This window comes from Archocentrus centrarchus, chromosome 1 (genome assembly GCF_007364275.1).
Source record: "Archocentrus centrarchus isolate MPI-CPG fArcCen1 chromosome 1, fArcCen1, whole genome shotgun sequence".
NCBI lineage: Eukaryota > Metazoa > Chordata > Actinopteri > Cichliformes > Cichlidae > Archocentrus > Archocentrus centrarchus.
In genome coordinates, this window is record NC_044346.1 from 11,500,458 (window position 1) to 11,612,928 (window position 112,471).

At 42.2% G+C, this 112,471-nt stretch overlaps 5 protein-coding genes across 5 annotated transcripts; 1 reads left to right on the forward strand and 4 right to left on the reverse strand.

Moving 5' to 3' along the window:
• The first annotated feature begins 10,697 nt into the window (after nt 1-10,697).
• LOC115782276 (voltage-dependent T-type calcium channel subunit alpha-1H-like) lies at nt 10,698-69,304 on the forward strand. The gene is made up of 35 exons (XM_030732373.1): nt 10,698-10,767; nt 13,148-13,422; nt 23,568-23,661; nt 23,830-23,963; nt 24,340-24,437; nt 25,657-25,816; nt 30,057-30,369; nt 30,474-30,566; nt 30,667-31,249; nt 35,400-35,758; nt 41,681-41,832; nt 42,329-42,514; nt 42,726-42,843; nt 43,405-43,560; nt 44,404-44,491; nt 46,138-46,334; nt 48,423-48,734; nt 49,299-49,399; nt 49,691-49,814; nt 51,975-52,043; nt 52,222-52,406; nt 52,506-52,632; nt 54,540-54,665; nt 54,752-54,841; nt 55,287-55,479; nt 59,526-59,677; nt 59,775-59,884; nt 59,978-60,111; nt 60,196-60,266; nt 62,920-62,998; nt 63,300-63,421; nt 63,793-64,080; nt 64,171-64,321; nt 65,404-65,963; nt 66,424-69,304. Exons 2-35 carry the CDS (start codon nt 13,172-13,174, stop codon nt 67,108-67,110), a joined length of 6,663 nt encoding a protein of 2,220 aa, XP_030588233.1. The 5' UTR covers nt 10,698-10,767; nt 13,148-13,171; the 3' UTR covers nt 67,111-69,304.
• Nucleotides 69,305-69,519: 215 nt separating this feature from the next.
• LOC115784459 (synaptogyrin-3-like) lies at nt 69,520-75,209 on the reverse strand. Its single transcript, XM_030735682.1, has 4 exons — nt 75,017-75,209; nt 73,497-73,731; nt 72,567-72,712; nt 69,520-70,642 (listed from the first exon to the last, which is right to left on the reverse strand). The coding sequence occupies exons 1-4, from the start codon at nt 75,119-75,121 to the stop codon at nt 70,415-70,417; spliced, it is 714 nt and encodes a 237-aa protein (XP_030591542.1). The 5' UTR covers nt 75,122-75,209; the 3' UTR covers nt 69,520-70,414.
• Nucleotides 75,210-83,629: 8,420 nt separating this feature from the next.
• Nucleotides 83,630-88,470, reverse strand: LOC115788962 (protein disulfide-isomerase). Its single transcript, XM_030742094.1, has 11 exons — nt 88,290-88,470; nt 87,947-88,147; nt 87,207-87,331; nt 86,974-87,111; nt 86,519-86,626; nt 85,623-85,748; nt 85,022-85,219; nt 84,822-84,942; nt 84,113-84,294; nt 83,818-83,907; nt 83,630-83,713 (listed from the first exon to the last, which is right to left on the reverse strand). Exons 1-11 carry the CDS (start codon nt 88,468-88,470, stop codon nt 83,630-83,632), a joined length of 1,554 nt encoding a protein of 517 aa, XP_030597954.1.
• Nucleotides 88,471-90,840: 2,370 nt separating this feature from the next.
• Nucleotides 90,841-96,038, reverse strand: LOC115788471 (lipopolysaccharide-induced tumor necrosis factor-alpha factor homolog). Its single transcript, XM_030741508.1, has 6 exons — nt 96,023-96,038; nt 94,292-94,454; nt 93,688-93,792; nt 93,266-93,376; nt 92,134-92,341; nt 90,841-92,037 (listed from the first exon to the last, which is right to left on the reverse strand). Exons 2-6 carry the CDS (start codon nt 94,431-94,433, stop codon nt 91,932-91,934), a joined length of 672 nt encoding a protein of 223 aa, XP_030597368.1. The 5' UTR covers nt 94,434-94,454; nt 96,023-96,038; the 3' UTR covers nt 90,841-91,931.
• Nucleotides 96,039-98,162: 2,124 nt separating this feature from the next.
• Nucleotides 98,163-107,367, reverse strand: pdia2 (protein disulfide isomerase family A, member 2). Its single transcript, XM_030739237.1, has 11 exons — nt 107,091-107,367; nt 106,208-106,414; nt 103,730-103,863; nt 103,505-103,642; nt 102,094-102,207; nt 101,801-101,926; nt 101,490-101,684; nt 100,872-100,992; nt 98,689-98,867; nt 98,367-98,579; nt 98,163-98,291 (listed from the first exon to the last, which is right to left on the reverse strand). Exons 1-11 carry the CDS (start codon nt 107,365-107,367, stop codon nt 98,235-98,237), a joined length of 1,761 nt encoding a protein of 586 aa, XP_030595097.1. The 3' UTR covers nt 98,163-98,234.
• Between the last annotated feature and the right edge of the window lie 5,104 nt (nt 107,368-112,471).

A 112,471-nucleotide genomic window follows, 5' to 3' on the forward strand; every position in this document is an offset into this window, starting at 1 on the left:
TCACTTAAATCACCTTTCTTCCCCATTCTGCTCAGTTTGACCTTCAGCAGGTCTTCTAGACCATGTCTACATGCATTGAGCTGCTTCCGTGTGATTGGGTAGGTATTTATGTTAATGAGCAATTAAATGTTTGTACCTAATGAAGTGGCTGGTGAGTATACCAGTCAAAGTGTCAGACCTGCAACTCAAGTCAGACCATTTTACTCAGACCTTTATGTTTAGCTTCATTGTGTGAATTTAATTACTTGGGCTGTCGTTTATATGCAGATCATTCATCACCTTCATGTGCCTTCCAGCACAAATTATGTTTCTCTGAGATGCCAGCAGTTAACCGTGCATAAAGAATTGAACCTGCACTATTTAAGAGCCTTATATTTTCAGTGATTACGATAAAGCTTCAAACAAACAACAAAACTGACTTTGAAGTTCTACAACTTTTGTTTTAAGTGGGACACAAGTACAGTATAAACAGCAAACCATATTCATATACAGCAGAGGTTTGTGACGTACGGAGCACACTGATATATATCTGAATGGAGATGGTGGAGCGTATCCTCGAAAGCGGTCTTTTGGAGCCAACAGTGAGTTTCAGGGTCTCTGGCAGCTCGTTCCTTTTTGCAGTCGTGAATAATTAAAGTGAAGTATCCTAAAAAGAAACATGCAGTGAGACAGACTGAACACTGTGTGGCGCTCTAAGTCCTGCAACTTTTAAAACGGGAGGGAAACAAATTAACAGTGAAAATCTTCTCACATGTGCCTCGGCTTAAAAAAAAAAAAAAATACAACTCCACATGTTCCCTCCCTCCATCCCTCCCATAGCACACAGCAGTAGGCTTCACTGTGATGTGTGTGCCTGGTCAGAGTGATGGCGTGACCGCTGGATCGCAGAGAGAGCAGGCTGGAGGCTGGAGAGGGGTTCACAGACAGGTTGAAGGAACACCGAGAAACAAGGGAGCAGCAGATGTATTTTTCCTCAAACAGCAGTGCCTAAAAGGACATTCTCAATTAGGCCATGGATTATGTGTATGTCTTTGTGTTTGTGTGCGTGCATTTATATATGTGTAGATATATATATATATATATATATATAAGGTCATCCTTAATGGACTCAGAGCTCAGCGAGACCATTAGAGAAGATTAATACATTGTTTTAACTTGTGCCCAGATTATCATCACAACTCATTACTCCTGTGCTCTGCCATCCTGCAGGGTGACTCCACATGTGTGCACCTGTTATCTGCCTGCATGGGGGTGTGTGTGTGGGGGTGGCTGCTTATGTTTTGTCTTGTAAGCATGACATCATTTCCTGTCATCAAGGCCAAAGGTTGCTAAGCAACTTCACTTCAGCAGATTGTTGGAAAAGATGCTTCTCCAGTGCCTGGCTTACAACCTAAGTCTTGTCTTATCTCCTGTCATAAATATAATGTCTAAGGGAAGATGCCGCTTATGGGTGCATGATTGCCCATGCATTTGTGTGGATCAGTGTGCATTTATGCTTACAAACAGAGTGAAGAAAAAGGCAAGAGAGAGAGAGAGAGAGAGACAGAGGGAGAGGGAGAGGGAGGGGAAATGTATTTTCTGATAGATATGTTTCCCTGAACTAATAAAAAGGATGAGTCAGTAATGTTCCTGCATGATGGGATAAATCCAGCTATAACACAGCAAAGAGCTTGAGTTGCCTTTATAGCGGTACAGATCCTTAAAACTTTGATATGTGGCTCTAAATAAAACGTCTTCATTATCTTGCGTGCATGCGAGGTGATGGTTGACATTACTGCCCAGAAATTGGAGTGCAATTGAAACATGAACAGGACTGTATGTGGGACAAATTTGAGAAAGAAGGCAAACGGTTGGGCTATATAACGGCACGGCAACGCTCAACGAGGGCGGAATAAATATTACAAAAACTTAAACATGATGTTTTGCAATTCAAAACTGCAGTCTTCAGCCTTCACAATGAAAATAATCAGAACCTCTTTATAGCAGTTTCAGCAGCAATTGAGCATCATCAATGTCAGGTTGGTTTATTGCAGGATTGCTGTGTCGAGCAAAGTTAGCTCTGACAACATGCACCTGGAAGATCATTTCAACAGGACTCCAGCAATGCTTGTAGCTCTCTGAGGCCGTAGGCTCGCTTTAACCATCTTAGTGTGCCAGTTTCAGGGGTTTCAGAGCCAAATGTGGCTCTTTTGTTCTTCTTCACAGGCTCCCTGTGGCTTTGACAAAAAAAAAAGATGAATTTTTTTTTATATTTTAATTTTTATTTATCATTGCTATTAGTGATTCTTTAGATTCACCAATTTTAAAAATGCCGTTAATGCTGGTGGCACGGTGCCCCCCCCCCCCCTGTGTCTGCATGGATTCTCTCTGGGTCCTCCCACAGTCCAAAGACTTGCGTGGGTTAACTAATGATTCTAAATTGGCCGTAGGTGTGAATGTGAGTGTGATTGGTTGACTGTCTCTCTGTGTTAACCCTGTGATAGACTGGCGACCTGCCCAGGCTGCGCACTGCCTTTCACCCTATCACAGCTGGGCTATGGCAGGATCTAGCACCCCCATGTCCATATTGCATAGTAGTTGTATTTGATTAAAAAATAACTATTATTTACACCTATCTGTAATGCTGATAGGCTTTATTATATTTAACAGGCTGTGCCACCTTCATTACAAATGTGATTTTCGGGGGGTCAAAAACTGATAGTAAATGTAAGCAACCTCTGGGATAGTTTAACCATAGTTTACAGTTAAAAAAAAAGGTTAAAGTCAGTGGTTCAACCCCTTCCCTGGCCACATGCCAAAGTGTCACTGGGCAAGATACTGAACCCTAAATTGCTCCAGATGCATCCATCAGTTTGAGCATATGTGTCTGTGATAGCTAGAAAGTGCTTAAGGCACAGAATAAAGAGCTGCATGAATGTGTGTGTGGCTTGTAGTAAGAAGCACGGTGACAGCTCAGATAGACTATAAAAGCTCCATACAAGTACCAGCCCATTTATCATTGTGTAATTCAGTGATACAAAACATGTAACACAACTTTTTGAAGGCTGGATTCAAAATCAAACCAAAAAGCAAAAGTGTTCCTCTAATTTCTTATATAGCTGGTGTATAAAACACAATAAATATAACAAACCCAAAACAGCAACAGTACAATATAGCATCTATAGGCTAATATTACTTAAACAGTGTCAGAGTATACATTTCCCAGTCTTTTTTGCTCTGGTATTATTATGTAATTTTATCATAACCACACACACACACACACACACACCCACACACACACACACACACACACACACACACACACACACACACACACACACACAAAAAAACTTTTTACACTAAACTATAATTTTCTATTATACATTTTTAGACTTAATGTGCCAGAAATGTCTTATAACTTCCTCAAAATGTCAGCATTGTCACTCAGTTGTATTCATCCTGCAGTTATTTATTATAATACACACATTTCTTCTTTTATGGCTAACACATATTTAACATTTGCTCTCTTGCCTGTTTCATGTTGGAGTTAATTCATTCATTCACTTACAAAAGGCTCTTGGTTTTTAACTCACTATCATCTGTCAGAATTGCCTCAAATGCTTCCAATAGTTTAAACAAACGTGAAGGAAAAGACTCAGAGGCACAGAAGCCACTTAATTACTCCAACTCTGAACTTTAACAAGATGACACTGAGACAGCTGACCATACTGTATGTGTGTGTGTACATGCGTGCGTGTGTGTGTGTGTGAGTGTGCCTGTAAACCGCTTCATATACAGGTCAAGTAAAGGAGTGGGAACGTTCAGTCTCACACTGTTCACGTATGTGCATTTACAGCGTGTGTGTGTGTGTGTGTGTGCTTTGTATGAGGATGTTCCCTCTGGAGGTTGTCATGGCTATTTCAACGATTGATCAGGATTATTGATCTGTAATTAAATTCCCACAGTGTGTGTATGTGTGTGTGTGTGTGTGTGTGTGTGCGTATTTGTGACAATGGCATGGAATAAAACGTCCCTATATATAATGTTATGTGATGGTCACCATGGAAACACACCCAAGGGGTGCCTACCACACTGATAATAATGTTTGGCCTAGATACCCATCCTGAACCGATAACAGAGGGAATGTGTTTTTGTGTGTGTGTGTGTGTGTGTGTGTGTGTGTGTGTGTGTGTGTGTGTGTGCATTTCAGTACTAATGTAAACCAGCATTTGAGCACACCACAATGACAAGGTTGGAGTAAAAAATGCATGAAATGATTCTGTGGAGCAGAAAGTCTTGCATGAGTTACACAAGACAGTAAGTGTGAGAGAGATGAGACGAGCTGGAGGAGAGGCAAAACGAATGGGAGTGGGAGTGGGAACACACAGCCAGGGAGACCCAATAACAACGGATTACAACCAATGCGCGCACGCACAAACACTCATGCAGCGGCTTCAAACAATGCTCATCAGTCTCCTCCTCGGGGAGAGAAGGATATTAGCTGCAGAGGTCGGTGTGAGTGTTTGTGCGGCTGAATGTGTCCTAGATATCTTAAACTGTGTTGTTGAGATACAGTAAATCTTTGATGTATGATGCAGGTGTAAGAGTTACAATAGCTCTGTAGAGTTTGACTACTGCGAGTGAAGACTGTACACTGCGCAGTGTTTTTCTACACTGAGTGAAAACCCAATCTTAGTTTGTATTCCCAGAGGTAAATCATCCGCTTTTGTATTTGAGTCCAGCTCGTGGCCCTGAGTAAAATAGCTCAGTGATTCGGTGTAGGCCTCTGCAGCCCTAGATGATGACTCATTTGATCCAGTTACTTCATGTCAAGTGCCCCCGACAGATAACGATTTCCACTTTAGCTTATGAGAAGAGGTTACAAATTAAAGGCAAAACATAAAGCCACTACATACCTTTGTCATAGAGTTGCAGACTGAGGAACCGGCGCGGTGAACCCTCACGTTCTCCTGTGAGATATTTCCTCCATGTGTGTTTTGATGACTCTGATGGAGACTGCTGTCCAACATGTCAGTCAAAAATCATTTTCATACTCATGAAAGCATTTGGAGAACCCTCGTGAACTTTCCTCTATTTGCTCTGATTCTCCACTCATTTATTCACCTTTTTCTTTTAATTTGCACCTGTGCCTATCTAACTCAAAAATCACCTTCAGCTGAAGTTCACCTCATCGCTAGCCTCAGGCACGCCTTCATTTACAGAGCTGTCGCCATCAAAACTGTCTAGTATTTTAAAAAAAATGCTGCTCCATAAGCCTGTGACCAACTACAGCTTCACAGTTTTGGGTGCTGTGACAATTAAACTGGAAATTACATTAATGTCCCTCTATTATTGTCTACTTGTGTTATTACACTCCCTGGGTTGCTAACAACCCCAACGCATTTTTCAGATGAAAGCATAAATGTTTTTTAAGATTTCTGAAATTTCAGAATTCAGAGTGTTGTTCAAGACAAATAGTTGAAGGAAACTAGTAGTTTAGGGTACTTTAGAAAGAAATTAATTGGTTAGCTTACAGCCCCAGATTAGAATGGCTCTCGCTGATCATCAGCAGTGCTTGGATTTATGAGAAGTGCACATTTTTCCCTTCTGGAAGCATAAATATGATCAGCTTATTTCCAAGAATCAGAGATATTATGCTGCAGTTCAATTCAATTCAATTCAATTCAATTCAGTTCAGTTCATTTCAATTCAATTCAGTTCAGTTCAATTCAGTTCAGTTCATTTCAATTCAATTCAATTCAGTTCAGTTCAGTTCAGTTCAGTTCAGTTCAATTCAATTCAACTTAAATTCAGTTTTATTTACCCACATTTTTAATCACAACAGTTGCCTCATTCACCCAGTCACACAGTGTTTTTATCTATGCCAAAACCCTTTCTAATACACACACACACACACACACACACAGTCCGATGGATATATTGGGAGCAACTCGGGAATCCGTATCTTGACCAAGGATAATTCAGCATGCAGTTTGGAGGGGTCAGGGATTGTTCCACCAACCATTAAATTGGTAGATAATGTTGGAATTGGAAGATGACCCATTCTACCAACTGAGAGCACCTGGAATCATGAAAAGTTATCAGTTGACCGCAGAGAAGGAGTCATTCTTCCCTACAGAACACACTGTGATCACACCTCCACTCTGGGAAGTACTGGTGACTCTTTGGACACCTCTTTTAGCAACTTTGCAGCAATGCTGAGAGCTGTGTTCATGTCAGTGGTAAAGACTCTGACTGGTTCCTCATAAATAGTGGAGTTAGCCAAGGCTATGTTGCAGCTCCTGATCTCTTCAACTGTGTTTTTGACTGTCTAATGTCCAAGTTATGGAAGAACTTACCTGGCATATCCTTTGGCAACTACAGCTTAGATGATCTAAAATATTCTAATGATACAACTATGCTCTGCACAACACATAACCAGCAGAGAGCAGCACAGCTCATATTCCAAATGGAAGTAATCCAAACTTAACCTGAGAAAACCTGGGAAAGAAAACTGATGTTTACTCGTGATGAAAGGACAGGACACTGTAGAGTTTGTATCCTGCGAGGTCCTCCACGCACCCAATTACCTGGTCTCAGAAACTGCTGATCACTGATGAGCCCTTGCTGCTGGAGTCAGGCAGGATCTATGGATAGGATCTATCATTCAGAGAAACCAAGCTCTCCATCCATAATGCTTCAGTTCTCTCTGCTTTATTGTATGGCTTTGAGACATGACCGCTCAACAAGACCCTGTCAGCCCAGCTGGATCGATATTACTGATAGATATTTAATACAATTTATTTTTGTTTATTGGGTATTTGGGGGTAAAAAAAAAAAAAAAGTGGATTTTTCTCCACTGCTCCACTGTTTATTGGGTATTTGGGGGTGGGCAGCACGGTGGCGCAGCACTGCTGCCTCACAGTTAGAATACCATCTGGAAGGTCTGGGTTCGATTCCACCTTGGCCCAGGCCTTTCCCTCTCTCTGTGGAGTTTGCATGTTCTCCCCGTGCTTGCGTGGGTTTCCTCCGGGTACTCCGGTTTCCTCCCACAGTCCAAAGACATGCACTTACTGGGGTTAGGTTAATTGGCTACTCCAAATTGCCCATAGGTGTGAATGAGAGCGTGAATGTGAGTGTGAAAGGTTGTTTGTCTCTCTGTGTTAGCCCTGTGACAGGCTGGCGACCTGTTCAGGGTGTACCCTGCCTCTCACCCTATGACAGCTGGGATAGGCTCCAGCCCCCCCCCCCCCCCCCGCGACCCTGAACAGGATAAGCGGAAGCGAATGGATGGATGGATGGATGGATGGAGTATTTGTTGGTTTATAAATATGGAGGAGGTTGTAAATCTTTTGGGAAATGGTTCGTGTACATATTATATATATTTTGTATGCATAGCAACTTTGAATCTGTCCATGGTACAAACCCGATAGCATTTAAACTGATGTTCATTTTGTGCGTTAGGTGTTGGTGTTTCACCTCTCACACTCCCCTTGGACTTGTGATTTACACGTTCTGCCTCTTTGATCACTCGTCCAAGCTCGTGGTGCTGCAGAACGGAAGCTACTGCGAGGTGCTCCACGCACCCAATTACCTGACCGAACAGCTGCATAAATGACAAACGACTGATAGCCAACATGTTTCTATAGTATTATATGAATCATGCAATCAAAACACGCGTCTCAATGCGATCCTTTGCATGTTTTAGTTAAGTAACATATAGCACTGAGAATAAGCTCAAAGCCTTAGCATAAGAACAAACCAGATCAAACAGTTGTAATAAAATAAAGAAAAAGTGATAAAATGTGAAGCAGATATCTGCACGTTTAGCTGCTGGTGTATTGTTTGCAGTTTGTACTGTACATGCATTTGGATCTGTTTCCTTACAGTTGACAGATTTTTTCAAGTCTCTCTCCCCTTTTCTTGCATCTTGTATCCATTCATTCATTGAGATATTTTCTCGCTTAAGTAGAGTTCACATGCTCTCATGACTCCACTCAGATCTGCTTTGCTTTCAGCCTGGACATTTTGACAATATTCCTCTGCTGAGATGTCACAGAATGACTGCTACATAGAGGGTAAATCCTTCTCGTTTAAGCAACAGCAACATACCACAGTTAAAGCTCCCTGCCGCTAATAAGACCTAAGATTAACATAATGTCTATTTTTAATTCATCCAAATTTATTTTCAAGTATTTAATGAGCATGTAACCCCTCAGAGCCACCACCCAGGGACTCTTGTTTTCTGTCTAATGAAGTGTAAACATCAAACAAAACATCCCCAGAAAATGATTTGGAGGCCACATGTAGATATTAGAAAATTAGCAGGAGAGCATTTAAGTCTAGTGCTCCCTGGAAGCTGTTTGCTACTCTATAGCCTACTTCAGCTCCAATATCAACTCCCAAAGTGTAATTCAGGGACCGCCAGAGGGCCTTTGGGGAATTGCAGGGCACCCCCAGAAAAATGAGCAGTGCTTCAGTTTCAGCGCTATTTGAAGACATTAAGGATGTTCACTGTTTCACCGCCTGCCTAATATTGCCTGTTCTCACCTACCATAATATTACTACACTGCACATGTGTTGGCTTTAAAACAAACATTTCATTTCAAATATGGAAATTAGAATCACAGGTATTGCTGCAAAGTAAAAAGAAAGAAACCCTTTACACAAGTAGGTTGTACACAAAAATAGACTTTTTAAATGCTTGTACTACTTTATGCTTTCCATTAGATGCCACTTTTTATCTTTACTTTATTACATATCAGTGAGAAATTTAGCAGGTTAATCATTGCTTTGACCTGTTTCAAAGCTATAGTTCACAGCCTTTTTTAATGGCCAGCAGGGAGCAAATGGTTAGAAAAAGAAGTCTGATGAAGTCAGTGACAAAAGAACCCGTTCGGTTATTGATGACTTCTGAAAACACTTTCCTGATGAGTTTATGGTCTCAAGTGATAGTTTCACATCCAAAAGTGGACAACAGACAGCTGGAAAAAACATTATCTGCTCTGGTGAGTCAATTTCTGCTGCAATATTCAGATAGTAGAAGCAGTTGTGAAGGCAAAAGGGGGTCCAAGTTAGTACTAGCGATGTGCACCTAATAAAGTGGCCAGTGAGCATATATCTCTGGGGTAAGGCTTTGCTGCACTGCGTTCTTCATCCAGTGTTGAGTAATTTATAATTTGCAGTGGTGTCAGAGTAGTTTCCCCAACACCATCTACAACATACAAATATTCACAACTTGTAAATGTACCAGTAACAACAGTACGTGTGCAATATGTGACTATTTAAAACTCAAATAAAGAGCTTGTTCTGCTTATACTTCTAGTTAAGCTTTTCACATTTGAATGAAGGACTATTATGACACTCTAACATAACTACATTTACTGATGTAAATAGTCTGGATGGCCCACTTCTTCCACCACTATGGAAATGTTATAGAGCAGCCTGTAGTGTGAGTGCTTAGTAATCTGTCGTCCTCTGAAACCTGACACAGCATCGACTGTAAGCTGATTCAAAGATATTGTGTTGGAACGCTCTGGTTTTAGAGAGTCGACACCCCTGCAGAGTATGACTGTGGAGCATCATCTCATACATGACAGCACCCTCCGCCCACGCACTCTTTCTCTCTCTCACACACACACGCGCGCGCGCGCACACGCACACGCACACACACACACACACGCACACACACACTGTCCGGGGTCGCCGCCAGGCAGAGGCAGGAGGAAGAGTATTGGGAAAAACCTTCTGTGTACTGTAAGGCGGAGAAGATCGAGGGGACAAGTCACATGCTATGACTCGCTCTGTCACTGTCAAGTTATCCAACATGAAGAACAAGCTGCTCCAGTCAAAAATTTCAAAATAAAACGGAGAATCATTATTATTAAAAGTGCTTATCATGGTGGGCTTCATGGGAAGTTATGAAAATAAGTGATATTGTGTTGGTTTCGGTCAACAATAGTAATCAAACAATCGAATGAAGTATAAAGTTAGATAAATGGCCTCACAAATAGCTGTTGATAGTAAACACTGTTTGCAATTGTGTTCATTAACACGTGTTAAACTGACTAAACAGTGCAGCCCACAGGCCTGCTGGTGAGAAGCTGTTTATCAAATGATTTTTAAAAGGAAAAGGCAGATTTAGTCGCTATGACTTGTGCTTTATAAACCCAGTAGAATCAATAGAATCTTTTTTTTTTTTTTTTTTAATGTAAACTATACTGTACAGACTAAAGAACATCTAGCCTCAAACTAACTAAAATTAATTCTCCGAAGATGTAGATTTGTATCCAGCGCGGTGTGATAGTCTGCCAGTGAAATCTGACGCGGATCTTTTCGAGCATTATTTGACAGTTTTCAGACTATTTGACGCGTAACTTCCGGGACCTGACCGTCTTATTTTGAAGGTAAAATCCTTGTATGTCCGGCCCGGGTCTCTGTGGCTGGCTTGATGCGTCTCTCTCTCTCTCCCCGGTGCGCCTCAACTCCGGTACCTGACACCGCAGAGCGCGTCCAGAGGCTGAGGGGACGCGGGCGCACGGGGGACAGCCCGGTCCTTGTTAACTTTACTTTCTCCATTTATTAAAACTTGTGCGTCACACACCTCCGCCGTTTTCTCACCTTTTTCATCCTCCCCACTGAAGGACTGAGTTAGTTTGGATAAAGGCAGGGGGGGAGGAGGCAGAGGACCAGCGGGGCTGCTCTCAGATGGAGCACCGGGGCTCCTGGAGCTGCGGGCGCACGGCGGACCCGGAGTGAGTGACGCTGGTGGATGGACGCCGCTCCCCGGTAAGAACACCATGCAAAGTTTTTCCTTTTTGGTGCTATAATGTACTTTTTCTTTGCTGTGTTGTCCCGGGCTGTGCGCTGGGCGAAAGCCCGTGGCACAAAAGAAAATATCCAGATATTGTGATGTCGCTCTTTGTCAATGGCGCTTTGTCTTTTGCAAAAAAAGAAAAAAAAAAAAAAGGAAAGAATAACATGATATGCTCAGGATCAGTTATAAAGTATCTGTAGCTCTATAAAGCGAGTTAGTGACCTTATCGTGCTTAGGCCTTTGTAATTTGTTGCATCATGCTGTAACGGAAATATTTGTTTTTATTAGATTCTACAGTTTATTATCGGATTAATTGGGCTGCTTCTTGTTTGCTGTCACAGCAATGCTGGAAAATGCTTTGGCATCATTACTGTCGTCGGCATATGTAGTGGTGGCCTTCAGAAGGATAGAAATTCCTGCAATGAATGAAAAGAAATGTTATATTTAGAGATATACAGAGATCTGCTGCTTGCCGTGCTCTCGTCAAGCATGATGCACACTCTTGAAAATGCTTGGATTTAGATAATTTTTGGGGGGGAGGCAATTTACGCAGTTGTAATGACTGCACCGTAAAGGCTGTGTATAAAACCGAGTTAATGGGTTTCAGAGGTCTTATAGAGCTATGAATATATTTTGTTCTCGTGCCTGATTGAGATTCGCAGGGATTCACACATGGCTTGGCTGTCAGCAAGGGAGGCTCATAATGAGTTTTTAAAATGTTTTGAAAGGACTGATCAGCAGGTTTTGAACTTTCTTTTTTTTTTTGTTTTGTTTTCAGAGGTTAATTGATGTCCACCCAACAGCTACTATTGAGTCACAACAAAATGCCATAAAGTGCCTGGACTCCTTAAACTGTCTAGGCTATGTGCCCATAATGAATACACAGGAAATGTCAGTGGCAGATTCAGTCTCATTATTTTCATCAAAAGCACACGCACAGATTCGCTCCTCTCTAAGCTTTAAACTTGCATGCCAGCTCTCCTGTTGTCCTGCCACACTGTAGGCACAATATATGTCCCTGCATGGACTCATGGTTGGCCCAGACTTCTGTGGTTCTGCTTCTTCTTTATACTGTCCAAGTAACTCTGCTCCGGCCCCAACATGCAGTACGTACTGTTAAAATGAATTTGCCAGAATCTCTGGGGATCAATAACCAATAGAAGGAGCTTGCTGTGGACCAGTGAGCAGTGTTTGCTGTGTAGTCATGACAATGTGTACTGTATCACATGCTCCAACTCCCATCTTTTCCTGCCAAACTGCCCAGCATGCTGCCCAGTAAAACTGAAAATATAATGAAATAAAAAAAAAAAGCATCTCAAGCCAAAAAGTGATCATACCCTTCATTTAAACTGGGGCTATCATTCAATTTGGCATTCCTGACATGATATTCCAGTGCTTCGAGAAATTTCAGTCAGAAGCTAAAAACAAATTAGCCACAGGCAGCTGTAGCTCAACTGAGTCTCAGCATTTCCTAAATTGTAGCTCAAGGAAATATAACTCAGGAAATTAAGTAACACTAATCATCATAAGTTGAAAATTTATTGTAAATGAAAAAAATAAATGAAGGAACCGACAGCACCGGCACTCAGTACCACACTTTGTTCTCTTTATGCGAATAATAAATAGCTGTCTAAGCTACTTTATCTGAGCATGTCCAGATTGTTTAAAGCCAGTCTGGATTAAAAGCATCAGTAGTAATGGCCTGTTGTCATCACCGAATGGTACATCTGTAGGATTATTATGAAGAGGTCTAAGTGCTTCCTGTTGTCGGCGCTGACCCTGGTTGCACCTCTGCTCGTGTCTGTTAGTTCGCTCTGTTTAGATTCGTGAGGATTTATGTTTCCTGCACAGGATTTCTGCCTGCGATTCTTCCAGCGAAGGTGTATTGTTTTACAGAAAAACAGAATGATTTTTTTTTTTTTTTCTTCTTGCTTCTCAGCTCAGGGACAGGGTGGCAGGCGTGACAGTCCACACAGTTCCAGTTTGTTTTGGGAGCTGCAAGGCAAAACAGCAGAAAAAAATCACACTGTATACACACATCCACACATCCACTGCCCACACCTTCCACCTTCAAATTGCAGTAATTTTATGGCCAGAATTAATCTGTTATTTTTGCAGTGCAGCCACTGTAATCTGCATGAATGAACACTGTGCTCTATAGAATACAAGCTTTACAGTACAATACTGTTAAATTCAGTTTGACATTAAACTGTAACATAAACACTCTATTTTTCTAAATTCACAAACAGTGTTACATTGCTACACAAAATTCCTGGATTTCCACAGGAATTTGTCACAGAGTGTGTTGCCGTGTCCTGAACAGTCTGCCGGCGCCCCTGCGCCCTCTTTTAGGTTCATGCTGTTCACAGCACGGCCATGACGGGCATCCAGGACCCAGACCTGCGTGAGCAACACAGAGGACCAACGCAGGAGGAAGAGGATGAGGAGGAGGAGGGGGAGAAGGTGCATGTGTCAGTTGAGGGAGATGAGAGGGAACAGAAGGGGGAGGATGAAGAGGAGAAGGAAAAGGAAGAGCTGCCGTACCCCTCTCTAGCACCAGTGGTTCTTTTGGCTCTGACCCAAACTAGTCCACCCCGGTCCTGGTGCCTTCGAGCTGTCTGCCACCCATATCCTTCACTGCAGCCGGTGCACCTGAAGCACTGCAAACACACTCGCCTGTGTGCATATAAGTTGTGTTTATAATATGACACAGACATTGTCTGTTTGTGTTTCAGCTCTGTGCTTTCTCAGTGCAGGCTCCTAGATGTTTACCTTACGTTTAAACACAGGGGATACAGGGAGAAGGTCAGTATTGTTCATATCTGTGTGTGTGTGTGTGTGTGTGTGTATGTGCGCAGGTATTTCCTTGGACAAATTAGTTGTAGGGAAGGATGGCTAACATTTTTTTCCTGATTTGAGGTTTCCATAGTGACAAGCCCTAATGAATCTCCAGGGTTACAGTCGCCTGTCAGTTGCATTGTTACTGGCCTCCATTTATACAGCAGCAGGAGTCACAAATAGTGAAGACTCACGTCACCTCCCAAAGCTTCCACTGCTTTTGTCTTCATTGTCTCACCTCCCATTCCCCTCCCTGTCTCTCACTCTGAGCCTCAACCTCTATCCAGTTCTGCTGTGAAGGTGTGAGTGTGAATAGGTGTGTGGTTATCAGTGCTGTAGTGTGTGTGAGTAGCTATGAATACTCTGAAGCATGCATAAACGTCAGCAACACCTCAGGGATTTGTTGAGGCTCTCCAAATTGAATATTTTCCACAGCTTATGACTTCTTGTGTGCTTGCCTGTCTGTGTGTGTGTGTGTGTGTGTGTGTATTCAACTTTTTGTGTGCCCGTGTGTCGTTATGCACTTGTCAGGGCACGTCTGTGGGTATTTGCCACTGTCAGCACTCTGTGTACTCCATAAAATATAAATACATAATTGCTGAATAAATAAAATATACACCAAGAGGAAAAGAGGAAGGGAAAAAAAAACTACAAATACCACGAACCTCTGTTACCTGCTGGGCTGTTACTAACTCACTGGGCACGCTTAAAAACACACATTCATCATCATCACACACGCAGACTTTCCAGCTTGCGCACACACAAGTGTGTAAATGCCCTCACACAAACGAGGGAATCTCCCATGGTGAGGCTCTTTAGAGGAATCACCTGGTTGCTTAGTAACAGCGTAGCTCTGCCCTGACGGCCTTTTTACTTCCGCTTGCTGTGTTTGCTTTCATACGAGTTTGCATTTCTGTCTGTTTTTCTGTCCTTTTGCAAGTCTGTAGAGCTACTGAACAATGTCCTGTTTTATTTTGTATTCGGTATATATTTCATTGCATTTTACTTAAAGTGTGTGTGTGTGTGTGTGTGTGTGTGTGTGTGTGTGTGTGTGTGTGTGTGTGTGTGTGTGTGTGTGTGTGTTACTGTGAATGATCTGTGGGAGAAGTAATGTGGGTGGACATTGTTCGTCAGGGACGTTAATGTGAGCCCACTGGGAGGGGGAGTGGTGGTGGTGGGGCAGTCCCCAAGAGCCTAAAGTCCCATTTTTCCTGAGGTGACCCCTCCTTCCTCTCTGGCTTTTATTTATTTATTTATTTTTGTACTCAGCAGCTACATATTACAAATTAATTTCCTCTCTCCTTCCTTCCACTTCCTCCCTCTTTGTGAAAGCAGGCATGCTCCTTTGTACCATGTTTACAACATACTGTACATCTCTTCACCCAATTATTTGGAACAAAAATGAGACAGGCTTTTCCTGTTATATAACATTATCTTGCTGTCTTTCCAAGCTCTGCTGAATTCTATTGAATTTTATTCCTGTTTCAGTGGGAGGGGATGGGAGTTGTTTTATGTGTGGAGCAAGGTGCCTACTTTGTTAAGTGCTGAGCTTTCCATGTGGCAGTTATCCCACTCCTTCAGTGTAACATGTGACACAGACAGAAACATGCACACCCATCTGTGGAGGCGTGGGGCTAAGCAAACACACACACACACACACACACACACACACACACACACACACACACACACACACACACACACACACACACACACACACACACACACACACACAAATGACATAACTTATTCAGCAGTGTATGAAACATTCAGAGCTTTTTTTTTTCATTTCCTTTTGTCTAAAGAGGAGAAAAGCTGATTCTAACACTCCTGTTCACGTATCTTCCCTTCTTCCCTTTCCTATTGTGCTCTTTTCATCCCTTTACACTCCAGTATTGATCCCATGTTTCCTGTTTATCCCCTCTGTTTTCATCTTCTTAAACAGCTTCTTAATTGGGTTGAGGTGTGTGTATGTGTGTAAGGGGGTGATAGGGAGACATCGATGGATAGGATGAGAACCTACTCAAAGTAGGGTGAACTGTCAGAATCATTTCAGCCAATTAACATGATTCCAGCATCTGTTTCCATGGTTACAAGCTGTCATACTCATAAGGGGTGGGGCCAGTGGACTTGACAACTTGACTAACTTGGCCCACCTTCTTTCAGACTCGCACTCCCTGTCTGTTACTCGAACGCGCGCACACACACACAGATACACACAGACACACACACACCTCATGACAGACTCTGAGCCTAACTAGGTTATGTTTAATCAAGTCTGTGTGTATGTATTCCAAAGTGACAGTGTGAGGCCAAGCAGCAAAGAGCATGAGAAAACTAGTGAGCAGGTTGCTCATGCAAACACAGTAGTGTGTGTGTGTACACACACACACACACACACACATATATATATATATATATATATATATATATATATATATATATATATATATATATATATATATATATATATATATAATTTAATGCTGAATGAAGTATGAAATATACACTCACACTCACAGCAGGTACACCTTGCTAGTAACTAGTTGGACCCTCCTTTTTGTTCAGAGCTGCCTCAGTTCTTCATGACATAGACTCAAAAAACTGCTGGAAACATTCCTCAGAGATTTTGGTCCAGGTTGACATGACAGCATCACACAGTTGCTGCAGATTTGTCGGCCGCACATCCATGATGAGAATCTCCCGTTCTTCCATATCTCAAATGTGTCCTATTGGATTGAGATCTGGTGACTGTGGAGGCCATTTGAGTTCAGTGAACTTACTGTCATGTTTAGGAATCTTGTTTGAGATGGTCTGAGCTTTGTGACATGGCTTGTTATCCTGCTGGAACAGCCATCAGAAGATGGGTACACTGTGGTCATAAAGGAATGAACATGGTCAGCAACAATACTCAGGTAGGCTGTGGTGTGTAAATGATGCTCAGTTGGTACTAATGGGCCCAAAGTGTGCCCAGGTGTACCTAACAATATGGTCAGTGAGTGTGTATATAGCTGAAGACAGCTGCAGTAAAGGTCCAGCAAAACATCCCGAAGGAGTAAACCCATTGTTCGATGATGTTCATGGTTTCCAGACTCTAGATTTCCAGACTCAAAGATTTCTCTAAGTATTAAAAAATTATCATTTTATCTATTATTAAATTAATTAGTTGAATTTCTTTTGAGCCCTTAAAAATAGGGGACCGCGTAGTGCAGTGCTTCTTTTTCAGCCTTTAAAATAAAAAAAGTTTCTACTTTGAGCCCATTTTATCATATAATTGTAAACTGAACCTTTTTTATGAACACCTAAAACAACAAAAATTGTGGTAAAGTCCAAAAATATGGAGACACAACTAGTTTCAAAATAGTAATTTCTTGAGTGGCACCTTTCGAAGTGATGTGTTAGCTTGTAAAGACTTTAGTGAGAAAACATCTCAAGTTCAGATCAATCAACTCTGTAAACAGGGGATCACAGGTTAACACACATAGGTATTACACAACATAGATATTACATATTTACTGTGGATTATAGTAACTTTACATTCAGATTTAGTGTATACACTAGGGGGTATACAGGACAGGAGCAGTATGTACCTGTCCTGTGTTGAGTACACATTTTTTAATTCAGTGTATTTATTCTGATATATGATCTTAAACCAGTGTAAGTCTGGTGATCACAGTGGTGATAGCAATTGATCCTATGGGTGATATAAATGTCTGTCACATTTTACGGTGGTTCAAATAAATGCTCTTGAAGGATGTGTTTACCATCATTCAGCATTACAGTATACTGACAGGACAGGGAACCAGGGGAAAGAGAGGGGCATGACACGCAGCACAGTTTTCTGCTGGAATCAAACCTGGACCCCATGCCTCATGAGACAGAGGTAGCACACCAGTAAATCTAAGACCAACTCTGGATGGTGCTTTTAACTTAATGAACATTTCACATGAAAATGTTGCCACCCACTGGTCTTAGCATGTTTATCTCAGCCAAGGGTGGCGGGTGATGCCAGAAAGATCACAGTGATGTGATCTGATTTGATTTACAATGTCTGCCTGACCTTTATTACCTGTGAGGAGAGAGTGTTTGTGAGAGGGAGAGCATGGGAGAGGGGAACACAGAGGAGAGAAGGGGTGGAGCAAAGAGGTAGCCATGGGTGGCCGTGTTAATGCCCGTTAGGGGGCTACACACAAGCTCATAGATCTGGAGTTGCATCCAGTAACTACTATTTTTCTACAATAACTTTTTCTGGAATCATTTATCAGGAGCTGTTTTTCCCACACAGACAGTAATTATCTCCTGAGCTTTATCAACAATTAAAAGAATCACTTTAGCAGCTTTTCCAGATTTATTCAATCAGTTGAAAGTTACATAAGAAGAAGCTACTTTTGGCTGCTCCCTTTTCACAAGGGGGTCGCCACAGCGGGTAGCTCCGCATGTTTGGTTTGGCAGCTAGGCAAATGTGTAAACCGCTACACTGCGGTGCCACTTGCAGGAAAAGCTACAAACAAAAGTGTATTACATACTGTATGAGCACTCATGGTGTGTTATTCTCCATGGCAGCCCTGCCTGTATGAGCAAATACCAATGCTGCTGTACTATTTTACGTGCAGCGATTTTCAACACAGAAAAAAAAATTGCCACTGCAGTTTTAGAAATGGCCCAGTCCTCTCCACCCCTCTAAAAAAAAAAAATCGCCTGACTCTGCTGCTGTACAAGAGGGAGGAAGAGTGTGGAAATGAGAGGATGAGAGGCCAATTAGGATGAGAAGACAAAGAAGGGAGGCCAGGCCACATTTGCCATTGACTATACTTAAAAGCTTGAACGGTCAGGGTCTTAACTGCTCTCATCCCTTTGTTCACCTGATCTAAACATATTCTCCACCTCATCATCCCCCATTCTTTCCCCCTTACTGTATATACTGAAATATATATATTTCCTACTCTTCCTGCCTCACCTCAGCTCTTCCACTATGTTAATTATTACTTTTCACATGTAGTTTATCTGTTGGCAGAGACTCAGGCTTCTGTCAGAGACTAGAACTCTACCCAAGGGCAGTCATATGTGGAGATGGTTAAAAACAGACGGGGAGGGCGCCGAGCAGAGGCGCTCCATACAGAGAGGGGAGTGCATGTGCACATGAGCGGATGGGAGAGGCAAAAAAAGATATGCAAGAAGTGATAGGAAATGAAGATGGGAAATTATGCTGCACTATATAAAGGACGAGGGAGACACAGAGAGCAGGAGGAGCAAAGCAAAGAGAAAAATAATTGGGCCAAAGAAAGGAGGCGAAAAAAAAAATGGATGTAGAGGAAAATGAGAGATGATAGAGGGAAAGGTTGAGTGTGAGAGGAGATAAAGGAAAAGCATCGGAGAGAGCGGAACAGAGGAAAGGACGTTCCCTCCGTGTTTCATCGCTGATATTGAATGATGTGCCAACTGTGAAAATACTCCCATCTCATCCATCACTCACACTTTGACCCTGCCCAGTTCCTATAGTTTAACTAATCGTGTCTCTGTGTTTGTGTGTGTGTGTCTGTGTGTGTGAGTGTGTGTGTGTGTGTGTTTCACAGACACACGGGATTATTTAAGCTGCTGTAATTTATACAGATGCAACAATATTAAAACGGCCCTCTTCAGCTTTTTAAGGGAAAGAAGGATGCTTCAGCAGGAGTTGTGCAGGAGGACCTCATTTTCTGTCATATGTGCGAGTGTGTGTGAGCTTGTGTGTTTGCGTATTAATTGTGTTGTGATCCAGTCCAGACAGGATGCAAGCGGATTGTGAAACTCAGAAGTCAGTTCCTACGGTGAGATGGGGGTTCCCATGGCAACCACAGCAAAGGGAGGACACTGGATTACCCTCTCTCTCCCTCTTTTTCTCGTTCTCTCTCTCTCTCTGTCTCTCTCTCTCTCTGTGTCTCAAGGGTGATAAAGGATTGTACTCTCATTAATTTTTCCGCCCTCTCGAGAGCAAAGTGTCCGGGAAGAGGGGACTTGGTGTGTGCGCGCACATGTGTCTGTGTGTATGGGTCCATGTGCATGCTCCAGGCTTTGTTATGTATGCGTCCTTGGCCCTTGAATACGCTCCTGTCATCCATTCAGCAGTTTTCACATTAGTGCTCAAAAAGTGTGTGTGTGTGTGTGTGTGTGTGTTTGTACAAATTCAAATTCAATCTTTCTTTTAACTTTCTACTTCAGACTATTTTCCCTTTGAAATCTTGCTCTGTTTTTTCCACGTCTGATTCATGCTCCTTCTTCCAGTGTGACAGCTAGCAAGCAGCGCAGATGCTCAAACGCACACCATAAGCAAGTTTGCTCTTAAACTGACTTCAGATGTCTTACTGACTGTGTCATGGTAGCTGTCTGGCTTTTGTAGTTGTGAATATTAAACATGTCAAAATGTCTCGTCAGAAGTTGTGCTTGTAAATGAAGGTTGACGCTTTTAAGCTTATTATCGCAAGTTTCCACTAAGTTGTTTTTTAGGTTAGTACATTCGGTTCTCTGCTTGTAAATTTGATTTTAAGCTGTGAGGCACACATTTCATGCTCATCTTAGCCTCGGATATTTTGAAAGTTCAGCCTGGTGATGTTTGGGGCGCTACGAGACAGACGTGGCTGGACCTTTGACTTGGACCAGTCGAGTTTCTTCACCGTTGCCATGGACATTGCCATTGCTAGATATTCATGGGTGACAGACAAAGAAAAAACTGGAGTAAATGAGTGCAGAATGATAATGAACACAGAGGAATGGATATAGGGCATAAGGGGTCACTGAATGGTTTGATGAGTATGAAAATGTTGTGAATTATCATATTCTGTGGCAGTGATACTCAGCTTAGGGCCCATTGGCTAAATCAGGACCACCATAGGGTGCTGCATGGTCCAGCAAACATTTTGTATTTCACAAGGAAAGCTGTGTTTAATGCAGGTATTCACTGTGATAAATTACGTACAGCATGTCCTCGTACGTTAATGTAGAATTCATAAGTTGGTTGATTTGGAAATAAATAAGCTCCAAGAGTCATTTTGCAGAAGTGGACACGGGAGATTTTGGATAGCTGTGAGCTAATATCTTTGGAAGAATGCTGTTTGTCACTCTTCAGGCTTTAAATTTAGTTCGATATTTTGTGGCACTGAAGCTCTTCATGGAGCTTGTGATGTTCCAGCAACTTACTTACACACCTTATGTTGTTTTTCCTATAAGTTGTCACTCATCTGCAATCCCATCAATCAAATTTCAACACTTGGTCAACTCCATAAACTCAGGTTGCAGAAACTCCTCCTTTCTGTTTAAAGCTTGGGTTTAAGTTTACTGCTTACCAAAGTCGTGACAAATTTTAGAGTGTAACTGGCTCCCGAGAAAACAACTGGGCTTCTGCAGCACTTCCATAGACATAAAAGATGGATATAGCTTCTGAGTCTGAACAGTGAAGCCAAAGTGGATTTACTTCAAACCTGTTCACTTTTTAATAGCCAGTAAAGGGCGACTCCTTTTGTTGCAAAAAGACATCAGGTCTTCTAGAACTGCTCTGTGACCTCAGTAAACACTTTCCTGATGCCTTCATGGGTTCAAATGATAGTTTTCTGTTTTTATTGTAGTGGTTCACACAGTTGTCTTATACGTGAAAGATCCCTGGTCTGATTCCAAACACAAGCTTGTGTGTTCCTAGTACTTGTCCCAATCCCCAGATAAATGGGAGGGTTGTTTCAGGAAGGGCATCCGGTATAAAATCTGTGCTAAATCAAACCATCCATGTGGCGGCCTCTTGGGGAATAAGGGACCAGCTGAAAGTACCTTTCATACTGAATAAATCATTAAGTCCATTTTGTAACTATTACACTGTATTACTAAAAGTATTCACTCATCCATCCAAATTGTTAAATTTGGGTGTTCCATTCACTTTCATGGCCACAGGTGTGTGGACATAGAAGCACCTAGGCATGCAGACTGCTTCTACAAACATTTGTGAATGGGTCGCAAGTCCAGCTGTAAAATGTCCACGCTACTGAATATTCCACTGTCAGCTTTTAGTGGTATCATAACAAAGTGGAAGCAATTTGGAATGACAGCAACTCAACCACAAAGTGGTAGACTACGTAAAATCACAGAGCAGGGTTAGCGGCTGTTGAGGCGCATAGTGCACAGAGGTTACTGACTTTCTGCAGAGTCAGTCGCTACAGACCTCCAAACTTCATGTGGCCTTCAGATTAGCTCAAGAACAGTGTGTAGAGAGCTTCATGGAATGGGTTTCCATGGCCGAGCAGCTGCATCCAAGCCTTACATCACCAAGTGCGAGGCAAAGCATCAGACGCAGTGGAGACGTGTTCTCTGGAGTGATGAATCACACTTCTCTGTCTGGCAATCTGATGGATGAGTCTGGGTTTGGTGGTTGCCAGGAGAACAGTATTTGTCTGGCTGGTATTGTGCCAAGTGTAAAGTTTGGTGGAGGGGGGATTATGGTGTGGGGTTGTTTTTCAGAAGTTTGGCTCGGCCCTTTAGTTCCAGTGAAAGGAACTCTTAATGTTTCAGCATACCAAAACATTTTGGACAATTTCATGCTCCCAACAGTTTGGGGATGACCCTTTCCTGTTCCAACATGACTGCACATCAGTGCACAAAGCAGGTCCATAAAGACATGGATGAGTGAGTTTGGTGTGGAAGAACTTGACTGGCGTGCACAGAGTCCTGACCTCAGCCTGATAGAACACCTTTGGGATGAATTAGAGCAGAGACTGTGAGCCAGGCCTTCTCTTCCAACATCAGTGTCTGACCTCATAAATGCGCTTCTGAAAAAATGGTCAAAAATTCCCATAAACACACTCCTAAGCATTGTGGAAAGCCTTCCCAGAGGAGTTGAAACCCCTGTGGATTAAGAATGTCATTAAATACAAATACTTTTGGCAGTATAGTGTATGTTGCCTTCCATTTGCCTCAGAAGTTGGATGTTGGAGCTGGGAGGTACATCACTTCTGAGTTAAGTACATTTCAGTGGTAAAGGTGGAAAAACAAGAAAAAAATGGATTTCTTTTGCCCCTTAGCAAGGAAGGGCCATTCATGCATCACTAGTAATAAATCACAATGCATATATTTTGCGCTTAAAAACGCCACTGCAGCACATTCATACTCCGACTTTCTGAGTTGGCAGTCCAACTTGAAGGGGCATTCCAGTTGAAAACTGCGGCTGGGAACTCAGAAATTCCACTTTCTGACTTCAAATGTAACACACCACCAGCTTATTGTTAGTTAAAAAGCTTGTGTTAGTTAATAAGCAGTTTCCCACTCAGATCCACCCCTCACTTGTCTCACCCATTTTTGTAAGAACACCAAGGTGGTAACGGCAAAAATATTCAGCACAAGGCTTCCGTGGATGGATGATATCAGAGTGGCTGGGCCCATCTTGTACTGTCCTTGAGCACTTCCTTCTTTGCAGTAAGCCGCTCCCACTAGATGCATGTTTCAAAGGCACTAAAATAAAGTCAAGGCTGAATTTTGGCTCCAGGTAGGATTCCTGCCACACCCTTCCAGGTGAAAGTGTTTTACCTTCATGCATCTTAGTTCTTACGTCGTATTTTATGCTCTTTTCACTTTATGCTACTCAGCTGAAATAAACTTAAGGGATATATGATTACGCAAAGTCTTCCACCACAGCTTAGATTAAGTCTGAAAACATAGGAGTGTAGTTCCCTCTTATGTAGCTTGAATTACAACAAACTGTAAAGTTATCATGTCATATTGCCAGCCCCGGCATTAAGTAGGACAAACAGTCAGTAATGCGCTTATCTCCTAGGCTCATTGTGATTGGCTTAGACTGCCATCAGTCAAACGATCCCTCTAAATTTTACAGGAGCAGCCTCAGTAAATGTTTTTATAATGAATTTTGTTGTTGTAATCAGTGTTCAAACTGTTGTGGTGTTGATCCTTAACCGTGTCTTACGTGGTTTGAGCGTGTGAGCATTTTGGCCATCCTGCTGAACTGCGTGACTCTGGGGATGTTCCAGCCTTGTGGCCACACCCCCTATTTTCTGCAGGTAAAGCACGCTCACACACACACAATCTGAAATTACAAACTAATTATGTTCTGCTGCCAGACTTTATTATCAAGGGTCTGAAAAGTTTTTCCAATAACATTTTTTTCTCCCCTCCACTTAATCAGTTAATCCTCTGGGTGTTTGTGTGTGCGTGTGTGTGCATTGCAGGCTTTGGATGATGGCATCTTTGTGTTTTTTGCGGGGGAAATGGTCGTGAAGATGGTGGCTCTCGGGGTCATAGGTCAGAGCGGTTACCTAGGCGACACATGGAACAGATTGGACTTCTTCATTGTTTTAGTGGGGTGAGTGCTTGACAGATGCGCACGCACCCAACACGCACTCACACGCAGGCGCGTCTGACATTAAATATGAGCCAAGAGTGTGTGTGTGCTTGTGTGCATTTTGTGTAAAGCTTAGACACTTGTTTAATGCCAGTTAAATGTCAAGCGTGTGTGCGCGCGTGCTTAGACGTATGGGTGGAAGTGTGTGTGGGTGTGTGATAGCTCCACAGAATGACAATCGCATCACTCGGTCATGAGAGACACAGACCTCGGTGATTGGTAGTTAAAAGGCTCTGTATCCCAGAGTTCTGCTGGAGTCCCTGTAGATGTTCAGGGTCTGCCAAGGTCAGGCTGATCAGGATGCCGGTGACACAGCGGTGGCTTTCCCTCTGCGCAGAATGCTGGAGTACTCGCTGGATGGACACAACGTCAGCTTATCAGCTATCCGGACTGTTCGGGTTCTCCGCCCGCTGCGAGCCATCAATAGAGTTCCCAGTGAGTCTTTCTCTTTTTTTTTTTTTCACCCCCCTCCAGCATGCAGCTCACACAGAAATCGGGACAGTTACTTTGTTGTCTTTCATGGTTTTGGCTGTACTTCCTCACAGTGGACTGAAAATGGGAGGCTGATTTAAAGTGCTGACTCAAACTTTGAAAGTGTGCCCACATACAAGCTGGGTGAACAGTGCAGGAGCCAGGACTGTCAGGACAATGGGACAGTGCAGCAGGTTAAAAATCTTAAAGAGGCCAGAGGGAAACAACTAGGAGTGTTTTACACTCTGTGTAACTTTCTTGACCTGAGTGCAGTTCAGCTGATCAAAGCCCTCAAACAAGCAAGAAGTAGAGGCGGCTGCTGTGCAGGCTCAGCAGAGCATCACCAGAAAGTGTTTGCTGATATCTGCTAGTTGTAGACTCTAGAAAGCCACCGGCTGAACAAAACATCAAATCCGATGATTGTGCAGGGCTTACTTAAGTTTATGATAACATGTCCAATCAACTTTCTGCCCCCTTTAATTGGACCGTGCATAAGAAGGGCTGCAATTCCTGCACTGCTCATCTGATGTGGAAACACCTTAGCTGAGAGTCAGCAACCTCATTAGTCACAGCCAGGATGATGAAACATGTGTCACTGTCCTTGTACACTCTGACTTCACTGTAAATTCTACTTCACTTCTTTAACTTCCCAAGCTACGCATCTGCTAACAACTGCAGCTCGCCTTGTGATGGATGCACGTGTAAATAAATCGGGACATTGTGAACAAAGTCATGTGAATCATTGTGATGCTTGTGTTGTTCTTAACAGCTCACCGCACAAGTTGGCCAGACAACTTTATATCTTTTTTTTTTCTTTTTTACTACACTCTGTGACCTTGGCGCAGCTCTCATTGAGTTCTTGTAAAATCTGAGAGTGCTTTTTGAAGTAGGAACGAGTAGAGAAGAAGGAAGGAGGAAGATTTTGCAAGTGTGCTCTTTAGGGGAGTGGAGTAGAAGCCAATTATCAGTGTTTGGACTCTAATTATTTGCCATTCAACTAATTGCACTGCTTGCGTTTTGTGCAGAATACATAAAGAGTCCTGTCTGGCCAACATTTACTGTGACTGACATTTTGCTAAAGTTTACATTTAGTTATTGGAGATCTTTGCTTGTCTGAGTGTCTACTCTGTGTTTATGCTATGTGTGTGTGTGTGTGTGTGTGTGTGCGTGCGTGCCGTGGTAGGTATGCGCATCCTAGTGACCCTCCTGCTGGACACACTTCCAATGCTGGGAAACGTGCTGGCGCTGTGCTTCTTTGTCTTCTTCATCTTCGGGATTGTTGGCGTACAGCTGTGGGCGGGGCTACTGAGGAACCGCTGTTTCATGGGAGAGGATGTCAAGATGTGAGTTGCTATAGTGACATGCCGATGTCACAACATGGGTTGTATCAGCTTTATTGCACTCATCTGTTGCCAAAAGTTTGCTCACAACTGATCAGCTTCTTTCACTCAGCTATTATTCCCAAGCGGGGATCAATATCACAGAGAGGCTGATCTTGTTTGTTCTCTAATCAGCTCCGTCAGCGAGGCAGTACGTGCTTCCCATTGGACTCTTTAAGCATCAGAGATCACATATCAAGGGATTTAGAAGGCTAAATAAATTTAGGGAGTTGTAATTCAGTAGCTGCCTCTAAGTGGCTGTTTGCACAGTAAAACCATCTGAGTTTGCCTGTCACTCCTGTTCTCCCCCACACAATCCTTCATGTCATGGTCGATCATGGTCTAACTGATGATGTTACCATCACTCCCACTCCTGCTCACACCCACATACTCACAAACATGGCCACACAATATCACATACATCAGATAACATCTTTTTCACGTCCTTAGACAGAGACTTAGATAACAATCAGCGATGGTGCTGCGGTGACGTATTGTTGTTGTGCCAAGCATTCACTCAATGAATGTGTGGCTATTACCAATAACTATATTAATATAACAGCTTTACAAAGGGAAAACAAAATGAGCACCTGTGATTGTCTATGGTGATGATGGAGAACCAAAGACTGAGAATAGGAAACAGTTATCTGAGGTCTCTAGCAGCAGCAGCAGCAGCAGCAGCAGCAGCAGCCGTGACATAAAGTGCAGAATTTCCTAACGTTGCCACATACAGTGCTGTGCAGAAATCTTGAGCCACCCTTCATTTCTTCCTATTTTTCTTCCAAGCAGCCAGACAGTCTCATTTTTTTAAAAGTTGTCTTGAGCAAAAGTTAAACAGACTTTCTGAAGGACTTTCTGTGGACATTGGCTGCTTTTTCATTCATTTTCAGTTCAGACCATTTTCAGAGGTTTTGGTTTCTTTTTGGTTTCATTCAAGTATAAAAAAAAATGCACCTAACTAAAAGGATGAGTCATTGTTGTGTTTACGCATAACAGGCAACTTAGCAAAGAACCAATATTATCTTCAGGCACTTTGTTACTAGCAGCACAAAATGCATAATTTGTTACCATTTCTTTAGTGGGATTTATGAAAAATGCCAAAGGCAATACGGTTTACAGGCATAAAATTGTATTTTTGGGTGATTCCCAAAGAGCTATTAGCCAAAAACTCACCATGGTGTGCAGTGTGTCCTTAAAAAACTTGAGAAAATTGGACAATTGGTGGACAAAAGAAAAAGTAGTGTGTGACTCCTAGAAATAGGAAAAAATCCAGCAAAGACCTGACACAGGACTTGAAAGATGCATTGATCCATCTACTGTTCACAGAAGCCTCATCACAAATGGTCTCAGTGGAAGGGTGGCTGTCAAGAAGCCATTATTAAGAAAGAGAAACTGGAGAAAAAGAGTGAGGTAGAACTGGGCTGAAAATCTCCAGCAACAGGTCTGATGGAGAGATGAATCCAAATCTGAGCGTTTTGGTTCAAATCACCATCAATATGATCGGAGGACGTCAGGAGTGGGGTACAACGGTGAGTGTTTCCGACCCTAGGCAAACTGACAATGTGGTAAACACATACTTGTATAGAAAAACACACAATGGGACACTATCAGTCATGGATTACTGAAGCAGTTTGGGGTCATCAGAACAGAGAACTGAACCTAAGAGAGTTCAGGCTGTGCTGAAATATTGACTTTGAAGCTCATTGGAATTGTACAAACTGTTTTTGCCTTGTATACTGTATTTCCATGTATGTTTGCATTCTTCAGTAAATCACTGCATGTATTTCTGATTTTCTGAGCAAAATATAAAGAAATGAGGGGTGATTCAAGACTTGCACACAGTAGTGTACAACATCTACATCAGGAAAGGCAAAATGCAGGAGTCTGATTTAGCTGGAGCTCACTGGATTTGAGTTCCTTCATTCCAAATTAGGGACGGGATGTAAGATTTAAAAGATAATGTATTATATTGTTTTCTCTTGAAATTCCCTATCGATACACTGAAGCCAAATATTGATTTTCGGTAAAGCATGCAGGTTCTCCAAACGAACAGCTTAACTTACTAGAGTTGCTACTGGATGGCTTGTCATGGGTAAAGTGAACTAAAGTTATTTCACTTAAAGAAAAATATAAACTCTCAGGTCAAAAATGTCAGCGGTGGGAAGCAAATCAGAGAGTTACTAAATTATACTAAACAGTTGGATATGACATGATCCAGTGGTTTGTGTTCTCCAGTTTTGAATCCTCTACATTTGGTGGTGGATCTGACGGAGGACCGGCCATTAGAAAGAATGCAGATTTGAGGCACTTGTGAACTGATTTCACTTTCCATACCTGGAGACTGCTAACTACTATCAGATTGATCTTGTTCATATTGCATATCAGTTCTTGAAATCTGCCTGCAGGCTAAAACCTGACTCATGCTGAAAAAACACACGTAGAAACTGTGGCTGCTGTTCTTTGACTTTATTAAACAGCTGTAGCATCACCCAGCAGCAGGAGAGAGGCTCTCCAAATTGTGAGCAATTTACGCAGGTGGCACAGCAGCGTAACTTCATTAATTATTTGCATCTTCTGGTGTGTCATTGTGTGATCTTACATCACCTTATTAACCTAAATGCTTTTCTGCTCAGCAGCTGAGCTGCTGCACAGATTCGCAGCCTCCACAGTGAAATGACGGGGAACAAAGCGTTCATGTTCGGGATGAATCTGGCACCTTCAGAGCATTTTTCAGCTGGTTTCTCCCAGAATCACATTTTTTTTTGTTTCCTCGCTGTATCAAATGGAGTTTTACTGAGAGTTTTGCTGCTTAATGTGAGGACATTTGCAGTTGGGACATTACTGCCAGCATGGAACTTATCTGGGCACCTATGGAAATGATGAACAAGGCAACACACTATCTTATTGTGAAAATACAACACAGATTTTATCACAACTTTAAATGAGCCAGTGCAAATGTTAACATTTCCCAGCTCTGCAAATAGTTATCAACATAATGATAAGAAGAAATTAAGTAATTTTTATTGTTCTTAGTGACTTAACAGTGCTTCGTGGAGGTGAACTTTTTTTTATCTTTAAAACATTGGAAATGTTTTATCATCCAATCTTAAACTTAGACCAAAGCATGCAGCTACAAAGTAAAGAACAAACATGTGAATGCTGACTATTTAGAAAGTTACATTTGACAACAGAGTCGAGTGAATGGATAATAGTTCAGTTTCAGTTCTGTTGGAACTGCTTTCTCATGAAGAAACAGCTGCTATCCCTGCTTTCTGCAGTGATTGTTACACTTGTCAACGGGCTCTTGCTTAACCCACATGTGGCCACTGTGCAGTATCCTGTAGCTTTTTACTCGAAAAAACCCTTCTCCAGTTTCATGTTCACTGTAGAGATTTGGATTTTTTTTTCTGCTTCATAAACAACAAAATGACCTTTCCTAATAAGAAGTGAGGCGGCAGCGCTCCCCTGTGACCCTCCTCTACACCACACATGATTGATTGCTTATCTCTCCAATACACTCTCCCCATTTTTTTCCCTTTTCCCTTCATCTGTATTTCTCTCTCTGTTTCCTCATTTCCTCCTTTAGCACCTCTGTGTATTTCATACTGTCTTTCATTTTTTTCCCCAAGAAAACAGACCTTTAAAGGAAACAATAGGTCAATAAAATGATTTATCTTCTTGAAAGTCATTTGAATCCAGCCCAGAAACTCAGTGTTTGTCTTTGAGGTCCATTCCATGTTGTGCGTGTTTGATGCCGGCTTACTAGTCTGATTGGTGTAGCCAAGGCCAAATATAGCTCATTGCTTTCTACCATTGTCCAAAATTAAATTAATACAATTAAATAAATAACACACATACACACACACACACACACAGACACACACACACAAACACACACACGAGCCATAATGGGAGACATTTTTCTTCACGCAGTCCTGTTGTCATAAATATGCTCATTACTCTGCTGCTGAAGTAGTTACCAAGAAATGCACAGTTTCCTTCTGTTTAAGTACCGATTGTTAAACACAGTTTAATCATTTTGGACATTTTTGAAAGAAATGGACGGGCAATTTATTGGTTTTGCTCTTTTCCAAGAATTTGCTGGCAGTAAAGAAAAAAAAATTTTTTTTGTTCCCCTCTTAAATCCAGTCATGTTTACATGAAGTAAAATAATGTTTGTTCACTCATTAACCCTCTTCTTCAGGAAATATAACATTTCCTTCCTGAATGGTTACTATCGGCCCGATGGCACAGATGACCACCCCTTCATCTGCTCCACGGAAAGAGAAAACGGGATGCTTCGGTGCTCCGATGTGCCTCGCCGCCGAGTAGGCAGGATTTCCTGCTTGCTGGATGCTGGGGATGCCCTGCCAGAGATGGGCCTTAGAGTAGATGAGCAAGGGTCCTGTGTGAACTGGTATCAGTATTACAATGAGTGTCGGGCTGGGGAATTAAACCCACACAAAGGAGCTATTAACTTTGATAACATTGGATATGCATGGATTGCCATTTTTCAGGTAAATGTCTGCAGCATTACATACAGGAATCTTCATGATTATGATGAAGTGCACACTACATACTGCTGTGATGACTGTGGGTTTGTATGCATCTTTTCATTCAGGTAATTACTCTTGAAGGTTGGGTAGACATCATGTACTATGTCATGGATGCACATTCTTTCTACAATTTCATCTACTTCATTTTCCTCATTATAGTAAGTACCCACATAGACACATGCTCACACAATTGCACACACACACATTCACACTCATAGACAATTAAACTGTATGTGATGTGTGAATTGTCTTCACTAGGTGGGCTCCTTTTTCATGATCAACCTGTGCCTGGTCGTAATTGCAACCCAGTTTTCTGAAACAAAACAGAGAGAACACGCCTTAATGAAATCGGAGCAGCGCGCCCGCCAGCTCCACCAGTCAGCCTCCACGCTGGCCAGCGATAGCCAACCAGGGAGCTGCTACGAGGAAATCATCCGCTACCTGGCGCACCTGGGCCGAAAGGCATGGCGACGGCTCTCCCGCTGCTATGCTCAGACACGCATACGCTTTCACTGCTCGTGTGTGTGCCACAGAGACCGAGGTGGCGGATCTGCCAGAGGAGGTGGGGTTGGGGAGATGAACGGTCTCGCCCACCGGCACTCAGGCCACGCCCCTAATGACTTGTCACACCTTCATCAGCTTTATCATCATCATCATCACCAGCATCATCACCAAAACCATCAGCCTCAACGTGACCCCGCTGTCAGTAATGGAGGCACTGGCTTTAATTATCCCTTCATAGCACCCCTCTTCAGTCACCTGGATGCAAAGGACCAGGACCAGAAGAGGCTGGTTGCTACGGATACCAGCAACAGACTGCCGCAGTTGGTGCTGGAGCACGGTGAGGATGAAGGGATCTGTGTGAATGCAAGGGTGTGAATCACAGCGTCATGCTCTGGCTTTTAAAGGGGTGGACGTGGGGAGTTTGACCCCCATGTCCTGGCCACATGTATTCTGTCAGCAACAGCAGTATTAAAGGCTTTAGACTGTACATAAAAGATGGACATAGCCATCATGCTGTCACCCACGGATTGCAATCCTGCTGTTAAACCTTAAGTTGGGTATTTTAGATCCCAGTCACAGAGGCCTAGAGACTGGTGAGCAACCATTTGGCAACCATTGGCTGTGAGGAAAAAAATGGGTATTCAGCGACTGGTTGGTGAGTGGTTGCTGAAAACCTCCTTGAGATTGCTGTGGTTGCTAGCAGGTTGCCACTGTCAGCAGTAGTTTCCGTGGAAGGCGCCAAGTGTTAGTGAAACTGAAAAATGCAGTGCAAACCATAAAAGGGAAGCTGTTTGCCTTAAAAGTAAAAGTTGTGCTTTTTGAAATATGTTGGTTGCAGGAGCAATGCACAGCTTTTATTTTGAAGGCAAACATTCTCCATTTCTGCTTGAAGACAAGTCGCCATCGTCTACGGGTCAGAATGGTAGTCTGGTAGCGACCAAAGCAATTGCAAGGAGGTTTTTGAAGCAGCTCCCTCTTTGCAACTGATTTCACCTTTCGACAGCCAGCAACTATTTGCCAAATGGCAAATACACATTTTTCCCTAGTGACTGGAGGTCGGTCGGAAGCTCCCAACTAGTTTCTAGGCATGTGCAGTTGAGGCTGTAGCAATCTTAGTGTGGGGTGCATCTGAGACCCACACGCTCACTGGCTACTGTCTTGGTAAAGCATTTCTCACTTTATCCAGGTTTAAGGCATCTCACCATTGGCTTCAGTTTTCAGACCTGGAAACTACAGAACATCCATCTTTTTATACAGTTTTTATAATCCTCTGTTTTGTTTTTGTTAATTTGAATATTCTTTTTTTCATTTTGTTTCTTTCTTTTTAGAAATAATCTCTGACAGTCCTTTCACCCAAATTAGAAAAGAATATATTTTCTAACTTGCCCTCAGCTGTATTATTGAAATGCAGATCACTTCAGATTTATTTAGTGAAATTTTGATATACTAATCTGTGAGACATTCATCACCTTTAACACTGCTCAGGCAAATTAAATTTTTTTTTTGGTGCTCAAAGCAGTATGATAAAAGAAGCAGAGCCACTGCTCGTTAGACTGAGCACATTCTTTTTTGCCCTGAAAAAGCAAACAGAATTCAATAACACTATTTATCCCTTATACAAGATGACACTCAGGGGTATTCTAATTCTAACCCTTGTGGCTACACTGAACATGTAACGTATGCAAGTTCATGCTGCGGCACTGCGTTTCCACTATAATCAATTAAGCTGGGAGATCAGTACAATGTGTAAATGCTGTGGAGATCCACTCTGCAAACAATAAAAAACACAAGTCTTGTATTTTTTCTTGTTCTTTTGCAGAGTATTGGATCATAAATCCTATCATATCTCACAGCACCAGGAAAATGATCTTCTGTACTGTATTATACAAGCTTAAAGGTTGAAGTGTCTCCAGACAATTGATCCAAAACATTTTTCACTCACCTAACCTTTTAATCTACGTCTTCTCCTTTGTGCAGCCCTATGTGCTCAGTTCTCTGAAATCTCAGATGAGAGATGGGATGCAAATATTCATGATAATGACCTGCAACAGAATATTGAACAAGATTTTTTGGCTTACATGTGCCGAGTTGTCCTGGCGCTGTGTTAAGGTTGCAGTCTCCCCTGGAGGCATTGGTTCAAATCCCATTCCACCGTCTCATGTCTTAGTCTATCTGTGAAACGGGCCACCTATAGTGTGCTCAGGAGCTAGAGCAGGTCATCTGCTGATTGGAAGGTTGGTGGTTTGATCCCTGGCTGCTCCAGTCTGCACGCCAAAGTAGCCTTGGGCAAGATACTGAACCCCATGTTGCTCCTGATACATCTATTGCGGTGTGAATGTTAGATAGAAAGCACTTAAGCATAGAAAAAAGTGCTTGTGTGAATGTGTGTGTGAATGGGTCATGTTGTGCCTTGAGGGCTCAGGTAGAGTAGAAAAACGCTATATAAGTCCTTTTACATAATTTGAAAACCGTGAAACAATGCATATTTATTTACAAAGCTGACACATCAAAAGCACTATAAAAATACAGTACTGTGCAAAAGTCTTGACCCACCCCTCATTTCTTTATTGTTTGCTTCTAAGCAGACAATCTCTCTTATAATCTTTTAAAGTGGTCTTGAGCAGTAGTTCTCCAGGCTTTCTGAAGGTCTTTCACAGCTTTTCTTTGGACATTGGCTTTTTTTCCCACTCATTTTCAGTCCAGTCTTTGTACCTGAATATTTTCAGAGGATTTATTTTATTTTTTTTTTAAGAGACTGATCTGTGAATCATTCAAGTATAAAAAAGGCACCTAACTCAAGGAAATGAACCAGGGTTGTATCTATATATAACAGACAACTTAGCAATTTTAAATTGTATCTTTAGAAATTTTGTTACTAGCAGCCCGTAAAACAACACTTCATTTGTTCTCGTTTCTTTAGTTGACTCTATGAAAATTGCCAAAGAGCCTGTGCTTCAGCATTATTAAAGCAGTGTGGGATCATCTTGACAGAGAACACAGAGAACAGAACAAAAGGCAACCAACATACAAAGAAGTGCTTTGAATGTCCTTGAAGAAGCCTGGAGAACTATTCCTGAAAACTACTTTAAGAAATTAGAGGAAAGTTTGCCTGAGAGAGTTCAGGCTGTGTTGAAGAATAAAGTCACACCAAATGTTGACTAAATATATCAAGCTTCTTAGAATTGAAAGTAAAGTGATACAATTTTATTTTCATATATGTTTGCACATATTTCAGTAAATTGATGCACCTATTTCCCATTTTCCATGAAAAATATAAAGAAATTAGGTGTGGCTCAAGACACAGTACTGTACCTGAAAACTCTGCCACAGCACGTCTTCTCTGTAGACAGTGTTGAGTTACCCTGAAAATAATGTCTATTTTTCCTAAGATAAGAACTTTATTTAAAGGCATACTCCATAAAATTGCACTTTCGTTAAGCTGGGAGGTTCACTTAGGAGAAACATAAAAATATATGGTCAACATCAAAGCAGCAGAGGCCAAGATAGCCTGTCTTTTAATTCCTGGTATGAGTCATGTTCCAAAAACACATTGCGACATTCAGACATCACAGCCCAGTTGGTAAGGCAGCCTTTTCATTAAAAATTTGTTATCTCAAAGTCCAAGCTGAATTAATCCGGGTAATCCTGACATCATCACCGGCTTCTTTTTTCTGTGCACAGCTCCTCAATGTTTCACAGCACTTTAAGCATCTGTTTTCACATTCATAGAGAACACATCAGCATTTAATACAATTCAGTAATGCAATAAATTTCAATAGTGGTTGGGGCACTTTGTAGCAGAAGCTATTCAGCATGTTGTTACATGTAAGCCGCCCACATCTCCTGATTAGTGTATTAGTTTGCAGTGAAGTCAGTCATTTTCAACAAGTCTGTCTTGAAGCCAGTATTACACACACACACACACACACACACACACACACACACACACACACACACACACACACACACACACACACACACACACACACACACACCATGGAACGACCAGATTGGATTTACTATATCAGTCTCCAGTGAAACATGAATTTGTTGTAATTGTGATGACAAGTGAACTGCTCGTGCTAGATTAGTGTTTGTTGTTATGTCATTGGAGCATTCCTCCCAAGTGGCTTACTAATGAATTCTGCTGAAATCTTTCCCCCCCAAGCCTCCTCCACCCTCACAAAATGCACATACTGACACACACACACACACACACACATACAAACAGACACACTCACACATCCTTGTTCTAATAAAAGAGCTCTCCATCTGCACAGACACCCCCCCCCCCCCCCCCCCCCACCCCCATCGCACTGTGGCTTCCATGTTATTGAATTTTTGTTTCCCAGAAATGAAAAGAAGCCCCTCTCCTTTGCTGAGCAGAGAATATATTAAATGACAGAGTGTCTGCATACAGAAGCGGCTTTTTACTACACCCTCATGGATGTATGATTGATGTGGCCTCCTCTCTGGTGTCTGTGCAGGAGGCTGTGCTGGGCATCCTGCTCTACTGTTGCCGGGTGAAGTCCCTGGAGAGTCCTCAGTATGCCCGTACTGCATCTACTACAACCAACTTAGTGACAGTGAAAATATTAACGAGCAGCCTGAAGACCACCGGCGCGGCCACGGCCACTCGTGTCATAGTAACAGCCCGTGTCACTGTAGCAGCCCCTGCCTCAGTGATGCACAGCTATCTGAGCCAAAGAAGAGGCTGTGGGAGCGCGGCTGGGCGAGACTCAAAACTAAATTGGAACTTATTGTTGGCAGCAGATACTTCAGCAGAGGAATCATGATTGCCATCCTTATTAATACTCTGTCGATGGGTATAGAGTACCACGAGCAGGTAAGTGTGTGTGTGTTAGTGTACGAGCCCCTGCACACTTGTGTGGGGACGTGCACAGATGTGCGCGTGGCTCTCGCAGATTGGCTTTGACTACAAATTTGATTGAAAATTGATGTGCTAATCACTGTGTGTGGTGGAGTCAATAAACTTACCCTCCAATCAACACTTACAGCAGCAAGCATATGGGATCGTAGAGTGTGTGCGCATGTGTGTGTGTGTGTGTGTGTGTGTGTGTGTGTGTGTGTGTGTGAGAGAGAGAGAGAGAGAGCCTGTGTGTGGGTGTGCGCAGGCATGTATCAGGAGATGGAGAAACTCATAAGACCTGAAGTGTTAATTAAAGCGTGACCCTGGGACAGGAGGGGGGCGGGGGGGTGGTGGAGACGGGAGCAGTGAGGAGAAGCGAATGGATGAGTGAGGTGGAGAAGGAGGACAGATCTGACATTGTGATTGGCTGAAAGGCAGCAGCAGATTGTGGGAAACGAAGGAAGATTGTATTTGGCCCATTTCCTGAACAATAGGACAAATCTGTGTGGCCTCCTCCAACAGCTAAAATTTAAGGATAAGAGCTGCCCTGTTTTATCCTTTTTACTTTTTACCTGCCTCCCTTGAAGAACCCCAAAATCAGCAAGGCAGCCATATGAATGAATATAATAATATATGAATGCACTTATAGACACTGATATATTTTCCCCTCTGTACCACACCATTATCATCAAAAACGACTGAGTACATAAAGCTATATAATATAATAGTTTCATTTGACCAGTACTGTTTATTCTGAAAAAAATCCTCTGACACTTTTTGGTCCCCAGAGGCCAGCTCTGTGTCAAGCAGATGTCACTGGGCATGCTCAGAGAAGCAGTTACTTGTTTGCACTGTTTTGTTGGATTAAGGAGCTGAGCGAAAGAAAGAAAGAAAGAAAGAAAGAAAGAAAGAAAGAAAGAAAGAAAGAAAGAAAGAAAGAAAGAAAGAAAGAAAGAAAGAAAGAAAGAAAGAAAGAAAGAAAGAAAGAAAGAAAGAAAGAAAGAAAGAAAGAAAGAAAGAAAGAAAGAAAGAAACAGTGTTTGTGTTCACTGTAATTTCGAGAAATGTCACTGACTTCCATGATAGATTTCTTTCATGTGCTTTTACTGTTATAGTTGTTGTATGACAACAGCTCTGTGGCTCAGAGGTATAAACAATATTAGACTTTATGCAGACTACTTGTTATTAGGATTTGTGAATAATATTAACTCTTGTGCTTTGTTGATGTTGGCTTGACGTCCTCATTGTTTGGGGTCCCTCAAACCCTGCTGCTGCATCTGGGAAAAAAAATATAATAAGATTTCAAATCCAGTGCGTTTTCTATTAGTATGTTTCTCTGACCGTGTTAAAACCTACTATGAGGAAAAATATTGAAGTGGACACCTTGTTTTGCCTAGTCTACTCTGTTAGAGTATGCAATGCAATATTATCTGTATGTACTGTACTGTGCAAAGGTCTTGAGCCACCCATCATTTCTTTATATTTTAGTTCCAGGAAGCCAGACCTTCTTTTTAAAGTGGTCTTGAGCAACAGTTCTCCAGCTTTCTGAAGGTCTTTCAAAATTCTTCTTTGGACATTGGCTACTTTTTCACTCATTTTCATTCCAGTGCGGTCGTTGTACCTGACCAATTTGTTTTGTTTTTTCTTTGTTAAGCTACTTCACACTGACCTATGAATCATTCAAGCATATAAAAGGACCTAACTCAAGAGACGAATCAGTGTTCTGCCTACATGTCACAGTCAACTTGGCAAAGAAACAATTTTAAATCGTATCTTGAGCCACTTTGTTTTTAGCTGCCTGTCACAGAAAAACATAATTTGTTCCCATTTCTTTAGTTGACTCTATGAAAGATGCCAAAGTTTGACAGTATGCATGGAAGAGGTCAGGACAGATGTACAACAGTGAGTGTAAAACAGGGTGGAGGCTCTGTCATGGTTTGGGACTGCATTTCAGCCAGTGGTGTTGGAGGTCTGGAATTATGAACACAGAAAAGTCCCATCAGATTTGGATCCACCACGTAATACCATCTGGAAAGTGGCAATAAGTTTATGCTCCAGCATGACAATGATCCCAAACACACTGTCATTGCAGTAAAAGCATGCCTGGAAATAAAAACACACAATGGAACACTATCAGTTATGGATTGGTCTCCCCAGAGCCCAGACCTCAACATTATTGAAGCTGTATTAGATCATCCTGACAGAGAACAGAACAAAAGGCAGCCAACATCCAAAGAAGAGCTTTGAATGTCCTTCAATAAGCCTGGAGAACAATTCCTGAAAAGAGAGTTCAGGCTGTGTTGAAAAACAAAGGTGGTCGTACCAAATATTGACTTTGAAGCTTTTTAAAATTGTACAAACTCTGTTTTTGCCTGATATGCTGTATTTCCATGTGTGTTTGCACATGTTTCAATAAATCTCTGCAACTATTTCCTATTTTCCTCACAAAATATGAAGAAATGAGGAATATCTCAAGACTTTTGCACAGTACTGTATGATATATTGAGAAATACTTCTTATCAAAGTGTGTGTGTGGGGCTTGGGTGGGTGCACAGGGGAGGGCGTTATGTAGGAAGTCATACATGGGATCATTTAAAAATGGTAAACATGATTAGAGTGCTTTTGAAGTGGTAATCTACTTTGACCTGAAGAAATTGTGGACTTTTTAAATAATTTATTCAACTAAATTATCACCAGATTTTTTTCTCTGAAAACCATTAGGGGTTGTTTGCCCGCCCGCGCGCGCGCACACACACACACACACACACACACACACACACACACACACACGACATCCGAAACTAGTATTGCTCCCTTAAGAAATCATGTTTGGGAGTTATTTTGCGTGACTGTGCAGCAGTTTCTGTCGTGGCCTTGCTGAAATTTTTGACCACTCTTCCATGCAAAATGCCTTTATTTGCAACATATTTGAGGGCTTATTGCTCGTTCTGCCTGTTTCATAACATTTTAGTGGGATTCAAATCTCTTATGACAGTTATCCTGTTGAAAGGTCCACTTCAATTTTCCGACAGATGCCTCACATTATCTTCAAGCACTCTTTGATATGATGGAGAGAATTTGGCGTTGATTTAATTACTACAGGCTGCCCAGTCAGCAAAGGCAGCTAAGTGACCCCAAGCATTAATATTTCCATCACTACGCTTCTCCTGAAAGGCTGTCTTTGGTCTGCACCAAACGTCTCTTCTGTTACCGTGAACCAATCATCTCTCTATTTGTGCTGTCCGTCCAGAGCACGTTGTTCCAAAAAGGCCTGCTTTTGCCTTTATATTTACTGTATTTTAGCGCTTGCTTGGCAGCACCTCCCGAGCAAGACAAATTTAGGTGATCTCTTTCAGTTCTAAGAGCATGCACTTTGACACCAGCAGTTGCAGAACTTACCTGCTAATCCTGAGATGAATTTCACAGTAATAAATCAAGTCCACTTCATCTGAAGGGACAAATGTGCGATGATGATGTCACGAAAAAGTTATGGTTAGTTTATTATGACAACATCTGGGCCTCAGCAGATTACATATTCACTGTAATTACAGCTCAGCCTTGTAGCTCATCACATGAAGTATATCCTTGACTGTGAAAAAGACACGAACATGATTAATAACTCCTGAATCATGATGACTGAAATACCTCAGCTGCACTAATTAATGTATTATTCTCGTATCCAGGCATGCAGGAGATACTGTTATGTCATGTACAGTGTGTGAGGTTTTACGTGAATTATGTCATGTATTGATAATAGAAAACCCCTGTTCATAAGGTGTTATTAATCTGTATAAAACTCTTCCCAGACTCCTGTGGAACCCCGGCCATTTTTCTCAAGGCTTTGGGGAGTTTTCTCGATTTTTGGCATGATGACAGCACTTTAATAGCCAAGAAACCAGCAGACCCTCAATATCAGACAGACAGGTTGAGACAGGCTCCATCTGTAATTCCCTATGAAGGCTCTAATCACTGGCAACACAGATTTCAGAGTCATGCATTCGAAGGTTTGACAAATTATGAATCTATGTGGTGTTGCTGCAAAGTGGAACCGTTTAGGAACCACAGCAGCTCAGCTGCAAAGAGGCAGATCGTGTAAATTTACAGAGCTGGGTCGCCGAGTGCTGAAAGACTTGGTGTAGAAGAAGATGTGTAGAAGTCTCCAACACTCTGCTGACTTAGTAAGTGCAGAGCTCCAAACCTCCTCTGCCATTAACAACAGGACAAAAACTGTGCTACAGGAGCTTCATGGAGCTGGCATGGGTATCCATAGCTGAGCAGCTCCCCTAAGTGGAATGCAGTGGGGGGGGCCCACAGGAGAAAATGGGACTGCTGTGGACGGCTACACCAATAAACTGAACTCAATTCTGCTTACTATTCAGTTAATCTATTTATAAGCTTATTCTTGTGGACATACACAACAGTCCCAATTTCTCATGTGGCCCCTTGGGAAAATTAATTGCCCTCCTCTATTCAATTCAATTCAATTTTATTTATATAGCGCCAAATCACAACAAACTGTCGCCTCAAGGTGCTTTGTATTGTGGGTAAAGACCCTACAATAATCTAATGTGTACTTTTGTCCACATAGTGTTGTTGTTGATGTTTGTCAGGTAGAATGCATTTTTTTGTCCCCCAGAAGAACAAATGTTGCATATTTTGTTACCATAGCGTTAGGGATAATGTTATTATGTTATTAATCATACATTTAGTAACTTTATTAGAGCCTGAATTACATTTTTAAGACCGATACCGACATTTGGTGATTTAAAAATGCGATATATCAGCCAATATTTTTTTTTTCAGGCACTTGAAACATAAACAGATTTCCCTAAAATTTATCATGTGTAGTTATTTATGACTCTTATAAAGATAATATGACAATGCAGTTTACCTCACCAGGTTGAGCAGGTGACCTGCATGCCGTGAAGCCAATGCAGTAGCCTGGGCCGCTTGCTGTGTGTCTTCCCCCTGCTTTCATGTCATCTCTCTCAACTGGTTTAAAGCACCCCCCCCCCCCCCCCCAAAAAAAAAAGAAAAGAAAAACAAACAAACAAAAAATAGTTTTATTGTCATAAGAAGTCATGGATTACTCATTTACTCTCTGCCAATCAGCTGGTTGTTTGTGCCGTTCCAAATATGTGTTGCCAACAGGGAAGTTGCAAAGTGCTCACTCATACCATGGTTGAAGGGTGTTTCTCCTATCTTTTCTTTGCTTTTTTTCATTTTCATTAATCGGCCTTTATAAATGCAGAAATTGATAGACTGGCAAATAACAAATATCAGCTGATAAAGTCTAGAGCCCACTGGTGTATCGGTCAGACTCTAGACTTTAGAGGTTTAAAATCAAACTTTTTTATTCTGCACTATTTAAAGAGGATCAAATGTTTGCTTGTCCAACTGTGCCAAAGAAAAAAGTCAACAGCTTTCATTGAATGCACACATTTTTACATATCGATGTGTCTTTATGACTGATAAAACACAACAGGCGTGAAACATCTAAGAGTCCAGCTTTATCCTTTAAATCATGCTCCAAAACATTTTCTCTCATGGATTTTTTTTTTTTTTAGAATGAGAAGACAAATTAGTTTTTTTGTTATAAACCTCTAAATTACCACCAAAACAAGCCAAGCTGAATGTTTTTTCCCTCATATTTCCAGATTTTTGGAGTATCTGAAAAATAAACTGTGAATCCAAGAGCAACAAAATCCGGCATGCTTTAATCCGTGTAAACCCCCACTGAAGCCTTCACTAACATTTTAGAGATTCCTAACATGTTGAGTGTACCGAGCTCCACGCGACTGTCTGTCTCTGTTTATTTGTTCATTTTTCTCTGTGCCTGTCCATCTCTGTGCATCAATCTCTCCCTGTTTTCTCTCCACAAACACCGCACCTCTTCAGCCGCAGGAGCTGACAGATATTTTGGAGATCAGTAACATGGTATTCACTAGTCTCTTCAGTCTCGAGATGCTGCTAAAGCTCCTGGCTCTCGGGCTCTTCGGCTACATCAAGAACCCTTACAACGGCTTTGACAGCGTCATCGTCATCATCAGGTGGGGGGAACTCTCTGTCTGTGTGTTTACCCCAGAAAGGGAATTCTTGTCATTAGTTATTCCTCCTGTTGTTACGACACAGCTCTGCAGCTAAATCTCCTGAACTGTCAGCGATGTTGGTTCTGGCAGCTCAGCCAAGTGGTTGCACTCATAGTCCAGAGGGCCTGTATTCACTGCATTATGTGGTACTACAAGCTAAATTATGTATCCATGTTTGAAGGCCTCGCTTGTTTACTGTGCCAGTTCACGCTGCGCTGGCTTTCTTTATTGGCTGGTGAACCGTAAACAAGCTGGCCCTATTCGTTTTTTCGTTTGCCACATGTCACATCAAAAAGACTTGAACGCTCTCTCTTCCGAAAAGATTCGGGATGTTTTTTCCTGGGTGATGCCAGCATCCAAAGGGTAACAGCTGATTCCTTAATCCCTTCAATGCAAATGTATCTTTGTGTTTATAATCTGGATGTCATATGTGTGTGTGTGTGTGTGTGTATTTCAGTGTGTGGGAGGTTGTGGTTGAGGCTGAGGGAGGGTTGTCGGTGCTGCGCACCTTTCGCCTGCTGAGGGTTTTGAAGCTGGTCCGGTTCCTTCCTGCGCTTAGGAGGCAGCTGGTGGTGCTGATGAAGACCATGGACAATGTGGCCACATTTTGCATGTTGCTGATGCTTTTTATATTCATATTCAGGTATATATTTATGAGCTAAAGTGATGTTTAGGCTTTTTATCTGCATTAGTTATGCTGTTATTACTTAAAAAATTATAATGGCCACTACTGTGATACTTTTTTCTGTATTATAGGACTGATTACCACATCTATTCTCAGCTTTCGTGTAGATAGAATTGTGCTATTGTTACTATTGTTTTTGTGTGTGTGTGTGTGTGTGTGTGTATTGCAGTATCTTGGGGATGCATCTGTTCGGCTGTAAATTTGGTTTGCGACAAGACAGTGGAGACACTTTACCTGACAGAAAAAACTTTGACTCTCTGCTCTGGGCGACTGTCACTGTCTTTCAGGTTAGACAAATATCCTCACATGCACTCACACACACACACACACACACACACACACACACACACACACACACACACACACACACACACACACACACACACACACACACACTTATGCAGAGCACACAAAGACATCAACAGTATTTGATTTGGAGGAATTTCCCCATCAATTACATGCCACTTTTAGGAATGAGATTCAAACAACAGCTGCTGCAGTCATGAGCGCTCGCTCTGACGAGCTCCATTATTTCATTTGCTCCAATTTGGGAGTGCTCACGCTCAATTTTTCTGCAAAGTATAAAAACTCTCCTAGTGGGCAGGTAAGATATGCCTCACGAGCAGGGGAGGAAGAGGAATAATGAAGCACTCACTCCACAGGAGTTCATTTAACACTGATGAGCATCATTACTGTTCAACTGACAACGAGATAATAAAGAAAGAAACACTTGTATTAACCTTACTATGCTTGGAACACCTACTGGCAACGTAGTCGGTCGCATTTCAGGTGTGTTTTTCTAATCCCTGCATAGTCTGACTGCTCTCCACATCTGATCTAATCTGCAGATCCTCACCCAGGAGGACTGGAACGCGGTGCTCTATAACGGGATGGCCTCCACGTCGCCGTTGGCTGCCCTCTATTTTGTCGCCCTCATGACCTTTGGCAACTACGTCCTCTTCAACTTGCTCGTAGCCATTTTGGTCGAGGGCTTTCAAGCTGAAGTAAGGGCAAAGATGCCGTTTCATTTGAGCTACTTAGACAACGAGGCAGAGCGAATGAGACTAATTGAGCTCTGTTGTGCTGATGATACCAAAGCTGCCTACAAGAGAATAATCTCCTCCATCCTGCCTGTGTGGTTTCTCCTTTCCCTCTATCTCTCGCTCTCTCTTTATCATCACACTTTTTCTCTTCCTCTATCTTTCTTTCTTGCTCACACACACACACACACACGCATAAAATACTCTCCAGGGTAGGGATGTGTTTGATATCGCCTGCCATTCACAGCTGGTGAGCTTTTGTTGTTTAGTTTTCATCTTTTATCTCCGGCATCAGAGAGCGCTTGCTCTTTCTCTCACTATTGCACACACACGCACACACACACACACACACACACACACACACACACACACACACACACACACACACACACACACACACACACACACACACACAGATACCCTTTGCCAAAGCCGCCTGCCTCCATCTTTCTGGCGTGAATTTTAATTAAATTCAGTAAAGCTTTATTGGCGTGACTACAGGAGATCGCTGCCAAAGCCATCCACATAACTCAACTAGAGAACGCTGGAGATTCCCTCCACCCGTCTGCTTCTTTTTCCTCTCAGTCTTTCCCTCTCAACTCTGCTTTTTCACTTTTACAACAGTCAGTAGACACCGAGGAAGGGGAGGTGATGATGATGATATAAAGATTATGTTGATAGAGGTAATCCCAGTGTATTCTCTGCGTGTGTGTGTGTGTGTGTGTGTGTGTGTGTGTGTGTGTGTGTGTGTGTGTGTGTGTGTGTGTGTGTGTGTGTGTGTGTGTGTGTGTGTGTGTGTGTTTTCAGGGAGATGCTAACAGATCTGAAGCAGATGACGACAGACACTCGGTGTGTTACGAGGATGAGGAGAAGTTGAGAGAGCTGTACGCTGCAGGTACAAAGTCGCAGATGAGCTGGACATGAAAGTGAAAGTTCAAACACAGTCGCCTAAAAAAAACTTTTTGGTTCATTTCTGCTTGGATTCTTGGGGTCCTTTCACCCTCTGAACATTGTAAAGGTTCTCTATAATCCTGCAAAATGTACTGTTAAGCTGGATGTTTGTTCTTATTCAGTGTTGATTCTGTCCATCTGGACTCAGAGTTTTCAGCGGGAGAAACGTTTCATCACTCATTCAAGTGACGTGCTCAGTCTCAGCTGACTGCAGGTTTCCCCAAGCTTATAAACACTACAGCTGCATAACGACAAAATCGGAGAAACTGAGCTTGTGGCTTATTGTTAGTCAGCGGTGCTTGCTTTGGTCTTTATGCAGCTGTACTGTTTATAAGCTTGGGGAAACCTGCAGTCAGCTGAGACTGAAGATGTCACTTGAATGAGTGATGAAAAGTCCAGATGGACAGAATCAACTTTCTGGGATTTCCTTACCTGGATTATTGAGCATGCATCAAGACATTTATTTTTACTCCTCCCAGACCTCGCTCACATTAAGCATATGCTTGCTATGATTTGCTCACTGTGATGCTGTCTGATGGCTTCACAGTGCTAAACAAACATGCTTAATCTGTAATCATGGTAATGCTTATTATATACTTGTAAGTGGAGGGTCATTTTATTAGAATTGCATATTTAAGCAACTTGACAGCTGCTCATCTGTATTGGCCCAAGGACAACTGTGGAAGTGAATAATGGACACAAAACACACATTTTATTAACATAAAAGTTCACTTTGCATTTTTTTAAAAATTCTGCACATTTTTACAATTGATCAAATTATTACAGACCCGCCTTTCAGAATAGCTATATGTATCAACGTTTACATTGAACTCTGATTACTCTCAGTCTTGTCACTGACAAATACTGATGAGTTGTTTTATTTATTCATGTATTTTTCTTGGGGTAAATGTCCACTTCGACAGTGAGACATGAAGAATATTAGTACCCAACTTTTAAAAGTTCTCAGCATGATTCCATAAATCATAAAATTTGAACTGCAGATGATCAAATTCCCTGATGAAAAATTGCTGATTAGTGCCTTAAACTTGGATTCTTTCTAATGTCGAGCAGGTGACGACTTGACTGGTTTCAGAAGGAAGTCAAACTGTATTGAAGTCTATGAGAAAATGACCCTACTGCTCAGCTGATCTACGATGAGTTTATGGGCTCAGTCACTCGTTTTAAGTCTTATTTATTATCACATCATGTAAATTATATAATTGTTGTCTTATTTAGAGTAAAATACACATAAAAGCAGGATGTGCCTTAGGTTGGGTCGTGTGGGCCAGACCATGTGATCAGGAAGTTGCTAGCTTACTTTTAGTGTACTCAGTTTGTCAGATCAACCCTCAGATCCACCTTCAAACCCCCAGTATCCACAGGACTTTACCAGCCAGTGGGTGACATCATGATGGCTATGTCTGTCTTACATATACAGTCTATATGCTGTGGATAAAGCCACAGTCATTACAGCCCTGATCCAAACCAAAATGATAAAAATACTGCAAATCTCATATTTGAATGATTCTTTGACATAAATTATTCTGTGTGTGTGCATGCGTGTGTGTGTGTGTGTGTGTGTGTGCATAGAGCTCAAGATCCAGGCCATGATGCTGAGTCCCAATGGTCTCCTGAACCCAAAAGCCTCCATGCCTCCCCCTCCTCCTCCTCCTCCATCCCTGCCAGTCATCACACACACTGCAGCCACACCCACCATAAACTCCAACCAGTCACGCCGGGCCAGTGGTGCTTCTGTGGAAATCAACAGCCTGGAGCAAAGGTCGCCGGTGAGCCTTGGACACCTGCTTTATATAAATGTATAAAACGACATTAAATATTTGCAATAAAGACTTTAGCAGTGAATCAAAGACTGTTTGTTATGAAAAGCAAATAAACCCAGGCTGCAGCAACTTCAGATTTGTGAGTGCTTTGAACATGTTGAAGCCATAGAATAATAACAGAGAGCTTCATTAACGCTACCGTCCAGAATTTCATTTGTTTACTTTTTGTGTTTCCCAACAAACCTATTTTGTGTCTGCTCAAGACACAACAAATTACTTGAGTGCATTTCTGTCCTCATCAACATTCACAGAGCCAAATGTTTCAGCATGTTTGGGCTGGCAGTCTTCTGCTGGCACATTAGTATCACCAACTGTTGATCAGTTGAGTCATGTAGCCCTCCTTGTATGGACAGCTCTGGATTCTGTTTGAGCTAAATGTCAGTTTCATTTCACGTTGCTTTTTTGGAGAGCTGATTGCCAACAACTCATATGATGTTTCAGGCTGTCGTGAGGTGGCCTAAAGTTTTAGCTCAAACAACTATGACTTCCAAAGGTGGACTCGAACTAGTCACGGATGCCTTGCACCGTGCCCGAGCATGATTGCCCCCCTCTCCCTGCTCTGCAGCTGGTCTGGGCTCACGCTGCCCTTAATGAGCCGGGTCTGCTTCGGGTTGCCGCAGCATCTCAACTCTTCTCTTGTGCTCTCGCTCTCTCTCTCTTTCACTCATGCAATCTTGAAAAGCGTTCTTGCAGAACACAAGGGGTTCATGATTTTATACAGTTTATAGCTTAACTGGGACAGTTCTTATGCCCTGTAGATTTGTTATTAAAACAGGCAGCTGCTATTGAGCCAATTCTGCAGTTCTGGGCTTGGATAGTGATCACACTACATCTGTACCATTCCCGAATTCAGCTGAACCTCACCTGTGCCCACCTCTTCAAGCCAGGCAGGGCACAGTTTGCTCAATGGGCACAGTGCATAGCAGTCACACTAGTGAAATGAACTGGACTTTGGGGTCAAACGTGCTGGGGAACAGATCGCCCAGTGTGAGCACACCCTTAGTTAAAAAATGCAGGAGCACAGCAGCAAGACCAGAAATAGAACAGAGCAGGCAACATCAGTGGCAACAGATATGACAATAATTAAGTCAGACACAGATGGAAAAGAAAAGTTGGTGTGGAGGTCGTGTAACTGTGGGCAGGCTAAGACCCCATTCTTGCATGCCTAGAGACCCGAAAAGTAAACTCTTAAAAGTATGACGCGAACTAGAAACAGACACATTCCCCTTCAAAGTAAATGCTACGTGTTTTGTAAGTGAACGGTTAGCTGCTGAGTATCAAGATCGATGTCTTCAATGCAAAATACAGGCGACTGCGGCAATCTGCTAGTTACCAAAGCAATGGCAAGAAGGTTTTTGGTGCAGCACCCTCATTGTGACCAGTTTCACTCAATAAGCTCCAGGAAACACTTATCAACCTACTGAGGAATATACACTTTTCCCTTGTGACCGGAGGTTACCAGGGGGTTGCCAACCAGTCTCTAGTGCACGACTGAGGTCTAAAATAGTGCTAAAATGAAATAAAATTAAAAACAAAAATAGTGCAACCTATTTTCCAGTTGGATGTGCAGCAGTGGATCAGCTGGGGCTCGGGTTAAGATAGGCAGCTGATCTTCTATGGATTGCATAACAATGCTTTATTTGTTTCCTGAATGTTTTTCACCTGGGTACGAGAGGTTGTTAATGTTTACTCCCCTCATAGTAATTGTGACTCAGCATGAGGGTCAGGCCTGGTCAACATTACAGAGTGTCATCTAAAATGTTATCAGGTAGCATCCTGGTGATTTGCTTCAGGTCTCCTTTGTCAACAATTCTAATAACTAGGACTCATCATTAGCTCTTCATTTCCATGTAGAGGTTGGTAAAGAACAAACGATACAAACAAAATAGGAACCAGCTCATGAAAACATCACTCCCGCTGCATTGCCAGTGGCCAAAATCTCTACAGGGCAGCTTTAATCTGTGAAGAATAAAATCTTTATTTGCACTTGAAAGATGAGTCAGAAATCCAACAAGGCGTTGCTTCTGTTCTAAGTTGTCTTCACAGTCCCTGTGGGACAGCGGGCCGGAGAGCCGTCGCTCCAGCTGGACCAGCATCGGCCGAGCCCCCAGCCTCCACAGGAAGAGCCAGTCCGGAGAAATGGAGTCCCTGCTGTCTGACACGCACTCAAGCTCCAAAGCCAGCAGCAGGGAGCAGTCTCTGGACCAGTCGGAGTTCCTGCAAGTGCCAATGCTTCTCTCCCCCGACTGTAACGGCACCACCTTTCACCTGCCAGACCACTGCTACGACGATGCTCCCCTGACGTCGCATTACCACAGCGATCAAGAAGAAGAGGAGATTGAGGAGGTTAATAAAATTTGTTATATTAATTTGTGCCCCCAGATCAAAAACAATATAATACATATGTAAAATATGGATTTAACAATGTTAGGCAGTTTAATTGCCGTGTGTTCCAATCAGAGGGAGCAGGCATTTTGATGGTGTCCTGCTCCTGTTATTCCAAGATAAAACAAGTTCATAAAAGAGCTTGTTTTGGGCATGTTCAAAAGTTCAAAAGCTGCTGCTAATTATCCCACAAAGGCATAAATTCCAACCTGGCTGACCTTAAGACACTTTTGTTACTTAGAAAAATTTAATTAGCTGAATTTAAATTAGACCCGGGTGGAGGAATGACTCGGAACATTGTTTGAAAAAGAGCCGTGTTGGAATTTTTTGTGCACACAAGCACACGAGGTCACTACAAAAAAAAATCACTTTGAACAGAAATGAAAATGACTTCAGTTTCATTCTGCAGCAGTATAGGAGTATAAAATGATGAACAATGCAGATTTTTGCAATGTAATGAGTGCTCATCGTGACAGAGTTTTATGAGTGTTTCTGTTTGCGTGCGTGTTTGTATGTTCATTCCAGAGTTTATGTAAGAGGCTGAAGAAGTTACTGGAGCCATATGAGCCTCAGTGGTGCCTGGAGCATGAAGAGTGGTCCCTCTATCTATTCGCCCCACACAACCAGTAAATACACACACACAAGCACAAGTTTATGCACAGCCCCTGATATTCTCCAGAGTGGCTGAGGTGGCCTTAACCGCAAGCATGTGTAAAAATTCACAGCTAAAGTGTGAAGGTGACAGCTGAAGCTTGGTAATACAATTTTTACCTTTATCAATTAAAACCAGCCAAGCGGAAACACAAACACTGTGTGGACAGATGCAGCAGTGGGAGTGATGCAGGTGATGTGTTATATATAAAAAAAAAAAAGACACCGGGGTTGCTGCTGATCATTTTCCCTTCGTCTCTCTGCAGGTTCCGGGTGTGGTGTCAGAGGGTCATAGGTCACAAGATGTTTGATCACGTCGTCCTCCTTTTCATCTTTCTTAATTGCATCACTATCGCCCTGGAGAGACCTGACATACAGCCCAACAGCATGGTAGCGCTCTCTCACACACACACACACACACACACACACACACACACACACTGTTGCTATTCTTGTAAGGACAGGTATTGACACAATGCATTCCCAAGCACCACCTCGACAACATGCCTAACCCCGACCTTTAACCTTTAACTTAGACTTAATGAATGTAATTTTGCGCTGAAACTCTGTTCCTCGTCTCCTCTGGTCGGTTTAACTTTTTATTTTTATTGATACCGTTTCCATCTTCATTGTGCTTTTAAATGATGATTTAACACATTTGAAATCATTATGCAAAGCATTGTGTTATAAGGCTAAAGAGTTTAGATTAAGCCTGAGCCTAACAGCTACAGTGCTGTGCAGAAGTCTTGAATCACCCCAATTTTCTTTCGATTTTGCTCCCAAGGACCCAGACTTTCATGTCATTTTTTAAAAAGCTGTCTCGAGCTGTTTTTGGAGGAATGTTGTTTTATTTGTTGAACCATTGAATCATTCCATAAAAATGGCACCTGACTCAAGGGATGAACTAGTGTTGTGTTTACACATAACAGACAACTTACTAAAGAACCAAGTTTAAATTATATCTTTATATTATTATATCTTCAAGCACTTTGCTACCAGCAGCCTAATTTTAAAAAAACATGCTAATCAACTAAAGAAATAATTTTAATTCTTTAGTTGAATCTTCAAAAATGCCAAACAGTTTGACAGGCTTAAAATCGTATTTTTGCAGCAAGAAGGTGATTCCAAAAGTGCTATTAGCTGATAACTCGGTATATCTCAGCATGGTGTGCGGTGTGTCCTTAAAAACTTTGAGGAAACTGGACAAGAGGAGAACAAAATAAATTCAAGACCTAAAAATATATTTAGAGCAGATGAACAGTATCTGAAAGTCACATCTTTAAGAAACAGTAAAAAAAAATCCAGCGATTGTTCCATCTACTGTTCACTGAAGCCTCATCAGAAATGGTCTCAGTGGAAGGGTGGCTGTCAAGAAGCCATTCTGGGGAGAAAAGTCTGAGGTACGCCAAATTATACAAGAACTGGACTGAAAGAAATCAGGGGCAATGAATCAAAATTTGTCATTTTGGTGACATTTTGGTTTTTTTGGACATCAGTATATACAGAGGAGGTCAGGAGAGAGGTGCAACACTGAGTGTCTACAGTCATCTGTAAAAACACGATGGAGGCTCTGTCATGGTTTGGGGCTGTATTTCAGCCTGTGCTGTTGGAGATCTTGTCAAAACTGATGGAATTATGAACACAGAAATGTACCATCAGATTTGAATCCACCATGAAATATCATCTGGAAAGCATCTGATTGGCAGCAGCTTCATTTTTCAGCATGACAATGATCCCAAACACACTTGCCAACACAGTAAAAGCATACCTGGATAGAAAAACACTATCATTATATTACAACACTATGAGTCATGGATTGGCCTCCCCAGAGCCTGGAACTCAACATTACTGAAGCAGTGTGGGATCATCCTGACAGAGAGCAGAACAAAAGGCAGAAACATCCAAAGAAGAGCTTTAAATGTCCTTCAAGAAGCCTGAAGAACTGTTCCTGAAGATCGCTTAAAAAAATGACAAGAAAGCTGCCGAAGAGAGTTCAGGCTGTGCTGAAGAATAAAGGTGGTCACACCAAGCTTGTTAGAATTGTACAAACTTTGTGTTTGTTTTTTTAATACTATATTTCCATGTATGTTTGCACATGTTTCAAAAAAAATCTCTGCACCTATTTCCCATTTTCCTCAAAAAACAAAGAAATGAGGGATGTCTCAAAACCTTTACACAGTACTGTAATCCAAACCTTAAACGGCTCAAGACGAGCGTCAGGGCTCACAAATATTGAACTAACATATGTCTTGCATGAACACATGCAAAGAGGCTGTTTACTACAAGAGCTCATGTGCTTGTAGCTGATGTAAGAGTCTCTATAAAAACACGTGTTGTTCCCACTATGCTTTTATTATGTTCCTACAACAACTGCTGTGGGTTTTTTTTTTCAGCTCATTATGTAACACTTTGTGTTCCAGAATCAAAGCTAAAGCTACAAAGCCTTTAAATTGACGAATGTGTTTCCTGCTGTTAATCTGTGCATGCTTTCATATCTATGTGTGTGTGTGTGTGTGTGTGTGTGTGTGTGTGTGTGTGTGTCTGTAACAGGAACGGATGTTTCTCAGTGTGTCCAATTACATCTTCACTGTGATCTTCGTGGGCGAAATGATGATCAAGGTAACCATAACAGTGAACATTTTCTGAATAAGTACTCCACTCCAGAGTCATTTTCTTACTACTAAAGAGGCAATTTTCTTTGCAGGTGGGGATCAGAATAGCTTTCACTCTCATTTTACGCCTCAACTTATTTTATTATTTCAGTAATTTTGTTGGATCTGCGTGCGTCTTTATGCAGGTGGTAGCTATGGGTCTGTACTTTGGAGAGGGTGTGTACCTGCAGAGCAGCTGGAACATTTTGGATGGGTTGCTGGTGTTTGTGTCACTGGTGGACATCCTGGTGTCCATCGCATCCGCGGGTGGGAATCGGATCTTAGGCATCCTCCGGGTCCTTCGCCTTCTCCGCACACTTCGACCACTCAGGTGCAATTCCAGGAAATTATCGTCTGTGTTTACTCCACTGATATTATCTTGAGTACTGTTTAACCTGTGTGTGTGTGTGTCTCTGTGTGTGTGTTGCAGGGTGATAAGTCGGGCTCCAGGTCTAAAACTGGTGGTCGAAACTCTGATCACATCTCTCAGACCAATTGGGAATATTGTCCTGATCTGCTGTGCTTTTTTCATTGTGTTCGGAATTCTGGGAGTTCAGGTAAACATTTATACCGTCTGTTCCCTGTTCATCCTCTGTTGGTTAAAGATAAGCTGCATCAGTTTTTCCACCGTGACAACAAAATACACACTGAACTCGTTTTCTCTCAATTTGATGTGACCAAACATTAAAAGCTCGTTGTATTCTGTGCTGCAAGAATTCACTGATCACCGTGGTTTAAAGTAAACGAGCCACAGCTCAGAAGAGGCTTCAGGTAATAAAAAGTGGAGAGAAAAATTGGGAGGAAATGCAAATGAGCTGCTGATTATGCACCAGAGTGCCTGGAAGTAATTAAAAAAAGAAAAAAACAAAAAAAACAATGGTTCAACAGAAGGATTGTGCTGAGAATGTCGTTTTTAAATCGGATTTTCACCTGGTTTAATATTACTAATCAAATTCATGACTACAGCTTATTATTTATTAATTTCAGGCAAAGATTAATATTCAGAATGAGTTGATAAACTATAGAAATAACACACTCTATGAGAAAGGAAAAGGGTAACAGAAAATAATGTTTATTCTGCTACTACTTTTAAATAGTAATGACAGCTCAATTTTCCAACAGCTTATCTGGGCGTCAGGATGTGGCCACTGTGACGCCAAACACTGATTTTGGACTCTGGATTTTAAAGCCTCAACATTAGCATTTAGGCTGCCGCCATGTTTTTTTCTTTGAAGTCAGAAGTGACCATATAAGGAAAGGGTGGACTGCAAGCGTTCATAAGCTGTACAGGTGCAACGCAGAGACACGCATACCTGCTAATGAGTACTAAGCTAACAGACTAATAAATTAGTAGACGTTCACTTGCCAGAACTGAAGCACAAACTTCTTGGACACTGTGTACCGTACAGGAAGCCATATTATTTGTCAGATAATTCCATTAAAATGCTCCAAAAGGCACCAACACCACAAACACAGCGGAGAAGTTCAGTTCAGTGACTCCAATTAGTGGCTGTGAAGCCTGGTGGACACTGATTGGCTACGCCTGCCTGTGTCGGGACACCTGTCAATCAATGTGGCCGTGCCCTTAACTCAATTACCCAGGTGGATGACTTATAAAAAAAAAAAAAAACTGCTGAGAGCTGTTATGAAGGGAGAAAATACACAGAGGCTGAAACTGCTTTTTGTTCCAGGCTGTAAATATTTTTTTTTTACTGCTATAAAGTCTCGTGGAGGTCTGTGGGGATTGACTCACTTGCAGAGGCAGCCTCCAGTGTCCGCTAGAGGACCTACAGTTTTTGCACATCAGCATTAGATTCATAGGTTTCCCTTTTAATTCTACCCAATTTAATGGTCGATTATACACGTACATATTCACACAGCGGCTAGAAGTCGCTTAACTGCAAAACATATCTGTATATCTATAGGCTCCATATAGGTTCATTCCTGCAGGCACTGACGTTCTTTAGAAATACTTTAAAGGAAAGAATGTGTTAATGAAATTTCCTTTAAGGTTTAAAGGCTTTTGCCACATTCCTTCATTTTAAGATGTCACAATCCTTCAAGGTTGAGAAATAAATACCTTTTTAAAAACTCACTGTAATGATATTTTCCCACCAAAGGCCAGTCAGTTCCTTTTCATGCTTTATGCTTCCATTTTTGCAAATACAAAGATTCAGATTTAATCTTCGCAAAGAAATAATACTTAATGAATGCTGGAGATAATTCACACGTAGGCTTGTATTAGTCGAAACACGCTATCAGTGGGATATCTTCTAATGAGAACACCCATGCTGGAGTGTTTCTGCGGATCTAATGGCTGCAAGGGTCTGCAGGCACTTGCAGAGTGTTTACTGTACAGCAATATACCGGTCTATGCTCTGTTTTTTGAAGGTTTGTTTACATTGCCTTGAGGTTACAGTCTTCCCTGATGTTTTTCTCGGTGTTCACACTTCTGTGTGCGCAGCTGTTTAAAGGGAAATTCTTCTACTGTGATGGGATCAATGTGAGCAACATCACCAATAAAACTGAGTGTCTGCAGGCTGGTTACCACTGGCTTCGACGTAAATACAACTTTGACAATCTGGGACAGGTTTGTCACACTCTTGGACAGACATCTGCTCTTACAGACTGTTTTCATGGCAGGGATGCTGATTTATGTGCGTATCATCCTGCCAGGCGCTGATGTCGCTCTTTGTGCTGTCGTGTAAGGACGGCTGGGTCAGCATCATGTACGACGGCCTGGATGCTGTGGGTGTGGACCAGCAGGTGAGGAGAGACAGCCTGGTACGGTGGGGAGGACGGGTGCGTGGGGGGTAAAGAATGAATATCAGGGAGACATACGTCCCATTCTGCTAGTAAATATTTCCCTGTGTTTTCGTTCTCTTTTGTGTCACTCTCAGGAACACTTGATCTTGTTTGTTTGAATGTGTAAGGGAAAATATTTCAGCAGTGAGGTGCAGATGTGTAGAGAAAAGAAAAAAGGCAGATGGATGAATAGATGCGAGCTGACAGAGCTGGCAGTTTTAGTGCTGACTCAGTACTTACATTGTCTTCTTGTTTGTGCTCTCTCCTTTTCTTCCTCTCTACCCCTCCTCACCCTCTTTCATCACTCTTTGGTCCTCCGGTTTTTTTTTCCCTTTTTTTTTTTTTTACGTCTGTGCTACCTCCTCTCCTTTCTTCTTCGATTTTCTCTCTCTGTTTCTCACTGCAGCCAATAAGAAACCACAGTCCTTGGATGCTGCTGTTCTTCATCTCATTCCTGCTCATTGTCAGCTTCTTTGTACTCAACATGTTTGTGGGCGTGGTGGTGGAAAACTTTCACAAGTGTCGGCAGCAGCAGGAGGAGGAAGAGGCCCGGCTGAGGGAGGAGAAACGACAGAGGCGATTGGAGAAGAGGAGGAGAAGTGAGAAAGCCTTTGGGAAAGGGGGGTGGAGGGAGATCTGGGTGTGTGAGCCAGAGTACAGCACTGTGCAAAAGTCTTGAGTCACCCCTCGGTTCTTCATATTTTGCTAGGAAAATATTAAATAAGTGCAGCCATTTATTGAAATATGCAAAAATAAATGGAAATAAACTATATAACGCAAACACAGAGTTTGAAAGTCAATATTTGGCATGACTATATTTATTCAACACAGCCTGAACTCTCTTAGCCAAGCTTTCTTTAAGTAGTCTTCAGGAATAGTTCTCCAGGCTTCCTGAAGGACATTCAAAGCTCTTCTTTGGATGTTGGCTGCCTTTTGTTCTCTGATGATCCCACACTGCACGCTGCAGTTTCCTCAAATTTGTGAGCACGGCACAGCAAACTGCACAGCATGCAGAGATAGGCCTAGTTCTTGGCTAATAGCTGTTTGGGAATCACTTTGTTGGTGCAAAATTACTATTTTATGCCTCTCAAATTGTGTTATCTTTGGCATTTTTTGTACATTCAACTGAAGAAATGGGAACAAATTATGTATTTTTGCCTGAAGATACAATTTAAAATGAACTCCTTGCAAAGTTCTGTTATGTGTAGACACAAAACTGGTTCATCCCTTGAGTTAGGTGCCTTTTTTTATGCTTGAATGAGTCACAGTGTTAAGCAATGCAAACAACAACAACACTACTTTGAAAATGGTCAGGTACAACGACTTGACTGGATGGAAAAGCAGCCAATGTCCAAAGAAAAACTTTGAAAGACCTTCATAAAGCCTGGAGAGCCATTGCTCCAGACCACTTTAAAAAATTACAAATCTGACTCTTTGGAAGAAAAATATAAAGAAGCAAGGGCTGGCTCAAAATTTTTTGCATAGTACCATATATGGACAGCTGAATGTTACACCTGTAACTGCTGAACATGTCATTCCTAAACCATTTGGAATAACATGCAGTCAGGATTTAAGAACCTGGATACACACTGCACGTACTTGCTTCCTTTCAGAGGTGTTGTTAGGCTCTTGAAAGACTGGGGACTTCACCCTATCCAGAAACCTTTAGTTTCTCCCTTGATCGTCGTACAATTTTCCTGTCTCCCTGCTACACGTGCCATCTCCTCTGCTCTTTACTGCCCTCTTATATTCTCCCTTGGTCATGACAATGATGCAAATAACATATACCACCCCAATATAACAGAATTTATTTATTTTTCTTTGGGTGGGTGGGGGATTGATTAGATCACAAGCAAAGGTTGTTAATCAGTATATGTAGACAAATTATGGAAACACACCAACCAATAACAGATTGTGAAAAAAACAAAACATGAATGCACTATTGCTTCCCATAGGAGCTAAATAGCCATCAATACTCATTATTCCATATGTGCTAACAATGATACAACACAGTAACACTATTGGATGTCAGCTGCAGGTCAATAGTTGATACTCAACAGCACATGTAGATCAATCAGCTTTCTTTTGTTATTTATTACAATGTAATCAGAGGATCCTCGGCTCTCTCCATCTGATCTCATCTGTCTTCGTGACCTCATCTCTCTCGTGCTGTTGTTCCTCTTTCAAGTTCTCTTTCTTTCTCTGGGGAATATACGTTTCGGTGGTCAAATCGGCTGCAAATGCAAATGCAGATGATTCATAAAAATGCTTCAGGGGAAATTAATTATGGCTGGAAGATGTATCAATTGAATTCTACAAAGGAAAAGGTAGGTCGTCCCACTTTCTATGCTTAGCCCATGTTCCACACCAAGATCACAGTGAGTGCAGGGTAGCTCGACCAGCGTGCCTTAGAATTAGTCATTTTAAAGATGGTTAACGCGGCTTTAATCACATGCGGAGGTGTAAGGTAAAACTTTCACACGGTATGCCTTGCTACAAAAATGCTCACGCTTAATAGTCATCTCCTTCATCTCCTGAGCTTGCAGTTGAGGCAGCGGCTTTCTCATGTCCTGACTCATCTGCTGCTACAGCAACGGCAGATAACTCTTCCTACATCTCCTCTGGCCTCGCTTGCACCCGTTACCTTCCATCTGCTTTTTCCTTTGAAAAAAATGTTCTTACATCCCTAGCCTAGCGACCACCAGATGCCAACAAAGACAAGTCCAGGAACTTGTGTGCTCTCTCACACACACACACACACACACACACACACATAAACACACACACACACACAAAGAGAGAGAACAGAGGACAACTCAAACAAAGTTCAAAATGTTTGTGTGCTCGATGAACAATAACCATTGTTTTCTAGGGCATTAATACATGATTATGTTTTCATTTTGTGTGTGTGTGTGTGTGTGTGTGGGGAGGGGGGTATTTATAAAGCATCTTGGGTTCCAGATGCCCAGGTCTGACGAAGCCTTTACACAAGCGCATTATTCCCAGTGTCCGGAGCGATCAGCTTCCATTCTAACTGGTGTGTCAGAGTGCGCTGAAACTAGGACATGTCATTTGTGGTTTATGAGAGGCTCTTTTCTCTGCTCTGCTATCTCATCAGGTCTGTTGGTGTTAGAGCATTTTACTTCTGAGCATTAAATTCATAAAAGCCAGTATGTCTTGGAGAGTAACCTTGAGTTATTATGTAGTGAGCTATTCTGTAATGATTTCCTCATTCATTTTTTTTTTCAGCTCTTTTCCAAACATCCAGTAAAACTGGTTTTAATTTGTTCATATCACTTCTCCTTTGGAGTTTGAAGCAGAAGAAATAGGTACAAAATATGAGAAAAACTGCTGCTGCTTTAAGCAACATGGGATACATGCTTGCTGGAGAACAGACTGAAAGAAAATGTTGGTGCTGATGCTGGCAGTAAGCCCTGCACTGCTGTTTGTCCTTAAGTCACTGGATCCGGTTGAGGTCCAATCAGGCCAGTCAAAGTGCTCCAACCAAATTAAGCAAGCCATTTCTTTATGCCTTAGTACATGGAGTTACACTGGCCATTTTCTTAGGTACACCTTGCTAGTACCAGGTTGGACCCACTTTTGCATTCAGAACTGCATTAATTCTTCATAGCAAAAAGTCAACAGGGTGCTGGAAAGATTCCTCAGAGATTTTGGTCCATATTGACATGATAGTATCACACAGTTGCTATCACATCCATGATGTGAATGGAGTCTGAGATGATAACTAATCAGACCAGGTGATTTTCCTGTTTTTCCTTTGTAAACCCTGAAGATGTTTGTGTGGGAAAATCCCAGTAGACCAGCAGTTTCTGAAACACTCAGACCAGCCTATCTGGCATTTTCAGAGTATCCTAAAATCACCTTTCTTCCCCATTCTGATGCTGCATTAATTCTTGAATTGACTTGACTTGATTTCATCTTGACCTTGGCCATTTCTGCATGGACCTACCAGTGCGCTTAGACTTTGTTTACAGGCCTAAATGCACTGACTTTCTGTGATGTGATTGGTTGATCAGATTGCTTTGTTAATGGGCTGTTGAACAGGTGTACCAGTGAGTGTACAAGGTTGGAGCACACTATTGTCTAACATTTTGCATGCTGAAGCTTGATTGTCTCTAAGTTTGAACTAAGGGTCCTTGCACAGTCCATATAAAACATTCCCCAGTCAGATATGTCCACATAGTTTGGGGAATTTTGCGTAAGCGCATGCACACGCAACACCACTGCACACATACATTTTTCCTTCTCTTGCTACACGTCATTTCTCTCTCTCTCTCTGGACCCTCCCTCTGCAGTGTAATCTCTAGTAGTGCTTTCCTCTTAGTCAGTTAACTGTCTGGCAGCAGACAGTGAGGGTTTCTGCTCAAAGACACCTTGAGGTGCCATGGAGAGTGTGTGTGCATGATGGATAGGACTGAATTCCTGAGGTGGCACTTTTAGTCTGTACACACACACACGCACGCACACACCAGAGTGCCACTTGGCACACGCTTCACCAGTGACCTCATCGCCAATATCATATTTTTCTTTCAGAAGCATTTTAATGACTCTCGGTGTGTGTGTGTGTGTGTGTGTGTGTGTGTGTGTGTGTGTGTGTGTGTGTGTGTGTGTCTGTGTGATGCAGGGGCCCTTGAGAAGCCATATTACTCCGACTACTCCCCGTTACGTCGAACCATCCACACCGTGTGCACCAGCCACTACCTGGATCTCTTCATAACCATCATCATCTTCACAAACCTCCTCACCATGAGCATGGAGCACTACAACCAGCCTAAGGTAACCATGGCAACACCTTCCTCCACCTGTCCTAAAACCATAGTAATGAAGCAGCTTGCAGTGGTATAGTACAAGTGTGTATCTGTGTATCCTGCAGTACCTCGAGGAGATACTGAAGTATTGCAATTATGTGTTCACGCTGGTCTTTGTCATCGAGGCCATTCTTAAACTCATCGCTTTTGGCCTTCGGCGCTTTTTCAAAGAGAGGTAGTAACACTCTCACATGGACACAAAGACTCTCAAAAACATGCAGCTTCATCCCTCCAAAGACCAATACTGTTTTTGTCCATGTGTGTCAAGATGGAACCAGCTGGACCTCGCCATTGTGCTGTTGTCCATCATGGGTATCACGCTGGAGGAAATAGACCTGAGTGCTTCCCTGCCCATCAACCCCACAATTATCCGCATCATGAGGGTCCTCAGGATAACACGAGGTACGCACGCGGCGAGACAAACGCAAAAACACACAAACATGACGGCATGTGGCTGATAAGAGCTGACATGTTACGATATTTCAGTGCTGAAGCTGTTAAAGATGGCGACGGGAATGAGAGCTCTGTTGGACACAGTGATGCAGGCGCTGCCTCAGGTAAGAAGCATCTCTGATGCTGTACAGCTAAACATGTCTTTTTAACTGCCTGCCTGGTGTCCAGATATGATGAAAAGCAGATGGCTTGACTTACGATTTACGAGGCCTGGCACTAACTGCCTCTCCCATGATTTACTAACATCACGGATCCCCCAAAGCAGTGATAAATCAGCGACACCAAATAATCACTTAACAAAGAAGAAGACATACTCAGATTTAGCTAAAGGGCACCTGCTGATCCTTAAACTGATCTGATTTTATGGCATATTATGAAACTGTTGCTTTGATGTGACTCTTTTGCTGTTTGCTAAGATATGAAGCAAAGCATCCAAAGATCCTCTCTGAAAGCTTTCATTTCTTTGAGTCAGGATTGTAAAAAAGCTACATGCAGCCAAATTTGACCAGGTAAAAGGACTAGTGCTTATATTGCCTTTTCTACTGTATTCAAGCACTCAAAGCACTTTCTTACTATAAGCCTCATTCACGCACACATATTCATACAAGCACTGTTTTCCGTGCCTAAGGACTTTTAACCTAACATTCACACACTCGTGCTGCGATAGATGCATCAGGGGCAACTCAGGGTTCAGTATCGTGCCCAAGGACTAGACTAGAGGAACCACGGACTGAACCACCAATCTTCCAATTATTACCTCTCAATCCCTTGATCATGTCACCTACAATAGCCTACTACTGACAGCCTGGGCCATAGATTCTATATGAAAGTTTGATGTAGCCAGTGTGACGTCACCCACTAGTTTGCAGACTGTTGTTTGAAAGTCTGTTGCCAGCTTGTTTTTTTTGTAGCCAAAAATGATCATATTTAGATAAAAGGGTGGAGTGCTAAGTTATGAACTAGCTCGGTGAGCAAGACTCCATGGGCCCAACAAAGATACAGATACCTGCTAATTAGTGCTAACTAGGGATGACCCAGTCCAGTTTTTTCTGGTTCCGATCCAATGTCAATACCTTGGCTGGCTAACACAGTTAGAAATACTGGAATATCATTTACAGAAAAAAAAAAACCTGAGCAAATACTTCAGGTTACTCTTGGTAGGTGTCCAAGGACATCTAACACCCGTCTCTCATCAAGATAACTATAATCAGCTAAAGGTAAGCTAAAAACTTATGCTGAAAAAATACAGATTAAAAATATATCTTAGATCTGGGATTGGCTGTGTTAGTTCACCATCTTGGTCCAGATTGAAATAACCCAAAATTATTGAATGGATTCTCATAAAATGTTTAGCAAATATTAATGCTGTGTAGAGGATGAGCTCTAATGAATCTAGCTGGTCTGCTGACATTTCATGCAGTGACCCAGTGAGGCCCCGTTTGCAGTTTTGATTCAAATTTCTTCACGTGGTATGGACGGATTGTAGTGAAGTTTAGCGAGTGTGTTTGTGTTCCTGTCTGGCCGAATTAAAACATTTTGTTTGATTTGTTAACCTTTTACATGTTAGTGTCGGGTTTTACCTGAAAAACTAGTAGAATATGGTCTGTACTTTTATAGCACTTTCTAACCTTAGTGGGTCTGCAGAGCACTGCAACTATGTGTCTCTCATTAATTCAAGCAACTAGGGAGTGAACTTTGGATTCACTTTCTTACCCAAGGACATTTTGGGATGTGGAGGGAACAGCGAACATTCTGCAATTAGTATAAAATCCAGTCAATCACCTGAGCCACGGCTCAGAAGCGTTCCCATCAGCCTCAGCTCTACTTGTGTGTTAATTGCTAATTAACAAATATTAGCATGTAACAAGCGTGGGCATAACATCATAATTATGGTGAACGCGACTAGGGATCTGCACATTAACAATGTATTTGTGAGCATGTTACCATTAAGTCAAAGCACTCCTGTTGCCTAAGTATAGCATCACAGAGCTGCTGACTTTCCTGTGTGCCTTCTTTGAGTATGATGTGGGAAGGCTTTGGGGAGGATCAACCAACGTTCCTCAGGGGACCCTACAAGAAACAGGGGAGAAACGGGGAGGGGGCGGTGGCGCACATTAAAGAGGAAATAGATATGCAAGTACACATTTACAAGCTGTTTGAGGTGTGGTTCTGCTTTTGACCTACAGCTAAACTATATTCATTTTAAATTAAAAACCACATAGCTTCAGAGTATCCCAAATGCCACATTCTTCTATGCATATATTCAAATAAACCAGTGGAAATTCCAGACGTAGAAACATACCCATGATCCTCCACTGCCTTCACACGTGTGTAGTATGTGTGTGCGAGTTTTTGAAGTGACAGATCACAGCAGGGGATCAAACTCATCTCTTTGCAGTGTAGTCGCTTCATCAATTGATTTTCCTTTTATCTAATTAGACATCACCATGAGGAGGGGCGGGCCAGGTCTCGATGACAAGCGTGTCTGTGTTTCATCAGGGCTGGGTCCAGGTGCTGAAAAAAATCTCACTTCTGTTTCTCAGCCTAAAATGTGAGGTGTTATTCTACTCCAGGTGACATGATGGATCCTGTTAGTTTTTAAGGAGTAGTAAACATCAGTGCAGTAAGGCTCAGCGGTCTCTGTCTTTGAGCTCTTTCTATCTGTTGGCGTCTCTCTCAGTGTATACTGTACATGTCTATTTTTTGGTGTATCATACACTCTATATATCTGTTTGTGCGTGTAATGTGTCTGTCTAGGTGGGGAATCTGGGTCTACTCTTCATGTTGCTGTTCTTCATCTATGCAGCTCTGGGAGTTGAGCTCTTTGGAAAACTGGGTTAGTGTGTGTGTGCCTGTACGAGCGTGTACGTGCATGTATGTGGAAGAGTGTGCGCGCGCAAGCATGTGATTCTGTGCATGCATACAAGCGGGTGCTGATGTGTGGTTCAGTCGACTGATGGTATGTATGACGATTATATAACAGGCATAAATTTTGTTGAGTTACATACATTAATTATGCCAATTTAGAATCAGCATCCTAATCAGTGCTCTAATCTACGCGCAGTTCTCTTTCTTCTCCCCTCTTGCCTTCGTCTCCCACACTTACCAGCTCTAATATTCCTTTCATCCTCTTTCAGAGTGCTCAGAAGAGAACCCGTGTGAGGGTCTCAGTCGCCACGCTACCTTTGACAACTTTGGCATGGCTTTCCTCACGCTCTTCAGGGTGTCCACTGGGGACAACTGGAATGGGATTATGAAGGTTTCTACTCTTCCTCTTCTCTGCTCCGAGGGAGTTTTTAAGAAGATGGATGGACGACTGAGTGCATGTTTGTGTCTGTGCACGTGTGTGTGTGTCTCAGTGCATAGGTTATGAGACAGGCACTGCATTAAGCAGAGAGCAGATCACTGTTTTTATGACAGACTAAGAGCTGCTGACATTAGAGGATCAGGAAAGTGTATTACTCTTCTGTGACAGGCTCAAGGTCCTTTTGGGCTCAGATCAACATCTCCCCCTGTAGGTGATGAGAGGAATTACAGCAGAATGCATTAATATATCACCCTAATCCCTTCATTTATCATCAGATTATTGCTTCTTAATCTTTATTGTCTCCTCCGTCCATCATCATCCAGGACACACTGCGTGAGTGTCGCCCGCAGGATCGCCACTGCCTCACCTACCTGCCCTTGATCTCTCCGGTTTACTTCGTCACCTTCGTGCTGACGGCTCAGTTTGTGCTGGTCAATGTGGTCGTGGCCGTTCTGATGAAGCACCTGGAGGAGAGCAACAAGGAGGCTCAGCTAGAGGAGATGGAGGAGAGGAGGGAGAGGGAGGAGAGGGAGAGGGAGAGGGAGGAGGCCAGCCGACGCCTCAGTACCGCGTCTGTGGGCGGAGATTTGGAGCTGGACACACCCGCCCAGGTAACAGACGGAGCGTGTTTGTATTTCTGCGTGAGGTAGGAAAATGGAGGTGACAGCGACAGTAACAGTGGTGGTGATGTCATGTGCCAGGTGCAAGTTGAGGATGAGGAGTGTTCCCATGGCAACCTGGTGAGCATGGGACGCATGCTCTCCCTCCCCAGCGACAGCCACGCTCAGCCACTCAGATGCTCTCCTTATCCACTCATTGGCCACGAGGCGTTCTCCAGCTACAGCTACTCAGGTAATTTGGATGTTTATAGCCAATCAAATTAAGGAACTCTTTTTACTGTCCCAATAACAACTTAATGACTCCTGTGAAGATTATTGCTTCCATAAATAGCATAGAGGGCAGCTGAGATGTGATGTTGGCATGATGTAAGGCAATGTTATCAAAGGTCGTAAGGAGGGAGATATTTGTTATAGATTTATATCAGATTGATAGAACTATGGTATGCCTGCCGTGTGTCTCCCACTGATCCTTTCCCATCTGCTGTTTCTTTTTGGATTGTAACATAATCCTAGAACAGCTAATTGTCTCATAAACAAGTAAAAATAACAGAAAGTGATGTACACAGTGAGAAAATGCTGGGTCATTCCACATAAAGCCAACCAAATCTGCAAAAAGCTCTTTTTGCACAATTTTACCTTCACACTATGAAAGATTTCAGAATTATAGGCCCATGAAGTAGACGTGGGTGGGTCAAAGTATTACGCTTTTTAATTCCCCCCTTTTTGATCCCTCATTAGTTCTTAGAGACAGCCACGTGAACTTTCCAAAGCTGAACGACACATTTAACTGCTAAAAACCATCGAAAGGACTGTTTCATTTTCCTTGGCTTGTGCTGAGCATGGGCGGATAATGGCACGCACCACAGTTCGGGTCATTTCCACTCTGATGCTTAACAGTATGCTGCAACTAAAAGAGCACTATAGCTTAGCTGAAAATAAGAAATACACTCTAACAGGAGTGGATTTTTCAAGTACTTTTTCCAGATCAGGAGTGTGCCTGTAGCGTTAGTTATTTTCAGTCTTGTGTATAGTTTTTAACAATGGAAGCATATCACACCAGGTAAACTGTAAGTAAGTTTAACTAAAAGAGATAAAGATTTCCATAATATAGGAATGATGAAGATTAGGTAAAAGTTAATTTACATAAGTTCATATCAATATTTTTTTGTTTTTTTGTTTGGTGATCTCATGAATTGTGAAAACCTATTGAAATAAAGGAGCTGAGGAGGTATGTGACTGTGAGGTGAGCTTTAAAAAAAAAGAGGCAGCTTTTGTTTTAGCTGTCATCTTCTTAATCCGTGTTTTTTTCGGCAGGCTCCATGTCATCTCTGGGCTCCAGTGGAGGCGGCTCCCTGCTGCAGGTTCCAGGAGCTCTGCCAGCCATCAGCCACGCTTCGCTGGGGTCTGGACGCAGCTCAAGGCCAATGATCTGCCTCAGCACATCTCACAGCATCGACAGGCACTCCTCACACAGACTCAGCTCAGCTAACAGCATAGAAGGATACAGGTTTAGTCCAACTCACAGAGCCAAGAGACATAGACTGAACTCGGCTCACAGTATAGATGGATATAGATTCAGCCCAGCCCATCGAATCAATAGACACAGACTCAGCTCTGCCCACAGTATGGACGGATACAGGCTGAATCCGGATCACAGCACAGAGAGGCCAAAGCTCATGTCCAGCCACAGCATAGACAGGCATCCGTCACTCAGACTGAGCCCCACAAACAGCGGCGGCAGACGTCCTTCTCTCTGGCTCAGCCCTGAAGACAGTTTAGACAGAAACAAGTTGAGCCCCTCCTACGTCCCTGACAGTTCAGCCACGAAGAGACCCGCATCCTTCCGCACTGCAAGCAGACAGTTAAGGAGACAGGTGTGTTTTTGTCACCTCTTCTTTGTTGATTATAGCAGTACAGGAGCATACTGCAAACCTCTCAAGTTCCTCTCAAGTTCAGTTAAATAAGCTTAACAATTTACTTTTGAATTGATTACACAAGCCAGGTGAGATTGAGGGGTCTGGATACTGATTTCCAGATTCATTGCCATTTTTATGGCAATGAATCACAGTAACCCTAAGACCTGGAATAGCAGCAAATCCATTAAAGACAACACAACAACAGGGGCGACCCCATAGCCGAGATGTTAGGGAGCACACCAATAATCCAATACCACAACAGCAAAGTTTGCAAGATTTGAAGTTGTGATGGAAATATATTAATGATGAACAAAAAATGATCAAAATGTATTTTAGCATTCCATGTTTTGTTCACAACAGGCTGCATTTGCAACTTCTGATTGCAAACATAGTGTTTGTGCGTGTGTTGTCTCCGCAGGAGGCTGTGCGCCTCGACTCTCTGGATCAGAGCTCAGCCGACGATCTGGCGGAGTCCCACCTCACTGTGCCCGTGGCCTCTTCCACCCCACCACGGCAGCGATCGTCCAGTGTTCACACAGTGAAATATACACACTCACAGAGGGTCATCTCATGCAGGAGCCACAGCCGGAGCCACAGCGACACCACTGCACAAGAACACGTACCTGAGCAGGCGGTCTGTGGCTCTCAGCCAGAAGCAGATTTTGAGAAGACGCCTGCCAGCCAGCAGAGCTTGAAGGTCCCCAGCGGTGAATCCACCCTATCTGTTCCGCTCTGCAGCTCTAGAGCAGCCAGCCCCAGCCCCGTCTCTGGCTCAGGCCCTGCCCCACAGCCGGATGACGCTGACGTAGAGGTCAGCTGTGTTAACAATTCTGTTCACTCTCACACACAACCTCCTGGCTCCTCGCACAAAAGTAGACACCTTACCCCGAGCCCTGGGGAGCACAGGAGCCGCCTCAGCCATTCAGTGTCGCCGATTTCAGGCAGGAACAGGAAGCAGCGAATGAGCCCGCCGCCTGGGGAGGACCCAGTTCCAGTGACAACCCAACTAACTGACAGCAGCATTGAGCTGAGGAGGCGGACTCTGTCATTTGACGCCACAAGCCCCTCTCCTAATCAGCCAGAGGGAAGTTCTGCAGAAGACTAAACAAACCCAGTAATGGGGTTGGTTATTCTTTAAAGTGGAGGACCCGAATGTGCTGCTTTAGCACACGAGCAGGACGGGAGCCGTGGGCCTAAACAGGATTATACTCGTCTCCTGTCCCACCCCTCATCTCGTGTGCTCATAAGGTTTTCATAGGTTGTGTGAGCAGGACTCATTCAAACTGTGCGTGTACTGAGTGTGTATGTGTTCAAAGACTTGGACCCCTTTGTGCTATTTGCACACGAGATGCACACAAGAAGAAGTTTCCTTTTCTTCGCTCATAGTTCTAGCTTTAGTTCAGTCATAGAGTCACTTTGCAGCTATATTACTCAAACACTAACCTTCCCCTTGCTTGCTCTGCTTTTCCGTGGACCTCAAACCTAGGTCAAAACTACTTTGAAGGTGCATTAAAGATTAAGTTAAGAGACCGGACAGCTGGGGCTGCAACTACCGATTAGTCTACACAACATCAAGGTGACATTTAATCACTTTTTTTTTTTTTTGTTTGACAGAATGACCAAATCCCAGCAAGTTGATTCTGTTCATCTGGATGCAGCATTTCCAGTGACAGATTCTTCAGCCATCCAAGTGACTGAAGACTGGTGAAGTTCTGCATTTTTGAATGTCAAGTGACCAATGAAAAAGTCACTTGGATGAGTGATGAAACGTTCCTCCCACCAAACACGCAGTGTCCAGATGAACAGAATCAAATTTCTTGGATTTCCTTCCCAAATGGATCTTCAGTTTAGTATGATTTTGGAGAAAGGGGGCCAAACTCATTCAGGTTCTTGGGCTTCATACGGCCAGTTTGATCACACACACCAACAACACCTCAAAATGCTCCCCCTTTCTTGTTTATTAAACCACCTATTTACAGAACAGGTGACGAATAATCCTTAGAAAAATAAGTGTGAATTCAACAGTATGTTGAACTCCTTGACTTAGCCACCTTATGTAGGTATGGTACAGTGAGTAAGAAAGCAGTAAAACTAACAACTCAGACCTCTGGCTCGGGTGAGTTCAGTAAAGCCCCTTGCAGCATCTTTACTTGAAAATTCATCCATCAGTTATTAATATCAAGAGCTGCCGACCGTTTTCTTTGGACTAACCCTTTGATCAACAAGCTGTTTCGGCTCTCGTTCAGTCAATAAGGTTTGATGCTTTTTCTAATTTGTAGACCGGAACTTTAATAGAATCGCCAACTTTGTTCTCTGCGATGCACAAAATACAGTTTATGTTTACAAAAGTGGTTTTAAGTGGTAGAATTACAAAAACTAATTTTTAAAAGAAAAACATTCTTAATTTGTAACTGAACACCTACAGTATCTAGATGGTGCAGGCACAATGCCATTTTATAAGAGACTTATACCTCCAAAACAGTAATAATTAAACCTGTACAGCAGCTTGTTGAATATATCATAATAAGAATTTTATATTAAAGGGACTTTTTGATTTTGAATACGATTCATCTCCTGTTTTTTTCATACATCATGACCTACAGTAAACTTCTGGGCGTTGCCTGGTTGCTCACAGGCTGAGAAAACCTTGATATCTTGTTGATTTTTCGCCTGTATGCGCCCATCCCTGACAGTCTGAAAAATCAATCTGCTCTTTGAACCTTTAAGTTAAAATCATGTAGTGTGACCTAGGCCTTAGTAGTTTCTACCTCGCTTTTTCCCGATCCCACCCACTCAAAACGTTCAGTCTGCTCAGTTTTCTCACTCCCCTCCACGTCCCCTCTCTCTCTGTCTTAGTATTCTCAGGGTAGAGGTAGTTCAGACACAGCTGAGTGTGACGCCTGTGATCGGAGCTCTGCGGAGTTGGAGTGCCCTCTGCTGGCCCCTGTCTCCTTATATACTGAGTTATACTGTACAGGTGCATAGTTATGATTCAGACAGACACTGATGTAAAGAAGGGCTTATTCAGGCGATAATACGTAAAACTTTGTAGAAAAGGTTGAGAGTCTATTTTATTAACACAGTAAGGATGATATGAGAACTACAAAGGTGAATTTCTACACTTTTGAATGTCAATTTATCTGCTGGTGACGATGATGAGGATGGATGATGGGGGGTGTCAGTGTTACTGGATGGATGTCAGTTATAATGATGACTCTGGATGATGCAAATGTTCCTAAAGTCGTATAATGTTCCTGCATATTTATGGAAGCAGGGAAAGATACAAAGAGAGGAGATGATTGGACAGTGCTGGAATAAAAACCACTTCCTGTCTGACTTTTATTTGACTCCCTAACCTTTCTTCTAACTCTGACTTTTCCTCCTATGTAAAGAAGGAAAAAAAAAACCCACAGTGAGGATTTGCAGTCTTCAGCACGTGCCTCCTAATCTAAAAATACAGATAACATACAGCAGCTGCCTGCTGCTGCTAATGAATTCAACCACTCTAATTATGGCCTTCTTCCAACAAATGGTAATTGGTATGCTAGCACATCCTTGGATCTTTGTCGCAACGCATGATTATTTTAAAAAAGCGTATCTGGGATTGCAGGAAGCAAATAAGTTATTTAAAGATAATGGGAACAAAGGCAGACTCTGGCGGCGGTAGTAGATAGATTTTATTTTCAAATACCACTTCAGCATATCACAATAAAATATTGAATCACATGAATATTTCACACTAAAACACTATAGCATACAAAATGCATTAAGCAGTCCTGCCTTTATTCCCCTGCTGAGAAAATGTAGTATTTTCTCCAAGTTCTGCCTCGCCTCACTCTTTTTGCTCACAATCTATTGGCCATACTGACTCTCTGTCTAACACTCAGCCAATGGGAACTCATGTGTCAGAACGGCAGCTTGTGATTGGTCGACTGTAGGCAAACAGAGACAGCTACACAGCTTCCCTGTCCTCCATATTTCCTTCCCCAAGTATCTGTTAATAAGGCAGATGGAGCATCATCACTGCATCTACATCTATGTTAATCTGCACTTCACCATATGAACATGCAGTCGAGGTGTGAGCGTGTGTTGTCCGGGTGTATGTACATGTGTTTCCAGGTGTGTGTGTGTGTGTGTGTATTTATCTGTTTCCAGGTGTGAGGGAGAGTACAGCTGTGTTTGCGTGCGCCGGTATCTGTGTGTGCATGAGCAGAAGACGGTATTCTTGACACAGACAGTTACAAATAACTAAGCTGAGCCAGCAGTTGCCATGGTGATAATAGATCACGCTTCACATGACCCAAAATCCTGCCAATCCCAAGAGAGGACGGAGAAACCACTCAACAGCGAGGCAGGAAGTTGTCCATGTCGTGTGCATCTCCTCTTTCTCTCAGTGAGTGTGTGTGTCTCTAGAAGGCAGGAGCCAAGGGTCTCTGCTGTGTGAGTTTCTGGGGGTCCAGGGTTTCGGTGAAGGGCGGGGCTTGATAGGGATTTGTGGTCACTATGGTAGCACCATTGGCGATGGGGTATGGTGTAGCTCGAGTGTTACTAGGGGCGGGATCCAGGTGTTGCCAGGTGAATAAGTTTGAGCTACTGCCGGTTAAGAAGCGTCTCAGCGCACTCAGCGTCAGCACCGCCTGTTAGTAACACACACACACAGACACTGTTAATCTCACGCTGATTAACAGCACATAGTTAGAAAAGCCTGCAGATGTGCACAGTTCGGTTAAAAATGCAGTGTGATAGTGTTTAGAGAAATAACAGCACAATGTGACAATACAAAGACATCGACCTGAAGGGCTGAAAATGAAGTCAACATTAAAGTGCCAAAAAAACTGCAGTTCCTTGATTGGCCACTTGAGGCTTGCTCCAAGAGTGAGTCAGTTCTCATAGAGTCCCGTGTTAAAATGTCCAATTTTACATCAAAACTGAACATGTTTACAGCCTGCTGTGAGAAAAAGGTTTTAGCTTGTGCAGCATTAATCTTTTCTATGGTTAAAGGCTAATTTAAACCATGGAGTCCTACTCTTAAAAAAGCCATAGATTTTACTGTGAAGCTACATTTAAGAAATAAAGTTTAAAGTTTTTAAAGCATGTGTAGCGCCATCTTGTGCCGCTACAGAACGTGACATGACTGGGTTGGTTGGTTGGTTGCCGCCAACTAAGGGGGTCACTTTTGTAATGCCCCTGGCAACCAACCAACCAGAAGTCACCTTCTGTGCTGGCACAAGATGGCGCTACACATGCTCTAAAAACATTAACTTTACACTCTTAATTTCTTAAACCCAGCTTCACAGACAGGGTTATTAAATATATGACAGTTTTTAGAGCAGAGCTCCATGGTGTAAATTAGCCTTTTTATATGTACTGTTTCATGTTCACTCTAATTACAGTAGTGTTAGACAGGGTGGAAAGGGTTAATCAAGTTCTCACATCCAGCGAGGTGCTATACTGGACAAATAAGTGATTGTCACTAACAAAATGGAAACATCCATCTATCCATCCATCCATCCATCCATCCATCCATCTATCCATCCATCCATCCATCCATCCATCCATCCATCCATCCACTTCCTCTCATCCAGTTGAGAGTTGCAGTGGGGCCAGAGCGGATCCCAGCTGTCATAGGAATGTCATGAAAAATATTTGCTATCATAAGAACAATTTAAAGCACTGAAATCATTCCTTGCTATATTATACGCTACTGTGCATTTGATAAAGCCTCAAAGTCAAGGATCTGTGTCTTAAGCTATACACTAGACTGCATCATCATCTCACACAGACCCTCTGTGGTTCAACACAAGGCTATATGCTGATTTAACTGCTTTTAAACACACATTTTCTGTTTAAAAATATGACATCTTGAAGCCCAAACAACTACAAGGTGTCACTTCCTAATCATGTTTAACGAGTAAAGCCCTCCAGAGAGTAGCTCCAGCCAAAAGACGACTGTACCTTTGACATAAATATTTGCTACCTGCTACTAACTCTCTCCAGGGGAATAACTGAGTTATTCTCAGCTTGCCTGTTAAAAAAAGGACTTTACAGACTAAAAAAAGTGAAACCAATATTTTAGAACATACTGTACTTCCTTGACATGATTACAGCTTATCTGCTGACAGTGAGATGAATTGGTTTGGGGTTAAGCTAGTTTTAACAGGGTCTATTGAGTCATCGGAGGATAATGAATGAGCCGACGCTCACTTGAAAAATATTCTAGCAGTGCAGTTCTCATCACTGAGATGCTTTTTCAGCAAAGTCACACACTTACACACACGGTTAAACAAGCACTGACGCCTGGAAGCTGCCCGGGTCAACCGAGTGTGTGAGAGTGTTAAACTTGAGAGAGGGCTGGGGGGGTCGTGGGCAGCAGCTGCTTGACCTCCATGAAGGAAATGCTCTTAAATGTGTTCATGGTCAGCAGACACTGATAACCCTGAAAACACACACACACACACACGCAGGTGATCAGATATCAGCTGACGATGAGAACGGCCGCAGACTCACAGACGTGCAGAACACAATAAGGCATCGTGAATCAGCAGGTATGAACATACACACCCAGGTGAGGACGGAAAAGAAGCAGAACGCGATGGTGGCTCTGGCGGCGTCGGACCCCTGTGCCAACGGCAGTTCGTTCGGAGAGGTCGCCTGCCACTGGTTGGCCAGAAAACAGAAGCCAACAAACCACAGGAAGCAGGCCAGACCTTTGAGGAGGGAAAAACAGGCCTTTAAGATCCAGGGTCACTTCATAATTACAACACTTTTCCTTCTCAGTTCTACTTTTTACAGGGAAAAAAAGAGACTCCATCCTTTTCCAGAACCAGAAAATCCTAACTTTGTCTCTTTTATATGTTAAAGAGAGATTTGTTTTCTTAAATTTAATTTTATTCCTTGGATTTTCTCATCTTCTTTGCGTCAGATACAGATTAAACACAGAGAACATCATTTCAGTCGCTGAATTAATGACTGCAGTTCTGCGGGGTTATGTTTGGTACAGCACTGCTCACAGTAAACAGGATATCTGCTTAACAGTTTTAGTTGAGGATTATTAGCGTGCTGACATTTGCTAATGGGAAAAGGGAAAAGCATTCATCTTTGGTTTTCATGAACCAGTGTACTGCATAGACTGAAACTGTGTACTAATGAATCACCAGCTATTAAAATTTATCCTCAGGGGAGCCTGAATATGTGTTAAATTTAAGGGTTACCGGCTGTTTCACTTAAAACCACCAATGTGAACTTCATGCTTCGCAAGTCACCAAAATGGTTAACATGTTTCCTTTAAAAAACCCTGCATCCACTCATGAAAACTGTAAGTTTCCATTTTATACTATAGCCTCTGATCTACATGAACTAAAGTCAATGGCTGTCTGAAGTCTAGAACACATGGACGCACAAATTCTGAGTCAAATACTTCAAATACTTATGGACCTAGCTCTGCATCACATTACTGTATTTGTTCAGCAGCAGCCTGTGACATTTGTGTACCAGAAAAGACGAGATCCAGCAGGACCGCACGTTTCCTGTCCCTGACGCTGCTGATGCTGGGAAAGTAAGCATCCAGGATGAGAAAAAAGACGCTGCCGAGGAAACAGGCCACACCCACGGTGACCCCGAAGTTACAGGCATCGGCGTTGTTGTTGAAGACGCAGAGCAAACGCTCGCTGCCAATGTTGATGTAGCCCTCGTTCACAATGCAGCTGAACACCACGATGGAGAAAACCTGCAGGGAGAGGCACGTTGGCCGCTTTATTATGTGACATGCAGAAGAGAATTAACTCACACTGGTGTACCAACGCCGTTCATTCCTGTGGTTGAGAGCCCAGAAAAGCTTGAGACACAACATTGTTCTTCCCCTCCACAGTTAGGTAAGACTTTAAGGGTTATTTCAGAGTTATTTAAGCAGTTTTTCCCACTTACTTACATTTCATCAGGTTTGATAAAGCTGACACTACGACATTATTAAATAATTTTTGCTGAGATTTTACTATTTCAATTTCCATTTCTAGGAAAAGGTGAAAAGTACTGCTCCTTTCTGATCTCTAATTTTCTGGTTACTTCTTTGGCAACACGCCCTGACACAAAAGGAAACACAGAAATGATGTGTCGATTATACCAAGTAATAAGAATGAGATTCATTTCAAGTTTGGCTTCTCAAATGAATAATAATTTTGCTTTTATTTATTTGAAAACCGCAAATTGAATCCGTTGTCACAGAGAGATTAAATAGTGGTATTAGATAAAAATGCAACCTTGTTTAAGAACTCAGTAGCCAAATATTAGGAGCCACCTTAAAATCATTTTCAATTAGGCAGAGACAGATTCATGAATGATATTTACTGGTTCCAACTACACAACTGTAAATAACTGGTTTTCTGTTTTGTGTGATTGTAATTGGTTTAATGTGTTGCTTCATTAAATGGGTGCTAATTAGACAGGTTGAAGAAAATAATGGATGGATGGATAGAGGGTGGATGTTTGGAAAATAAACACTGCCAAGCTGCCATGTGATGTTGAACTGAAATATGAACGACACAAACACAGGGAAGGATGACTGATGTGCTTTGTTAACTGGCTCTTCTTCTTTTACTGTACTGTAGCCCACTGCTTCTGGTTCCTCCTGTGCTCATGAAATGCTGTATGGTGACTCACAGCAACACAGTACAGAGAAAACAGACGTGCTACGTTCTGGTTGGGAGGCATTTTACCCCTGAGCGTTCACATTAGCCCTATCTAGACACAAAGGGGCAGCCCATAGCCTTCTGTGCCAGAAGCTGAAATGATGTGAGACTCCCATTTGTAAAAGCTGCAATTCAAAGACACCCACCCTCTTGCAAAATAATAGCACACTGATTTTAAATGCAGACCTGAGTGGATAAAAGACACTGGGAGGTGAGAGCAAGGCGGAGAGACCCAGACAATCTGAGTGGGACAGAGACAGAGAGGGGGGCTTGCAGGTAGGCCCATCCATTGATTAAGCTACCCACACAGTGCAGAAGGAGGCTTACCCACGAAAGCAGTCTGAGGATGGTGCGGGGATGCGTGAAGAAGGCAACCGGATCGAAAGCGACGCTTCCGGCCTTCCCGGCGCCGTACGCGCCCGCTGGTTGCATCCCGCCGGATTTCTGGTGCCTGACTCCCGCTGAGAGAACGAGACAAGTCGGTGTGAGCTGCGCGGAGCGGCGGCGTCCTCCTCCAGCCTCCGTGTGAAGTCACACCGCGTCACCGAGAGCGCATCACGGGCTGCAGCAAAAATAACTCTCACCGTGACTTCAGTTTAACACCGAAATACCTCGTAGTTTCCAGATGTCAGTTTTGTTTACCTAGAATATGATATTCTAACTTAAATATATTCATGTAATTAATTTATGGCTCAAATATGTCAATATTATCGTTAACTGTCGTCTCGGCGCAAACGTAATTGTACCAACATGTTTACCTTGTTAAAAAACAAACAACCCCCCCCCCCCCCCCCCCAAACGTATCTGATCAAAGATGTTGTAAATCAAATATAAATACATCAACAAATTAAATACTAGCCGCAAAAAAACAAACAAAAAAAAAAAAAAAAAAAAAAAAAAAACACTGTACACCTGCGGAAACAGCGACACGGAACTGAGACCATTAATAAATGGACTCTGAGTATTTGTTTGCTCCTCCTACACCATCAGGAGCTGAACAACCAGAGTTGGCGCACAGGTACCAATGAGCATTTATGCACCGGTAGTAAAGCATCCTGTCGTATAAATTTCAGGACAATACAACTGGCAACGCCTTAATTTTTCAGCTTGACGATGATCCCAAACACACTGCAGTAAAAGCATACCTGGGTAGAAAAAACACTGCCTAAGAGAGTTCAGACTGTGCTGAAGAATAAGGGAGATCCTACCAAATATTGACTTTCAAGCATGGAAATGTTCCATCCTCTTGTTTCTGGTTACAGTGGCAAAATTATTTAGTATGGTTTTTCCCTTCCTTTTTTTTCCCCTTTGAAAACATCTTCCCTGTGCACTTTAATTTTTTCTTCTGCACCATAAATATGTACAAATAAATTGACCATTTTCATAGCTTTCAACAAATGTGACCGATCTCCAGAAGGAGTGAGAAAAAAAAACTGTTCTCTGCAACAGATATATTTTTTTGAGTTCAATTTATTTACATTACATAACAATTTAAAATAGGGTTAGATGGCCCGGTAGTGCTCTGGAGTCAGACTTGGCTTGTCCAGCCTAGATGCACACACTGCCATCACCTTGCGGAAGGTACACAAGTGCCTTATCTCTCATCCCGGTCCTCCTCTTCCTCCTCCTCCTCCTCTTCTTTTTCGTCTTCACTGGATCAGGAGGCCCATCGGTTTCATCAACATGATGGGGCTCCTGCTTTAATGACACGGCTCCGTCCCTGTGGAAAAGGATGGAGGACGGGTCCTTCACCTGACTAACTGTCCTGTGTGATGGACAGGGCACATTGAGCCCACTGCAGCACTGGTTGATAGTCTGCGTGTAGGTTGTCACAGCATACTCCAGAGACATTTCCCTAGGCTCCATCAGGTTCCGGGTATTGTCATTTTCAGTGGGGGCTTCCAGGGGCTCTAATAAGTCCGTGGAAGTATAGCTTTCAGTGTGGGATTCCTGGGGCTCCACTAGGTCCATGGAAGCGTCACTTTCAGTGTGGGCTTCCTGGGGCTCCACTAGGTCCATGGAAGTGTCACTCTCAGTGGGAGCTTCCAGGGGCTCCACCAGGTCTGTGGAATCATGGCTTTCAGTGTGGGCTTCCAGGGACTCCACCAGGTCCCGGGAAGTTTCACTCTCAGTGGGGGCTTCCAGGGGCTCCACTAGGTCCATGGAAGTGTCACTCTCAGTGGGGGCTTCCTGGGGCTCCACTAGGTCCATGGAAGTGTCACTCTCAGTGGGAGCTTCCAGGGGCTCCACCAGGTGTGTGGAAGCATAGCTTTCAGTGGGAGCTTCCAGGGGCTCCACCAGGTTTGTGGAAGCATAGCTTTCAGTGAGGGCTTCCAGGGACTCCACCAGGTCCCGGGAAGTTTCACTCTCAGTGGGGGCTTCCAGGGGCTCCACTAGGTCCATGGAAGTGTCACTCTCAGTGGGGGCTTCCTGGGGCTCTGACAGGTCCCGTAAACCCTTGCGGTCTGTGGAGGCGATTACCTGTGGGTTGCTGTCCTCTTCGCCTCTGTTGGTGGATCTGGCCACAACATATAGCCCATTCTTTACTGAGCAGGCTCCCTGCCCTTTAATAATGTATACCTCTAGGCCCAGAGTTGGATATATTTTCGGTGGTAACTCAAGGGCATTTCTGTGAATCACAGAGGGGGCCTCTTCTGCGCTCTTCTGAAATTCGCTCAGTTGCTCCAAGCCTGCTAACTCATTTCTGAGTTTTGCAAACCTGCCAGCTGTGGAGCATAACTCCACTCTGGCTGCATGGTAGTTGGAGGCTGGAGGTATGTCGTATGGCATACGTCTAGTGTGGTCGTTTCCCAGGGTTGATCGGATGGCATGTCTCACCATCGAAGAAATACCATTCCAAATCAAAGAAATCGCCATTTTTTTGCAGATAAATTGAGTTGACACTTTCAAATATTGATTGCTCAGTGACTGGTCTCTCTTACAGATTTTGAAACTTAAATGTAAAACATTCCAGAATCTCAAACATCAAAGTCTGTGTGACCTTACAGATCTTACCAGATACATGTAACCACAGAACATTGGTAACATTCTTGTTACTATGGCAACACCACTCCCTTTAGAAGCTGCTGAGCTTCTCAGTTTTATACTGTAATGAAGCTTTTATAAGCACAAAAGGTCTGTCATATGAAAAGTTTGGACACACCTTCTAATTTAATGGTCTTTTGTTATTTAAAAATTGTCTGCATTGTAGATTAATACTAAAGTCATCCAAACTCTGAAGAAGTACATATGGAATTATTTAGTGAACAAAAAGTATTAAACAAACCAAAATAGGTTTTAGATTTTAGATTCTTCAAAGTAGCCACCTTTTTCTTAGATGATAGCTTTGCACATTTGACTGGTACTGTGTGTGTGTGTGTGTGTGTGTGTGTGTGTGTGTGTGTGTGTGTGTGTGTGTGTGTGTGTGTGCGTGTGCGCGCGTTAACTATCCCAGCATCCACCTCAGTTCCTGTCTCATCACAAACCCCGAAGCCTTTGCCCACAAGTGGGATGGAGAACTTTGCGAAAGTTTAGGGGGCAAGAAATAAAATGATGTTTCTTCTGTGTGTCGAGGACATACAGGTGGCAGTGAAGGTCACAGATGGCATTCAGTGCTGAGATTTGCAGGAATATTATTTTATTTGCAGTAGTGTGTCATTGTATAAGTTCTCCTGAAATAAACAAATTTAAATGTACTTGTATCTTCATACACTCACTCAGTGTGCTTTAGACTACAAGCCACATTTAACCATAGATCCATTTATTCTATACACATTAAAAACTTCTTCTACTTCATATCCATGGCCAATTTTTTAATTACCAGTTGACCTAATATACATGTGGAAGTCAGAGGCAATGGGGAGAAATCCATGCAGTCACAGAGAGAACACACAAACTGCACACAAAAGCATCAGTGGAAGCTACTGTAAGGCTAGAAGGTTGCAGCACCAAACACAGTAGATCTGTCACTGATTTGTAGATATGTTGCAAAAGGCAGTAATGAGTTGAATATTAAGCTAAAGTGGAAGGCCCTGAATTTACCGAAGCTGGTGTCTGCACTCAGCAGGACGCTGACACACAAACTGTTTTTACCAAAGCAAAACAAACAGTCTGAGGCTTTAGCAAAGAAGATGTTTTAACGCGGTGATAAAGAAATCAGGAAAGATATGAAACTGTAAAGATGTTTTGTCAGAAATGTGTCAAACAAGTACCCGAACAAGTATTAACTGTGACCACTGTTAGGAAATGCAGCAGCCTTTCATTAAGCCATTAAGTCAATTTTCAGAGGTTAGGAATGTATATACTCAAACTACATCAATGCTCTGATTCCCATCAGTGTGACGGCTGCTGCTTCTACAGCTCATATTGTGGTTTATTGTCCTCTCAGACCAGCAGGTGGAGGTGAAGGTGGAGGAAGGCTCAGAGTATGTCATCCTGTCCTGCAAAACAAAACCTGACCCACCCGAGGCCACCACAGTGGAGTGGACTCGCTCTGACCGAGAACTCATGATGGTCCACGTGTATTCAAACACAAGCGACCACCTTAAGAAGCAGGATGATCTTTACTGTGGCCGCACAAAGATGAATGAAGACCTGCTGAGAACTGGAGACCTCAGGCTGACCCCGAAACACCTGAATGACAGTGACACAAACACCTACACCTGAAGCATCTACAATAGTGACAGAATCATGCTGATGAAGAAACAAGCGGTGCTGAAAGTCAGAGTGTTGTAGATACAGGTCAGAGGTCAGATTCATTGTGAAGGTGGGCTCTAAGCCCATCCCTCCCTTCATACATTGTACAATGTGAGCCTGTCTAGCAGTGAAAACACAGGCCGAGAATTTTGTTGGGCTTCATCTATGGTCGGTCATATCCGAGTCCCCATAACTGGAACATGCTTTGCAACTCATCTTAACATCCAGTCAGAGTGCTTACTGCCCTGGGAACACTTCCATTTATTTGGCAGTAAATTAAAAATATCAAACATACCCAAGAACAGTACGCAGGAAGTGGAGAAAATTTTGGTTTGATATTTTCAGAACACAGTGCTCAGAGAGTGATGGAGGTCAACAGACAATATTTAGAAGTTGGGCTGATTCTAAATCAACTTGTTTTGTTCTTTTTTTCTGTGGATGCTCACACACTGTACGGGGACCTACTCTACCATTGCAATGGTTGGGCGAACTAGCATTTTTAGTTGATCTTACTGATCATCTTAACTCACTGAACAAGCGCCTACAAGGCAGGGGTCTTCAACTCCAGGCCTCGAGAGCCGGTGTTCTGCAGGTTTTAGATGTGTCTCTGCTTCAACACCCCTGAGATGATGTTGTTATTTTTACACAGGCAAAGACTGATGTGGGAGTGGCTCACCAGGTCATGTCTACTACTCAATTTAAAGAAAACTATATAATTTTTTTCAGTACAACCAATATCAAGAGTATCTTCAAATCTTTTCCTGGAAGAAGAACTTCAGATTGTACATGAATTTAAATATCTCAGTATTACGATAGATTCCACTTTATCATTCAAGACTCATGTTAAAAAAAATATCTAAGATCATTAATTTTAATTTAAACAATTTTAAGCAAATTAGATAATCACTGCTAGAAAATACAGCTGGAATGTTTCTTTATTCTATGATTTTTTTTCCTCACATAGAATATTGTTTTGCTAACTGGTCACTGACATGTAGTACTATTTTCAAAAACAATAGAATCTTTATTTTTTTTTTAAAAAAAAGGCTTTAAAAGTGTTAGACAGAAAGCTTTTTTCTTTTCATTATTGTCTGCCGGAGGTTTCTTCCTCTTTCAAGGGAGTTTTTCCTCCCCACTGTTGCCTAGTGCTTGCTCACAGGTAATTGTTGGGGGTCTCTTTTCTCTTTTTTTAATTTAATTTTTTCTTTTTTTTTCAATATTTTTCTTTTTTTCTTTTCTTTTCTTTATTTAGGTTCTTCTCTTTCCTTCTCTATCCCTTTCTTTTCACCCTTCTCTCTTTCCTTTACTCTCTCTCTTTCTTCCTCTTTTCATCCCCAATGTCACGTCCTGGGCCGTTTGCCCAGCGTTTTGTGTTTAGTTTATTTCCTGAGCTTCTCCTCCCAGTATGTTTGTCTTGTTCCCCGTGTTGTGACTCGTCTGCGTGTTCCTTGGTTTATCACTTCCTGTTTTATTTTGCCAGTGTGATTTTCTGTGCTTTGCGTTTAGTTGGCTTCCTCTGTGTTATTAGTTTCATTTGCCTCACCTGCTGTGCCCTACTGTTTCCTCTTCCCCTGATTACCCATTGTTTATTTAAGCCCTCAGTTTCCATGTGTTCTTTGTCGCGTCATTGATGATGTTGTGTCCCTACGTGTCCCTCCCAAAAGGTTTTGTATTTCTTTTGTCCGGTCCCAATAAATTCCTTTAGTTATACCCATCTCTGGAGTCATACGTGTTTGTCCTTCCTCGCCCGTTTCCTCCCCGGCCGTGACACCCAACCTGTTTCTTCATCCTTGAGAACACAGGCTCAGGAGATATGGTGATAATAAAGGCAATCATATGCCATCTAAAATTACTTCTGTTTGTGGATGTTCACTTATTTATTTTTGATTACAGTCTCTGTGCAAGATTAGGCTAAATGTTTACCACACAAATATGAAAGTTGCATAAAATTTGTGGTTGTCTTTGGACAAGAAAGCCAATATACCAAAACATTAGTGGGGTTAGGTTAATTGATGATTCTAAATTGCCCGTAGGTGTGAATGTGAGTGTGAATATAGACCAGGGCTCTCTCAGCCCTGTGACAGACTGGTGACCCGTCCAAGGTGCACCCTGATGCTCACCCTGGCAGGTGGGATAGGCTCCAGCCGCCCTGCGACCCTGAAAGAAAGTCAAAGAAAACAAACAGATGGATGACATTTTTGCTTTAAATACAGCTAATGCAATGCAGTAAGCATACAGGAAACTAAAAATAATGAAATTCCTAAACTCTAAAAAAGTTGGGGTGGCTGTGGCACTACTACTAATCGGAAGGTTGGTGGTTTGATTCCTGGCTGCTCCAGTCTGCATGCCAAATTATCCTTGGGCAAGATACTGAACCCCAAGTTGCTCTCTGATGCAAACGTCAGAGTGTGAATGTTAGACAATAAGCACTTAGCTGTTGAAGGAAGTGCTTGTATGAATGGGTGGGAATCTAAGCTAGAGCAGAAAAGCGCTATATATGAACCAGTTCATTTACCACTGAGCACTGTAATTACTGTATGATCTGTAACAGTATTTTATTGCAAGCATTCAGCTGAATTTATGGTAGGCTTTTTTTTTTCCCGTTTACAGTAAATTAACACAGAAATCTAACAACACACCGATTTATTGTGCCTTCCAGAGACCTGGTTACAACAGGATGAGTGTGTTAGTGTAAATCAGTGTTTCTCAAAGTGTGGGGCGCAGGGTCGTGACAGGTGGGACGCCAACAACCTGGGAGAAAACACATTTAACACTGAATCATTTTCACAGCGGAGCACATCCTCACACATTCATTTTCTCATGGAACTGAAAACAAAATTATATACTCATAAAAGGCTCTACAGCAACAGGGACAAAGTGAGAAAGCACCCCAAATCTCTCATGTTGAGACATGAAATCAAGTATGCTGCTCAGAGTAATATCAGGCTTTAACAGCAATCCCTCTCTGTCCTCTCACACCAAGGTTACAGTGAAACGTTCTGATTCCCAATAAAATGTTATTTTATAAAACAATATTTGCCATCCAAAATCAACAGTATACTGAATGCTGAAAGCCTATCTATCTAATCCACGAGACCAACACCATCGTGGTAGGTGGGAATACATCCAGCGATGAGGCTGCCTACAGAACAGAGGTCGAGAACCTGGAGAGCTGGAGCCAAGAAGAGAACAACTTGATCCTCAACACAGCACAGACGAAGGAGCTCATCCTGGACGTCAGGAGACTGAGGCCACTCGTCCATCGCCCGATCACAATCAGCGGTGAGAGAGTGGAGGTCATGCAGAGCATCAAGTACCTCAGAGGTCAACATCAGCCACGACATGACCACAACACCACTGTGATGGTCAAGAAGGGTCTCCAGAGGCTTCCCAGAGGTGCTTGAAGAAAGCACAACTCCCACAATAGCTGCTGGTGAGCTTCTACAGGTCAATGATCAAGCCTGTCCTCACATACTCTATCTCAGTATTGTACTCTGGCTGCACTGCAGACAACAGGAAAGTTCTTCAGTGCAGGGTAAAAATTGTCATTGATAATAAAAGTTTATTTATTTTTATACAGATCTGGTCAAGAGAACAGCAGAAGTTGCAACAAATATAACATCACAGTTCTATAAGACATTTGAAGAGGCCCAAAAGGACTGGATTGATGATAGTAGATACAATAAAGAGTCACAAAGATACTTGCAAAACAGGTAATGTCTTCAGTTTATATAGAAGCCCTTCATAAATCCTGTTCTTCACAGTCTATTTACCAATATGAGCAATGATATTACACATTTAAAAAGCCAAAAATATTTCTAAACACAGAAAGGGTGCATGAAAATTTATTCCCTCTTTAAGGCCAAACATGTAAAATAGCCTGAACAGCCACCTCCACCTCCCGGAGCACCTCCTTGTTTGTTGTTCTTACAGTGTTCTGGAAGTGTAAAGGGTTTTCCTAAAGCAGCTGGCACACATTCTCCAGCAGCGCTTAGGGGGAAAAACCCCAATAAAGAGCAGCAGAGGCCATCTGGGGGGTTTCCACTGAGCCAGTGGTTAGCTGGCTCTCTTCTTCCAAGTCATCATTTTTCTTCCCGGTCCTATGGCCTCCCAAATACACACACACACACACACACACACACACACACACACACACACACACACACACACACACACACACACACACACACACACACGCGCGCACACACACACACGCGCACACACACCAGTCTCTTTGTTCCTGTATTAAAGCTCATCTTTGGATTCGTTGGCTTTTGTTGCCTCCTCAGCTTTCATGTCCTCGATGTACTTCCTCCTGTCTTCATCCTCCTGGAAACACAAAGGGAAGAAGTTTATTTTTAACTGATATAAAGGCAGCTCTCAAACAGAGAGTTATCAGAACTGAAGGCACAAGTGTGACGAAGATGAGTCACCTTAACTCTGTATTTTTTGGCTTTCTCCATCTCTTTCTCTACAAACTTAATCAGTGGTTTCAGCTTCCTTGGTCCAGTGTAAACCACCACCTGAAATACAAAACACACAGAGAACATCATCATCTCACTGTAATAAGCCTTGTTTCATAAACTTTAATAAATATGACTCAAATAAATAGTCAATATTAATATTAAATATTAATCCTCATGTGTCTGGCTCATAAATTATATGGTATAGAAAGACAATTTATTTAAAAAGTGGAAAAAAAATTTTTAGAGTAAGGATGCTTTTTACCCTCTCGGCATACAGAGCAGGAAACAAGCAGAGTGATGGGTACGCCCCCTGCATCGACATGTTGATGTCATTGGCTGAGGCATCGATGCGAGCGATGACCACATCCTCTCGCTCCTCAAAGGCCTCAGCCAGCTCCTCCCACAGTGGGAACAGAGCGCGGGACTCTTTACTGTAGGGCAGATCTTCAATACAAACATACACGGTCACTTTCGAAAGTACTCAGAAGACCTCACTGTTTGCACGTTCCATAGCATCGTAAATGTGAACTTTCCCTGAATTTAAAGTCCCAAAAAGCTAGTTTCTTAAACAGGGTTTAAGTGACAGTTTTGGATGGACTGCTCAAGGACAGTCATGGACTTGTCCTTCAGCCACTCCAGCGTTGCCATAGCTGTTTATATTTGTTCACTGCTTTGCTGAAAGTTTAATTGGTTACTGCAATGAGCAGAATTTCTTCAAGGTGTCGTACTCCTGGTCCTGCTGTGAAGCACTTCATTGTTTTTGACTCATCACATTAGAGAATCTTTCGCCCTTTGCTTTCAGAGATCTTTAAATACAGTTTGGAGAACCTGAAGGACGTGCCTTTTAAACATAAATGCTTGTCCATTTTTAGCTCTAGTTTTGGCCACCAACAACTTCCAGTATATCTCAAGGGGCTCTTTTTTTTTTAACAATTCAAAGCATAATGTTAAAGTGAACAGTTTTTACTTACAAAACAGAACAAAAACAGTCCTGTCTGGGTTAAAGGCAACTTTCTCCAGATTCATGGCCACCAGCTCCTTCACTGGCTTTTGGTCCCATCCTTCAGTTATCGGCTCACTCTGCATCTTAGGCTGTTGAGAACACACAAGCACATTAAACACATCAGAACAAGCTGTCATGTGTCACACAGCAGAGGAGAGTGGGAGTTACCTTAGCTTTGCCCTCTAGGTAGTCCTGGCAGAACTTTTCTATATGCTCTGTGTTCAGGGTGTCAGAGGGCAGATGGTAGGTCACGTGATTTGTCAGGTTCACCAGTCGGATTAGGGGAGCCTCAAAGTCCCGAACCCGGAAGTACTCCATAAGTCTGCCGTTACGATGCTCAGCCACGTTCACCAACACAAACAAAATCTGACCCACAAACACACAGAGACCTCAGACACTCCAGAGCATCACAACAAGACCGACCTGCACTTCAGGGATACTAATGAATGATAATGAACATTCAGGCCAGTGCTCGCTTTCTAACAACCCTCATATGACTATGAAACAGTACTGTCAGAAACAGAGGAAAGATTTATTTTGTATTCCTTTTTTTTTTTTTTGGGGAATGGACTGGGTCATTTGTTTATGTTTGCATAATTTACTGTTTCTCTGCAGCCAAATTGGCTATAAGACGTTAATAAAGAAGTGCTTCCAGTTATAATTAGGTTTAAGGTAAGGATTAGGGGTCGTTATGTGATAGAGTCAAAGTCAGGGGCTAAAAATACATTATTACTGAGTGTCCTCAAAAATACAAACATGTTCTGTGTACCTTCATCCTGAATGTCTCTGCAGCGCTGGTGAAGGCAGAAAAAATCTCATCAAAGTCTTCTGAACTTTTGTTGACAAAGAGAAGAGCGTGGTTTAATACAGGCGATGATAAGATCTGAGAGGCTGTCTGCAAGAGGAGAGAGAAAGGCATTCAAACACTCAGTCCAGCATGCACTGAAACTGCATTTCATCTGGTGCAACAATTCAGCAAAGTCCCACAACATGTTTACATTCAACGGACAGAGGCCTCTGGTGGCTGAGGTGATCATAACAGGAGCAAATGAGGACATTAAGTAGTTTTAGAGCCACTAACTGTATGTGGAGGAAGTCAGGGTGGATAAATAGGACAACAAAGTCTACAGTGGGTCAATCCCCAGCTCTGCATGCCAAAGTGTCCTCAGGAAAGATATCTAACCCCCGGTGCATCCATCAGAGTGTGAGTTCATGTGCTAGAAAGCGCTTGAACATAAGTGCTGTGTAAATTGGCTTTGATTACCTCATTTAGAGTAGAAAAGTACTATTTAATATAGTAGCATGTATTTCAAGGAGGTGGACAAATATTAGAATTGATTTTCAATACAATGCAGTCCAGTATGCCACCACCACCACCCATTATGACCTCAGTGATAAAGATAAAACAGAATAATCACCTTTCCAGCAATGTCAACAAAAGTCTCAAACATTTATGGCAGACGGGTTGCATTAGACTGCAAGGTGCTCCTAACAAACTGCTCGGCATGTGTGGCTTTCATGAAAATTGTAATTAGAATTCAGTCAGCAGAGATTTCCTCCCAAAATCACCAGTATACCAAACAATCCCAGTGGGTTTAGAGGAAAAACTGTTCCCACAGCAGCTGTTGTGTATGCGTGAGAATGTGCTTGCACATAACACTCTACCTGCCCGGTGTACTCAGTGACTGGATCCATCTGGTAGACGGTGATAAAGACGATCAGCTCCTCTTTAGATGTCTCAGGCATCATTTTGTAAGCCTGGATGAGCTTAGACTGCAGCGCGTGCACACACACACACACACACACACACACACACACACACACACACACACACACACACAGGCAAGACTATATATTTAGGCTATATGTTTGATTGAAACTTTAAAGTTCTTCTTAGTTTTTGTAAAATTCTGATGTAACATCAAGATTTCCGTCACTTGTGCATGTGTTTTTGAAGGCAATGATGGCACAATTTTCTCATAGTTTATATCATCCACAGCTAATTTGTGAGTGATTGAATTAAATAGAATGAAGTAAAACCTTTCTTTACATGGAGCAATGTTCTGAACTAATATTGTTCTTGTGAATTTGTGTGTTTGCCTGAGTTGTGTGTAGAGAACCTCTTTGAGCAGCAGAACAGCATCATGTGTGAGGCCGTATTTGCCAATGACTTCATCGTCCTGCAGCACAGCAAACCTGACGTCAGGAAGCTCTACCGCTGCGGCGTAGAACACCTGGACGTACTCGTGGTTCAGCTCCTGCTCACACACAAACACACACAAACTGTTAAACTGCAGTAAATTCACAATGTAAGAGAGAAGGAAAGAAGAATCAAACGGTCTCAGGGTTTTACCTTAAAGACTCCAAACACCGTCAGCTCTTCTGAGGCCTCCGATTGGCTGAGATCAGTGACGAGGTCAGCAGCTGACCCTTCCCTCCTTTTAAGCCAGGTCAAGATGGAAGCTGAGCTCTGAGGAACTTCATCACAGTCCAGGACAACAAATCACTTTAGCTTTAACATTTCATCCAAAATAAATAAAGTTTCAACAGCTCAGTGGATGCTAGAAACTTCTGCATATCTACAGGGAATATGAAACAACAGCCAGTAACCTCTAAGCACTTGTGTTTTATGATAAACAACTCAAAGAGACACATACATTATGTTGCCAAAAAAATATTCACTCATTCATCCAAATCATTTAATTCAGGTGTTCCAATCACTTCCACGGTAAAATTACCAGAGAACAAACGCTCTAACAGGAGTAAAACAGGAAGGTGGACTGAATGCACACAGACATAACTGCTGTTTGTTTCTTTCCCGTGGCCTGTTTCCTTATTATTAGGAAACATTTTAACCTAAACCATAATCCTAATCATTTCCCTAACCTGATTTTTACCATCGCTTTGTCACATAAAATAAGCGTGGGTCATTTATTTTTCAGCAGTCATTAAAAATCATTTCTACATAGGTTGGAGCTCTCTGATGCAGGCTGCTATCAAAGGATTATTGTTCTTGTGGAAACAATAAATGAAATGTCTTTAAATGATACTTATTACTCTTTACAGGCTGCACTCTTTGTCATCTGCACGTACCGGGGCAGGGTGCAGGGTTGTGTTTATCTCCAGAGAGGTAAAGTCTGATTACCGGGTGGCCTGTCACATTCAGTTCTTTAGCCAGGTCCTTCTCTTTTGATACATCAACCGCTGCCAGTTTGACCTTTGACCCCTTGAGCTCCGCCGCAGCGCCTTCAAATGCTGCCGACACACGGTGGCCTTCTCCAGACAGAGGGGTATCTGGCGGACACAGAGGAAATAAGGATTTGATGCATATGTGGCCATTTGTTAGACCTTACACACAGTCATCTGTTTATGTGCTTAGCATATGAAAGCATGCAGGTCAAAGGTCATGCTGTATGAGTCTTGATGTTTAACTTACAGAAGTGCACTAGGAGTTGGTCATATTTTCTCAGTGCCCTTTTGAAATTCCCTTTCTTCAGTTGTAACACTCCATCTTTCTCGGGGAACGGTCTCTCTTCCTGTCTGTCGGACTTCGTGTCGGCAGCAACGAACACACAGAGACAGAAGGCCGTCAAGCCCAGCAGCAAAACCCTCCTCATGGCGGTTCACCCTCACACTGACAAACTGGACAAACTTGGCAGGAAAGGGAGGGCTGATATGTGTATCAGTGCTGTGCAGGTATAGTTGTGAATGCTTGTGTTATCTGCCGACCGAACCCAACAGCCTATAGTTGATTAACTTTCCTATCTGAGCACTGCTGTATTTCTTCTATTGGCTGCTGTTTTTATCAGGTATCTCTCTAATATCTAAACGCCCTTTACCTAACTGTGCTCACCTGTACAAGGTCACAGAGCGAACAGAAAAGAGGAAGTGACTCAAATATATTTGGGTTCATATGCAAAATGCACTCATTTGCACTGGCAAAGAAATACTACACAGCCTCAGTCCAGTAACCAAAAACAAATCATGAGCCTAACTTGGCAGAGATACTGAGCCTTCAGTACAGCAGGTAAAGAAGACCCATTTATTTAACAGTCTTCATTCCTGTACTAACACTGTCCTTTATTCACACTGTTTTCTATACAGGACAAATCTACATTACAAAGAGTTAGATGACAAGAAAACTGTATAATAAATGGTACAGTCACATGGTTAGCTTGGCTTAGCATGAAGAATGGAGACCGTACCAACACTTAAACTCAAAAATTATGTTCTATAAAAACCTGTTTAATTACAATCAGGTAAGCAACTACATTTCACCTGATGATAGAAACAGTAAAATAAGCAAAATACCAGAAAAGTGCTTAAAAAAGTAGATGAATACCTTCCAGCACTGTGTGACAGATTCAAATGAAGGTACCCTCAGTGGAGTCACTGATAGCTAACCAGCAGCAAGATGTTTCCAATCATGCTAAGAAATATGAGTTGCATCTGTCTTCATATTTACTGTTGGCAAGTAAAAAGACTACTATCCACAGTGGGTCCATCTAAGAGACCTACAAATGTGTTAAAACAAAATTATACGCCTGCTTTATTTTCTCGTGGGGTTTATTTTAATTTTTAATATTGTTGTAGAGTCAAAGGTAAAGGGATTAAAAGTAAAATCACTACTGAAAGCAACCATAAACTGCTACAGTGACAGAAGTTACACATGCAGTCACTGCAAGAAGAAAGAACTCCTGTCAGTTCTAAGGTTTTACATCTCGGGAATAATAAAAAAATGATCCAGTACCAGGTGATGAACAAAAACATGTGACATATTAGGGTGAAATTAGCAACAACTACGGCAAATTGCATAAGCAGTGTGTGAAAAACTAAGTATATTCAGTAGCCTGTTGAACTATCTGTAGCAGCTATAACTGTATGACTTTATCAGTCACTCACATCGCTGTGGAGGAACTTTGGCCCACTATTCTTTACAGCGTTGCTTCAGTTCACTGAAATTTGTCATTCATTTATGCACAGGTCTCTCAAAGTCCCACCACAGCATTTCAGTCAGGTTGAGGTCTGCACTTGCAACACCTTGATTCTTTTCTTTTTCAGTCATTCTGTTGTAGATTTGTTGGTGCCTGAGATCATTGTCCTGCTTCATGACCCACTTTCAGCCAAGCATCAGCTGCTGGACAGATGGCCTCACATTTGACTCCAGAATACTTTGGTCTACAGATGGTATGAGGAGATTGATTTTCTCCAAATTTAGTTCAATTCAGTTAAATTTTATTTATATAGCGACAAAATCACAACAAACATTCGCCTCAAGATGCTTTATATTGTAAGGTAAAGACGCTACAATAATTACACCATGTAATTATAATCTGGCCAAACATCTCCACTTTGGTCTCATCTGTCCAAAGGACATTGTTCCAGAAGTCTTGTGGTTTGTTCAGATGCAAAGGTTTCCAAAGGGTTTAAAAGCCTAAGCCGTGCTGCCATGTTCTTTTTAGAGAGAAGGGAATTTCTCCTGCAACCCTTCGAAAAAGCCATAATTGTTCAGTCCTTTTCTAACTGTGCTGTCATGAACTTTAACATTTAACACACTAACTGAGGCCTGTAGAGTCTGAGATGTACCTCAGATGTACCTGGTTTGTTGCAGTTTGTCTGCTTTCATAGAAGTGCTAACACTTGATAATAATCAATTAATTGAAAACATTTGATTGGCTGCACCTTACCCTCTTAATTCCCATGAACGCAATGATGGTGGACACCACGTCTGTATTTCGGCTCAGGTTTTGTTAAATAAATAATGACACAGTATGTCATGTGTTGTTCATTTTAAGTTGTACCCAATTTACCTCATTTAAAGACCTGCTAAGGACTGAAATATATAAACTATATTTATTCAAAAATTCAGAATCTGAAGAGGGTGATTTTCTATGTGGCAGACGTCATATACATCAGGACAATTCAGGCATTTTAATCATTTTTATTTATTCATGAATTTATTTGATCACATAATATATCTGTAGGACTATGCTTTTTTAGGAGTACTTCTTGAGGAGTAAACATTGCTGGTGTAAACAAACCTTATACAGCAAACAAAAACATTCAAGTGCTGTCAGTCAGTTCAGGAGCAAGTGTGAATCAGGTGTCACAGGGATTTGGATCAAAGCCAAACGAGTGCCTTCAGTTACACTGACTGATTACAGCTGCTCATTACATGACTTTAAGAGTAGAATAGTACAGGGAAATAAATTAAAACCACATAAGTTAATAGATTCTGGAGTCTGAAAAAGGTACCTTCATCATTAAAATGTACTAAATTCAGGCATATCTGCATTACATATGATAAACAACAAAGCTGGAGTCTATTCCAGCTGTCATAGCGCGAGAGGCAGGGTACACCCTGCACAGGTTGCCAGCCTGTCGCAGGGCCAACACAGAGAGACAGACAACCATCCACCAATTATAAATGATCATAAACACATTCTGTTTAGCTTTCTTGTCTGCAGTGCTGTATAGATCTTTGTCACTTTAGAGTTTAGACTCTAAAGCAAAGGTGTGATAATGATGCTGCATCCCACTTAGGAGTCCTTCTTCTGAGCATGTCGGTTCACTGTAACTTCATTTTAGTGGGACTACGCCATTTTTAATTCCGCACGAGTATTGCGAGAAGTCAGAGTGTCTGCCATGAAGAAGGCCTGTCCTGCACTTGCACCTCTTTCTGAATCCGTGGGGGCATGTTAAGTGTTTCCTTCCTCTTCATTTAAGCTTAATTACCTCACACTATAAGACATTTTTACAACATTAGAAAGTGCAGAAAGTGTTTTTTGTCTTATTTTCTTACATACATCAAACTACCAGCTGTCTTGTCTGGTGATATGATTAAAAAAATAATATTGTTAATGTTTTTTGGAACTGCATCCTCTGCAGCTTTAAAAGGTGCATTTCTGTGGCGAGCTTGAATTCCTCTTGGTTAAAAAGGGTCCAATGGTAACAGGCTGGGAGAAAATGTACAAAAATCTCCGCATGACTCTCAGCCTCTCCTCAGTCCACATTTGTATTAAATACATGTGTGCCACACTTTGACATAGATGTGTTGGATTAACAAGTCGTCGCACGGTCATCTTTTGTGAATGTGCAGGTTGTTTCCACACTGTGGGCAGGAGTGATGTGCATCTTGCATTCCACGCACCATCAGTGGAATGAGACAGAAACCACAGATGAGCCTGAAACATAAACACAGAGAGCATGGATGAAGCTCTGCTGAAGCTCATTTAGCACTCAGACATGAAATGCTCCTCTTGTGTGTATTTTTATCTCACCCTGACAATGCGAGAATGACACACCAGCACCAAGCAGCGGTCCCAGGCACATATGTGACTTTACTGGTGACAAGATGGCTGCAGTGTGGGCAGCGTACCAAACCAGGGGCGTCTTTCAGATATTGCACTGCAATGGGGACAGGCTGCGGCTGGCACACTACTGCTGTTGGCTGAGTTTGTCTGCTGCTGACCCGTGGTGTTGCACCAACTGCCATTCAGGGGACAGAGGAGGTTATTAATAGGAGCATATACACTCACTGACACTTTGTTAGGTACACCTTGCTAATACTGGGTTTGACCCACTTCAGAACTGCCTTACTTATTCACAGCATAGATTCGTTTCAAATTTATTTATATAGCACAAAATCACAACAACAGTCACCTAACGGTGCTTTATATTGTAAGGTAAAGACTCTACAATAACAGAGGGAAAACCCCAACAATCAGATGACCCCCTATGAGCAAGCACTTGGCAACAGAGGGAAGTAAAAACTCCCTTTTAACAGGACAAAACCTCCAGCAGAACCAGGCTCAGGGAGGGGCAGCAATCTGCCTCTACTGGCTGGAGGTAAGGGGAAGGAGACACACTGCAGAAAAGAGCTAGAGCTGAATAATTAATAATTAACTAATTAACTAATAATAACTAATAATTAAATGCAAGAGGTGAAGAAACCCCCAGCAGCCTACACCTATTGCAGAATAACAAAAGGGAGGGTTCAGGATCACCTGATCTTGCCGTAACTATAAGCTTGATCAAAAAGTTAAGTTTTAAGCCTAATCTTAAAAATAGAAAGGGTGTTTATCTTCCAAATCCAAACTGGGAGCTGGTTCCACAAAAGCGTTGCCTGAAAGCTGAAGGCTCTGCCTCCCATTCTACTCTTAAGTATCCGAGGAACCACAAGTAAGCCAGCAGTCTGAGAGCGAAGTGCTCTATTGGGGTGAAGTGGTACTAAGGTTAAGAAAATGTCCCCCACACAATTACACCACCAGCAGCAGCCTGAACCAGTGAGTTGCTGCCATGTGATTGGCTGATTAGATATTTGTCAGTTGAACAGGTGTACCTTACAAAGTGGCCTGTGAAGGCAAATAGCAGTAAAGAGGTGATGCCAATAGTAAAAATGTAGTCTTATACTTTGAGTAACTGGATGGACTGTGACTCCAGTGCCTTGTCGGGAACCTGAGGACACAGCAGTTGATGCAGGAGCTGGAGCCCGGGCAGGAGAAGCCTGTGGCTGAACTGTAACTTGATAAAACAAAAAGAAATGCTTTAACCTAACGTCATTTCTAAAATGGTTCAATGTTAAAATACAGCCACACTCATGTTTCCAGGTTGTCTGTTCACACTGAAATATTTTAACAACATAAAATGGTTACATCTACTTGTACATTGCAGCCAACTTTGGTAAGCAGTTATACAGACTGCACATGGACTTAAATTCTTATATTGTGAAACCAGTGTGCAGCATGTAGAGAGTGAACAAGTATTGAACTTCAGCAGGCCATCTTGACCATGTCTACATGCCTAAATGTAATATTAAGAGTACAGGTGTATACTTTGGGTAACGGGATGGACTGTGACTCCAGTGCTTCGTTGGGGATGTGAGGTCACAGCAGTTGGCACAGAAAGTAAGGCGAGGACAGGAAAAGGATCTGGCCGAACTGTAAGTGGGGAAAAATGTACATGTCAAAATACAACCACACTGAAATGCTTTGACATATATACATTGTTATATAGAAAGAAGCTTCAAAAAAGAAAAACTGCTGTGCTATTGGCTTCTTAAATTTGTTCACATTTGGATCACAAAGCTTGATTCTTTTTCATTATAATTTTCAACAAATTGCTTCTGAATGCAATGTATGTAATGTGATAATGGTTTCCCTTACTGAAACTTCAGTAAACCCCTATTTCATGTCTGCAAAGTTATCTGGCAAAATAAAAACATAAATACACTTAATGACCATGTTTGACTGGAAGAAAGTGAATTTCTAAAAATCTGCCTCTGGTAAAACTGGTATTTAATGTTGACAATAGGCCAAAAACAAATAGAAAAAGACACACATTAATGTGCAATCTGACCAGCACAGACATCCTGTCTGTGATATCACATGAGCTGAATCAAAAAATGGAGATAAAGAAAGCAGCCAGATTTTATCTCACCTGCTTCTCTGTAGGCAGGAGGAGGTGTTGGTGGACACGAGAGAGAGGCGTCATAGGTGGGCGGAGGAGGGAAAAGGTCAGATGCTGCGGTGGGCTGAGCAGAAGGTTGGCGACTGGCCTCCTCATATGACGGGGGTTCCATTCAAACGGGCCAAACAGGATTCTGTCAGAAAGAGGAGGCAGACAGAAATGTAGATAAGAGCAAGGCCACAAAGAAAGCAAGCTTGAAATGTGTGCATTTACATAACAGTTGGTTAATTATATCAAAATAACATGAGGCTCTTTAAAGCTGCTTTTGGCTGCTCCCTTGTCACAAGCAGGTAGTGCTGCCTGTTTGATTTTATACTGGATGCCCTTCATGACGCAGTTCCAAAGGGGTTATCAGAAGCAGATGTTGTGCTTTCGTTAACATCTGTGCATTTCCTTCTGTCACAAATCAAATGTGTTTATTTATTTATTTACAGTGAAATGCAGTGTAATGCATCCCTGTATAGTTTATAGTAGTTTTAGGGTTAGTAGAATTTCCATGCCAGACTGAAGTTGTCTGCCTAAAGGACACTGTGTGCAAAAATAGAATTTATTTAATGTGCACAAAGACAAAACTGACTGTACGCTATAAGTCAGTAAGTCTCTGTAAGTCTCAGAATCTCAAAAGGTGAAGCAGTTTTTGTACTCTATTATTGACTGACTGTGTGAATGTGATAATGTGAATGATCATGTCAAACAGTCACAGGCTCTCTCTCTATTTAGGACTGACCCAGGGACACTGGGAAAACATGAGAATGAATAAAACCTGAGCATAAGGTTTTAAGAAAGAAGGCATTATGGCCTTTCCCAGTTTTGTAGTGCAAATGAAATGCACTGTGTGTGCACACCAGCGTCTTCCAGCTTATCCCAGTGTGCATCTTGGCACTGGGAGTGATCGCTTGTAAGTTAGTTTATGTGGCTGTTTGGCTCTTTGTACATCCGGCTCTGTGATGAGTGTCGTGTTACTGCTTTTAAGCTCAGATTCTGCCATAAAAGCAACCTGCATTATCTCTTCCCATGACTACTAAACAATGAAAAGCGCTACATATTCGCCAGTCTTTCACAAGAGCACTGCTGCTTTAAAGCAACAGCGTCAAAACAATACACACAGTGCAGCATGTGAGAGAGTAAATCTGTTTGTTTTTTTTAATCATACTTTAACATATTATTCAACACACATTAAGCTCACTTACTTTTAAAATAAGAATACAAGCCAAATATATCATCAGCTTCATCTCGTTTTATGGGACAATTTGTTGTACAGACTATACATGACTGTAAAATCTGGAGAAATCTAACACAAATAGGACACATTTATAAATGAAATGGGTTCAAAGTAGTTTTACTCTTTTAAACAGGTGTTACTCATTATCCACCTTTTACAGAAATGACAGAATTAGTACAGCATGTAGCAATAAATACAACCCTGGCTCACAAAGGTGTATACTGCTGCGGTTATATCACTGAAACCCAACCGTATCAGCCATTTAATGCACCTGCTGAATGCAGCCAAGTCATTCCAGCTCACATGAGACTCCTCTCTTATGTAAACAAGACACATCCAAGTCTCAGTACCTGATCCAAACAGGCACAGACCTGCCCCTGCCACAGAGACATTTCCAATAATGCCTGCCAACAATCTCATGGCTCATTAACCGCTAATTAAATAGTGTAAAATGTGATATATCGGAGCAGTGGTCTTACCTCGGACCAAAGAGGAAGTGCAACTGGTGGGAGAAAACACGTACCGGGCTGATCATCGTCACATCACAGCCTGTTGAACCTGTTCTCCTCTTGAACTGAAAACATTCTCCTTTTCACACACTGAAAACCAACCCTGTTTACCTGTTTGTCTCATTAGTCACCATCTGCAAAGGCTTCTTTCTTCCAGGAAGAAGAGATTGCACATCTTAATGGAATCTTCATAAATGGAAGCACTTTATTTAGACTGTTAGATGTAGTGTAGCAATAAGAAAGAAATCCTTTATAGTATAAGTCATCATTAGACACCCAACACAAAGATGAATTATTCCTTATGAGGTAATTCTGGAAAGTTTCTTCATACATGGTAATCTTCTCTAACATTGTTCAGCCGTTTGTGTTTTTGTGTCATGTTTGTTACGACTCCCCCCTGCTCCCCTCTTTTTTTTCTGTCTTGTGTGCGTTTGTTTTTCGTTTCTTTCTTTTTCCCACTTTTATTTTTCACTTTTTCCACTGTTTTAAGAATAAGCACGTGAACATGTCCTGTTTCAGCTTTCGCCGCTGTTTTTGTTTGATTTGGCTGCTCTTCTCTTTTGCATCATATTATTCAATAAAAAAAGATTAGGCACACACACACACACACACACACACACACACACACACACACACACACACACACACACACACACACACACACACACACACACACACACACACACCCACCTGAACTGGCACCAACAACCATGCCACATTCCTTCTTCTTCTTTCTTCACTCTGATGCTCGGTTTGAACTTCAGCAGGTGCCTTGACCATGTCTACGTGTCTTAATTGATCGAGCTGCTGCCATAAGATGGCACTGTCACCTTGTGCTTGCTTATAGGGGACTGTTACGTAGTTTTGTTCCTTTATCTTACAATGAAGGGTTAAAGTCAGCCTGAAGGACCTGGAGCAGTGTTCTAACACCTTCAGTTAATGAGTAATTAAATCTGATGGGCAGGTTAATGCATGTTATTGTTGAATCAGTTAATTTTTCACATGCTGCAGCCTGGCCTTCTGTGCAGTTTGTCCCAAAATGTGCCTGCGAGCCAAACGTACAGTTACTGCATTTCCCAGGGAGGGAAAAAAAAAATGTTAAAGCACAACACTGAGAAGCTTTCATGAAAATATCAGGCATTTTAGTGCAGGCTAACTTACTTAGTTTGCCATATTGTTATAAAGTTTGATGCACTGTGCTGGACTGGTTACATCTGTTACATCAAGGATAGAAGACTTCAATTTATATTTGAGGGGATAATTTTAATTAGAATCACTGACTCATTTCTATCTTTTATACTAGTTTTATAGTATCCAGGAGCTGGAAATCATCACATAACATCTGCTGGTATCTTGTTGAATCCAGTTGGCTAAATCCACAAAGAGTAGGGAACAGCACAGGTCAGCTGATCACAGTTTGTACACAGAGAAAAGGCTCCTGAAGCTCACAAAATAAATGATTATGTGCCTTATTTCTCATTTCTAAGCAGTTCTTTTCACCATGCTGCACTGCTACGCCTGATTTTAGGGTTCCCCCACCTGCCAAATCTCACTTTAATCCATGCTTAGAATACAGAGTGTTTAGAGAAGTCTATTGTTATGAACCAGTGTTATATAACCAAACTGAGTTGAATAGAAACTCATCACATACCGGTACTTAAACAGATGAAGTAAAACTGAAGTAAAACACTGCTCTGAGATAACACAGAAAACCTTAACCTCTCGCTTTGTAAAATGTGGTTTAAAAAAGGTTCATATACAGGATTTTTGACTGTTTATGCTCTTCACACAATGCAGCAGTGCACCTCTCTGGGTGAGCCGCTTATTTTCAGTGTTGTCTATCTTGGTAGTGTTATGGAAAAATGCATTACCATTTCTTTTCTCCAGCACTGACCCAGTGTGTCCTCTTAATCCTGCTTAAGATCAGTTTCATGACACATTTTGAGTCTCTACAAACAAACTGTCCTCATTGATATCACATATTAATGCAGCACAGCTATATTGTTTTTTTTTTCCCAAAATTAATTTGGCAAATTCAACAGACATTTAAGGAAGCAAATAAAATAAAATACCAAGTGAGTTTCAAGCATATTCACAACAAAGCCAACACTTAAAACCTGTATCACTTTTATTAAGAAAATTCAAAGTTGCTAGGTTGATCCTGATTGGCTGAAAAGTGACATTACAGCTCATCTTTGGATGTTTTATTGGTCTTTACCTCTGCAGACTCATCAGTCTCCTGAAAAAGAGGAAAAAGTGAGAGCTGTGTATATATTTTTTTAAAGAAAAACATTATAGCAGCAGTAACACAAACCTTGCTATCGCCACCTTCCTCTGCATCATGACCTTCCTCATCACCCTCTCCTTCTTTCTTCTCATCCTCCTCATCCTCATCCTCTTCCTCTTCCTCATCCTCATCATCATCCTCATCATCATCCTCATCATTTTCCTCTTCAGGCAAAACTCCTCCAGCCTCCAGGAATTTAGAAAATGTCTCCAGGTCCCTTTTTCCAGTGTAGTCAACCATCTGAGAGAAAAGGAAAGGATATAGTCTGTGTGGCTTTGTAAATCTGTGTGTGTGTGTGTGTGTGTGTGTGTGTGTGTGTGTGTGTGTGTGTGTGTGTGTGTGTGTGTACCTCTTTGTCACCAGCTGGGAAATATTTGAGTGTTGGAAAACTCTTAACGACAACAGATTCCACTTCATTGACTGTGGCGTCCATTTTGGCTATGATGATGTCATCATGGTCAGCATATTTCTCACCAAGCTGATCCCAGATCGGAGCCAGTTCTGAGCAGTGTCCACACCACGGAGCATCTACACTCAGACGCACACAAACACGCATACATTGTTTGGGGGCATGACAGGGGCTTCGTTTTAATGTTGGTGTTACTGAAACACTCATTTGAACATAAGTAGCGTGTTTGTCTTAAAGCTGAATTAGAGAAAGCTGGATTATTTGAACTGTATGTTAAATATGAAGGATTTTTTTTTTCCATTTTCCTTGTTTTTAGACATCCAGAGAGTCTACTTCATTTCTTGGCCGCAGCTGCTTTATTGGCAGTAGAGGGAGACAGGAAATGGGGCAAAGATATAGGTGAAGACACGCAAGCAAGCTAGCGAGGGGCCGGGACTCAAACCCGCGCCGCCCGCAGCGCAATGCGGCATATGCATGTGGCCACCTCCTTCACCACTGAGCCACCCGGGTGCCCGAGTCTACGTCAGGAAATGTGTGGGGAGAGGAAACCTGAAGTTCAGCCAAATGAAAATTAATGCCTAACTTTACCAACTTCCTGTTCAGCACCGACAGTATGGACAATAGAACTGGGCCACCTGCACATTTCATCTATAGGAGCTGCTCGGTCATAGAAACCCAAAGCATGAAGCTCCTGGCACACAGTTTTTGTTCTGATGTTAAAGCCAGAGGAGGTTTCAGCATCAGCAACAACACCTCTGCTCCTGTTTGCACACTGAATAATGGCCAGAAGTGTTTCTGAAGAACGTTTCATCAAAGTGAAGGTGACCTTTGACCTTTTGGATATTAAATGCCATTACTTTATCATTTTTTTAGACATTTTGTGGGTGGATTCTTGACTTCTGGCTAAAAAGTCTGAAGTCGGTTATGTTTGGCCGGCAAACTCTAATCAGTTGATCCCTGAGTGCAAGTGAACTTTTGAGTACATTTTGAAGAAATTGAAAGAAGCCAAGAGAAACCAAATTCATGAGAATGGGACCAACAGCCACAGCATACGAAGAAAGAAAAAAAAAGAAGTATGCTACTTTCCCCCAAAAATCGAAGCAGTTTTTAGAGAGTTTTTGCCCAAATCCAGATCTTTCTCCATGTGCCTGCTTTGATTACAGGAGTGGAATCAGGTGCTCAGGAGCTGAGTTTCCAGCTGCCAATCATCTGCAATCATCTTCGCCTCAAATGGTCCTTAACTCCAGCGTGCTGCCCAATCATATAATCAGCTAATAAGCTAGTTAAGCCACTCTCACGCACTACTCCATTCCCTAAACCACTTTCCACCTGCCTGACTCTAGTCACTGGTCCACTCCTCGAGAGGACCTCCTCTGCTCTCCAGCTCAGAGACAGATTACCTGTGTCTGAGTGTCCCTATCTTCTCTCATTGGCTCCGATCAGCCTTCCCTCGTCTCCCTTAGTGGTCAGTCTGCACGCTGCCAGCGCTGACCTTTTCCCCTTCTCCTTCTCTGTCTCAAATGCTTCCTGACGTTCTTTGTTACACCATGCTTCTGCCTCCTCTGTCCTCACTTTGGGTTCTCTGTCCAGCCTTAACACACTTGAATGTTAATGTTATCAAAGAGGCTGCATCTAAGATCAGTACCTCCTTCACTCTGTAGCTTCCTTTACACTAGTTAATCATAATTTTGTGCTTTTTTTCTGTAGTTTCTGTAGCATAATATTAAAATGATTATAAGACTTTTTAGAGGGTTTTTTTTTTTAATCTGAAGTTTTCAGCATTGTCCTTCATTGAAAATCTACCACTGATGAATGATGAATACTTTTTCCTGTCAAAGGTTTTAACTGCTGGACTGAAAACTTCTAATCTCAGTGTTTGTGCAGTGTTCCAACTTCAGGTACGCTCCTTAAAGTTAGATCAGACACCAGAGAAACTTCCAGCAGATTACCGACAGTCTTATTTAACGAAGTAGCTTAAATCAAGAACTAATGAATTTGGGGTTTGAAAAAGGTGATCAGATAAACTAAAGTTCACTTAAAATATGATTGAGCTTAATAATAATGAACAAGCTGATTTCACAAGCTTCCTGTCCAGAATTTTTTTAAAGTGCAGTCTGACTTACAAAACTCCACAAAGACATTTTTTGTCGGGTCCAGAGCAACGGACTCAAAGTTCTTTCCCACCAGGACTTTAACTGGTCCTTTGTCCCAGTCCTCTGGGATGTCCTCTGACTGATAGAAGGGCTGCAGAACAAAAAAAGGACAAGTTAAACTGACTGGTGCTTTTCTCCTCTATTTGAGCACTCAAAAAACTTTATTAGTACACGCCTCCATCACCCACATTCATACAAGTGCCCTTAAAACCCTTTTACTACCACAGGGGTCAAGGCCAACAGTGACCCCTGTGTTAGTAGATTACCTTTCACTACCAGTAGTAGAAGGGTTACTCTAACATTCACAGTGCATGCACTGGGGACAACTTGGGTTTCAGAATCTTGCCCAAGGGCACTTCAACATGCAGGCTATAGAAGACAGGGATTGAACAACCTTCCAATTAGTAGATTAGCTGTTTTACCATCTGAGCTGTCCGCTCAGTCAATTACCATTGATGCTGCTGTTTGACTGAATCTAAAACAATGCACGTGTGTGTGTGTGTGTGTGTGTGTGTGTGTGTGTGTGTGTGTGTGTGTGTGTGTGTGTGTGTGTGTGTGTGTGTGTGTGTGTGTGTGTGTTTGTATTACCTTTGCAGCACCATCCATAACCTCTTGGCACAGCTGTTGCAGTGAACTTGCTGTCAGATCCTCTGAGATTATAGCATACTTCTTTCCCGTGTCCATATTGATGATGCGTACAGTGGGGGCGTCATCCTCAGACACGCCAAAGTAGTTCAGCACGTGTGACAGGGATTCTGTGACATCAATCATGATGAACAGCATCTGCGTGACACACACACACACACGCTTCCATCAGTTTAGAGGATAATGCATTGACTTCACCTTAATGATTCACATCATGGGGACTTGGTCACACATACGCACAGCAGGACAGTTACCTTGCCCTTGAACTCTTTGGCAACAGTCCTGGATTCGTCCACCAGGCTCATCTGACTCTCCACAGTGGAGTTTACGAACAGAAGGCTGTGAAGGTTGATGCCAGAGTTGAAGATTTTGTCTGCTGTCTGAAAATGCACATGCCCACACACACACACACACACACACACACACAACACACACACACACACACACACACACACACACACACACACACACACACACACATATTATTGTGCTATAATTTTTTTTTTAAATGTAATTCAGGTTTTTTATCTACAAGTGTGTTTTTAACCTCCTGCCTGAACCGAATGATCAGCTCCAGGCTGTTTTGCTTGATGAAGGTGGTCACATTGTCTTTATCCAGCTTCCCTTCTGACAACACGAAGTCTGCTCTGCCATCATCAAACTAGCAAACACACACATGCACACACGTTTACATTTTACATTAAGGAACACAATATCGATCTCCAAATCTAAAACACAGGGGTTACTGTACTTCATAAACAATTCGTCATGAAGTAGATTCATTGTTTGTTTTAGTAATTAATGTGTTTTTGTCTTTGTGAGTTGTGCTTTTAATGTTTGATTTAATATGTCATACGGGGATGTTTTTCTTAATCCTACATACAGTATGCTTCTGTCTTTTACCTACAGTATATTTAGATGCCTTTGCATGTTTGTTTTTTCTTGATCACCTCTACAAATCTATAAATGCCATCAACCTGCCAGGGACTGCAGGTGAAATTTAGCCAGCATGATTAAATCCGGCACATTTACATGATCAATTTAATTACTTGTGTTAATTAATGTGAATTGTCCCTTTTAAACAAAGATAAAAACAAAAACAAAAAACACAATTGTTTTAAACCAAACCACTTTGAGCTTACTTGATTGACCTTTGCTGTGAAATAATTAATCAACAGACTAAAAAAAACTGAACCTCAATTTTCTGATTTCAGCAAATTGTTTTAACCTGTTTTATATCAGAGTCAAGTTATTCAGAGAGCTGACTCTCTAAAAAAGAAGTTCTTTGATTCTGTCATATACCACATACAAATACAAACAAGGAAAACAATATTATTCACACAATGCAAGATTCGTTGATCATTTTCTGTCTTTTACATAGTTGGTTAGCCCCCGGCTGCGGACACCTGTCCAGTAATCCTTCAATGTAAGTAAGGCAAACAAGTCTTCAAAAATTTTATCTTCATGATGGTCTTTTGTGATGGGCCTCTTCTGGTATTTCTAACATCTTATCACTAAATCATTAGCTTATACAATTTGTTGCAAATAAATGAATAATTCAAATATTTTTCAAAGGATTTTTCAGGCTTCATCTTTCCTTTACCATCTCCTCTATGGACGATCAGGACCTTAAATCTTAAATATGCTTATTCTAAACAAAACCTCCATCTATATTATATATTGTGCACGTGCACATGCACATGCACACGCACACGCACACACACACACACACACACACACACACACACACACACACACACACACACATATATAATTTTTTGTGATTTCTGATCATTTTTGCATAACTAAAAATGATCAGAACATCTCTGAGGACATTTTACTTCTGAACAGGAAAATCATACACACTGTCTCCGGGCACTAGATGGCAGCAAAGCTAACACCTTCAAGCCCACTTGTATCTTTTCCTGGGCTGTCAGCTTCCCTGTAAATATTTATACCTTTTTGAAGAGCACCACAGAGCTGCCTTTCACCTCATACTTCTGGAAAACTTCTGGAGCTGCCGTGAGTGCAAACTCTGTGTCAGGCATATTCATAGCAATTTCCTTTAATACCTGAGCAGGCTCACTATCCAGGCTCTGCAGGAGGGAGGGAGAGCAGGACACAGCACCATGAAGAAGCATGCATAGATGACAATTTAATGTTAACACTAGGCAGAAACAGACCTCAAAGAATCCTATGACAGTGATGTTATGGGCTTCTATGAACTGAGCTGCAGAGTCTGCAGAGTCCAGGGCTGGAACCCCGGGGCCAGTGCGTCGCTTCAGCCACTGGATTATCCCCTTCACTGTCCTCTTACCTGGAAACAGATACAAAGCAGCTATTTCAGGTGCTTTAAAGTGACGATTCCCTAACAGTAGTTCTTAAATCAATTAAAACAGAAATGACAAATTATTTATTTTGAAAAAGAGCTTTGAGCAGAAATGTTAATAGTAGAAACAGGCAGCCAGTGCCTAATCTGTTAAGGTCCAGTTAAAAAGCTAATAAATAGTTGAAATAGATGCTAATTAAAAATGATGGTAAGTTGCTGAAAAAAAGCTGAAAACAATGCGGAGATGTTAAGATAGCTTAGACTGATGAATAAGACAGTTCAACTGCATGAAAAAGTCTTGGATAATATCTATTTTAGTAAAATTAGGTGGTAAATAAGTGTAGAATAAGTTCAAATGAACACATCTGAATATGAAAAGTGGTGTTGATTTAGGGCTACTTTTAAATGCACAGCACCAGTCAAAAGTTTGGACACACCTTCTCATTCAGTACATTGTAAATTAATAATGAAGTCACCCGGACTATGAAGGAACACATAAGGAATCATGTAGTAAACCTGAAAGTGTTAAACAAACCAAAATGTGTTTTAGATTTTAGATTCTTCATGGTAGGCACTTTTTGCTTTGATTACAGCGTTGCACACTCTTGGCACTCTCAGTCAGCTTCATGAGGTAATCACCTGAAATGATTTTCCAACAGTCTTGGAGGAGTTCCCAGAGGTGCTGAGCACTTGTTGGCTGCTTTGCCTTCACTCTGCGGTCCAACTCATCCCAAATCATCTCAACTGGGCTTAGATCAGGTGATTGTGGAGGCCAGGTCATCTGACGCAATACTCCATCATCCTCTTTCTTGGTCAAATAGCCCTGGAGGTATGTTTGGGGTCATTGCCCTATTGAAAAACAAATGATGGGCCCACTAAACACAAACCAGATGGGATGGCATGTTGCTGCAGAATGATGTGGTAGCCATGCTGGTTAAGTGTGTAGGAACCATTCGCTCACCTTTTCCACATCTTACAAAGACATGGTGTTTGGAACCAAAGATCTCAAATTTGGACTCATCAGACCAAAGGACAGATTTCCACTGGTCTAATGTCCATTTCTTGTGTTCCTTGGCCCAAGACATTCTCTTCCTCTTGTTGTTCTTCCTCAGAAGTGGCTTCTTTGCAGCAATTCAACCATAAAGTCCAGATTCACTCAGATCAGATCAGATCTGACATCAGTTGATGTTGAGATGTGTGTGCTACTTGAACTCTGTGAAGCATTTAGGTGGGCTCTTATCTGGGGTGCTGTTAATTTGCAGTTTCTGAGGCTGGTAACTCTGATGAACTCATCCTGTGCAACAGAGGAAACTCTTCGTCTTCCTTTCCTGGGGCGGTCCTGATGAGAGCCGGTTTCATCATAACGTTTGATGGTCTTTGCGACTGTATTTGAGGATACTTTCAAAGTTCTTGAAATTATTTGAATTGACTGACCTTCATTTCTTAAAGTAATGATGGACTATCATTTTTCTTTACTTGGTTGAGTAGTTCTCGCCATAATATGGATTAGAACATTACTCAAATAGGACCATTTACGATATACCAACTCGGCCTCTACACAACACAACTGATGGTCTCAAACACATTAGGAGGGCAAGAAATTCAAGAAATGAACTCTTGACAGGCACAGCTGTTAACTGAAAGCTATTCCAGGTGACTGCCTCATAAAGATGACTGAGAAAATGCCAAGATGTGCAAAACTGTCATCTAAGCAAGAGGGTGCCTACTTTAACGAATCTAAAATATAAAAAATATTCTGGTTTGTTTAACACTTTCTTGTTTACTAAATAAATGTATTTCTTCATTGTTTGGATGACTTTAGTATTAATCTACAATGCAGACACTTTTTAAATAATGAAAAATCACTGAATGAGAAGGTGTGACCAAACGTTTGACTGGTACTGTAGTTTTTTGGTCTTTTGAGCCGTTTTTTGCAGTAGGACCATAGTGAGAGGGGAGTAAATGGCCTCAGGGCAGATTCAAACCAAGGCTTCTACATTAATCTTAATGCATCTGCTCTACCCAGTGAGCTAACGCAGCACCAAATGAAGGGCTACTCGACCCCATCCCACAGGGAGCCACAGCTTTGACACACAAAGATGTAGAATAATTATAATAATTACATTTAGCACCAACTAGGGTATAAAGATGCACCAAAAGAAATCAAATGTGGAAATAAAACAACAACAACAGGTTAAACACATACATTGGGTTTAGTGTGCAAACTGATATCTTTTAAAGGTGCTGGTAGGTGGAAAAATGCAAACCATAGATGATCAGCTGAGATGTACAATCCTAAAAAAGCTGCCTGTGTGTCTGCGCGCATGCTCACCGGTGTAGTCGACGGGCTCCTTGCGGTCTCCTCTGATGAACAGTTTCAGAGTGGGGAAGCTTCCGACGTCAAACTCTTCAGCCAGCTCTTTCTCCTCCGTGGCGTCCACTTTGGCCAAACGCAGCGCCGGCTTCTCCTGCTTCAGCACCCCAGCAGCCTCGGCGTAAATTGGCTCCAGCTGTTTACAGTGACCACACCAAGGAGCATCTACAGTACATATGAACACACACGGAGTACAATGAAAGTCAGAGAGAGAGAGATACTGAAAACTAAAGGGGTTTAACCACAGCAGCTCCTGTCCAGATACTCATGGAAATGAGCTGCTGATAGAAAAGTGGCAGTTGGGCTCAGTTCTTCTCCCCCTTGCCTCATTTCCTTGTCCTGGCCTCTCCATTTGAAACGCACGGTTCATCTGTGGGAGAGTTGAACCTGTACAACACCTGGACAGGAGGAGTCACATGTGCGATAATGCCTCAGTGCTGTTAAGGGCCAGGAAAGAAAACTTAGACAAGACATTTTTGCTTTGAAATTTGAACCCCTTGTCAACAAATTCAGATAATCCTTTTACTTTCAGCCACATCTCATGACCCTTCTTTGTTCTAATTTAGATTTAGGATTATGCTCTCAAGATGAACAAGGAGCATTGATGCTTATTTTACATTTTATTTTTCATATTATCACATTGAATCTGCATGTCTTCCTTATGAGATATTCTTTATGTGCCAGTCTTTGTTATTGCTGATGTTCTTTATGCATAAAAGCAATCACTCATGAAGAGAATTCTTCATGAGTGATTGATGGCACCTAACAGACACAAAAGAGCTCATTTATAATATTATATAATAAACTGGAGTTTTAAGGAAAATATGACAATCCTACTCACAGAATTCAACGAGTAAATGCTGATTCTCGCTGAGAGCCCTTTCAAAGTTGTTGATGTGGAGGACCATGACATCATTCTCCTCCTCTATTTCAGTTGTTTTCTCTTTCTTTGGGGCCTCTTTGGATTCCTCTGCCTCCTCGGTTGCCTCCTCAGTTGCCTCCTCAGATGTCTCCTCTTGCGATTCTGTCTGGCTGTCAGTGCTGTCCTCGGCCTGCGTGCAGGAGGCCCACAGCAGCAGGCCCAGCAGAGTTATGAACAAAAGCCTGTGAATCTTCATGTCTGCGCCTCTGTCTGAGCTGCTCTGGGACCTGTGCTCAGGTGCGGGCAACCTTTAATGCAAGTGTCTCTTACAGTTTGTACGTTTATTTATCTGAGAGGAAGAGTGTGTGTCAGAATGTTACTGGCTTTTCCGCTCATCCAATCAGGTGTCACGCCTGCAGGGGAAAATTCCAAGTCTTAGCCAATCAAATGATGCCTTGTAGATTCAGAATCGTGTAAACTGAATGATCCACGGCTGTAGTTTATCACACGTACACCTACTCACATGTTTGTTTGTTTATAGCTTTTAAATAGAACCCACCACCTTTTAATTTCCACCCCTCTTTCTGCTCCTTATCAGATCCTCATTTGCCTAAAAACTGCAACAGCGATAGCAGCAGGTGGATTACTAACTCTTTCCATGTATCACACCCTTTATGTTTACTTAAATTACAGCAACCACTTTCCAGCGTTGTTCCTCTCACTACCTCACATTTTCATCCACAACACGATTAAACAGCTTGGAGCATAAAATGTCGGGGTTATTTGAAGCTGAGTGCTGTCAAATTAGTGGCGTCTCTGTCATGCAGATAGTTTGTGTTTTAGTGTGTGTGTGTGTGTGTGTGTGTGTGTCTGTTGATGTCTGCTTCATCTAATCCAACACCAGCACATCTCAGCAAAACAGTCGCACGTGTGCAGCTCACAGCAGCGAATCTTTCTCAGCAGACGCAGTTTATCCAGCTGTTTTCAGCACTTTAAAAGTTAAATTGACATTAAAGGTCGAGCTCTAAAAGAACAGCAAGGATGATTTTGCAACTTTTCCTCTCAAATATACATTTTAAAGTCAATTTAGTACCCCCCCAAAAATCTCTGTATTATTTATCTATTTCTCTATATAACTTTAAAACTGAATGAATGAACATTGCTGCAGTAGCCGTTAGATGAACTAAGACCTTGAAAAGGTTACACAATGTTGGCCTGAGATTCAAAGAAGCAGGTCATCACCTGCAGCATCTCATAGATAAAGGCAAATTGGGCATAAATGTGAAGGAGTTCACTTCAGGAAACAGCTGCTAAACAAAAGCTTGTTTTGCTGCCCATCTGTTTAGCCTCTGTCAGCACCCCCCCTGTACAGTAGAGATCCTTTGATGGGTGTGAAGAGTAGTGTGTTCTTTGCACCTGTAACCCAATACTGTAAACACACACAGCAAGGATGTTACAGCATCCTGGAGCACACTTGTGCATCCCTGTGGCAAAATGAGAAGTTAAACCCTGCGGCCTGAGGCTTTTTTTTTTTTTTTTTTCTTTTTACAGCTCAATGACAACCATGGACTTTTATCCAAAGAGCCAGAGTTATGTGTGAAAAATCTAAACTGTGACAAAGGGAGTAAATAACGGCAACAATGAGTCAACATTCATGTGAATGAATCTGTTTTACAAAACATCAACAGCAACTCTACAAAATTTTGTGCAACAGAAATGAAACGCAACAATGTTACATCTCATTATATCACGGTAGTACTGGAAACTGTGGGTCCTGGTACACTTTTGAAAGCTTTGAGCTTCACAAACTAAATATCACTCTGCTCTCTTTTATTGAAATCACACGAAAGGCGGTTTTTCTTTGTGTTCGGCTTCAGTGTGCAGCACAAAAAAGCTGCCACGACACCACCGGATAGCTTTTGAAACATCATTTTCTGGTGAACTAACCCTTTAAAAGTGCAGAAAACTGTGGACAACGCATTGGTATGTTCTGCTTGTTTTCCTTTTTATTAAACTTGTAAAGCTGTAAAGCTCATAAGTGAAGTCTTTTCAGTCCCAGCAGGCTGGCGTGTTCAGTGCTGCATGCTTGTGTTTTCCATCAGCGTGTGCGTGAGCTCTGGGTTTGGATCCCAGTTTGCCAACAAGTCGCTGAAGTCTGGCTGAGTGCTGTCGAGGGTGTGCACGTTGTGTTGTGCTGGGGCATTATAGTGCATGTGCGTGTTGGCGTCTGTGTGTGTGCCGTCCTGCACAGGTGGGCCACCGTTTGTGTGTGTGACGTCAAGCGTGTTACTCAGAGTGACCAGAGAGCAGCGGGGGATCGGCTCAGTCCAGAAACTGAGAGGGAGATGTCGTTTGATCATCGGTTGGCCTCGGCCCTTGCTTGGGCCCCTGAGGTCAAACAGTTCAGCGAGGGGCCCCAGCCCACTTTTGCCCTTAGCAGCTGTGGCTCCTTGCTCTTCAGAACAAGCCCCAAAGCTGATCACCTGCTCCTCTGGACTTCCAGCTCTAGCTATTCTCATCAAGTCATCGTAGTAACGCAGACGCCCGCTGGTGGTGATGGAGATGGAGTCGCTGTAGATGTCACGCGTCTCTTGGTCACCGGAGCAGCGACCAAAATACCGCTGGACGTCACGACTGATGAGGTCGGCAAACCTCAGCAGCTGCTTGGTCACATCCAGAGCATGGTGAGGAGGGTTTAAGAAAACCTCCTCCAAACATTCCTCCTCCTCCTCCTCCTCCTCCTCCTGAGCCTCAGATTCTTCATCCTCCTCTTCTTCATCTGCCACTCTTTCTTCTTCATCTTCTCTCTCCTCTGGCTTTTCCTGCAGCTTCTCGTATTCATCTTCCTTGCACGGAGAATGCTGAAAAATCATGGGGAAGTAGGCCGGAGTCTGAGCCTGGATGAGGAAGTTCCTGATGATGCCTGCAGCCATGTTGGCTTCTAATTTTTGTGAGAGTGATACAGAAGGAGGGAAAGTAAGAAACTAAAGAGAAATACGTTTGTTGACAAAAAAAATACGCTCATATTGGTTGAAGAAGTTTCCTTACCTTCTTAGCTGTTAGGTTTACTGTCGGTCCGACCTGGGTCACTGATGGACTCGCTCGATGTGTCCTGCAGGACTGGCCCTGTATATATACCTCAGCACATGGCAGCAGACGTGTGTGTGTGTGTGTGTGTGTGTGTGTGTGTGTGTGTGAGTGTGTGTGTGAGACTGGTGTCGGATGAGGCAGCTTACAGAACAAATATTTGCATGCGGGATTGGTCAAACACACTTTGTTTACTTTATCACTGGGCAACCGGGGAGGGGGGCCGAGGCTAATGGATCCTCTGCTAGGGGATGATGGAGAGTTGTTATCCAGACGCGGACACAAACACATCATTGCCTTTTTCCGTCCCTGTTATCAGGCTAGTTAAAGGATAAAAGAGCATGAAATCAAATCACATGCTGTTTTGACTTTTAAAGGGGAACACTCTGAACCCACATCAACCCACCGCATGTTGCCTACCCCAACACACTGACACACAGGCTGGTCAGGCGCACTCTCCTTAAAGCATGACATGCTCTTTAAAGCACCTGAATAACACGCCATCAGTTTCATCTGTGACTCCCGGTTGACTTGTGGAATAAAACAGAGAAAGTCAGGTAGCAGAGCAGAGCAAAGTGCCCTCAAGCAATAAAACGACGAGCAGGTGAGCCCTTTGCACAGCACCACCGTGAGCATCTAATGGTGTAAAACCACTGAACCGAATAAAGCTCAGAGAGAGGACATACATTACCATTCAGTGTTAGTCAACCCATGAAAAGACCAAAACTTCTAACTCTACAATTTTGCTCCATCTTTCTGTACAAGAAGGGCACTCACATAGCAGATGTCCCATCTCAGTTTTAAAGTAAGTTTTATAGACCTGCACCACAACTCTGCACAGACTCCAAATATTGACTTTCATTTCATTTGGCAAAATGTGAAGAAGGTTAAAAAAAAAGCTGGGTACCAAAACAAAGGTGAGTTTGTTTTCAGAGCTGTTTGTCCAAAAAGCTACGAAGGTAAACTTCCGTGTTGCATGATTAGTTTCCCAAGTATGGATTAAGCCTAGTCTTGAACTAAAAACTTCATTCAATGGAGGTCTTCATTGATTTTTAAAATTTAGGTCTAGGCTTGTCTGGGAAACTGGCTGGTACCGTTACAGAACAAGACTTCCTGTAGAACACAAAGGAAACAAAGATAAACCTCCAAGAAAATCACTCAAATAAAACAATCCAAAAACGATATCATCTACAATCAGGGAACTGCACAGTAATTACAGGTGCACATTATGCCTTATGTGCATGCATTATGTGGCTAGGTGCCACATCCTGAACCTAATTATTTAATGATTTCATCTGTAACATCGTAAAGATATCTTTGTGCTTCTGTTTATATGTGCATGGTGAGCATTATTTTATGTGTATGTGTGGTGTGTGTTATCAGGACACCCTGACTCCCCTGACCTGCCTGTCATCAGTATCCAGGCTTCTGTGTTGATTTTAGGACTAAAGATCAATAGCAGCAATATGTCAGCACTCAAGAGGCTGACAAAGAATTACACGCACTTTTAGGCACACGAGCACATGGACACACAAAGCAAACACACACAGTAACTTTCTGATTTGTCTAACATGTTACATTATATCCATTATTATTATAAGGAAACAGGCACTGTGAATTGTAAATTAAAGACTTTAGATCCAAATACAACATTTTGGATGTTTGTCCAAGATTACTGACTATCAACTGCCTGGCATTGTCAACAGTAACTCAGCTGTTGTTATATATGATTTATTCATATATATATAAACATACAGTTCACATGGGCAGTGCAGTGGTTAGCACTGCTGCCTCACAGAAGGTCCTGGGTTCAAATACACCATTTGTGTGGAGTTTGCATGCTCTCTCTGGTTACTTTGGTTTCCTCCCACAGTCACACAAAGTGCCTGTGTGTGTGAATGGTTGTCTGTGTGATCCCTGTGACAGGCTGGCGACCTGTCCAGGGTGTACCCCACCTCTTGCCTTATGGCAGCTGGGATAGGCTTCAGCACCAATGTGACCCTGAAAAGAATGAGTGGGAGAAGATGGATGGAAACAACCTACATATATATGGGGGGACATTTGCATATATACAACTTCTGAAAAAGTTGGCACGTTGTGTAAAATGAAAAACAGAAAGCAATGATCTATCTCTGATTTATTCACAGTAGAACACAGAAAAATCATGGGTCATTTTAAATTTGATGGGAGCAACATTTCTCAAAAAAGTTGGGACAGGGTCATGTTTTTACCACTGTGTAGCATTCCCACTTCTTTGAACAACAGTGCATAAA

What these genes read in the sequence shown, in the direction of transcription:
- LOC115788471 (XM_030741508.1), bottom strand. Translation starts at nt 94,433, where the DNA reads ATGGAACCCCCGTCATATGAGGAGGCCAGTCGCCAACCTTCTGCTCAG. An exon ending in AGTCCATCCCGTTACCCAAA is followed by an intron (nt 93,377 to 93,687) that starts GTATACACCTGT and finishes TGTTTTATCAAG; the next exon opens with TTACAGTTCAGCCACAGGCT. An exon ending in GTCATTCTCGCATTGTCAGG is followed by an intron (nt 92,038 to 92,133) that starts GTGAGATAAAAA and finishes TTTATGTTTCAG; the next exon opens with GCTCATCTGTGGTTTCTGTC.
- LOC115782276 (XM_030732373.1), top strand. Translation starts at nt 13,172, where the DNA reads ATGACGGGCATCCAGGACCCAGACCTGCGTGAGCAACACAGAGGACCA. An exon ending in ACACCCCCTATTTTCTGCAG is followed by an intron (nt 23,662 to 23,829) that starts GTAAAGCACGCT and finishes TGTGCATTGCAG; the next exon opens with GCTTTGGATGATGGCATCTT. An exon ending in GTATAGAGTACCACGAGCAG is followed by an intron (nt 35,759 to 41,680) that starts GTAAGTGTGTGT and finishes GCACCTCTTCAG; the next exon opens with CCGCAGGAGCTGACAGATAT.
- pdia2 (XM_030739237.1), bottom strand. Translation starts at nt 107,367, where the DNA reads ATGAAGATTCACAGGCTTTTGTTCATAACTCTGCTGGGCCTGCTGCTG. An exon ending in CTGTGGTGCTCTTCAAAAAG is followed by an intron (nt 102,208 to 103,504) that starts GTATAAATATTT and finishes TGTGTTTGCTAG; the next exon opens with TTTGATGATGGCAGAGCAGA. An exon ending in TCCCAGCTGGTGACAAAGAG is followed by an intron (nt 98,580 to 98,688) that starts GTACACACACAC and finishes CTTTTCTCTCAG; the next exon opens with ATGGTTGACTACACTGGAAA.
- LOC115784459 (XM_030735682.1), bottom strand. Translation starts at nt 75,121, where the DNA reads ATGCAACCAGCGGGCGCGTACGGCGCCGGGAAGGCCGGAAGCGTCGCT. An exon ending in TCCTCAGACTGCTTTCGTGG is followed by an intron (nt 73,732 to 75,016) that starts GTAAGCCTCCTT and finishes CTCTCCCTGCAG; the next exon opens with GTTTTCTCCATCGTGGTGTT. An exon ending in TCTTTTCCGTCCTCACCTGG is followed by an intron (nt 70,643 to 72,566) that starts GTGTGTATGTTC and finishes TGTTACTAACAG; the next exon opens with GCGGTGCTGACGCTGAGTGC.
- LOC115788962 (XM_030742094.1), bottom strand. Translation starts at nt 88,470, where the DNA reads ATGAGGAGGGTTTTGCTGCTGGGCTTGACGGCCTTCTGTCTCTGTGTG. An exon ending in ACCTAGAGGGCAAAGCTAAG is followed by an intron (nt 84,943 to 85,021) that starts GTAACTCCCACT and finishes TGTTCTCAACAG; the next exon opens with CCTAAGATGCAGAGTGAGCC. An exon ending in GACTGTTTTTGTTCTGTTTT is followed by an intron (nt 84,295 to 84,821) that starts GTAAGTAAAAAC and finishes TTTGTATTGAAG; the next exon opens with ATCTGCCCTACAGTAAAGAG.